General features: G+C 57.4%; 1 protein-coding gene and 1 long non-coding RNA gene across 2 annotated transcripts; both read left to right on the forward strand.

Annotated features, from left to right (window-relative positions):
- Window positions 1-6,474: 6,474 nt before the first annotated feature.
- On the forward strand, window positions 6,475-26,084 carry LOC136006889 (S-adenosyl-L-methionine-dependent tRNA 4-demethylwyosine synthase TYW1-like). The gene is made up of 8 exons (XM_065664942.1): window positions 6,475-6,556; window positions 7,629-7,789; window positions 8,479-8,619; window positions 9,350-9,451; window positions 10,239-10,433; window positions 11,595-11,876; window positions 13,115-13,237; window positions 23,304-26,084. The coding sequence occupies exons 2-8, from the start codon at window positions 7,643-7,645 to the stop codon at window positions 23,535-23,537; spliced, it is 1,224 nt and encodes a 407-aa protein (XP_065521014.1). The 5' UTR covers window positions 6,475-6,556; window positions 7,629-7,642; the 3' UTR covers window positions 23,538-26,084.
- Window positions 26,085-51,666: 25,582 nt separating this feature from the next.
- LOC136006898 (uncharacterized) lies at window positions 51,667-57,339 on the forward strand. Its single transcript, XR_010609317.1, has 4 exons — window positions 51,667-51,836; window positions 56,697-56,762; window positions 56,994-57,153; window positions 57,305-57,339. It is a non-coding gene; the product is annotated as an uncharacterized LOC136006898 (long non-coding RNA).
- Window positions 57,340-135,078: the final 77,739 nt, after the last annotated feature.

The following is a 135,078-nucleotide window of genomic DNA, read 5'->3' on the forward strand; positions in this document are numbered from 1 at the left end:
TCGTCTCGGCAGTGCCCGGCTCAGCAAAGCTCGGCTCTGCCAGGGGGAGAACTGAAGAACTGCAGCACCGAGGGGTCTGAAGCAGCAGGGCAGTGGCAGGGGATTAGTCACGGCCGGGTGGGGCTGCTGTCACGGAGGGAACCGAGCGGAGCCGAAGTAGCCCAAAGGGAGGGAGCCTCCCGAAGGGAGCCGAGCGGAGCTGACGCCACCCGAAGGGGGCAGGGCCGCCCGAAGGGACCAGAGTGGCTCCGAGAAGGTCCCAGAGGAGCCGACACCTAACATTGCCCGCCTGTCACCCTCCATTTCCTCCCATTACCATCCATAACTGCGTACAACTCGGCATGACACGGCTCGGCAAGGCAAGGCTTGGTTCCGCAAAGCTCTACTCTGCTAGTGGGAGAACCGAAGAACCGCGGCATCAAGGGGGTCTGAAGCAGCCCGACAGCGGCAGGGGTGTAGTTGCGGCCGAGCGGGGCTGCTGTCACGAAGGGAACCGAATGGAGCCGAAGCCAACCGAAGGTGGCGGTGCCGCACAAGGGACACAAGGGGAGCTGAAGCCCCCCGAAGGGGGCGGAGCCTCCCGTAGGGACCCGAGCGGAGCCGAAGATTTCCGAAGGGACCTGAGTGGAGGCAAAGCCCCTCGAAGGTGGCGGATCCGCCCGAAGGGACCCGAGCGGAGCCAAAGCCTCCCGTAGGGACCCGAGCGGAGCCGAAGCCTTCCGAAGGGTGATAGGTGGGCAATGTTAGGTGTTGGCTCCTCTGGGACCCCCTTGGAGCCATTCGGGTCCCTTTGGGCGCCCCCCCCCCCCTTCGCGTGGCTTCGGCTCCGCTCGGTTCCCTTCGGGCGGCTCCCTCCCTTTGGGCTTCTTCGGGTCTGCTTGGTTCTCTTCGTGACAGCATCCCCGCCCGGCCGCGACTACCTACTGCCGCTGCCGGGCTGCCCCAGACCCCTTCGGTGCCACGCTTCTTCTTTTCCCCCTTTGGCAGAGACGAGCCTTGCCGTGCCGAGTTGTACGCAGTTATGGAGGGTAATGGGAGGAAATGGAGGGTGATAGGCGGGCAATGTTAGGTGTCGGCTCCTCTGGGACCTTCTCGGAGCCACTCGGGCCCTTCGGAGGACCCGCCCCCTTCGGCTAGTTTCGGCTCCGCTGAGCTCCATTCCGACTGCACAGCCCCCCTCGGGAGGCTCCGGCTCCGCTCGGGTCCCAGCGGTCGGCTCCGCCCGTTTGGGCTGCTTCGGCTCTGCTCGGTTCCCTTCGTGGCAGCAGCCCCTCCTCGCCGCGACTTCCGCCCCTCCCGCTGCCGGGCTGCTCCAGACCCCCTCGGTGACCCAGTTCCTCGGTTCTCCCCCATGCGCATCCAAGGTTTGCCAAGCCGAGCTGAGTCGTGCCGTGCCGAGCCGAACCGTGCCGAGTTGTGCCCAGTTGTGCAGGGAAATGGGAGGAAATGGAGGGTGATAGGTGGACAATGTTAGGTGTTGGCTCCTCTGGCACCCCCTCGGAGCCACATGGGTCCCTTCGGGCGGCCCCGCCCCCATAGGGTGGCTTCGGCTCCGATCGGCTCCATTCCAGAGACTCTTCCTCCTTTGGGAGGCTTCGGTTCCCCTCAGGTCCCTTCAGAAGGCTTCAGCTCCGCTTGGGTCCCTTTACAAGGCTTCGGCTCTGCTCGGGTCCCTTCGGGAGGCTTCGGCTCCGCACCGGTACCTTCGGGCGCATCAGACCCCTTCGGAAGGCTTCAGCTCCCCTCGGGTTCCTTCGGGAGGCTTCGGCTCCCCTCGGGTTCCTTCGTGTGGCTCCACTCCCTTCGGGAGGCTTCGGCTCCGCTCATGTCCCTTCTGGCGGCTACGCCCTCTTCGGGACGCTTTGGCTCCACTCGGGTCACTTCGGGAGGCTTCGGCTACCCTCCGGTCCCTTCGTGCGGCTCCGCCCCCTTCCGGAGGCTTTGGCTCCCCTCGGATCCGTTCGGAAAGCTTCGGCTCCGCTCGGGTCCTTACGGGAGGCTCCGCCCCCTTCGGGCGGCTTCTGCTCCCCTCGTGTCCTTTCGGGCGGCTCCGCCCTCTTCAGGAGGCTTTGGTTCCACTCGGGTCCCTTCGGGAGGCTTCGGCTCCCCTCGGGTCCCTTCGTGCGGCTCCGCCCCCTTCGGGAGGCTTTGGCTCCACTCGGGTCCCTTCGGAAGGCTTCTGCTCCCGTTGGCTCCCTTCAGGAGGCTTTGGTTCCAATCGGGTCCCTTTGGAAGGCTTCGGCTCCGCTCGGGTCCCTACGGGAGGCTCTGCCCCCTTCGGGAGACTTCGGCTCCCCTCGGGTCCCTTCGGAAGGCTTCGGCGCCCCATGGGTCCCTTCGTGCTGCCCCACCACCTTCGGCTGGCTTCGGCTCCGCTCGGTTCCCTTCAGGCAGCTCCCTCCCTTCGGGCTGCTTTGGCTCCGCTCGGTTCCTTTCGTGGCAGCAGCCCCGCCCGGCCATGACTACCCCCCTGCCGCTGCCGGACTGCCCCAGACCCCTTCGGTGCCACGGTTCTTCTTTTCCCCCTTTGGCAGAGCCGAGCTTTGCCTAGCCGAACTGAGCCTTGCCATGCCGACTTGTGCGCAGTTATGGAGGGTAATGGGAGGAAATGGAGGGTGATAAGCGGGCACTGTTAGGTGTGGGCTCCCCTGGGACCCCCTCGGAGCCACACGGGTCCCTTCGGGGGACCCGCCCCCTTCGGGTGTGTCCTGGGTTCAGCAGTAGCACTTATTTTTCTCCTTTTTAGTAGCTAGTGCAGTGCTATCTTTTCATTTTTTAGCCTGGGAAGAGAGCTGATAACACCGATGTTTTCAGTTGCTGCTCAAATGTTTGGTCTGGCGAAGGACTTTGTGAGTCTTATGCTCTGCCTGGTAGGAGGGGAGGCTGGGAGAAAGCAGAGACAGGACACCTGACCTAGGCTGGCCGGGGAGGTATTCCATGCCACAGTGCGTCGTGCCCAGGATGTAACTGGGAGTTACCCGGAAGGGCTGGTTCACTGCAGGGTTGGACGAGGAGTCGGTCGGTGCTTGGCTGGGGTTTTGGGGTGAGTTATTGGTCGGCTGGTGTTGAGGTGTTGTATTCTCTTCGCTTGTTATTTCCTTTAACATTATTATTATTGGTGGTAGCAGTAGTGATTTGTGTTATACCTTAGTTACTAAACCATTCTTATCTCAACCTGTGGGAGTTGCATTCCTTTCGATTCTCCTCTCCGTCCCTCCAGGAGCAGGGGGAGGGCAAGAAGGGGGGGAGTGAGTGGACGAGCTGTGTGGATCGGTTTAAACCACGACAGGATGGCGTCAGCTCCGCTCAGTTCCCTTCGGGCAGCTCCCTCCATTTTGGGCTGCTTCGGCTCTGCTCGGTTCCCTTCGTGACAGGAGCTCCGCCCGGCCGCGACTCCCCCTGTGCTGCTGCCGGGCTGCCCCAGACCCCCTCGGTGACCCGGTTCTTTGGTTCTCCCCCTGGCAGAGCCAAGCTTTGCCGAGCCAAGTCGTGCCAACCTGATGAAGTTCAACCATGCCAAGTGCAAGGTCCTACACCTGGGTCGGAGCAATCCCAGGCACAGCTACAGACTGGGCAAAGAAGAGATTCAGAGCGGCCCTGCAGAGAAGGACTTGGGGGTGCTGGTCGATGAGAAAATGAACATGAGCCGGCAGTGTGCGCTCGCAGCCCAGAAAGCCAACTGTATCCTGGGCTGCATCAAAAGGAGCGTGACCAGCTGGTCGAAGGAGGTGATCCTGCCCCTCTACTCTGCTCTTGTGAGACCTCACCTGGAGCATTGTGTGCAGTTCTGGTGTCCTCAACATAAAAAGGACATGGAACTGCTGGAACAAGGCCAGAGAAGGGCCACGAGGATGATCAGGGGACTGGAGCACCTCCTGTATGAAGACAGGCTGAGGAAGTTGGGGCTGTTCAGCCTGGGGAAGAGAAGGCTGCGTGGGGACCTCATAGCAGCCTTCCAGTACCTGAAGGGGGCCTATAGGGCTGCTGGGGAGGGACTCTTTGTCAGGGACTGTAGTGACAGGACAAGGGGTAACGGGTTCAAACTTAAACAGGGGAAGTTTAGATTGGATCTAAGGAGGAAATTCTTTCCTGTTAGGGTGGTGAGGCACTGGAATCGGTTGCCCAGGGAGGTTGTGAGTGCTCCATCCCTGGCAGTGTTCAAGGCCAGGCTGGATGAAGCCTTGGGTGGGATGGTTTAGTGTGAGGTGTCCCTGTCCATGGCAGGGGGGTTGGAACTAGATGATCTTGAGGCCCTTTCCAACCCTAGCTATTCTATGATTCTATGATTGGCTGGCTGATCTTCTCAAGCAACATCTCAGGAGAAACTCTGAGCTTACTGAAATCAGGTACAAGCTTTCTAAATTCTCTGTATGAGTAGAGGAGGCTGTGGAAAAATAGGGAGCTAAATAGTGAAGGTAAAAATACTGAAAACATGTTTTGGGATCTTGCTTTTGCCCATCATTTCTTTCCTTCTGTCTCTCTTGACCCTGTATAGATACGGTTCATTAATTGCTGTGTGTTGTCAGAAATTCCCTTGCAAAGAATTGCAGGTGAACGTGTTGGCAAGTCTGTCCATACAGCTAAAAATACTCTGGTCAAGGTGAAGGGAAGGGGAAAGAGAAACTCCAGTAGAAGGTGCCTCTTCTCCTCAAAGCAACTGCACTTTGAAGGGTCCTGGAAACACTGACAGCACAAGAGCCCATTGATAGTTGCTCCCATTGGTTTATTCTGCTCAGCTGTGTATTTCCCCATCACAAATAGGGGACAGCAAGAAGCTGCTGTGTGTTAGGCTTTTCTCTTAATGTTATGCAAGATTCTGGTACCCAGAAATTATCTTGAACTGCTTCCTGGCAGAAGCATCTTTCTGTTTTCATCCAGAGCACGTTGCTTGGTGTTCACATGAGCTGTTACTAGGGCTGTGATAAGTGAAAAGTGGTAAAAGCTGGCGCTTCTTGAGAAACACAGCTCCTGCTTCAGAATAAGTGGGCAAGTGCTGATGCATTGTGTTGGGAAAGTGATGCCAATGTATCTGGAAACAAAATACAAGTCCCATGTTTTCACCCTGCCTGACAAACCATCCAGATGTATTCTGTTGTCCTGAGACAAGCACAAGTTGTACTTTGCTGGGCTTGCCTTTGTGGTGGTTGGGAAGTGCTGGTCCTGCACTTGGAGGCTTGCCTGTGTGTCTCCTGGGGTTTCAGGCTTGGTGGTTAAAGATAGGTTCTGCTGCAAAATGTTGATAATAGAGACAGACAAGTGGGAAAAAAGAAGAGGAGAGGACACACTCTTAGGTGAGAAAAGAATAAGGCTGTCCTCCTTGGACATCTTCCTGCCACCCAAAAGCAGGTTGATACTTGTTAGGAATAGAAATGGAAGGACCTAGGCAAAGAGATAAGGTTCATATCTCCTGCCTTAGTGAAGTAGTTAAACTGATAATGGATTTCAGGGTTTTAACTGAAGTTCTGCCCAAAGTTCTTGAGCCTTTAGTAAAGGAGTGAATTTAATAATGATTTGTTCCCAGTGTGATTTGATGGCATCATGTGGCACATTGGTGATGAGTTGCTGCAGCATTTTCAAAGGAAGTTCAGGAATAAAAGATAATTTTTTTGTGCTATTTCTTTCTGCAGTAAGAGACAAAGAGTCCTCTTTGTCCACTACTATTAGGAGCAAGGTTTAGACTTCCTGTTGTGGTTCTAACAGCTCTTCCCTGTGAGGCTGCTGAGGCGCTTGCACAGGTTGCCCAGAGAAGCTGTGGCTGCCCCATCCCTGGCACCTTCCACCTGAGCAGGTTGCTCCGAGCCCCTGCGTCCAACCTGGCCTTGAACACTGCCAAGGATGGGGCCCTACAGGCCCTTGTCCCAAGCCCCTCTCCACGTTTCCTGCAGCCCCTTTAGGCACTGGAGCTGCTCTCAGGTCTCCCCTTCAGGAGCCTTCTCTTCTCCAGGCTGACCCAGCCCAGCTCTCTCAGCCTGGCTCCAGAGCAGAGCTGCTCCAGCCCTCGCAGCATCTCCGTGGCCTCTTCTGGACTTGTTACAACAGCTCCATGTCCCTCTTGTGCTGTTGCCCCAGAGCTGGATGCAGGACTGTGGCGAGGGGCGGGGGTGGGGGATGTCTCCCCAGAGTGCAGCAGAGGCTGTGAACACACCGGATCCCCCCACCACAGACCGGAGCCGCACCCGGCCCTGCCAGCGCCGGCCGGCCCTCACGCTGCGCTGCGCTGCGCTGCCCCTGCCCCTGCCCAGGGCTTTGCTGCGGTAGCGGCGATCTCGAAGCGCTTCCCCCGCACCACGGCCCCATGCGGGGGGCGGACCCCATGCGGGCGGGCAGGACGGGACGCGGCCGCGGCTGCCCCACGGGCGGGCGGCTGCGCTCCGGCCCGCCCCGCGCCGTTTGCCCATTGGCCGGGGCCGCCCAGCGCTGTGCTGTCATTGGCTGGCTCCGCTTTGCCGTGGTTCCTCTGTGGCCGTCCCTGCGCTTTCCCCGCCTCCCTGTGGCTCCGCAGGCTGTATCCGCGGGGAGAGGGCGCGCGGCGGCCGCAGGCGGGAGCTGTGTGGCGGTGAGGGCCGCGGGAGCGGAGCGGAGCGGAGCGGAGGGAGGCGGGTGTCCGTGCGAGGGCCGGGCGGGGGCCGGGCGGGGGCCGGGAGGGAGCGGGAATGGCGGAGCCGGGCTTGGCCGTGCCGGAGCTCGGGGGTGTGTGGCAGGGAGCTGCAGCGGGGAGGGTGTTCTGGTGGGGAAGGGCCGGGTGTGGGGTAACAGCCGTGAGGTGGTTTCGGGGCAAGGGGACGAGAGGTCTGCGTGAGGATCTGCCGTGGTGCCCTGTGCTGGGCGAGCTCGGGGCAGGAGGCAATGGTGCGTGCGGAGGGGCAGGTGTGGGGCAGGCAGAGGGGTGAGGGCCGGGGGCACAGCTCCATCGGCGGTGAGGCACGGGGGAGGGGGGGGTGTTCCGTGGGGAGCTGCAGGGGTTGCGCGGGGGGGGAGCGGGGTTCCCGGGGTGCTGCCGGTGCCCGGAGCGCCCCTCGAGGGGTTCGCTGGGGGAGCCGCAGCGCTCCCAGCTCTGCTCCTTGGGAGGTTCAGTGCTGCTGGGGAAGGGCTTCCCGTCAGGGCTGCGGCCTGAATCGAGGTTTTGGGCTGGCCTCGAAAGCGCGTCAAAGCTCTCGTAAGCAGCGTGGCACCTCAGGTGTCCGAGCAAGGGTTGTGCTCAGCAGCGAGCACTTGGAAGTGATTTGCCCCTTGCCATGGAGCTTTGTAGCTCGAGACCTGCAGGCGTTGGATCTGTGCAAAACTAAGGCCAGGATGATACCCTGGATGTTTCCCAGGGACTGTTTCCTTTCAGACACTTGCACAGATCAAGTGTTTTCTGCCTTTGCCTGTAGCAAAACTGGTGCTCTCTGAGGAGAAGCCAGAGATTCCCCAGGACAGTGTAAGCAGAGGTGGAGCTCAGCTGGTGCACCTCTGAGGAGGTGAAGGCTCCTTGTAGTGCCTTGCTTTTAGACAAAGGCTGTTTTTTGCAGCGCCTGGCATCAGGCCGCTGGCCTGAGCCTGCAGGTGTGGGATGGCTGGGTTTGTTGTGTTCATTCTCAGTTTGTGCTGGTAGAATCCACTCTTGCTAAATGCGTGATCTGTTTTAGATTTAGATGTCTCAATGGACATGTGGAGCTTCTTCTCTACTTGCCTGGAGTCCTTACGGCTGCACAGGCTTTACGTCTATTCTGCGGTTGCTCTTGGGATCAGCATTTGGATTGTCATTCAGTTCTCCACCTCCAAACCCCAGAAGAAGGTGACAGAGCATGTAAGTGCTTTGAGAAGAGTCAAAAAAATCCGTGTGTGGAAGTGAGCAGTTGCTGGGGAAAGGCACCCCCTGGTGCAGTGAAATGTGCTACTTCACTGTGGGCCCACCTGGGTTGTTGCACGTGCCAGCTGTAGTTCAGTGTGTCTGGTGGTTGTAATCCTCAGTCTGGGTTGTTTTATGTCTGTGGGTAGCTGAACGCCCTCTTTGCTCTGCTGTTACAGCAGAGCTCAGCTGAACGCTTCCCATTTGTTACTGAGGGAGTGTGTCAGCCTGGGTTGCTCTGTCACTTCAGGCAAATCACTCTGCTTCTGCACGGTGTTCTTACTTTGCCTGTGATGTTAATGATAAGGTTGTGCTGGTTTGGGGAGCAGAGTAGGATTAGGCCACTCGGGAATTTAAATCCTTCTCCTTCAGGTGAGTGAAGTTCTGCTGCATGAGTTGGGAAGTTCTTGGCTTCAGCTGGAGCTTGTTATGTCAGCAGTGTGTGAGATGAGCGTGTTGTAGTGTGGCCTAGTTCGGAGATAGCTACTTGTGTGTTTGTGTAGGGTGAGAGACACTCAAATGCTTTGTTCCATTTGCATGGTGCTGAGAGTCTGGTCAGAGGACTGGAATTTTCAATGCTTTTGGGAAAAATGGGGTTGCCATCGCTTTGAAAAGGGATGGAACGCGACACAGTGCTTGTTCCACAGGGTGAAAAACCCACTGGGAATCCTGCTTCTTCTAAAGGGATAGAAGACAAGCTAGTCAATGGGCGTGCCACCCCACAGAGAAAGGAGGTGTATGTTGCGGGGGTAAAGGTTTTCTATGGGTCTCAGACTGGCACGGCAAAGGTATAAGGTGCTTTTTTCCATGTGCGTGATGTTGAGTTGAAATGTTGAGCTTCGAGTATGTTGCTTGCCTTAGAAACACTACAGTGTGTAAAAATCAGAGTTCCTTAGGTCATAAGAAGTTGTTGCCCAACAGGAAAGATAAGTGAAAAGTATATAAAAATAAGAGCTTTACTACTGCCTTCATGTGGGGTATGCATGTGGGGAAGCTTAAAGTTTATTCTTTATTATTTTATTATTTTATTTTATTTATTTTAATTTATTATTTATTTATTTTATTTTTATTTATTTATTTTATTTTTATTTATTATTTATTTATTTTATTTATTATTTATTATTTTATTATTTTAAGAGTATTATAGAAGCCCAGCCTGGTTTGTGTTGAAAGGGACCAGAAAGCTCATCCAGTTCCAACCCCCTGCTACAGGCAGGGACACCTTCCACTAGAGCAAGTTGCTCCAAGCCCCATCCACCCTGGCCTCAAATATACTCTTAATTTGCTAGCTGGTCTCCTTAGAGAGAAGTGCTCTTTCAGGTGCTTCTTCAAAAAGAAATTTCGTTTGTGTGTGTAAATATAAACTCATTAATCATAAAATTCATGTGATTCTCTTCTTCCAGCCAGTATATTCTTGCTGTGCTGGGAGAAGTCTTGTCTCTGGGCACAGCAGGGCTGTTTGACCTTTGAGGTACCTGGGTTGTAGCACTTGGTCACAGTCTCTGTTTCTTTTTTCAGAGATTTGCCAGAGCTCTTGCTGAAGCAGTTATTTCCTTTAATGTGCCAGTGGAAGTCATTAGCATGGGAGACTATGATCCAGACGATTGTTTGTTAGGGGAGGTAGGTATGTTGTAAATGGCAATAATAAATGCAAGCTTTCCCTGGGGTTGTGAAGGCTGTTGTCTTGTATTTCTCTCCAGTTCTCCTGGAAATCCCCAAAGCTGTGTGTTGAAATTTGCTTTCCTTTCATGGAAGCAAGTGCAGTCCATTAGTCCCTGGCAACAAATAGCTAAATGCTGAAAGTAGTGAGGAAAGGCTCGTGTAGGACGTGTTATGCTGAGCATGGCTTTGTACAAGCCAGTTCTGTAACTCAGCTGTGAGTAGTGGACAGTGTCTGCACCAGGGCCCCTGTTCTGTCTGTGACAGTGTCCGCCTGGGAAGGGTTCAAACCTGGAGTAAGTAGATGGTGATTCTTCTGCAGCTTTTAGACTTAGAAACTTCTTGTGAGCAGTATTTGAGCTGGGGAATCCTTGGTGGCTTTTTCTTCTGTCAATATTGATAATTGCTTTTTCAATGTATGGGGGGCGTTATGGTTGCAAGAGCATGTTTTGGAAGCTGTTGATTGGGGTGGTTAAGGTAGGTGTCCCGTTCTGTTTTACCACTCCATTAAGCAGGGGAAAGAGAGCTTGTTTTCTTTTGGTTAATTTAAGATGGCTTTGCAGGGAGGATGGCCATCCACCACTGTTGGGATTATCACCTGCAGCTTCCCGCACCAAAAACTATTCAACCAGTCAGGAAAAATCTCATCTTTTGACTTCTTTCGGGTGCCCGCATGTTCCAGCTCTCTTCCTAAAGTGCTCAGAAAAACGGAGTGATCTTTTCTCTTGTGTTCTGTTTCTGTTCTTAGACAACCAGCCGGAACATCTGTGTGTTCTTGGTGGCTACCTACACAGATGAGCAGCCAACCGAGAGTGCAGCCTGGTTCTGGAGGTGGTTAGAAGAGGCTGCAAGTGACTTTCGCTTAGGGAAAGCCTATCTGAAGGGCCCGAGATATGCTGTGCTTGGCTTGGGAAACTCTGTGTATGTTGATCATTACAACACAGTAAGTATCTCCTGTGCACCATTCTTTGACTTCTGCTCCTCTGAAAGGCTGAGCTATCATAAATGCTACATACCTGCCCGTTACTGGTAGTTTGTGTGAGAATTGGCCCAGAAAGCTAATGGCATTCTGGGCTGCACCAAAAAGAGTGTGGCCAGCAGGTTGAGGGAGGTGGTTCCCCTCATCTACTCTGTTTTGGTGAGACCCTCCCTCTGTTGCATCCAGCTCTGGGGCAACAACACGTGGGATGTGGAGCTGTTGGATCAAGCCACAAAGATGCTGCCTGGGCTGGAGCAGCTCTGCTCTGGAGTCAGGCTGGGAGAGCTGCTCTGGTTCAGGCTGGAGAAGAGAAGGCTCTGCAGAGACATTAGAGCAGCTCCCAGTGCCTAAAGGGTCTGATGAGAAACCTGGAGAGGGGCTTTGCATAACGGGCTGCAGGGATCGGACAAGGGGGAATGGCTTTAACCTGATGGACGGGAGGCTGAGAATGGCCAATAGGGAAAAAAATCTTCCCTGTGATTTTGGTGAGCCGCTGGCACAGGTTGCCCATAGAAGTGGGCATGCAGCAGTATCTGAGCCTTGTAGTGAGTTTCGTCTTGGTCAGAAAAATGGCACGACTTGTCACGTGGTTGTTATGTTTGTGTAACTGGAGCCACAGGAAATGTGTTAGGCATGTGGCCATTTTGACCAAGCATAGCATAATGGAGCTTGTTTCCAGAGCTCACTTCCTACCACATGGGTTTTGATAGCAGAGGTGTTTTCAATCATAGAATGCTTTGGTTTTGAAGTGACCTTAAAGCTCATCCAGTTCCAACCCACAGCCATGGGCAGGGACACCTTCCACTGGAGCAGGTTGGTCCAAGCCCCTGTGTCCAACCTGGCCTTGAACACTGCCAGGGATGGGGCAGCCACAGCTTCTATGGGCACCCTGTGCCAGCGCCTCGGCACCCTCACAGGGAAGCATTATTTTTGTAATGTCTAATCCAGGTGTGGTGGTGTTCAGACTGTGTGTGCTCTGAGCTGGCAGGTGAGGGAGAGTCCAGAAGTGCCAGTCCTGCAGTCCTGTGCAGCCCTCTTTCCAGGCTTGGTCCTTGCTTTCTTAGTTGCCTGCTTTGTTTAACTTGGCCTTCATTTAATTTCCCTCTAACTTTGATCTTATCCCAGGTTGAAAGAAATACTGACAGGTGGCTGTGGATGCTCAGCGCCAGCCAGATCATGACTCGTGCTGAGGGGGACTGTAACGTGGCCCAGAGCAAGCATGGCACCATTGAGACTGACTTTGAAGCTTGGAAAGCCAAGTTCCTCAGTCAGCTTCAGGCCCTCTGCAGAGGGGAGAAGAAGCCCTGCATTGGGAAGTGCAAGAAAGGGAAGTGCAAATCTCCAGGGAAGCAGAGCAGGGAGAGTTCAGATCATGAACAGGGGGCATCAGAATATGAGAATACCGAGGTAAAGCCCAAATCAGTGGGACCTTATTTCTGGTTTAGTACCCCTTGTAGCACTGTTTCACTTCCCTCCTTTCTCCTACAGTCCAGAGGGTTTCCTTGGGAGCTTGATACCTCTTTTTTCTGGAGCAGAGGGGGAAGAGGGATGAGATCCCATGGCAGATAGCAATTAGAATAAGCCACCCAAGAAGGACCGAAGAATTAATGATGGCTGATGGACCTAGGCTAGATGGCATGTATGGCATGTATGATGAGGGAGTCTTCCTCTTGAGTGGGGGGGGGGGTATATGTTGTGATGCGTGCTGCAGGGAACCAGCCTGGGCTCTTTTCAGAGCATTTGCTTTGTCTCATGGCCAAGTTTACGTTTAGTTCTCTGTGAGCAGTTAACCCACTTCCATTTCAGCTTGGGGAAATTTAGGTGCTTTGCCTGAATCCCAAGGTTTTTCCAAAGGCAGCTGGGGGAGTGTTATCTGAGCAAGTCCTGTATTTGCTCTGAATGTGTGTCTGTAATCATCTGTGTGTCTTCTGGAGTGTTTGTTGATTGCAGGCTTAAATAAGAAATCCTCTTTCTTGCTCTATAATGCAAGACCCAGAAGTGCTGTGGCACTTGAATCCTGCCAGCAAGGCGTTTGCTTCGAGTTGGAAATGGCTATGATGGCCATGTTGAATTTTGTAGGAAAACAAGGTCTCTTCTGTCTGAGTGGGTTTGAGGGTGCTGCTTGCTGCAGGAACAAGAGGAATAAGCATTGCTGTTCCACCAGTGCTCTTCTGTTGTACGTTGCCTGCATACAAAAAGGGAGACGATGTTTCTGCTGTGTGAAGAGTTTCACTTGGAAAGCAGATCTTTGACTCCCTGTTCATCAGATGCCAAGGGGCACTTGGGGGAGTTGAAGGGCTTTATCCTTCCGGATGATCACAGTACACAGTGGGAGTCTGACTTCTCCAATTGCCTGTCATGGGATCAGATGGGCGCATGAGGTAAAGGGAATAATCTGGAGGCAAGAAAGCTGGGCTGAGCTTCAGGCAGTCTGTTGCTACTGAACTCTTGCATTTAAACCTGGGGCTTTCTTTGGTGTCTATTCATCTTGTACACATTATACAGGTTATTGGTAGACTGTTCCTTGTTTTTCACTATCTTTTCCGAGTGTGAGAGCTGATTTCACTGTTTAGCATAGATGAAGATCTAATGTTTAACATTCAAATACATTTCTCATTTGGATTTTTGTCCGATCTCTTACACAGGCAGAAGAGTTGTTTGAAAGCAGTAGTGAGGAGGAGGCTGATGCTGAGGAAGCTGGAGGGGCAAGTTCTGTCCTTGATGTTGAAGATCCTGGCAATATCATGAGGCACATGAAGGGAGCAAAGGTACCGCTGTTACAGCGAGTGTGGAACTATCGGGTCTTTGTCAGTTGAATTGATTAAAATACGCTTGCTGGATTTGAATTGGTTGGATTTAGTTAAAGGGAGAGTAAAGTAGGAGCTGTTGGAGAACCTGTCCCCAGACAAGATTAAACTTGGAGGTGTGTTGGATATACTTCCTGGCTAACTGGGACGTGTTCACTGAGCAAATACTGCAGTGGTAACCTTTTATTGTGAGTCAGAGGGAAAATGACTTCCACTGTTCAGATCTGAATATCCATCTCTGTTGCTGTGATTCACAGTCCAGTGTCTAAACACAAATCTGCCTGTGGGAGCTTGATGTGACCTGTGCTGAGCCTGGCAGACAACCATAATGCTGCTTTATGCCAGGGTGTTGCTGTCTCCCTTCCTGTGTGGGTCTGTTCATGTTTCATTTTCTGTGTGCAGTCTGCCAACAGAATACATCAGACTCCTTTATCTGGTTAGCACAGAGGAAGGAGTGAGAATACGCATCGGTACTAGGCTAAACCTTCCTGTGTTCCCAGCACTTTTTGCTAGCTGAGCAGCTGGCAGTTGGGATGGGAAGGGTGTGACCAGGAGGGACCTGGGATGACTGTTGCCAGCTGCTGACTATTTCCCCCTTAGCAATCTTTCTGTGGTGGGTCTTTCCCTGTGCATCCTTGAGCTGCTCTCCACCCCTTCCTCAACAAACCTACCTCTGTCTGTAACTGCACCTTCCTTGTCTTGCATTGCTCTACACTGTGGACTTCTCACAGCTTTTTCTGCGAAGTCCAGGCCTTAGATCACAGGAGGCTGCGTGCTCTGGAAGAGAGCACGGGATCTCTGTTCCTGACCTTAGGGAGGGGAAAGGAAGTAAAATCCTCCCCACTGCTTGTAACAAGCTCTGTGAGGAGAGTTGCCCCAGTGATGTGGGGCAAGGCAGGCTGCTGTGTGAGAGCTCCTGCGCCTGAGCTTGTATGGACCTGGTGCACTGCAGCTTGCACAAGAAGATGAACCGATTGGAGGGAGAAGGGCTCAATCTCTCCCTGTGTGGCTGCGCTGTAGTCCTTTCTCCTCTCCTGCCTGTGTGTACTCGTCACCAGCGGTCAGTGACAAGTGCTGCCACGCAAAGACACTCGTGTGCAGCTGGATGCTGCCCTCTTGCTTCTGCAAATGGTGAAATCCTGAGAGTGCAGGTGTTGAGGGACCGGAAGTACACTCTTGTGCATGGAAGTGTCCTGGCCCTTTTGTATATGCCCTGTGATCAGCTGGTGAGACAGGAGGCCCTAAAGCCATGGATCGTCCTTTCTGTGTCACTGATGCCACTGCTCTAGTCATGTCTAGAACTTTGGGTTAGTTTTGAAGCTTTAAAGGATGTATTTCTCATTCCTGGCTCCTCTATTCCTGTTCTGCATGGCTGATGAGCCTAGCTGTAATCTACATTTCTAGTTTCATACTTTTGTAACCAGAGTAAGTAGAGGTGAAAGGGCTTCCAGCAGTGACTTCATGTAAGTCCTCAGTTCTCTTGAGTGGGGCAATGACAGGAGTTAGGTCTGTAGGTATATCCCAAGGAGCCCAAGCTGCCGGCCGTCCTTCATTAGCTGGAGGAGGAATGACCGTGTCTGGGCGTCGAATCTCCCAGGGAATGTGCGTGTTGACCTGCACCAGGTTTATGCAAACACTTGAACTGTAAAATGGCCCCATAGGTGCAGTTATTTACTATAATTAAAATAAATGAAGACTTGACATGAAAGAGCAGGATGATCTGCATTTATGAAAGTAATTTATCATGATCAGGCTCTCGTGCTCCCAGGCAAGGAGATTTAGTTGTTTAAATCTCAGTTTAAGTCACGTCCTCACTTTAGTGGCATGAGTTTGTGCAACAAGAACTTTTCCACATGAGCTGCCCTGTCCCTTCAGCCGTTTTTCCTCCTGCAGAATGCTGAACTATGTAAAATGAGTCTGACACCATCTGTTGTCTTGCAGTAATCCCTCCCAGCACAGGCAATGCTTTGGGTTTTTGTAGCTGAACTATCCACACACAAGCTAACAAGTCTCAAGAGAACCGGTGCACTTCAGGGTTGTATCAGGTGCTTCTTCATACACCAAGTTACTTGGGTTTGAAATGTTCCTAAACAGTTTTGAGCAGAGATTCTGTGGATGTCAGTGGTATTTGTTAACTCCTCTGCAAATAGGAGATGGAATAGCAGGTTCTGCCTGTGCAATATGGTTAGTTTGCAGCAGTTTAGGGTCCAGCTTTGATCTCTTCTGCAGGCAAGTAGTGCCTCTAGTGAAAATCACTCGTGGATAAGACAGATGTACAGTCACAGATGGTCAGAATTCCTTGTTGTCCTGCTTTTTATGGGCTGGCAGAGTGAAGCTGTGGAGTTTTATGTAATAAACGTTTCCTCACATCTCTGCAGGTGATCTTAATTTAATTTTGCATTCATCTCCTGTTGCCTGACCTGATGGTAGTCAAGGCTGAGTTCTGTTCTCCTGCTTTTTTCCCTGTGCTTCCCTGCACTTCATGAAGTATCATCAAAGGGCTTGAGACAGATGCTGGGTTCTTGCAGTCGTTTGGGTGAGGCAGATGACTTCAATAGTTCAAGGTGAATGCCAGAAGCTCTTTTCCTGTCAGTCGTAGCTATTCTACTTAGGAACTACTCTCGGGGAGCTACTCTCCCTTGGGAAAGAGGTGGAGTTTCAAAGAGCTCCTGAAGGTGCAGGCGCACAGTTGAAGGTGCTGGTGCCTTTTGCACACTGAGTCTGAGCACAAAAATTGGCAGGAGGTTGGGTGGCAACAGGAAATCATTCAAATACATAAAATGGTGGCTGATACAAAAGTAAATCCCACCCTCGGTTTACCAAATCACGTACTGTGTGGTGGGGACTGCTTCAGAGCTGCTAAAAGCCAGCCCTTTGTTTGCCAACTAATTCAACTTTTGGAACTTGCTGCAGGGGATATAGTGGCAGATGATGCTGGTCAGGTTTCTGAGCTGGACCCAGACTTTGATGTGAGTGCAGATAATGCCTGTGGTTTCATGAAGGGGAATAGCTGGGGGTGGAAGTTCACCAGTGGGTGATAGGACTGCGGCCTGGAGGAGGCCTGGGGAGGTCTGAAGCTGCTTCTGTTGGATGCCTGGTGAGCCAAGGCTGTGGTGCCAAGCAGAGATGGATGATGCAGAAGTAGGTGGGTGAAGGTCTGGGCTTTCTCTGCATTTACCACCCTTCCAGCTGCTTATTTCTAGGCCTAGTACCTATTCTCCAAATGGCTTTTATGCACCAGGAGAAGGCAATGGTGGTTCTTAGTGAATTTAGTAACTAAGTGGACTTCTACAGTTGTGGCATGTTTTCCCTGTCCTCCAAAGTTACTCCCCTGAAATGTATTTATCAGACCAAATATGAAATCTAATGGGTGTGTCTGTGGCCTGCAGGACTGCTGTTAATCACAGGGATACCGTTTCTTCAGGTGGATTGTCTCCCACAGCTGGGAGACTGATGGACTGGAAAGACAGATCAATCTAGACTTGTTCCCAGGGAATGAAATGGCTTTATTAACCTTTGTATTTCTAAACTGCAGGCATGAGTAATAGTGATGATAATACCCTAATTTTCTGTTGATGGGCTGGGAAGCAATCAAATGGGCATGTTCTCTTGACACAGTTTTGAGATTAATGTTCTTGGTTTCCCAAACAAGAAGTTTAGTGATGCTGAGAGTCACATTTGCAATGTAAATAAAAAAGGGGGGGTGGGGGGGGTGGGGGTTGTGTGTCTGTGTGTGAGAGAGAGTGTCGTGGTTTAAACCAATCCACACAGGTCGTCCACTCACCCCCCCCCCCCCCGACCCTCCCCATTCCCGGAGGGATGGGGAGGAGAATCAGGAGAATGTAACTCCCACAGGTTGAGATAAGAACAGCCCAGTAACTAAGGTATAACACAAATCACTGCTGCTACCGCCAATGATAATATTGATAAGAGAAAATAACAAGAGAATACGATACCACCGCCAAACGAGTTCGACCCCCCCAAAGAGAGAGAGCGTGCCCTTCCGGGTAACTCCCAGTTACCTCTCCGGGCATGACGTGCTGTTGTATGGAACACCTCCCCGGCCAGCCTGGGTCAGGTGCCCTGCCTCCGCCTTCCCCCGGCCCCCCTCGTCCCCAGCAGAGCATGAGACTCGCAGAGTCCTTGGCCAGAATAAACATTACTTAGCAACAACTAAAAACAATCGGTGTTATCAGCTCTCTGCCCAGGCTGGAAGTCAAAACACAGAGCTTGCACCAGTTACTAAGAAGGAGCAAAACGACTCCTGGTAAACCCAGGACAGAGAGCAAGAATGAGATGGGGTTTACAGGAAACAATATATGGTCAAGAGGTTTGTTTCCTTTTGTGTGCATTTGCCACGGGGGATGTTTCCTGATCCCCTTTGGCTCTCTTGCCTGAAAAGCCATTGAATGGGAAACTGTTCACCAGCACTGGGAGTGTCCATCACCCCCTTTGTGAGCATGTGAGGGCTGTGGAAGATCAAACCTTGCTGACACTGGATGACGAAACTTCTGGTGAAGTTCTATTTGAAATGAGGCAGTGAGTGTTAAGATATAAGGTGCTTAAGGTATAAGGCTTACAGAAAAAGGGTTGTCTGCAACTTTGAGTTGCAGGCAGAAACTTCTTGGAGTCTCCAAGAATTGTTAGCTGTATTTTAAGCTACCTGCATGAGGCTGGGGTACTTAACCGTCAGATTTAAAATCAACTAAAACTGATATAGAGGTTTAGAGCTCTCCAAAAACTTCCTGGAACTTTTAATGTGTGAAAGATTCCTATAGGAACACTGCTTTCATCTGCAAGAGCTCATTTGGCTGTGCTGGGCTTTGATCTCTGCTGCTGTGGCTCAGAATTCAGTGTGAGCCTACATTTTAAAACAAGCTTTGATAAATATCCTTTAACTGCTTGGCAACTAGTTCTAGCATTAAAATCTGGATTTGTCACAGGGACACTTCACCCTTTCCTTCAAATCTTTCTTCTCTAAATCTTGTCTATTGAAAAGGATTATAATTCATAAATAATATTACAAGAGCTCTTGAGACTTGTCTTATCTGGGTAGGACTTGGGAATCCCTGATAAATAAGGGTGGAAAAAGGAAAAGTTACTTTAAAAGTAAGCCCAGGCTGGACCTTGTGTTTGGCTGCACTCGTGTTCTGTGGGACAAGCCGCACAGGCTGGGCCTGCAGCTGCAGCAGCTCTCCAGGTTCTTGCTTGCAGTGGTCAGTGCAGTTTGTAGGTGGCTCTCAAGTGCCAACACATCCTCACCTTGTCCAGTGTCCCCCTGCTCTGTGTGAAGAGCAGCTTTGGACAGTGGGAGCTGCTGTTTCTTTCCTGTTACAAGGTGAGCCACAATTTTGCTTCCTTTGCTGATACTTGCGTTGCCAAAGCAGGCACAGTATTCCCCTGTCCTTGTTCATGTGTCAGAGGTGCTCTTCTGACATCCCTCTCTTGCTGTTGGGTTGCAGAGGCTTGGCATGAGATGGGAATTGGATTTTGGTAGGTGCTGTGGATGTGCAGATGAGATGCAATCTTTCCAAAAAGCTTTCTCAACAGAAGAGAGTGGCACTAAGAGAATAGAAGTAGCATTCTCTCAGCTCTGCAGAAGGAGGTGGATGCTATAACACGGCATTGAACTGTTTCTGTGTTGCATGGAGTACTAACATGTGTTCCAAACCATCTGGGTTTTTTTCAATGTAATTGTGAAAAACATTTTCTTGTAATAATGCAGTGAAGCTGTTGCACAAGGAAATGATGTTCCTCTTTGCCACTGGCAGAGCCTTTGCCAGTGTCTGGTGGCAGCCTGGGGCTGGATCTGTGCTCCCTGTGTAGGGGTCAGTCTGACCCAGCTCAGCTGGGCTGGTCCCAGTGACCCATCAGCAGTGCCCAAACAAGGATGGGTTGGTAGGTTTTAAAGGAAGAGAAGTGTTATGTATCATCTGCTGTGAACAAACATGCAGGAGAAGCCTAGGTGTGAAGCACAAGGCTTTGCTGGCAAAGCAGCTGGTGTGGTTGTGTGCATGGAACTGGGCTGTGTCCCCCTAATTACTTCAGACTTTCTGGCCTGTGATTTTGGCAAGTGGGGCTTTGGTTTGCTGCTTAAATCACATTTACCTGAATTTTAGTTCTGGTTACTGTAGCACAGAAGAAAGGAGTAAAAGTGTGACTGTATGGCCCAATTTTCAACTCTAAGGGGGTGACTTTTGGCTGGAGACAGGCACATTGTTAGTTTTCTTTTGTTTCCTTTGGGAATCAATCTTTATGGTGAATTGAAGGAAGTTTCCCAAATCAAACAAACGTTGGCAGAACTGTGCAGCAGATGGAGTTGTGGTTTAATGAGCTGCTGTAAAGCTTTCCCTCCAGCACAACAGGGATGTTATAGCTCAGGGAAGCAACCTTCAAGCCCTCTGGAGCCCTGCAGATGTATTTTTAGAGTTGTGATCTGGGAGTTGTTTTATCCATGAGGATTCTGGCTGATGTTGAACTACAGGAAAATGGGATGTTGGTAGGATCATTTAGCCACTTGTATTTCACAGATGTGCAGTACCCTCGCAGACTGAGGTGGCTGGATAGCAGCAGAAGTCTTCCCTTATTACGTGTCTGCATGCATTTGGGTTTTCAGATGCTGTTATATATGTCCAAATCCCTCCGCATTGACTTTTCAAAGGAAAGACAGTGCAAGATTCGCCCTGTGGAGGCTGAGCTGCAGGTCTGCTTGAATAGCATCCTTCCTTTGGCTGGCAGCTAGTACCTGCTGCCTCAGCATAACGTGAGGGACCTTCTGTTACTCTGCCGCGTGGGGAGATACGTGTGGATGGAGACTTCCTTTCATCTGGTTATGGCATAGTCACAAAGGTTTCTGTTCCAGGAATAAAAGTCTCACTTCTGAGAGAGCTTCTCCGGGGCCTTCCCCATTTCAGGGCCACTTCCTGAAAATACATGCCATGAGATTTGCTCTTGATCAGGACACTTCCTCTGGCAGTCCTGAGGGGTAATGGATTCCCAAGATCCCCATCTCTCAGCTGTCGTGATTCAACTGTTGTCTGCTTTTTGCTTCAGGCTTTTGTGCTTAACTGGAGTGGGTATGGAGCTTGTGTTTCTGTTGACTCTAGCAGCTACTTCTAACGAGGTTTTCTTGCTGTTGGGGTGTTTGCTTGTTCACAGATTACTCAGTTGAAGGTTCCAGTATTCATCTTTGTGCTCACTTGCAAATGCTCAAAGCCGTTCTTGCTGTGGCTGAGGGTGTACTCTTACTGTGGAGTAAGTACTCTTGCTTAGTGAAGCTATGCTGGCTTGTCATCAAGCACCCTGTTGTTTTTCATGTGCCTTAGCGTGCTTTCCAGGAGAATCTGCTCCAATATTTTGCCAGGCACAGAGGGGAGACTGACTGGTCTGTAATGCCCTGGGTCATCCATTTTCCCATTCTTGAAAATGGGAGTTATATTACCCTTTTTGCAGTTGTCAGGAACTTCACTTGACTGCCATGATTTTTCAAACAAGTCCTCCTTTATTTTGTTTTGGTCAGGAACAATGTATAAGAATGGAAAACCTGGATTGAATATTCATGTTCACTTCTTAATATTGGACTTTCTTCATCGAGGAGTACCCTCAAGGTACCCCTTACATTCAAAAGGTAAAACAGAGGTCCTCATGTCTTGAAGATGGTCTAAAGAAAAAATACCAGAGTTAGAGAAAGAGTCTTAGCCCTTAATTAAACATTCGGAACATATTGGTTTGTTTCTTCTGTTCATTGCTTGTTGTAGACCTCTTTGGTAGCTCAGATATTATATGATAGTTTTTCAAGATGAAATAATTTGTTCAGAAGGTCACAGGAAGTAGAAGGGGAAAGGGGGACTGTGAGTTTACTGGAAAGACAAACCCTGTCTTCCCTTGCGTGTCTTATATTGGGATCAAAGACTCCTGACCTAACCTGGTTATTCACCTAACCTGATATTCACCTAACCTGGTTCTTAAAGAGGTTTTAAGATATATTTTCTGCTAATATCTTTGGCAAATTATTCCAAAGTTTGGCTGTATTTACTGCTACATCTCACCTTAATTGTTAAACTAAGGGCTGTTGGTAGATTTGCCTCAGCAGACAAAATCAAATAGGTGAAGCTGTTAAAATGCTGAATTGTTTGTCTCTTCCTCTGTCTGTTAATGTAGGGATGCGTGATACCACAAGTGATCAACCTCTGTCTTACCACAGCATTCCGTCCACTATATTAAGGTAAATGGAAATAAGATGTCTGATTTTAATCTTATGCCATGAACCTGTCAGACTTCTAAATACCGTTTGCTGCAAAGCAAATAAGACTGTTGCTTTTTCTGTTGGTGTCCTCAACATAAAAAGCACATGGAACTGCTGGAACAAGAACAGAGGAGGGCCACGAGGACGATCAGGGGACTGGAGTACCTCCTGTATGAAGATAGGCTGAGGAAGTTGGGGCTGTTCAGCCTGGAGAAGAGAAGGCTGCGTGGAGACCTCATAGCAGCCTTCCAGTACCTGAAGGGGGCCTATAGGGATGCTGGGGAGGGTCTCTTCGTCAGGGACTGTAGTGACAGGACAAGGGGTAACGGGTTCAAACTTAAACAGGGGAAGTTTAGATTGGATCTAAGGAGGAAACTCTTTCCTGTTAGGGTGGTGAGACACTGGAATCGGTTGCCCAGGGAGGTTGTGAGTGCTCCATCCCTGGCGGTGTTCAAGGTCAGGTTGGATGAAGCCTTGAGTGGGATGGTTTAGTGTGAGGTGTCCCTGTCCATGGCAGGGGGGTTGCAACTAGATGATCTTGAGGTCCTTTCCAACCCTAACTATTCTGTGATTCTATGATTCTGTGATTCTTGTCCTGTGTTCAGTGAGCATGGGGAACACTCTAGTTCTGTTATGCCGCTTTTCCTACGTACTTGGAAGACTAAGAAGGATGCAGAGTTTCAAAGTGTAGATTTGTCTGACTGCCGACAAGGAACTGTATGTCAATACATCAAGAAAATCTGGGAAAAAGAAAACTTGGAATTAAGTCAAGCCATAGAGTCGATGAGCCCTCTGGGAGGGTTGGGTGTGGAGTGTTCTACCAGCAATGAAAGGGAAGGAGTTTCGTGTCTCTTGTCATTTGTAGAGTGCACTGAGAGGCAGATGCGACAGACAGCTGACACTTTTTTTGTGTGTGTGTAAAAATGTGTCTTTGGGTTAGACAATTTTAGCATAGATGGTGGATTTTTCCTCACACGATTATCATGAGCCCCTTTAACACAACACCAGATTGCATGATTTGACTTAGCGATACAACGCTTCTTGAATGAGTCATCTTAGTGCCAGATTTGAAGATATCTTTACTTGGTGCTTTTATTACGTCTAACTAGGACACAAGAGAGGCTGGAATATTTATCTAAGGCACAAAGGAGTGCAGTGAGCAAAGCTAGAAATAGAAAAGCCTGAGAATAAGGGATGCAGCAATGCTTGTTTAGGTGTCCTTCCTTAAAAAGTAAAACTACTGAGGAAGAAAGAAAATTATGACAATATATCAGAAACAGAGCTAAATTAGTAAAGGGAAATCAGAGTGGATGTCCATGCCATTTACCTGCTGCACAGCAGCAGGAGGCCATACCAAAGATCTGAGAGAATCTCTTTCACAATTAAGCATAGCATTTGTCACCTCATAAGTTTGATTTCTCTGTGTTGGCTTTTTCTCGCTGTTAATCAGAATGTACTGTTCACTTGGCTACCTCTGTTTTCTAGATTGTTAAGGAAAAGTTTGTTTCAAGAACGTGTTACTGAAAGGCATTCACCATGGATATCAGCCTGAGTGAGAGGTGTTGTTTAACTATAATTCACAGGAGGACTGTGCAAGCAGAAGCAATGAGTGGGCAGTGTTTGGGGTTTTATAAATTCAGAAAAATATACCGTCTTCTGGTAACTGCTATGATATCAATCATAAATACATGTGTTTTGCCTTTTTTAGTTATTGCTGTACATTAGGGATAGAACTAAACCAAGTGTATTTCGCAACTGCATGTTGTTTTGTTTGCTGTGCAGCCAGATAGGATGGTTTGTGAAGTTACAAAGGCTCATCATAAATTTGTGGAAGACATTGCGGTCTATGTATGCCTGCAGAGAATAGAAGAAATTCAAAACATCAACCACAAGGAAACAAATGGTCCATCTCTCCAGAGAACTGAAGGTTACAAACCCATCACAACCAACCACCAGACAAGTCAACGACTAACGAGATCACTGATATCAAAATATGTCTTACAATTACTTCTGTAAACTAAGGAGGCGATGAGATGGCTTTCCCATTATCAGCCAACTTGCAAGGATACATGCTTAACCTGAGAGTTGAATGGAAGAAAAGTTCTTCAGGATTTCAGCCAGCCACCATCACAGCTCATCCGAACTTTGAGCCTTCTTCAAGCAGTGGGAAATGGACTAGACCAGAACAGCTCACATCAGTTGCTGTGGGCATATTGTTATGGCTGCTGAGGAGGCCCTGGCTCAGGGTAAGTGGTTGAGCAGGAGGTGGAAATCTGCTGAACAAGACACCAGAAACTTCTGAACATAACAAGTAGCTGCGTGGGAAGCCAGCAAAAGTTATAGTTGTGAGGGGTGGCTGAATCTCACAGGTGGTTAAGCGGGAGGTGTTTGAGAAAACATCAGACTCCACAGATAATTGGAGGGGAGTATTGTGAACCTTTGGGGGAATAGAATATTGTAAGGCAAACAACACCCAGGTAACCATCAGTAATACCATATAATGGCAAAATTGCTTAGGTAAGAGGATCAGAAATCACATATTTGGGAATGGATGAAGCAAAACTAGGAGCAGGTGGGAAAAAAAGTTATGGTTTGAGTTGTTTACATGGGGGGAAATTGGGAGGAGAAAGGTTGATACAAAGATGGTGGGAAAAAGGAAGGCTAAGAAAGGGGAAAAGAATGCTAAGGTATGGAAATGCTGTGAGGACAGTGTATGGGGGTGCCTACCAGAAGCTCTGTTTTTGCTCAGAGCAGCTGGAGCAGGATAAGGAACAAAACCCTCTCATCTGACCCTGAAGCAAGGACTGAACTAATGACTGCAGTCCATGGGTCTTGGATGAGCACAGGGTAGGTGGTTTCTCTCTCCATTAAGGGTACACACAGATAGATGGGTAGGGCATCCCAGTATCACTGTGCCAGTGCCTGTTCCAGGCCTCATGGCATTAGCAGCCACCTCTTCATAATGCAAGTGTTTTTTTCCCTTACATTACTTAAAAGGCTATCATCACTTGATTTCAAGGTATCAGCAGTGCACAGACTTATCATTTGCAAGCACCTCTTATTTGATCTCAGTTCGCTCTTTGGTCTGTGCCTTTCACTAGCCTGTCTCATTCATTGGGATAGCAGAGAGATGCTGTGGGAACCCTTTCAGCTGACAGGTTTTGTCCCCACAGTTCTCTTGAGTGAAGCTCTTCAGTTCACCCTTATGCTCTGTATTTGCCACCCATTTGCATGGTACCAGTTTATAAGCTATGCCTCTACTTTAGCGTGAACCAGACTCTTTGGTCAAGTCTTAAAGCTGCCCTTTCAGCAGTGTCAATTAGTCTGTGAAAGAGAACAATCTATTAAAACAAATCATTTTGTTTAAAACAAAAACAAACAAAAAATACCACCAACAAAACCCCACCTAGAAGTTTAATATACATGTTATTATCTCACCTGAGTTTCAGGCTGTATTTGTAAGTGTCTTCAGAAACACTAAATCCTGATTGCATCCTTCCAGGAGAGCAGGTAGAGAAACAGCTACACACCTAGGCTATGTCTGAATTTATCTCATTGTAATCATCACTGAAAATTCCCTGCAGAAGTTCACAGATTGTCATTTTATCATCTTCAGAGGAACCCTGATGCCCCACCCCCCACAGCCCCCCCACCCCCACCCCCCAGCCCCAAACTGGTTGCTTCTCCCAGTTTTTTCAGCAAAGTCAGCAGCAGGTTTTTTTCTATACTGTCTACTAATATTCAGTAGCAGAATTACAGTAATTGCCTGATTTCTGCAAAGGCAAGTCAGGCTTCAGAACAATTTAAACTGTAATATTCTGTATAAAAAAACTACTGCTCTTCAAGCTAACAGATTGTTACACACTATTCATAAAAATAGTATGTTACTGGTAGACTCCACAGTGACAAGAAATCCATCCTATTTCCTCAGGAAAATATAACTCACTTCAGATCAGATGGGTTTTAGCTGTAAAGAAACATGAAAGTTTCACACAGCAAAGAAAATTATACTGTAATAAAGGGGAAATTAGTCAAATTAAACAATTCTCTATGCAGACTCTGAATAAGATCTTGGACAACTACTGCAGATACAGCACAGCCCTGTTTAAATCACCCCTGCATAGCTGGGCGCTCACTTGGCTGCTGTATTTGATTATTGCTACTCTAGACATGTGTTCCCATGCTTCCTTTGGTCTGGGAGGTTCCTTGGCACAGTCACAGCACATATCCTTTTGTTAACTCACCACAGAAGGATGATTATGTGGACCAGGTGGCATCAACCCACAGAACACGTGCTGATGTCTATCTCACCTCTCCATCTTTTAACTACATCACACTTTGGGTACTCCAGGTTTGCAGGGATAAAAAATTAATAAGTAGAGAAGGCTGTTGAGGACTTTTAGGTGCCTTTTTCTCTCTTCAGTTAATGAGTGAGACATACAGATCTATATAAAGCCATATGCATAACCCAAGATACCCATTTCACTGCCTCAGTGCACACAGCACGTAACTGCTGCAAACACTGTAACTTGAAACTCCTTAGAAGTCTTTTTCTCTTGCAAATAGTGTCTGGAGCTTGAGTTTCTGTCTTTCTCAATCATGTATTGCTATTTGCTCATTTCCTCTGCAGTGGTCATACAGATTTGATTCCAAATATATCTTTTCCCCCACCCCATTCATCAACACCGTTGTGTTGCTTGTGAAGGTCTGTGTTTTCAATATGAGCAGAAACAGCCCCAAAAATTACCTAGTTGTCCCTTTTTGAGAATATTTCATTCACTTGCCCAAGCCCTCTACAGAAAATTTATATTCAGCATCACCGTCACTTCAGTCATCTCACAAGTGTTTCCCAAGCCTCGCTGTTCCAGATTTAGTCAGCAGTAAACAGCCCTTCTCAAATACTTTCTACTAATGTAGTTTTTTAGGTGGCTTTCCTTTACTTCCTGGTGTAAAGAGATTGCAGCAGGTAGCAAAATACAATCAAAAAAAAAGGCTCTAAATTAACTCAGAACCATGCAGCCCCTCACTCACTCCCCCCTTCTTCCTCACCCCACTGCAGGAGGGATGGGGAGGAGAATTGAAAGAATGTAACTCCCACAGATTCAGATAAGAACAGTCCAGTAACTAAGGTATAATGCAAAGCCACTACTGCTACCACCAATAATAATAATGATAAGGGAAATAACAAGGGAAGAAAATACAACTACTCACCACTCGCTGACCGATACGCAGCCTGACTCCAGCAGTGATCTAGCCCTTCCGGGTAACTGCCCCCAGTTTATGTACTGGGCATGATATGCTGTGGTATGGAATACCTCTTTGATTAGTTTGGGTCAGGTGTCCTGTCTGTGCTTCCTCGTGGCTTCCCCTCCTGCCTGGCAGAGCATGAGCCCTTGGTCAAAGTAAACATTACTGAGCAACAAAAACATCGGTGTTATCAGCGCTGTTCCCAGGCTGAAAGTCAAAACCACAGCACTGCACCAGCTACTAAGAAGGAGAAAAGTGGCTGCTACTGATGGACTCAGGAAAGTATCCACCCCTTATTCCATATAATTCACACCATGCTCAGATCCCACATTTTTCAATATACTATCACTTTTATCTCGTATATTTATATATGTATACACACCCCCACACAAACGGAGATATATCATTCCTTAGTGCATGGACCAATCCCTAAAAACTGCTGAATTAATCTAGTCCATGATGTCAGGCTCCATTTCTTGTAACAGTCTTTCAGAGCAGGAGAGATGGTGTGCAGTGTTAGACTGTTGCCTGCTGATGACAACGTGGGACTTGTCTAGTCACTGCTGAGCTCTTCTGATTTCGTCCAAGTTCATTCTTTATGGGGATGATTGTTGCAGGGAAGTCAGGGCCAGTCCCTGGTGACCTGAGGACATCTAGTTGGTGGGCTATAAAAGTGCTACATAGCAGGCAACAACACAGAATTGAGTTCATTGGCTGTTTTCCCCTAAAATCAAATCCCCTTGAGGTACACATCAGACTTCCCCATTTTCCTGCATTATACACCAAGTAAGAACAGAATGAACTTTAGAGTTCCAAATTTATAATTAGTACCAAAATACCTTGTATAAGAGTTAGGTTTGTCTCCTTAGGAAACATACTGAGTTGTAAGGGATACATGTGTTTTCTACATGTTCAGTACTGTGTACAAAGGATTACAATAGCTGTGGATGAATTAGTACGGAAATGAGTGGAGTTAAATTAGCCTGACCTGTCTTAGGTTATTTAACTTTTACAATTATGCAACTTGGTCATCCGTAACCTCTGTTGCACTACGACATAAAGTCTTAACCTATATTCTGAACAACCTACTACTAGAAACTGCTTTGTAAATAACAAAAAATGGCAAGCATTTAGTCACAAAGCCATGTACTGGCTAAATACTGTAGGTAAGTGTTGTTTCATTGAAGTCACTATGCTATGAAAATTCTGGAGAAAACTGCACTTTGTGCAGTTTATGAAGATCAAAGTTAATTTGAGTTTATGCAGCTTAGGATACTGCACTACATAGTGTAGTATCCAAGCAAATTCTAGTCAAGCATTCTGTAGCATGACTTCTATCTATGTAATGAATAGACAATTTTTCTTCAAGATCAAATAGTTAAACATAGTAGAGATGCATAAGTTTGGAAAAGTGGATATGTTAAATGTGAACTTCAAAGGGGAAAAATTCCTTTACTTGAGCCCTTTACTGATTCTGTATATTTTGTAAAGAAAACCCAGTGGCTTATTTAGTTATGTACTCCTCATATGAGGTGGTGTTGATTCTATATCATTTATTCTTAACTGTGAGAACTGTAAGTTCCAGGCCTTTTTTTTTTCCTTAATGGGAAAATTTCAGTTTTCCTTTGTAGTTGTCAGTACTTTTAGATTCATTGTCCTTCATTGTAATGTCAAGAAAATTACTTTTTTTCCAACATATGTACACTAATAAATAATAATTAATAATTTCTTTTTTTTTTTTTTTTTTTTACTACTCACTAAATTCACACTTCTGTAAGACTGTATTCTCAGTGTTTCTCATCTAAATTCATCAGAACAAGTGGTAGGTCTAGTACCCAGAACGTCCATGCAGCTTGCCCTTTTTATCCTTTATATGCAACATTCACATTTTTCAGATTACCTAAATCAAAGAGAGAAACTCCATCTGGAACACTATAAGTCAGTCCTCACAGCAGACTTAATTATGTAAGACTCAAAACACTGACGAGTCAATGGGGATATGAGTTCTATGAAAGTAGGGTTTGCTAATTAATTATTTCAACAGGAAAAAAAAATGTAGGAGAAAAACACAGACTCATGCATTCTAGAGTTTCACTTTCAGAAAACTTTTTGACTCTGTCCATGGACAATAACTTTAGTGCTCCTTGTGGATATTAAAAAGTTAAAGAGCAGACTCACAGATAATATTTGCTCTTGAGCAAGGTTTGGGGATCAGAATCTGCTGGTACATTATTTGTGGTTTGCCTTATCTCATAAGAAATTTATGAGTAAAGAAGTGCCATTGTAAAAATTTCAGTCTTCGTTCTAGCTAAGGCTGCACTAAACGATACAGATTTTACATGATACTTCTAAACAGGTTACGATATTTTCTCCACATGCAGCTTTCCACTTCTTCAAGCAACTGATCCGCTCTTCGTTTGCAGTGGCTGAGTTGTCCTATTAGTTAACAATCTGTTACTTGATGATGTTGCAAAAAGACAAAAATACCCTTCAATATAGTCTCTTGTTCTTTTTCAGCTACTTACCAAGCACATTTTGAAACCTCTAATAGTCTCAATTTAATTAGCCTCCTATTGGCTTAATTTTTCTTTGCCCATTTAAATACAGCATTACAAACACATTTGTAAATCACATTGTTTTTAGGCCAAAACATTTTGTTCAATGAGTGATTGCTTATATACTCTATCAATTACTCCAGCAAATTAATGTCTGATGCGCTTACTGATGCTTTAGTTTTTAAATTCTTGCATTCATGCTCTAAACAGGATCTGTCACTGCATTGTACTAATAACAGATTAACTCCTACACTATGAAGAAATAACATATCATCAGTGTTCTTCTTCCCCCATAATTTAGCTCCAAAACAAATGACCTTCTTGGATAGCTTGTTAATAGAAGAATTATTTGGTTAAGATTTTAGGGAAGCAAAAAAAGGTAAAAAGGGAAATGATAACACTGATCCTAACACTAGGGCATTGCCACTTCCTGTGGCAAAGATACATAAAGTCAGAGTTACATTTTCTTCAGAGTCTTCAAAACCTGTATTTCATTCATGCTGCACAATTACTGCAGAAGTGAGTTATGTGAATATCTCTACTTGGCCACAATAGGATTACCAGGACAAGCACACAACCTTGTGTAAGTCCAATTTATGTGAGGGAACATTATATTTTCCATAAGGGTAGTCATGGAGAATACGTCATTGTAGTAAATCCTGTAAGAATTACACTCAGTGTTCCCTGGCTCCAGGGCAGATGGTGAGGCAAGCTTTTGAGAAACATGGTTGTCCTGGGTTTAAACCGCGGCAATGGCACACATCAGTGAGATGTGGCTAAAGAAGGAATGCATGCCTCTGCGTTCTTTGTCTTTTAAAAAGGAGACATGCTAGGATAAATAATTCAGCATTTTTAATTAACACCACTAGGATCCAAACCATGTGATTCTTGTACAGAGAAGTTGCATGCTAACACTCATTCTTCTTAACACTTTACAGACCTGACCCAAAACTCTGAAGATACTACACAACTTTCTGAAAATAATTAAAAGGGGGAATAGGGATCATCTTTGCGAAAATCAGTCTTCATGGGCATTCCTGTGATATTCTACAGGGTGGTCATAATAGCTGTTAATAAGTTGAGAGCTACAATTAAAAGAGGGAATGGGAAATATAATATTAAGGACCCAAACAAACAAACAAAAAGGTTATTTATGTAGTAATATGTGTCTAGATTGTGGCCGTACTTTCTGAAAATAAAAAATTTTAAGCTTAGGACTGAGCAAAACGAAGCAGAGGCACCAATGACAGTCGCGATATTATCAATCACCATTTCAAACAATATAAGGCATTACAGAATTTGGTCTTCTGTTGTACAGTACAGCACAGATACCCTCTTGCTTAAAATGCTGAGAGCACCATGACACAGTTTGCATTTTAACAGTTCAGAATTGTTTATGTTTGGGTTGAATACAGAAGTTGCCATACTTGACTGCTATGCTTATAAATTTAAAGTTATAAAATTAAGATTAAATAATCCTTTTTTTTTTTTTTGCAGTTCAGTAACAGATCAGCTTCAAGTGATGTGCATGCTACAAAGCATCTTTACACAGAAAATAGTAAAAATGTTTGTACTAAAATTTCTTCTCTATGCCACTCATGAAAAGCAGCTTTAATTGTAAGTCTTCATCTCACCAATCAACATTTTTAATTAACTTTTAGATCTCTGTACGTAATTTATGTGGTGCAAATTAAAGTGTCTGTTTAATGATTTCTGTTTATTTACTGTGTTTATCCATTTGTGTTGTTTTTATGCTTGTGTAACTTGTGTTCCATGATAGTCCATAATTTGATCTCAAAAGTGCAAATCAATCAAGAAAAGACCAAACAGAGTAAACAGAATAAGTTGCTAGAAAGTGCATGGTAAAGACATAGTAATGAAATTTAATTGTAAAAAAAAAAAAAAAAAAGGCAAATATATACATGAAAAAGTTAAAATAAAGGTGTATTTATAGATAAGATTAAATGATTTTTATCCGCTTAGTCTAATCCTTGTACAAGCATGTTTTGAATTCAATCCTCTACTGGTACAAGTGAATTAGATTGATCTATGCTTGTTAAGTTTTTGACACTGCAATTTTAAAGGAGTGGATGAGTGGCTGCGCATTATTCAGAGCGTGTATCTTCTTAAAGTATAGCTTATGGAAAGCTTCTCAGTGCCATCTTGGCAGAAGGGACGCAGCAATCTGACTTTATTGCAGATATTAAAACAAAACTTTTATGGGATTAAAATTGGTGCCAAATGATGTTCAAACTGTTAAATATCTTACCAATCAAGAAAAAAACCTGTTAAACCAAATTATGAACCTAATAGCCATGACAATCCTGAAACTCCATTTTAGGGTTTTGAGTTTTGGATTGCTGCTTATAATCCAGTTGTGCTGCCACATCAAGTTAATTTCACTGGCCTGTAGTGCATGAAAAAATACTGTACTGAGCTGTTTACTGATTGCTTACAAGAACAGTAATAACAGTACAACAGCTTTAACAATCAGTACAAAAGAGTGGTCAGTATAGACAGCAATACAGTCTTATTTTTCTTTTCTCAGATAACAAGGATTTTTAATGAAAGCATGTGCTAACAGGTGTTAAAATAATTTATTGCAAAACAGAAACAGCTTTGTTCGAAATCTTATAGTGACACTGCCAGGGAATTGGAGTGTTGAGGAGTTATTAGAACGTGCCGCGAAAGTCCCTACCGGTAATCAGGCTATGTTAGTGAATGACATCAAAGAATTAGGAGAGGGATTGAAAGAACAAGCAGAAACATCCCAAACCCAAGTGTTCGCAGCCTTCGCTCCTCTCCGCTCGCCCAGCCAAGCAGTACCAGCAAAAAGCTCTGAGAGTCCGCTGTTTCCGATGCGGCCAGCAGGGCCACCTCCGGCGAAACTGCCCCGCCGGAGCAATCTGGTGTCCTCAATGCCAATCTGCTGCACACTGCCCTGCCGCTTGCCGAAGACTACAGGGAAACGGAGGACAGAACGCGAGGGGGACCCGCGTGATGACACAAGTAGCCCCCCACATTGCTTCCCCCCACCCTTGGCCACCCCTGAGCCTCTGCCAGTTGCTGCCGCGTCTGCAAAGACTGAGGACAGAGATGAAGACAGTCTTTTGACCCGGACCCTACTGACCCCAAGAAAGAGCCTGTGTGTGCTCATCAGGCTGCTGTTGCTGCTTCTGAAGTTCTGACGCCTGTTAATTCTGATGCTGACCTGGATGATCCTTTTGACATGGAGCCGGAAAAGAAGCCTAATTTATATCCTCCAGATCCTCATGATAAATGGGCAGCTGTAAAGAGAGAAGCGAGATGGGTGTGGGATGCAGATGTATTGTGTGCTTTCCCTATGATGTATGTGCTGGATCAAGACCCGCGGTGGGAAGGTCACTTGTATGCCCTTATCAGGGGTATCGGGCGGACTGTGCCGGACTGTGACAGACCGTGGACTTGGGGCCCCATATACAACTCATTTGATACAGTCTGTCTGTGATACTCATGTACTAGAAGTTGGCAAATATGTCTATGATTCTATTGATGCTTGGAAACCTTTATAGATATTGCTGGACACTTCTTCTGACACAGGCTGGCCACCTGTGTCAGAATGAGTGTGCATTTTGATCAGTATAAAAGCCCAAGCCTCATGCGATGTGAGGGAGGCAGATCCTCTGCGGGGACGCTTGCTAGGGCTGAGCCTGCCACCTCACACTGCGATGATGCTTGTTGGAGCTGGTTTCCTGATAGTCTTCACAGGGTCCTTGTGCCACGTTCTGTACGTGGGACTGTGTAGTGCGAGTAATGATTGTCTGGATTTTGTGTTTCAAATATTGTAGTTGTGTGAAATGTGCTTGCGGGATCCCATATGCATACATGTGTGTGTGATGAGGGCAGATGGTGTTCTATGTATTTTTTTTTTGTTATCGTGTTCATGTAAAAGTTTTTAACAGGTAGTGGTTTAACATTTCAGGCAAGAAAGGGTTAATGCAAAAGTGTGGTAGCTGACAGGTATTTATGGTTGCTGCTGAAGCAGGCAGGCAGCTGTAGCTGCTGCCGAGCAGGCTGCTGTTTGTAGCCGTGCAAAGCAGGGTGAACAAATTAAAAAAAAAAAAAAAAAGGAGAGAAGAAAAAAAAGGTAAAGTTGCAGAGCACAGGTAAACAAATGCGTATCCAGGTGATAGACTGAAAATCTATTCAGAGAGAGTCTCTGTCAAGCAATGATTTTGATTGTTTGCAGGCGTTGCAGGAAAATATTCTCGCCTTTCCTGTTAAGTACCAGATTAATGCTCAAGGTCAGGCAGTAAATGCTGAAATGTCTCCCTTAAATTGGAAATTGCTATCTCAGTTAAGGCAAACTGTTATTTCTACAGTCATTCAGTTTGAACCCACTAGGCAAATGTTGTCATATATTTGGGGAACAGATTTGCTGTTATATTAAAAGTATTGTGAAATTGATCCTCACCCCTTCGCAGTTGTTGTTATGGAACACGTATTGGCAGAAAGCCTGTCAAGAGGTGGCTGCAGTTCAGCGAGTCCAGGGAGATCCCCTGATTGGGGTGCAATTACAACACCTGATGGGAACTGGACAGTTCTCCACTAAGGAGGCTCAAGTCCAGCTAGGTCCAGAATTGTTAAAAGAATCTATGAGACTAGCCTTGCTACTGGGGAGATCATCATCTGCGTTGAAAGGACCATTAATTGTTCCAGGTGTCATCGATGCTGATTATATGGGTGAAATTACGTTAAATTATTTATGCATCTTTGGTGATGAACAAACTCCAGCGGTTGTTAAGCACTTTGTACAAACAGAAGCGCAGAATATAAAGCCTTCTTTTAAGGCGTACTATCGAGATCCTAATACAGATTTGTGGCAGGGACCGGCAGAAGTAATATATCTGGGCGTGGTTACGCCTGTGATTCTGCTCCTGCAGGACCCTTGTGGGTACCATCCAAGTGACTAAGACCGGCTGCTGCAGAAGCTCCAGTGATGGCGTCTCCGAGCTAGTGTATGGACCCTGACTCGCAGGCCCGGGAGGAGCGTTGCTTGCGCCGAGCGCTACAGCCACTAATAGAAGAACTTAACTCCTTAATCAACACAGAGCTTTCGTTGAGCACGGTCGCCCTCCTAGATCCGGTCCATGGCCACAGGCATATAGTGGTACAACTGAGATTGGTGATACAACAAGTGCTTTGATAACTCTTATCGTTTTTGTCATCAGTGTGACCCTACAGTAGAATTGTATTGTGGTGGTTGTCAGTCTATAAGTCATCTTCACCAGAGTTAGTTGAAACAAAGACTTTTTGTATAGTCTGTCAAATTATCTTTTATGTAACCCGCTTATAGCGCTTCAGAAATATTTAGCTGATTTTAGAAGTACAGATTTTGAATTACTCGAGTTATTTGAAAATCGAGGTTCGCTTCATAGAGCTGCATATACGTTTGCTTTACAAGCTGCTTCGCCGTTATAGGTCTCATAATTATAAGGGGTCTGTTACTTTGTTATGCTTTGCAATGTTGTTCTACTTGTTTACAACGACTCCTGACTCAGTCCTTATCCCTTTATAAAGAAAAAGGGGGAATTGTGGAGGATTGGCTTGTCGAAAAAGGTCAAAAGGTCACGTTCCCATCAACGAGCTGAAACAAGACATCTGTGTAGAACATGGTGCAGACTTCTCACACCAGATAATGAGGAACTGAAGGACACCAGCAAACAGCAACATATTATGACCAATCACAGCCAAGGACACTAAGCGATAAGCGCGTGAGAAGGAGGATGGTGGGGGGGTGCACGGTGTAGCTGCAAAAATATAGAGCTTACACAATGCCTTATTTGTGCCAGAACCAATCAAGTGCCTAGTATTTGCATATTCACTGTTATATTAACCGAAGGTAGAAGCCCAATAAACGAAGCTTGCTGGTAACTCATATCGAGTCGTCCAAGTCTTCCTTTCACGACAGATGATCAATTATGGTCTTAGATTTCCAAGGTTAATTAAAGGTGCAGAGCCTGAGTTCACTGTGAACTGAGTTCTGCAACTGAATTATAGTGAGTATAAACCACCAGATTTGCCAAGGCATGTGTAATCTAATGGATGTAACTGACAGATGTAGTTCCTTGCAGAGGTAACTGTTGGATCAGAATCTAGAAGTAAAGGAAAGAAGTTGTTTTTCTATATGATATTGGGGAATTCTGCTCCAGTGCTTTGATTCTGCTGACAGATGTTGCAAAGAAACAACACCGTAGAAATTGGCTATGATTGATATTAAGCTGCTGTTTATTATCGTTAAGGTAATTCATTAATACATGCAAAACACATAGTCACCATAATAGGTAGCATCTTGTATGGTCAGAAGCCCTTTACGAGTCACAAAAGGAAATTTTATGCTTTTTTTTTTTATAAGCATCATACTGATCAGTTAAAGAACGAGGGGCTCAGCGAGGCAGTCTGCGCTTGCAGGAAACCGGGATAGCTGCCTGATCAAGAGGACTCGCCTGAAGCGCAGGAGGAGGAAGGACTTCTTGCTTGTGCAGATAGACGTAGACGGACCGATCGACCAGATCATAGAATCATAGAATCATAGAATAGTTAGGGTTGGAAAGGACCTCAAGATCATCTAGTTGCAACCCCCCTGCCATGGGCAGGGACACCTCACACTAAACCATCTCACCCAAGGCTTCATCCAACATGGCCTTGAACACTGCCAGGGATGGAGCACTCACAACCTCCCTGGGCAACCGATTCCAGTGCCTCACCACCCTAACAGGAAAGAATTTTCTCCTTAGATCCAATCTAAACTTCCCCTGTTTAAGTTTGAACCCATTACCCCTTGTCCTGTCACTACAGTCCCTGACAAAGAGTCCCTCCCCAGCATCCCTATAGGCCCCCTTCAGGTACTGGAAGGCTGCTATGAGGTCTCCATGCAGCCTTCTCTTCTCCAGGCTGAACAGCCCCAACTTCCTCAGCCTATCTTCATACGGGAGGTGCTCCAGTCCCCTGATCATCCTCGTGGCCCTTCTCTGGACTTGTTCCAGCAGTTCCATGTCCTTTTTATGTTGAGGACACCAGAACTGCACACAATACTCCAGGTGAGGTCTCACAAGAGCAGAGGGGCAGGATCACCTCCTTCGACCTGTTGGTCACGCTCCTTTTGATGCAGCCCAGGATATGGTTGGCTTTCTGGGCTGCGAGCGCACACTGAAGCCGGCTCATGTTCATTTTCTCATCGACCAGCACCCCAAAGTCCTTCTCTGCAGGGCCGCTCTGAATCTCTTCTTTGCCCAATCTGTAGCTGTGCCTGGGATTGCTCCGACCCAGGTGTAGGACCTTGCACTTGTTATGGTTGAACTTCATGAGGCTGGTATCAGCCCACCTCACAAGCGTATCATGGTCCCTCTGGATGGCATCCCTTCCATCCAGCATATCAACCGGACCACACAGCTTGGCAGCATCGGCAAACTTGCTGAGGGCGCACTCAATCCCACTGTCCATGTCAGCGATGAAGATGTTAAACAAGACCGGTCCCAACATCCATCCCTGAGGGACACCACTCGTTACTGGTCTCCAACCAGACATCGAGCCATTGACCACAACTCTTTGTGTGCAGCCACCCAGCCAATTCTTTATCCACCGAGTGGTCCATCCATCAAATTGATATCTCTCCAATTTAGAGACAAGGATGTTGTGTGGGACAGTGTCAAACGCTTGGCACAAGTCCAGGTAGATGACATCAACTGCTTTACCCTTGTCCATCAGTTCTGTAGCCCCATCATAGAAGGCCACCATATTGGTCAGGCAGGAATTCCCCTTAGTGAAGCCATGGTGGCTGTCACCAATGTTTTTCATGTGCCTTAGCATGCCTTCCAGGAGAATGTGCTCCAAGATTTTGCCAGGCACAGAGGTGAGACTGACTGGTCTGTAATTCCCCGGGTCTTCCATTTTCCCCTTCTTGAAAATGGGGGTTATATTTCCCTTTTTCCAGTCGTCGGGAACTTCATCTGACTGCCATGATTTTTCAAATACGATGGCCAGTGGCTTAGCAACTTCATTTGCCAGCTCCTTCAGGACCCGCGGATGGATTTCATCAGGTCCCATGGACTTGTGCACATTCAGATTTTTAAGATGGTGGTAAACCAGATCCTCTCCTACAATGGGCCCAAGGTCTTCATTCTCACATTCCCTGTGTCTACCTTCTAAGACCTGGGTGGTGCAGTCAGAGCCTTTGCCAGTGAAGACCGAGGCACGGAAGTCATTCAGAACCTCAGCCTTCTCCAAATCCTGTGTAGCCAGTTCTCCCGAGAGCTTCCTCAGGGGGCCTATGTTGTCCTTAGTCTATTTTTTGTTTGCTATGTACCTGTAGAATCCCTTCCTGTTATCCTTAACATCTCTAGCCAAGTTAAATTCTAAGCGCACGCAGGCACCTTGGTAAAGCTACTCAGCATTTGCAGGAGAAAGTGTCCCCACAATTACACCGAGCCTCCTGGGTCTGCTAACGTGGATTTGGCAGAAAATGGTTCACCACTGTCATCTCAGAAGGCAGAAAATCTCATTATTCAAATGAAACAGTCTCTCTTGTCTGTTCATCTCAGCAGGTAACATGTCACCTTCTGCCAAATCACTAAATAGAAGTACTTGCTTCCATCAGAGCACAGTATCAGTAAGACAGACATGGAAGACATCTTCATGAAGCACTTGGCAAATAATGTGATGCTGGGACCACGAGTGCTTCATTAATCACTACAAAGCTTGTTAAATGGTAGACTGTGTTCTGAGCTGACAGCAGCAGTCATGATCCCTTGGGCCTTCAGGTCAATGCTCAGCTGTGACTGAAAACTTTCATCAGAGATCATGAAAATGTTTGGAGTGTTGTAGCTCAAATGCACCCAAGAGGGAAGTTAAAAACTACTGATCCCACTTTGGCAGAAGAGTACCTGCTTTTCACCTTTTCTTATCCTGCACTCCAGGTTTTGCTGGAGATAGATCTTTGGCTTGAGCTGTTACAGCTGGTCTTAAAATTATAGAATGGTTTGGGCTGGAAGGGACCTTAAAGCTCAGCCAGTTCCAACCCCCTGCCATCGGCAGGGACACTTTCCACAAAAACACCAGGTTGCTACAAGCCCCATCCAAACTGTCTTCTGGAGTTAGAACAAAGATCAATCTGCAAGAGAAGCTCACAAATTAAAAAGGCAATTTACAAGCTCAGTCTCCTGCTCTGGCTGTCAGAAACATTTGCACTAGTTATTACCCATATCCCCAACACGCAGCTCACTCGCTCTTCTTCCGCTGCATGTGCAGGAGGTTCTGTATTATATCCTCTTCCTTTTCAGAAGTAATCCCACTCTAAGAGATACAGAAAGGAAAAATCTAACTGTAGAAAAAGATATGAGAAAGAGCATGGGGAGATGACGGTTAAAATCAAATAGATGCCAAGTGGGCTTTTTCATTGTCAGCACAGAACTGATTGATGAGCCATAAAATGCAATTAAAACACAAGTCTGCACTCAAATGTTTTAGTAGGGAGGTATTTTGTCCAACTCTTACCCTAATCTCATCTGGGAACTGTGCATTTGTAACCAGGAAAGTAGAGATGCTGTGCTGGTGCAGGAGCCTCTCAAACCGGTTGATCTCCAGGTACTTGATGGGCTCTCCTATCAGTGACAGTGTTCAGTGCTTTGCAGTCATTTCTTCATCAAAGCGAGCTGCTTGTACTCCTGAGAAGCCTGCAAATACAAGGAAAACCAGGCTTAAATCAAGAGCAAAGGGAAAACACCAGGAGCTCAACTGCAGCATCTGTGTGAAAATGCTGTCTGCAGGTTTAACTGACCTGAGCCACATGTGTTGCACCCATCAGAGGGCAGGGGAGAGGCAACTGCTCCTCCTCGAGTCCTCAGTACAGGAAAGACATGAACCTGTTGGAGAGGGTCCAGAAGAGAGCCACAAAAATTATCAGAGGGCTGGAGCAGCTCTGCTCTGGAGACAGGCTGAGAGAGTTGGGCTCCAGGGAAACCTTATTGCAGCCTTTCAGTTCCTAAAAGGGGCCTGTAAGAAAGATGGGCAGAGACATTTTAGCAGGGCCTGCTGCCATAGGATGAGGGGTGATGGGTTCAAGCTAAACGAGGGAGATTCAGGCTAGATGTGAGGAAGAAATTTTGTACAATGAGGGTGGGAAAACTCTGGCACAGATTGCCCAGAGAGGTGCCAGATGCTCCATCCCTGGAGACATTCAAGGCCAGGTGGGATGTGGTTCTGCCAACCCGATCTACTTGAAGATGTTGCTGCTCATTGCAGGGTGATTGGACAAGATGAGTTTTGAAGGTTCCTTCAAACACAAACCATTTTGTGATTCTATACCAGGCCGCATGTTCAGATATGAAATCAGCTGACTACAGGAAAATTTTTGTTCCAAATATGTCCCTGCACATTTCTTAGACGTGCCTCGATGCACTCACATAATATCAGTGGGCTTAGATTGGGGATTGGTCTGTTTTAAAGAAACCAAAGCCTTGATTTTGAAGCCAGGTCCTCAGCTCACCTTGTATTGCCTAGAAGCTGGAGCTCATGCAGTACAGAAAATTACAGGCTATTTTGCAAAGCCGAGATAAAAAGAGGTGTTGGTGGATGTTGCTTCAGCCTCACATAGAAAAGCTGCTCTATGATCAGAGCAGAGCTCGGTGCATGATAATGCAACCAGGCTCAGCCCTGAAGAAGTGACAGGACTAATGGTTAATGATGCAGAAACCTGACAGTACTAAATGAGAACATCATTTGTAAAGAAAGCAGCATCTCAACCACACACTGAGATTAAGGGATAACTTTCCTTTTCCTGAAGTTACTCTGAGCTGGCTTTGAATTTAATTACTCTCCCTTAGCATCTTGCCACTGGACTGTGACAATCACCATGTACCAGCTTTCGAAGCAGACAGAAAGTAATTCCAACACCATGTAGAGTTTGAGGGTCACTTTCTCAAAGCAGCTGACATCAAATGTAGCATATGGGACATACACTGCAGAGAAGGCAGAGGTTTTGTAGGAATCATTTGACTACACAAATCAGAAGATAGACAGATAAGCTCAGATCTCAGAGCATGCAGCCAAGCCTCCTTTGATCAGCACAGCTCCTCTGCAGAGCTGATTCCACCTGCTCTCCTACTGCTGTGTTTTCATTTGGGGAAAAGAAAGCAGCATCTGGCACATCTGCCTAGAGAGGCTGGTGGGTGACTTCAGGTACCAGCCATCACAAGTGCCTAGGTGACTGGGGAGACAAGGAATTGGTTTTACCTTCTCTTACAGCAACACACAGAGGTAGCCTTAGGATTTCCTAGGTCAGGTCACGCATTTTTGTTCGGGTTTAGCTTTTCCCAAGCGGAACCAGGGCTGTATTATCACACACTGCCCATCTCACAACTTTGAATTATGTTTCCACTCTGTGTGTGCCCTTCACGAGGGCACAGAGATTTACCAGCCACTACAAAATGCATCCATCAAATAAACTACTTCCCACCTTTCCACCCTAGCACCCTATCAGCAAGATGTCTCCCCAGCCATTAGCTTAAGAGAATGATGTGATGTTAACCACCACCTTCAAAAATAGTGCGCAATTTGGCAACAAGAAAAGAGAAGATGACAGCTCTAAAAGCGTGCACGAAAGTTTTTACAGCCCCCAGACACTGTGCTCTGTGCTTTTTGCTTCAGCAGGTACAGCCAAGCTGCAGTGATCAACAGGACATGTGCATCTGTTCAGTGCTGGAAACAGCCCCTCTGACTTGCCCCAGCACTACCTAAAATGCCTCTTGAATTTGACTGGTTTTTGTTTCCTGTTCAGTGGTCAAAGTTTAGAGTTGCCAACTTGTAACTGCCTCTCTGCTTCTTTAAAGCAGAGTGCAGGAACCCCAACTCACTCTGAGGAAAAGGGAGTGGGTTTAGAAAGAAAAAAGGTTTAGGAAGAAGGTGGGCTTTGGGTGGGCTTTTAATCCCTAGATCCCTCAGGCAGCACCAGTCTCACCTCCTTTCTAAGAGATCTGTGGTGTTAATGAGGAAGAAGAGTTTCAAAGTGGGTATTTCTCTGCAGAAACCCAGAGGGGTTTTCCAGCTAAATGAAAATGGCTGATAAATTCTGCACCTCAAGAGCTGAGACTTCGTGTGTGTGAGGAGGACCTGTGAGGATGTTTGGTTCTACTAACAAGGCAAAGTACTTTGCGCTGTTGTGATCTCCCAAATTCTTTGCTAATGGTTTGTCATCTCTGTGGGAGGGAGTGGAATAATGACCCTTTCCTGCACTTTGATATGTCAGACTCTGGTTTTGTAAATTCCAATAGTGCAAGCAAAGCTAGCATTATCTGAAGACCCTGTACTTCCTTGGACTCTGCTTCTTTTCCATACTGGGAACAACCAAGATGGCTTTGGGAAGAGAAGGCACCTTGCTTCAGATTCTCCCCCGCCTTGTAGCATGCAGTCACTGCCAGACATGGGAGAGTGCCCATTGGGCTGGCAGAAGAAACTGGGTTTGCTCCTGTTTTGCACGTCTTGGAATGACTGCCTGCGATGGAGAAGCCAGAAACTAGGTATTCCTAGCCCTTCCGTTCAGGCCGTTAGTCCAAACTGCTTTTAGCTCTTGTGAGTTCAGCATCACATGCTGCTGGCCAAAAACCTCTAAATTCAGTTCCACAGCATTGTGACAAACAAAATGTGCTGTACAACTCAATATGGTCAAAATAAAATCTATTAGTGCTGCTGTGTTTGAGACCCATTCTTTTGTTTGTGCTGAATTCCTCTCACGGTGCTCCCCAGGCTGCTGGTGTTAGAAAAGGGCGAAATTTTTATGATAACTATATAAATAGTAGAAATGATTATATTTGAGAAATTTATAAATCAATAGTGTGGTTTTGGAAATACTGTAATTTTGCAGTATTGTTTGTAGTTTCATACCATGGTTATTCAGTAACCAATGTTACAATGGTAGGCTTGGTGGCAAGAGCTAACATAACCATATATGGTGAAGGGTATATGGGTGGATTTAAGAAAGTATTGTGAAAGTCTATCAAAGCAGAAATTATGGACACACCAAGGGTAGTCAAGTGAGAATAAGAGAATGCTGGCGTCCACATAATGTTTGGGATATGTCTAAAGAACGGAAAGGTGAAAAGTACAGTGAGGAAGACTCCTTACTTCATCCGAGGAAGACTCCTTACTTCACCAATGCGACCACCAGAGGGGGCAGCGCAAGCGCAGAAGAGGCTGATGTCGTAATAGACTGATGTGCTAATCCTTGATGCATATGTATTAGTTAATGATGTAATCCGTGTTGCATATGTATTACCGACCAAATTTTTAGTGTATAAATTGCGAACGCGATGTGACGAGGTCAAAGCCAGATTTGGGCGCGTGCCCCTGGTTTCCCAGTGCTGCAATAAAGCACCTCATATAACCATTCTGGTGGTTAATGTTTATTCTTATGCTAACAACCCGAAGGGGGCGGGGCCGCCCGAAGATACCTGAGTAGCTCTGAGGGGGTGCCAGAGGAGCCGACACCTAACATTGCCCACCTATCACCCTCCATTTCCACCCATTACCCTGCATAACTGGGCAGAACTGCGCACAGCTCGGCACGGCACGGCATGGCTCGGTTCGGCTGGGCTCGGCTGGGCTCGGCAAAACTCGGCTCCATCAGGGGAGGAACCAAAAAACCGGGGCACTGAGGCACCGAGGGGGTCTGGGGCAGCCCGGCAGCGGCACAGGGGTAGTCACAGCGAGGCGGGGCTACTGTCACAAAGGTAATGGGGCGAAGCTGAAGCCACCCGAAGGGGGCGGGGCCGCCCGAGGGGAACCGGGTTTCTACGAGGGGCTCCCAGAGGAGCCGACACCTGACATTGCCCGCCTATCACCCTCCATTTCCTCCCATTACCATACATAACTGCGGACAACTCGGCACGGCTCAGCTGGGCACGGCAAGACTCGGCTGGGCTTGGCAAATCTCGGCTCCGCCGGGGGGGAACCGAAGAACCGTGGCACCGAAGGGGTCTAGGTCAGCCCAGCAGCGGCACGGGGGTAGTCGCGGCCGGGCAGGGCTGCTGTCACGAAGGTAACCGGGCAGAGCCGAAACAGCTCATAGTGGGAGAGCCGCCCGAAGAGAACCGAGCGGAGCCGAAGCCACCCGAAGAGGGCGGGGCAGCCCGAATAGACTCGAGTGGCTCCGAGGGGGTCCCAGAGGAGCCGACACCTAACATTGCCAACTTATCACCCTCCATTTCCTCCCATTACCCTCCATAACTGCGCACAACTCGGCACGGCAAGTCTCTGCTCCACAAAGCTTGGCTCTGTCAAGGGGGGGTAACCGAGGAACACCACCACCGAGGGCATCTGGGGCAGCCCGGCAGCGGCAGGGGGGTAGTTACAGCCGGACGGGGCTTCTGTCACGAAGGGAACCGAGCAGAGCTGAAGCAGCCGAAAGGGAGGGAGCCGTGCAAAGGGAACCGAGCGGAGCTGAAGCCACCCGAAGGGGGCGGGTCCCCTGAAGGGACCCGAGTGGCTCCGAGGGGGTCCCAGAAGAGCCGACACCTAACATTGCCCGCCTATCACCCTCCATTTCCTCTCATTACCCTGCATAACTGGGCACAACTCGGCATGGTTCGGCTCCGCATGAGACAGCACGACTCGGCTCGGTTGGGAAAACCTCAGATTTGCACAGGGGAGAACCGAAGAACCGGGTTACCGAGGGGGTCTGGAGCAGCCCGGCATTGGGAGAGGGGGAGTCGCGGCGAAGAGGGGCTGCTGCCACGAAGGGAACCGAGCAGAGCCGAAGCAGCCCAAAGGGGCAGAGCCGGAGACTCCCGAAGGGGGCGGAGGCACCCAAAGCTACCGGTTCGGAGCTGAGGCCTCCGGAAGGGACCCGAGCAGAGGCGAAGCCTTCCGCAGGGACCAGAGGGGAGCCGAAGCCTCCCGAAGGAGGAAGCGTCTCCAGAATGGAGCCAATTGGAGTCGAAGCCACCCGAAAGGGGCGGGACCGCCCGAAGGGACCCGAGTGGCTCCAAGGGGGTCCCAGAGGAGCTGACACCTAACATTGCCCGCCTATCACCCTCCATTTCCTCCCCTTACCCTCCATAACTTCGGACAACTCAGCACGGCTCGACTCAGCTCGGCTCTGCCAGGGAAGAACCGAAGAACCGCGTCACCAAGGGGGTCTCGGGCAGCCCGGCAGGGGCAGGGGGGTAGTCGCAGCCGGGCGGGGCTGCTGTCACGAAGGGTACCGAGAGGAGCCGAAGCAGCCTAAAGAGAGGGAGCTGCCTGAAGGGAACTGAGTGGAGCCGAAGCCACCCGAAGGGTGCGGGGCCGCCCGAATGGACTCGAGTGGCTCCGAGGGGGTCCCAGAGGAGCCCTCACCTAACATTGCCTGGTTATCACCCTCCATTTCCTCCCATTACCCTCCGTAATTGCGCCCACCTCGGCACGGCTCGGCAGGGCTCGGCTCGGCAAAGCTTGGCTCGGCAAAGCTCGGCTCAGCAAAGCTCGGCTCTGCCAGGGGGAGAACCGAAGAACCCCGTCACCGAGGGGGTCTGGGGCAGCCCGGCAGCGGCAGGGGGGTAGTCACGGCTGGGCGGGGCTGCTGTCACGAAGGGAACCCAGCGGAGCCGAAGCCACCTGAAGGGGGCGTGGCCGCCCGAAGGTTCCCGAATGGCTCCGAGGGGGTCCCAGAGGAGCTGACACCTAACGTTGCTCGCGAATCACCCTCCATTTCTTCCCATTGCCCTCCACAACTGCGCACAACTCAGCACGGCTCGGCCCAGCAATGTTCGGCTCTGCCAGGGGGAGAATCGAAAAATCGGGGCACCGAGGGAGTCTGGGGCAGCCCAGCAGCGGCACGGGGGTAGTCGCGGCCGGTGGGGCTGCTGTCACGAAGGGAACCGAGCGGAGCCGAAGCAACCCAAAGGGAGGGTGCCGCCCGAAGGGAACCGAGCGGATCCGAAGCCACCCGAAGGGTGCGGGGCCACCCGAATGGATTCGAGTGGCTCCGAGGGGGTCCCAGAAGAGCCGACACCTAACATTGCCCGCTTATCACCCTCCATTTCCTCCCATTACCCTGCATAACTGGGCTCAACTAGGCACGGTTCGGCTCTGCATGGCACGAGTCGGCTCAGCACGGCACGACTCGGCTCGGTTGGGAAAACCTCGGATCCACAGAGGGGAGAACCAAGGAACCGGGTTACCGAGGGGGTCTGGAGCAGCCCGGCATCGGGAGAGGGGGAGTCGCGGTGCGGAGGGGCTGCTGCCACGAAGGGAACCAAGTGGAGCCGAAGCAGCCCAAAGGGGTGGAGCCGGAGCCTCCCGAAGCTACCGGTGAGGAGCCGAAGACTCCGGAAGGGACCCGAGCAGAGCCGAAGACTTATAAGGGGCCCAAGTGGAGCCGAAGCCTCCCGAAGGAGGAAAAGTCTCCAGAATGGAGCTGATCGGAGTCGAAGCTACCCGAAGGGGGCGGGTCCCCCGAAGGATCCCGAGTGGCTCCGAGGGTGTCCCAGAGGAGCCGACACCTAACATAGCCCGCCTATCACCCTCCATTTCCTCCCCTTACCCTGCATAACTGGGCACAACTCGGCACGGTTTGGCTCCGCACGAGACGGCACGGCTTGGCTCGGCACGGCACGACTCGGCTCGGCACAGCATGACTCGGCTCGGCTCGGCATGACTCGGCTTGGCTCGGCAAACCTCGGATCCGCACGGCGGAGAACAGAGGAACCAGGACACCGAGGGGGTCTGGAGCAGCCCGGCAGTGGGAGGGGGGGAGTTGCAGCGAGGAGGGGCTGCTGCCACGAAGGGAACCGAGCGGAGCCGACACCACCCGAAGGGGGCTGGTCCCCCGAAGGGCCCGAGTGGCTCCGAGAGGGTCTCAGAGGAGTCGACATCTAACATTGCCCGCCTGTCACCCTCCATTTCCTCCCATTACCCTCCATAACTTCGGACAACTCGGCACGGCAAGACTTGGCTCGGCTTGGCACGGCTCAGGTCGGCAAAGCTCGGCTCTGCCAGGGGTAGAACCGAAGAACCGCGGCACTGAGGGCATCAGGGGCAGCCGGCAGCGGCAGGGGGGTAGTCGCGGCCTGGTGGGGCTGCTGTTCACAATGGGAATCGAGAGGAGCCAAAGCAGCCCAAAGGGAGGGAGCCGCCCGAAGGGAACCGAGCGGAGCCGACACCACCCGAAGAGGGCGGGGCCACCCGAATGGACTCGAGTGGCTCCGAGGGGGTCCCAGAGGAGCCGACACCTAACATTGCCCGCCTATCACCCTCCATTTCCTCTCATTACCCTGCATAACTGGGCACAACTCGGTATGTTTCGGCTCCACATAAGACGGCTTGGCTCGGCACGGCACGGCTCGGCTCGGCTCAGTTGGGAGAACTGAGAAACCGGGTTACCGAGGGTGTCTGGAGCAGCCCGGCATCGGGAGAGGGGGAGTCGCGGCGCGGAGGGGCTGCTGCCACGAAGGGAACTGAGCGGAGCTGAAGCAGCCCAAAGGGGCGGAGCCGGAGCCTCCCGAATGGGGCCGTGCCAGCGGAATGGAGCCCAGCGGAGCCGAAGCTAGCCGAAGGAGGCGGCTCCCCCGAAGGGCCCGAGTGGCTTCGAGAGGGTCACAGAGGAGCCGACACCTAACATTGCCCGCTTATCACCCTCCATTTCCTCCCATTGCCCTCCGTAATTGCGCCCACCTCGGCACGGCTCGTCACGGCTCGGCAGGGCTCGGCTCGGCAAAGTTTGGCTCGGCAAGCCGAAGCAGCCTAAAGGGAGGGAGCCGCCCGAAGGGAACCGAGCGGAGCCGAAGCCACCTGAAGGGGGGGCGTGGCCACCCGAAGGGACCTGAGTGGCTCCGAGGGGGTCCAAGAGAAGCCGACACCTAACATTGCCAGCCTATCACTCTCCATTTCCTCCCTTTACCATCCATAACTGCGCACAACTCAGCACGGCACGGCAGGGCTCGGCTCGGCAATGTTCGGCTCTGCCAGGGGGAGAACCGTAAAACCCCGTCACCGAGGGAGTCTGGGGCAACCCAGCAGCGGCAGGGGGGTAGTCGCGGCTGGGCGGGGCTGCTGTCACGAAGGGAACCAAGCAGTGCCAAAGCAGCCCAAAGGGAGGGGGCCGCCCGAAGGGAACCTAGCGGAGCCGAAGCCACCGGAAGGATGCGGGTACCCCGAAGGGACCCGAGTGGCTCCGAGGGGGTCCCAGAGGAACAGACACCTAACGTTGTCCGCGAATCACCCTCCATTTCTTCCCATTACCCTCCACAACTGCGCACAACTCGGCAAAGCTCTGCTCCGCACGGGGGAGAACCGAGGAATCGGGGCACAGAGGGGGTCTGGGGCAGCCTGGCAGCAGGAGGGGGGGAGTCGCGGCGGGGAGGGTTCTGCTGTCACGAAGGGAACCGAGCGGAGCTGAAGCAGCCCAAAGGGGCGGAGCCGACCGATGGGACCCGAGAGGAGCCGAAGCCTTCCGAAGGGTCAGAGCTGCCGGAATGGAGCCGAGTGATGCCGAATCCACAGGATGGAAGCAGAGCCGCCCAAAGGGACCCTAGTGGCTCTGAGGGGGTCCCAGAGTAGTCGACACCTAACATTGCCCGGCTATCACCATCCATGTCCTCCCCTTACCCTCCATAACTGGGCACAACTCCGCACTGCTCGGCACAGCACGGCTCTTTACGGCACGGCATGGCTCCGCTAGGGCAGTAACCGAAGAACCGGGCACCTAGGGGGTCAGGTGCAGCCTGGCAGCGGCAGAGGGGTAGTCCCGTTGGGGCGGGGCTGCTGTTACAAAGGGAACCAGAGGAGCCGGAGGATCCCAAAGGGGCGGCCCTGCCTGAAGGGAACCGAGCAGAGCCGAAGCCATCTGAAGGGGGTGGGTCCCCCATAGGGACACGAGTGGCTCTGAGGGGGTCCCAGAGGAGCCGATACCTAACATTGGTCGCCTATCACTCTCCACCATTTCCTCCCATTATCAGAGTGAGTCTGAGCCAGGGAGTCTGCGTTAGATCTCAGTCTGAGGTTTGCGTGGATGTGTGAGTCAGTCAATACCAGATTGAGCCTAAGTAAATATGAGCCTAAGTCTGAGCTTTAGTGTCTGTGCAGTTTAAATACATGAATCTGAGCCAGTCTGTGTGGAAGTAAGCCTTTGTAAGTCTGAGCCCCAGAATCTGAGACAGAAAAACCCTACATGGTCTGAAACCAAATGTAATTCTGAGTCTAGCTGCTTTAGAGTGAAGCTGTGCAGTGTGTGACTTTTGAATGTAAATCTAAGCCCGAAAAAGAAAGCCAAAAAGTTAAAGCCAGAGAGCAGCCACGAAACCAAACCCAGAAAAAAAAAAAGACACAGGTGTACCTTGTCAGGCTGTTTTTATCTCAGCTGCTGGTTTGTCCCACCCCTGAGCCAGGGCATTGAGGGAGGGGTTGTGGGTAGGTCCTGGGGTATATAAGGCACAGCTTCCTAACAAGGTGCATCTTTAGGGTTTGTCTCTTTTGAAGGTAAGGTGTTTGGTGTGTTTTGTGATTTTGATTCTTTGTGTTTTGTTTCTGCTTTTGTTCTTTGAAATGTTTTTTTTTGAGCTAAGTGTTGTAAGCTACTTTAGTATTTATATGTGCATGTACCAATAAACTTTTTTGTGTTGTGATTTTCTTTGAGGTGCTGTTTTTATTGGTGGTGTTGAACTAAGCAGATTTTTTTAGTTGTTCTCAGTCAGAGAAGTTATGGCCAAGATTGTTTTTAGTGTATGTTCTCATTGCTTGTTTTTTGTTTCTGTTTAATTTCGTATATAATGGTCATGGTTGGGGTTACTGCAAAAACATACCAGTTAGGTGGCTAGGAGTTTTTCTTAAGGATGCCTTTGTGTCTGTGCTCTTTTAAAAACTAAGTTGTATGCTTGGATTTGAAGAAGACCAAAGCATAATTTCAGTGTTGTTTTGGGATGCAAAAGCTGTTAAAAAACTGGTGGTTTTTTTGGCAGGGAGAGGTTAAAGAGTACTTTTCAGCTTGTGTATTTCTCATTTTAAAAGTTTAAAATGTAGAAGGAGTTTGTTCCTTATAGTCTGCAGGTAACTAATACTTCAGGGCATTTTCCTCTATTTCTCTGTCTATAGACTGTTGTTTAGCTGCATTTTTGGTTTTTCTTTTTTTCTTTCTCTTCTTACCACTGTTATTGCAGATAATGAAAAGTAATTGGGTGGATGCAGTAAGTACCCAAGTGTCTAGTATGGGAGTTGACCAATAGCTCAGGTTTGAGACCTATAGCACTACAGAAAACAAAGCAAAAAGGCAAGTTTTGGGCAGTAGAGGTGTGGGGAACAACATCAGGTTAGCAGGAATGGGTTCAGAATGTACCATGGGGAGGAAGAAAAAAAAGTGGGCTATTTTATAACCTTATTTTACAGTGGGCAGGTTAGTACAACTTAACTGTTTTATTGCATGCATTGCCTTGTGATATGCATTGGAGCTTCCACATCACTGCTTGAAGTAAAGGTACGAAGTCTGCTTTTCGGATCGTATCCTTTATATCCTGACTGCTTCTGTTGGTTGTTTAAAAAATGTATCAGGCATTTCTTTTCACTATTTATAAGCATAAACAGAGTAGAGCTTCTGTTTCAGTCGCCTCATCAGTAGTCTTCTGGGGTGTTGCTCCAGGTTGCTTTTCCAGCTATGAGGAGGTAAGAAGCTTGTGCGTGAGTGCGGCAGCTCAGTGTTGAGAAGAGCATGGCAAAGGGGTTCAGTATTTGTGTTTGGTATTGCAGGTCTTGCCCTCGACCTTTGGAGCTGAATGAATGCTTGAGGTGAGTCAGGGAGATAAGAAGGATTGTGGAGTCATTCACTTTTGCGAGAACCATAGTCACTTGCATCTGTTGCACTCCTAGGTCATGGAAGGCAGGAGAGGCCAGGTGTCAGACACAGGAATCTCTTTGGGACATACGAGGACAGTGTTCAGGAGCTTTGAAGGAGGCTGAGGGTTGGTAAGAAACAGGCAGAGCTCAATGGCTGGGTGGTGGAAATGACAACCAGCGCGGCATGTTCCCCTTTGTTTCTGGTAGATGAAGAGGAACTTGGCAACGGCTGCAACACTGCAGGAGTCTGCTGTGGGAGTTCTGAGCAGTGAGGCTGCCTCAAGATGCATGGCAATATGCATGCTAAGTAGAGGGGCTCCTGCAGGAGGCGAGGGTGGGGGACAGTGTCAGAATGGCAGGAAGAGGTTTGAAACGTGGTGTTGCTATGTAGTATCTGAGCCAGAATGTCTGAATGTCTGAGAACACACTTAGAGGTGCCTGGGAGGGGAGTGGTCAGCTTTAGTGAAAGTAGTGGCTCAGAGTTAAATTCCAGGATGAAAAGGTGCCATTTGTGGGGCTTAAGTCTGGGGTGTTGTGTCAGGGAAAATAGGTAATGTTCCGTGGTGAAACACACAAGGGTGGGCAAGTGCTGTTGTTGTCTTTGGCCCCTCGTAGAGAGTGGTGTTTTGGCTGTTTCAAGACAAGTCCAGCTTTGTTTCCTACCCAGGAAGTTGTGCTTTCGAACTGCCTGGGAAAGTCCTGAGCCTTGCAGACCTTCCTAGATATTGTTGGCCACTTCTTGCGACGTGGGCTGGGCCCCTGTGTCGCAATGAGCATGCATTTTGGTGAGCATGAAAGCCCAAGCCTCATGCTATGTGAGGGAGGCAGCAGTTCATCCCACCCAGGTGAACAATGCCTGCGTGGGGACGCTCGCTAAGGTTGAGCGTGCCACCTCGCATGGCCATGATGATTCTTGGAGCTGGTTTGCTGGTGGTCTTCACGGGGTCCTTGGGGTTGGTAAGATAAGCAGCCATGAGAAGTATCCTTGACGATCTCTATAGTTTCCTATATTAATAAAGTAGTTGGGAGTTCTGTTTGTCTCTGGTTTTCTCTGACCTGGAGTTCTTGAGTGTGGAGGATTGGCTTGTCGAAAAAGGTCAAAAGGTCACGTTCCCGTCAACGAGCTGAAACAAGACATCTGTGTAGAACGTGGTGCAAACCTCTCATGCCAGATAATGAGGAACTGAAGGACACCAGCAAATAGCAACATACTATGACCAATCACAGCCAAGGCCACTAAGTGATAAGTGCATGAGAAGGAGGATGGTGGGGGGGTGCATGGTGTAGCTGCAAAAATATAGAGCTTTCACAATGCCTTATTTGTGCCAGAACCAATCAAGTGCCTAGTATTTGCATATTCAGTTATATTAACCGAAGGTAGAAGCCCAAACGAAGCTTGCTGGTAACTCATATCGAGTCGTCCAAGTCTTCCTTTCACGACAAATGGTGACCCCGACGTGATTTGAACATGGAGCGGAGGGTACCGACACCACGGCCGTGAAAAAGTGGCACTTGGCTCCGATCTTGGCCCGGAGGGTCAAAGCGGCACATCACGCGAAAGGACTACCATATAGATCTGGGCACCGCCGGACTTGCAGTGGCTGCATTGGCAGCGTTGCACCAAGGAGGAGGAGCAGCCGAAGCCCCGTAGGGCAACGGAGCACGAGTACCTTAAAAGGGGGTATGGAGAGGCAAGCTGCCCTGAATTTATTAAATTGCTTTTTAGAAAAGCGTGGTATTAAGGAGAAGGAGTTAAAGAGGGAATTAGCAGGAGTGATAACTTATGGAGTAGCGAAAGGTTGTTTCCTCGACCCAAATACGATCTTTGACCATGACGAGTGGCAGAAACTAGGAGATAAGCTGTGGGTAGCCACCCTTGACGGTGATAAAACGGCAAAACATTTGGGAAAAACCTGGCGGGTAGTTGCTAACGCGTTAGATCAGCACCGTGCCGAGCAGAAGGCGGCGAAAGCTGTCACTGAGCAGCTAGGCGCTGTCTCCTCTAACACCTCGGGGTGGGGGGGGGTGGGTGACCCGTGGCCCTTGCTGCCCCTCACCAATACGGTTTATATACCGCCCACCGCCCCCCCGGTCCTTGTTTCCTGGGGTCCGGCTGAAAAACCGCCCACCGGCTCTCCCTCCTCCTCGGTCCTTGCTTCCCGGGGTCCGGCTGAAAAGCTGCCCCCCGGGAGCGCAGAATCTGGGGATGTGGGTGAGCTGGTGGAGGAGGGAAACCTGCAAGTTGGCAACAAGGGCATGGGTATTGATCATGAACGTACATGGAAAAAGATAGCAGCACAGGCTGCCCAGGAGGGGGATCTTGAGGCTGCCGCTGATATGTTACAGGCATTCCCGGTGACCTATCAGCAGGGGCCTCAGGGTGGCCTTACAGCTAGTATCACACCGTTAGATTGGAAATTGCTGTCGCAGCTGCGAGCGACAGTGAGCGAATGTGGTATTCAGGGGGAGCCTGCTAAACAAATGTTGGATTATATCTGGGGGGGGGTTGTTACTCCCCAATGATGTCAAGAGTCTCACCCGCCTCATATTAACCCCACATCAGCAGTTGTTATTTAACGCACACTGGTAAGTATTTTGCCAAGAATCAGTGGCCGAACAACGCCACCCCGGGAATCCTTTATACGGGCTGACCAGCCCCGAGCTGATGGGGTTGGGTCCTTTTCTACGTACAGAGGTGCAGGCCCTCTTAGGGCCTGATAAAATCAGGGAGAAAATGGCCATGGCCTGGCGCGCCATAGATCGAATTAAGGCCCCTGGTGGATTGCCCTCCGATATGTCCCTGAGGCAGGGCCAGGACGAGTTACTAGGTTCCTTTGTAGACAGAGTAGCCGCAGTCATAAAATCAGCTGGGGTGCCGGAATATATGCAAGGAGCTACCTTAAAGCAGTATGTCTTGCAAAACGGGAACAGCGTTGTTCAAAATCTTATAGTGACACTGCCAGGGAATTGGAGTGTTGAGGAGTTAATAGAACGTGCTGCGCAAGTCCCTACCGGTAATCAGGCTATGTTAGTGAATGCCATCAAAGAATTAGGAGAGGGATTGAAAGCACAAGCAGAAACATCCCAAACCCAAGTGTTCGCAGCCCTCGCTCCTCTCCACTCACCCAGCCAACCAGTACCAGCAAAAAGCTCTGAGAGTCTGCTGCTTCTGATGCAGCCAGCAGGGCCACCTCCGGCGAAACTGCCCCGCCGGAGCAATCTGGTGTCCTCAATGCCAATCTGCTGCACACTGCCCTGCCGCTTGCCGAAGACTACAGGGAAACGGAGGACAGAACACGAGGGGGACCCGCGTGATGACACAAGTAGCCCCCCATATTGCTTCCCCCCACCCCTGGCCACCCCTGAGCCTCTGCCAGTTGCTGCCGCGTCTGCAAAGACTGAGGACAGAGATGAAGACAGTCTTTTTGACCCAGACCCTATTGACCCCAAGAAAGAACCTGTGTGTGCTCATCAGGCTGCTGTTACTGCTCCTGAAGTTCTGACGCCTGTTAATTCTGATGCTGACCTGGATGATCCTTTTGACATGGAGCTGGAAAAGAAGCCTAACTTATATTCCCCAGATCCTCATGATAAATGAACAGCTGTAAAGGGAGAAGCGAGATGGGTGTGGGATGCAGATGTATTGTGCGCTTTCCCTATGATGTATGTGCAGGATCAAGACCCGCGGTGGGAAGGTCTCTCGTATGCCCTTATCAGGGGTATCGGGCGGACTGTGGCGAACTGTGACAGACCGTGGATTTGGGGTCCCATATACAACTCATTTGATACAGTCTGCCTGTGATACTCATGTACTAGAAGTTAGCAAATATGTCTATGATTCTATTGATGCTTGGAAACCTTTATAGATATTGCTGGACACTTCTTCTGACATGGACTGGCCACCTGTGTCAGAATGAGTGTGCATTTTGGTCAGTATAAAAGCCCAAGCCTCATGCGATGTGAGGGAGGCAGATCCTCTGCGGGGACGCTCACTAGTGCTGAGCCTGCCACCTCACACTGCGATGATGCTTGTTGGAGCTGGTTTCCTGTTAGTCTTCACAGGGTCCTTGTGCCACGTTCTGTACGTGGGACTGTGTAGTGCGAGTAATGATTGAATTTTGTGTTTCAAATATTGTAGTTGTGTGAAATGTGCTTGTGGGATCCCATATGCATATGTATGTGTGTGTGTGTGATGAGGGCAGATGGTATTCTATGTATTTTTTTTTGTGTTATTGTGTTCATGCTAAAGTTTTTAACAGGTAGTGGTTTAACATTTCAGGCAAGAAAGGGTTAATGCAAAAGTGTGGTTGCTGACAGGTATTTATGGCTGCTGCTGAAGCAGGCAGGCAGCTGTAGCTGCTGCCGAGCAGGCTACTGTGTGTAGCAGTGCAAAGCAGAGTGAACAACTTCAAAAAAAAAAAAAAAAAGGGGGGGGGAGAGAAGAAAGGAAGGTCAAGTTGCAGAGCACAGGTAAACAAATGCGAATCCAGGTGATAGACTGGAAATCTATTCAGAGAGAGGCTCTCTCAACAATGATTTTGATGCAGGAAAAGATTCTCGCCTTTCCTGTTAAGTACCAGATTAATGCTCAAGGTCAGGCAGTAAATGCTGAAATGTCTCCCTTAAATTGGAAATTGCTATCTCAGTTAAGGCAAACTGTTATTTCTACAGTCATTCAGTTTGAACCCACTAGGCAAATGTTGTCATATATTTGGGGAACAGATTTGCTGTTATATTAAAAGTATTGTGAAATTGATCCTCACCCCTTCGCAGTTGTTGTTGTGGAACATGTATTGGCAGAAAACCTGTCGAGAGGCAGTTGCAGTTCAGCGAGGCCAGGGAGATCCCCTGATTGGGGTGCAATTACAACACCTGATGGGAACTGGACAGTTCTCCACTAAGGAGGCTCAAGTCCAGCTAGGTCCAGAATTGTTAAAAGAATCTATGAGACTAGCCTTGCTACTGGGGAGATCATCATCTGCGTTGAAAGGACCATTAATTGTTCCAGGTGTCATCGATGCTGATTATATGGGTGAAATTACGTTAAATTATTTATGCATCTTTGGTGATGAACAAACTCCAGCGGTTATTAAGCACTTTGTACAAACAGAAGATAAAGCCTTCTTTTAAGGCGTACTATCGAGATCCTAATACAGATTTGTGGCAGGGACCGGCAGAAGTAATATATCTGGGCGTGGTTACGCCTGTGATTCTGCTCCTGCAGGACCCTTGTGGGTACCATCCAAGTGACTAAGACCGGCTGTTGCAGAAGCTCCAGTGACGGCGTCTCCGAGCTAGTGTATGGACCCTGACTCGCAGGCCCGGGAGGAGCGTTGCTTGCGCCGAGCGCTACAGCCACTAATAGAAGAACTTAACTCCTTAATCAACACAGAGCTTTCGTTGAGCACAGTCGCCCTCCTAGATCCGGTCCATGGCCACAGGCATATAGTGGTACAACTGAGATTGGTGATACAACAAGTGCTTCAATAACTCTGTAGTTTTTGTCATCAGTGTGACCCTACAGTAGAATTGTATTGTGGTGGTTGTCAGTCTATAAGTCATCTTCGCCAGAGTTAGCTGAAACAAAGACTTTTTGTATAGTCTGTCAAATTATCTTTTATGTAACCTGCTTATAGCGCTTCAGAAATATTTAGCTGATTTTAGAAGTTTCAGTTCATAGAGCTGGATATACATTTACTTTACAAGCTGCTTCACTGTTATAGGTCTCATAATTATGGGGGGTTTGTTACTTTGTTATGCTTTGCAATGTTGTTCTGCTTGTTTACAACGACTCCTGACTCAGTCCTTATCCCTTTATAAAGAAAAAGGGGGAATTGTGGAGGATTGGCTTGTCGAAAAAGGTCAAAAGGTCACGTTCCCATCAATGAGCTGAAACAAGACATCTGTGTAGAACATGGTGCAGACTTCTCACACCAGATAATGAGGAACTGAAGGACACGAGCAAACAACAACATACTATGACCAATCACAGCCAAGGCCACTAAGTGATAAGTGCATGAGAAGGAGGATGGTGGGGGGGTGCACTGTGTAGCTGCAAAAATACAGAGCTTACACAATGCCTTATTTGTGCCAGAACCAATCAAGTGCCTAGTATTTGCATATTCACTGTTACATTAACCGAAGGTAGAAGCCCAATGAACGAAGCTTGCTGGTAACTCATATTGAGTCGTCCAAGTCTTCCTTTCACGACACTTGAGCTCTGGAACGTAGGTGGTTGGTTTTTATAATAGCAGTGTAGCTGAATACTCTTGATGATCTTTGTGACTGGACAGAAGAGCTCTGGGAGTAAGCTTGTAATGAATGAGTCAGGGTGAGAGAGTCTGCTTGGGAGTGGGTGTGGTAGTATTACGTGGAGTTAGTGTCTGAGCCAGAGGGTGTGAGGGTCTGTGTTGAGAGTGTCTGAATGTCAGTCTGTGCATGCATGTCAACCTAAGTGTCGGTGTGAGTCTGGCCTGAGACTTAGAGGCAGACTGAGGTTTTGCTTAGCGTTGCGGTGAATGATGCCAGGTTGTTCTTGCAGATGGCGAGATGGACAGCCACGTGTGAGAGGCTGATGTAGGAGGGTTGAGCGGAGTGATGGTACCAGGTGGGTAACATCATGGTGTCAGAAGGAAGTTCCAGCTTACTCTCCTGGCTGGCTTATGACTTGCTGTGCGTTTTCTAATTTGGAGGTGTGGAGCGAGGAGCGCAGCGAGGTCTGTGCCCCAGAGCTGACTTGGACTAGTTGAGCTATGCTTAGCAGAGTGAAGCAGCACCTGATGGAGTGCCTTGTAGTTTTTGTGAAATTAAAACCAGCTGTTAATGTTGTGTTCTGCAGGGGGTGCATGGGCTCGAAGAAGAGAACGGAAGACGTGCAAAGGCCAGCGGACGAGCAGCAGAGTGACAGGAGAGGGAGATGGGACTTGCTGAGGGAAGGGTGCATCTTTGAACCCTCTCTCGGCGTTTGTCTCTTTCCGTTTGTGTTTCAGGTGCCGCAGGTAACTCGGGAGAGGTGAAGGTGCCAACAGAGGAGGGCTGTGAGGAGTTAAGGGGTTTGTGTGTGTGTGTGTGTGTGTTAGCTTCGAGTCGAGAAGAACGTGGGAAAGGGGTTCAGTATTTGTGTTTGGTAATGCAGGTCTTGCCCTCTAGGTTGGGAGTCGCATGAGTGCTTGAGGCGAGTCGGGGAGGTAAGCGGAAGGATTGTGGAGTCAGTCACTTTTGCAAGAACCATGGTCATTGGCTCCTGTTGCCCTCCTAGGGCACGTAGGTGAGGAGAGGCCTGGTGTCAGAGTCTGGAATCGCTTTGGGACAGGTGAGCACAGTGTTGAGGAGCTTGGGCGGAAGCAGACGGTTGGTAAGGAAGAGGCTGGGCTGGATGGCTGGGATGCTGGAGATGATGGCCAGCACAACGTGTTCCCCTTTCTTTGTTTGTTTCTGGCAGATGATGAAGAGGAACTTGGCAATGGCAGCAACATTGCAGGAGTCTGCTGTGGGAGTTCTGAGCAGTGAGGCCGCCTTGAGACGCATGGCACTACGCACGCTAAGTAGAGGGCCTCTCGCAGGAGGCGAGGGCGTGGGATACAAGGTCAGAATGGCAGGAAGGGGTTTGAGATGTAGCATTCCAATGTAGTATTTGAGCCAGAATGTCTGAGGACACAGTTGGAGGTGGCTGGGAGGTAAATGGTCAGCTCTAGTGCAGGTAGTGCCTCGGAGTTAAATGCCAGGATGAAAAGGTGCCATTTGTGGGGCTTAAGTCTGGGGTGTTGCGTCCGGGACAATAGGTAATGGTCCGTGGTGAAACACACAAGGGTGGGCAAGTGCTGTTGTTGTCTTTGGCCCCTCGTAGAGAGTGGTGTTTTGGCTGTTTCAAGACAAGTCCAGCTTTGTTTCCTACCCAGGAAGTTGTGCTTTCGAACTGCCTGGGAAAGTCCTGAGCCTTGCAGACCTTCCTAGATATTGTTGGCCACTTCTTGCGACGTGGGCTGGCCCCCTGCGTCGCAATGAGTGTGCCTGTTTGTGAGTATGGAAGCCCAAGCCTCATGCTATGTGAGGGAGGCAGCAGCTCATCCCACCCAGGTGAACATTGCCTGCGCGGGGACGCCCGCTGAGGTTGAGCCTGCCACCTTGCATGGCCATGATGATTCTTGGAGCTGGTTTGCTGGTGGTCTTCACGGGGTCCTTGGGGTTGGTAAGATAAGCAGCCATGAGAAGTATCCTTGACGATCTCAATAGTTTCCTATGTAAATAAAGTAGTTGGCAGTTCTGTTTGTCTCTGGTTTTCTCTCATCTGTGATTATTGAACTTTTGAACCTATGTGGTGGGTTTTTATAATCACAGTGTAGCTGTTTACCTGTCATGATCTCTGTGAATGGACAGTTAACCTTTGTCATAGCCTATGTTTGAGTAGCGGTCGGTGAAGGGATCTGGTTTTTCGCAGCAGGGTGTTTAGGATGTTCCTTGAAACCTTGTTCCCACAGATGTATTCCCGCGAGGCTGGGGTAGGTGTGTCAGGAACAAGCGGAGCTGGAGTTTATGCTTGTGAGGCAGGCGGCAGGGTGATGCATTTGGCATGCCTGCGAGTATGTGTAGATGCATGGAAGCGTGTGTGGGCATTTCTAGTCTTAGGAGTTATCTCTATGCATGGGACGTGGGTTGTAGATTTCAAGTATTTTTTCCTTTCAGGTCTTGAGATGCTTAGAAGCAACAGTCACAGACAGGGGACTCTTTTATTCTTTTACTCCCCCAGGGTGGCTTTTTTTAGTGCTTTCAGCCAGTCCAAGAGGCAATGTGCATCACTGCCTATGTTTGAGTGGTGGTTGATCAAAGGTATGGGGTTTTCTGACACAGTAATTTTGAGGCTTCAGCTAATTTAGTTGCTGAGAATTCATGATGGCAGGCTGTGAGGGTGTTGTTTTGTATTGGGAAAGAACATGTGAGAGTTAGTGTGGCAGCCCTTAAGTTGCTGTCTCATATATGGGTGCAGGTGGTTGTTAAGCATGTTTAGGTGCAGTGAGTGTCGTCTCGGTGGAGAGCCCCGCGTCTCGGTGGAGAGCCCCGCGTCTCGGTGGAGAGCCCCGCGTCTCGGTGGAGAGGCCCGCGTCTCGGTGGAGAGGCCCGCGTCTCGGTGGAGAGCCCCGCGTCTCGGTCGAGAGCCCGTCTTTTACTGCTGAACTTTGTTTTTCGGTGGAGAGCCCCGCGTCTCGGTGGAGAGCCCCGCGTCTCGGCGGAGAGCCCCGCGTCTCGGCGGAGAGCCCCGCGTCTCGGCGGAGAGCCCCGCGTCTCGGCGGAGAGCCCCGCGTCTCGGCGGAGAGCCCCGCGTCTCGGCGGAGAGCCCCGCGTCTCGGTGGAGAGCCCCGCGTCTCGGTGGAGAGCCCCGCGTCTCGGTGGAGAGCCCCGCGTCTCGGTGGAGAGCCCGTCTTTTACTGCTGAACTTTGTTTTTCGGTGGAGAGCCCCGCGTCTCGGTGGAGAGCCCCGCGTCTCGGTGGAGAGCCCCGCGTCTCGGTGGAGAGCCCCGCGTCTCGGTGGAGAGCCCCGCGTCTCGGTGGAGAGCCCCGCGTCTCGGTGGAGAGCCCCGCGTCTCGGTCGAGAGCCCCGCGTCTCGGTGGAGAGCCCCGCGTCTCGGTGGAGAGCCCCGCGTCTCGGTCGAGAGCCCGTCTTTTACTGCTGAACTTTGTTTTTCGGTGGAGAGACCCGCGTCTTGGTGGAGAGCCCAGCGTCTTGGTCGAGAGCCCGTCTTCTACTGCTGAACTTTGTTTTTCGGTGGAGAGCCCCGCGTCTCGGTGGAGAGCCCCGCGTCTCGGTGGAGAGCCCAGCGTCTCGGTGGAGAGCCCCGCGTCTCGGTGGAGAGCCCCGCGTCTCGGTGGAGAGCCCCGCGTCTCGGTGGAGAGCCCCGCGTCTCGGTGGAGAGCCCCGCGTCTCGGTGGAGAGCCCCGCGTCTCGGTGGAGAGCCCCGCGTCTCGGTGGAGAGCCCCGCGTCTCGGTGGAGAGCCCCGCGTCTCGGTGGAGAGCCCCGCGTCTCGGTGGAGAGCCCCGCGTCTCGGTCGAGAGCCCCGCGTCTCGGTGGAGAGCCCCGCGTCTCGGTGGAGAGCCCCGCGTCTCGGTCGAGAGCCCGTCTTTTACTGCTGAACTTTGTTTTTCGGTGGAGAGACCCGCGTCTTGGTGGAGAGCCCAGCGTCTTGGTCGAGAGCCCGTCTTCTACTGCTGAACTTGGTTTTTCGGTGGAGAGCCCCGCGTCTCGGTGGAGAGCCCCGCGTCTCGGTGGAGAGCCCCGCGTCTCGGTGGAGAGCCCCGCGTCTCGGTGGAGAGCCCCGCGTCTCGGTGGAGAGCCCCGCGTCTCGGTGGAGAGCCCCGCGTCTCGGTGGAGAGCCCCGCGTCTCGGTGGAGAGCCCCGCGTCTCGGTGGAGAGCCCCGCGTCTCGGTGGAGAGCCCCGCGTCTCGGTGGAGAGCCCCGCGTCTCGGTGGAGAGCCCCGCGTCTCGGTGGAGAGCCCCGCGTCTCGGTGGAGAGCCCCGCGTCTCGGTGGAGAGCCCCGCGTCTCGGTGGAGAGCCCCGCGTCTCGGTGGAGAGCCCCGCGTCTCGGTGGAGAGCCCCGCGTCTCGGTGGAGAGCCCGTCTTTTACTGCTGAACTTTGTTTTTCGGTGGAGAGCCCCGCGTCTCGGTGGAGAGCCCCGCGTCTCGGTGGAGAGCCCCGCGTCTCGGTGGAGAGCCCCGCGTCTCGGTGGAGAGCCCGCGTCTCGGTGGTGAGCCCCGCGTCTCGGTCGAGAGCCCGTCTTTTACTGCTGAACTTTGTTTTTCGGTGGAGAGACCCGCGTCTTGGTGGAGAGCCCAGCGTCTTGGTCGAGAGCCCGTCTTTTACTGCTGAACTTTGTTTTTCGGTGGAGAGCCCCGCGTCTCGGTGGAGAGCCCCGCGTCTCGGTGGAGAGCCCCGCGTCTCGGTGGAGAGCCCCGCGTCTCGGTGGAGAGCCCCGCGTCTCGGTGGAGAGCCCCGCGTCTCGGTGGAGAGCCCCGCGTCTCGGTGGAGAGCCCCGCGTCTCGGTGGAGAGCCCCGCGTCTCGGTGGAGAGCCCCGCGTCTCGGTGGAGAGCCCCGCGTCTCGGTGGAGAGCCCCGCGTCTCGGTGGAGAGCCCCGCGTCTCGGTGGAGAGCCCGTCTTTTACTGCTGAACTTTGTTTTTCGGTGGAGAGCCCCGCGTCTCGGTGGAGAGCCCCGCGTCTCGGTGGAGAGCCCCGCGTCTCGGTGGAGAGCCCCGCGTCTCGGTGGAGAGCCCCGCGTCTCGGTGGAGAGCCCCGCGTCTCGGTGGAGAGCCCCGCGTCTCGGTCGAGAGCCCCGCGTCTCGGTGGAGAGCCCCGCGTCTCGGTGGAGAGCCCCGCGTCTCGGTGGAGAGCCCCGCGTCTCGGACGAGAGCCCGTCTTTTACTGCTGAACTTTGTTTTTCGGTGGAGAGCCCCGCGTCTCGGTGGAGAGCCCCGCGTCTCGGTGGAGAGCCCCGCGTCTCGGTGGAGAGCCCCGCGTCTCGGTGGAGAGCCCCGCGTCTCGGTGGAGAGCCCCGCGTCTCGGTGGAGAGCCCCGCGTCTCGGTGGAGAGCCCCGCGTCTCGGTGGAGAGCCCCGCGTCTCGGTCGAGAGCCCCGCGTCTCGGTCGAGAGCCCCGCGTCTCGGTCGAGAGCCCCGCGTCTCGGTCGAGAGCCCCGCGTCTCGGTCGAGAGCCCCGCGTCTCGGTCGAGAGCCCTGCGTCTCGGTCGAGAGCCCCGCGTCTCGGTCGAGAGCCCCGCGTCTCGGTCGAGAGCCCCGCGTCTCGGTCGAGAGCCCCGCGTCTCGGTCGAGAGCCCCGCGTCTCGGTCGAGAGCCCGTCTTTTACTGCTGAACTTTGTTTTTCGGTGGAGAGCCCCGCGTCTCGGTGGAGAGCCCCGCGTCTCGGTGGAGAGCCCCGCGTCTCGGTGGAGAGCCCCGCGTCTCGGTGGAGAGCCCCGCGTCTCGGTGGAGAGCCCCGCGTCTCGGTGGAGAGCCCCGCGTCTCGGTGGAGAGCCCCGCGTCTCGGTGGAGAGCCCCGCGTCTCGGTCGAGAGCCCCGCGTCTCGGTGGAGAGCCCCGCGTCTCGGTCGAGAGCCCGTCTTTTACTGCTGAACTTTGTTTTTCGGTGGAGAGCCCCGCGTCTCGGTGGAGAGCCCCGCGTCTCGGTGGAGAGCCCCGCGTCTCGGTGGAGAGCCCCGCGTCTCGGTGGAGAGCCCCGCGTCTCGGTCGAGGGCCCCGCGTCTCGGTCGAGGCCCCGCGTCTCGGTGGAGAGCCCCGCGTCTCGGTCGAGGGCCCCGCGTCTCGGTCGAGAGCCCGTCTTTTACTGCTGAACTTTGTTTTTCGGTGGAGAGCCCCGCGTCTCGGTGGAGAGCCCCGCGTCTCGGTGGAGAGCCCCGCGTCTCGGTGGAGAGCCCCGCGTCTCGGTGGAGAGCCCCGCGTCTCGGTGGAGAGCCCCGCGTCTCGGTGGAGAGCCCCGCGTCTCGGTGGAGAGCCCCGCGTCTCGGTGGAGAGCCCGTCTTTTACTGCTGAACTTTGTTTTTCGGTGGAGAGCCCCGCGTCTCGGTGGAGAGCCCCGCGTCTCGGTGGAGAGCCCCGCGTCTCGGTGGAGAGCCCCGCGTCTCGGTGGAGAGCCCCGCGTCTCGGTGGAGAGCCCCGCGTCTCGGTGGAGAGCCCCGCGTCTCGGTGGAGAGCCCCGCGTCTCGGTGGAGAGCCCCGCGTCTCGGTGGAGAGCCCCGCGTCTCGGTGGAGAGCCCCGCGTCTCGGTGGAGAGCCCCGCGTCTCGGTGGAGAGCCCCGCGTCTCGGTGGAGAGCCCCGCGTCTCGGTCGAGAGCCCCGCGTCTCGGTGGAGAGCCCCGCGTCTCGGTCGAGAGCCCGTCTTTTACTGCTGAACTTTGTTTTTCGGTGGAGAGCCCCGCGTCTCGGTGGAGAGCCCCGCGTCTCGGTGGAGAGCCCCGCGTCTCGGTGGAGAGCCCCGCGTCTCGGTGGAGAGCCCCGCGTCTCGGTGGAGAGCCCCGCGTCTCGGTGGAGAGCCCCGCGTCTCGGTGGAGAGCCCCGCGTCTCGGTGGAGAGCCCCGCGTCTCGGTGGAGAGCCCCGCGTCTCGGTGGAGAGCCCGTCTTTTACTGCTGAACTTTGTTTTTCGGTGGAGAGCCCCGCGTCTCGGTGGAGAGCCCCGCGTCTCGGTGGAGAGCCCCGCGTCTCGGTGGAGAGCCCCGCGTCTCGGTGGAGAGCCCCGCGTCTCGGTGGAGAGCCCCGCGTCTCGGTGGAGAGCCCGTCTTTTACTGCTGAACTTTGTTTTTCGGTGGAGAGCCCCGCGTCTCGGTGGAGAGCCCCGCGTCTCGGTGGAGAGCCCCGCGTCTCGGTGGAGAGCCCCGCGTCTCGGTGGAGAGCCCGCGTCTCGGTGGCGAGCCCCGCGTCTCGGTCGAGAGCCCGTCTTTTACTGCTGAACTTTGTTTTTTGGTGGAGAGCCCCGCGTCTCGGTGGAGAGCCCAGCGTCTCGGTCGAGAGCCCGTCTTTTACTGCTGAAATTTTTTTTTCGGTGGAGAGCCCCGCGTCTCGGTGGAGAGCCCCGCGTCTCGGTGGAGAGCCCCGCGTCTCGGTGGAGAGCCCCGCGTCTCGGTGGAGAGCCCCGCGTCTCGGTGGAGAGCCCCGCGTCTCGGTGGAGAGCCCAGCGTCTCGGTCGAGAGCCCGCCTTTTACTGCTGAACTTTGTTTTTCGGTGGAGAGCCCCGCGTCTCGGTGGAGAGCCCCGCGTCTCGGGCGAGAGCCCCGCGTCTCGGTCGAGAGCCCCGCGTCTCGGTGGAGAGCCCCGCGTCTCGGTGGAGAGCCTTGCGTCTCGGTGGAGAGCCCCGCGTCTCGGTCGAGAGCCCCGCGTCTCGGTCGAGAGCCCGTCTTTTACTGCTGAACTTTGTTTTTCGGTGGAGAGCCCCGCGTCTCGGTGGAGAGCCCCGCGTCTCGGTGGAGAGCCCCGCGTCTCGGTGGAGAGCCCCGCGTCTCGGGCGAGAGCCCCGCGTCTCGGGCGAGAGCCCCGCGTCTCGGGCGAGAGCCCCGCGTCTCGGTCGAGAGCCCCGCGTCTCGGTCGAGAGCCCCGCGTCTCGGTCGAGAGCCCCGCGTCTCGGTCGAGAGCCCGTCTTTTACTGCTGAACTTTGTTTTTCGGTGGAGAGCCCCGCGTCTCGGTGGAGAGCCCCGCGTCTCGGTGGAGAGCCCCGCGTCTCGGTGGAGAGCCCCGCGTCTCGGTGGAGAGCCCCGCGTCTCGGTGGAGAGCCCCGCGTCTCGGTGGAGAGCCCCGCGTCTCGGTCGAGAGCCCGTCTTTTACTGCTGAACTTTGTTTTTCGGTGGAGAGCTCCGCGTCTCGGTGGAGAGCCCCGCGTCTCGGTGGGGAGCCCCGCGTCTCGGTGGGGAGCCCCGCGTCTCGGTGGAGAGCCCCGCGTCTCGGTGGAGAGCCCCGCGTCTCGGTGGAGAGCCCCGCGTCTCGGTGGTGAGCCCCGCGTCTCGGTGGAGAGCCCCGCGTCTCGGTCGAGAGCCCCGCGTATCGGTCGAGACCCCATTTTTTACTGCTGAACTTTGTTTTTTGTTGGAGAGCCCCGCGTCTCGGTGGAGCCCGTCTTTTACTGCTGAACTTTGTTTTTCGGTGGAGAGCCCCGCGTCTCGGTGGAGAGCCCCGCGTCTCGGTGGAGAGCCCCGCGTCTCGGTCGAGAGACCGTCTTTTACTGCTGAACTTTGTTTTTCGGTGGAGAGCCCCGCGTCTCGGTGGAGATCCCCGCGTCTCGGTGGAGAGCCCCGCGTCTCGGTGGAGAGCCCCGCGTCTCGGTCGAGAGCCCAGCGTCTCGGTCGAGAGCCCGTCTTTTACTGCTGAACTCTGTTTTTCGGTGGAGAGCCCCGCGTCTCGGTGGAGAGCCCCGCGTCTCGGTGGAGAGCCCCGCGTCTCGGTGGAGAGCCCCGCGTCTCGGTCGAGAGCCCCGCGTCTCGGTGGAGAGCCCCGCGTCTCGGTGGAGAGCCCCGTGTCTCGGTGGTGAGCCCGCGTCTCGGTGGAGAGCCCCGCGTCTCGGTGGAGAGCCCGTCTTTTACTGCTGAACTTTGTTTTTCGGTGGAGAGCCCCCGTCTCGGTCGAGAGCCCCGCGTCTCGGTCGAGAGCCCCGCGTCTCGGTCGAGAGCCCCGCGTCTCGGTCGAGAGCCCCGCGTCTCGGTCGAGAGCCCCGCGTCTCGGTCGAGAGCCCCGCGTCTCGGTCGAGAGCCCGTCTTTTACTGCTGAACTTTGTTTTTCGGTGGAGAGCCCCGCGTCTCGGTGGAGAGCCCCGCGTCTCGGTGGAGAGCCCCGCGTCTCGGTGGAGAGCCCCGCGTCTCGGTGGAGAGCCCCGCGTCTCGGTCGAGAGCCCCGCGTCTCGGTGGAGAGCCCCGCGTCTCGGTCGAGAGCCCCGCGTCTCGGTCGAGAGCCCCGCGTCTCGGTCGAGAGCCCCGCGTCTCGGTCGAGAGCCCCGCGTCTCGGTCGAGAGCCCCGCGTCTCGGTCGAGAGCCCCGCGTCTCGGTCGAGAGCCCCGCGTCTCGGTCGAGAGCCCCGCGTCTCGGTCGAGTGCCCACCTTTTACTGCTAAACTTTGTTTTTCGGTGGAGAGCCCCGCGTCTCGGTGGAGAGCCCCGCGTCTCGGTGGAGAGCCCCGCGTCTCGGTGGAGAGCCCCGCGTCTCGGTGGAGAGCCCCGCGTCTCGGTGGAGAGCCCCGCGTCTCGGTGGAGAGCCCCGCGTCTCGGTGGAGAGCCCCGCGTCTCGGTCGAGAGCCCCGCGTCTCGGTCGAGACCCCCGCGTCTCGGTCGAGAGCCCCGCGTCTCGGTCGAGAGCCCCGCGTCTCGGTCGAGAGCCCGTCTTTTACTGCTGAACTTTGTTTTTCGGTGGAGAGCCCCGCCTCTCGGTCGAGAGCCCCGCCTCTCGGTCGAGAGCCCCGCGTCTCGGTGGAGAGCCCCGCGTCTCGGTGGAGAGCCCCGCGTCTCGGTGGAGAGCCCCGCGTCTCGGTGGAGAGCCCCGCGTCTCGGTGGAGAGCCCCGCGTCTCGGTCGAGAGCCCCGCGTCTCGGTCGAGAGCCCGTCTTTTACTGCTGAACTTTGTTTTTCGGTGGATAGCCCCGCGTCTCGGTGGAGAGCCCCGCGTCTCGGTGGAGAGCCCCGCGTCTCGGTGGAAAGCCCCGCGTCTCGGTGGAGAGCCCCGCGTCTCGGTGGTGAGCCCGCGTCTCGGTGGAGAGCCCCGCGTCTCGGTCGAGAGCCCGTCTTTTACTGCTGAAATTTGTTTTTCGGTGTAGAGCCCCGCGTCTCGGTGGAGAGCCCCGCGTCTCGGTGGAGAGCCCCGCGTCTCGGTGGAGAGCCCCGCGTCTCGGTGGAGAGCCCCGCGTCTCGGTGGAGAGCCCCGCGTCTCGGTGGAGAGCCCCGCGTCTCGGTCGAGGGCCCCGCGTCTCGGTCGAGGGCCCCGCGTCTCGGTCGAGGGCCCCGCGTCTCGGTCGAGAGCCCGTCTTTTACTGCTGAACTTTGTTTTTCGGTGGAGAGCCCCGCGTCTCGGTGGAGAGCCCCGCGTCTCGGTGGAGAGCCCCGCGTCTCGGTGGAGAGCCCCGCGTCTCGGTGGAGAGCCCCGCGTCTCGGTGGAGAGCCCCGCGTCTCGGTGGAGAGCCCCGCGTCTCGGTGGAGAGCCCCGCGTCTCGGTGGAGAACCCCGCGTCTCGGTGGAGAGCCCCGCGTCTCGGTGGAGAGCCCCGCGTCTCGGTGGAGAGCCCCGCGTCTCGGTGGAGAGCCCGTCTTTTACTGCTGAACTTGGTTTTTCGGTGGAGAGCCCCGCGTCTCGGTGGAGAGCCCCGCGTCTCGGTGGAGAGCCCCGCGTCTCGGTGGAGAGCCCCGCGTCTCGGTGGAGAGCCCCGCGTCTCGGTGGTGAGCCCGTCTTTTACTGCTGAACTTTGTTTTTCGGTGGAGAGCCCCGCGTCTCGGTGGAGAGCCCCGCGTCTCGGTGGAGAGCCCCGCGTCTCGGTGGAGAGCCCCGCGTCTCGGTGGAGAGCCCCGCGTCTCGGTGGAGAGCCCCGCGTCTCGGTGGAGAGCCCCGCGTCTCGGTGGTGAGCCCGTCTTTTACTGCTGAACTTTGTTTTTCGGTGGAGAGCCCCGCGTCTCGGTGGAGAGCCCCGCGTCTCGGTGGAGAGCCCCGCGTCTCGGTGGAGAGCCCCGCGTCTCGGTGGAGAGCCCCGCGTCTCGGTGGTGAGCCCGCGTCTCGGTGGAGAGCCCCGCGTCTCGGTCGAGAGCCCGTCTTTTACTGCTGAAATTTGTTTTTCGGTGTAGAGCCCCGCGTCTCGGTGGAGAGCCCCGCGTCTCGGTGGAGAGCCCCGCGTCTCGGTGGAAAGCCCCGCGTCTCGGTGGAGAGCCCCGCGTCTCGGTGGTGAGCCCGCGTCTCGGTGGAGAGCCCCGCGTCTCGGTCGAGAGCCCGTCTTTTACTGCTGAAATTTGTTTTTCGGTGTAGAGCCCCGCGTCTCGGTGGAGAGCCCCGCGTCTCGGTGGAGAGCCCCGCGTCTCGGTGGAGAGCCCCGCGTCTCGGTGGAGAGCCCCGCGTCTCGGTGGAGAGCCCCGCGTCTCGGTGGAGAGCCCCGCGTCTCGGTCGAGGGCCCCGCGTCTCGGTCGAGGGCCCCGCGTCTCGGTCGTGGGCCCCGCGTCTCGGTCGAGAGCCCGTCTTTTACTGCTGAACTTTGTTTTTCGGTGGAGAGCCCCGCGTCTCGGTGGAGAGCCCCGCGTCTCGGTGGAGAGCCCCGCGTCTCGGTGGAGAGCCCCGCGTCTCGGTGGAGAGCCCCGCGTCTCGGTGGAGAGCCCCGCGTCTCGGTGGAGAGCCCCGCGTCTCGGTGGAGAGCCCCGCGTCTCGGTGGAGAGCCCCGCGTCTCGGTGGAGAACCCCGCGTCTCGGTGGAGAGCCCCGCGTCTCGGTGGAGAGCCCCGCGTCTCGGTGGAGAGCCCCGCGTCTCGGTGGAGAGCCCGTCTTTTACTGCTGAACTTGGTTTTTCGGTGGAGAGCCCCGCGTCTCGGTGGAGAGCCCCGCGTCTCGGTGGAGAGCCCCGCGTCTCGGTGGAGAGCCCCGCGTCTCGGTGGAGAGCCCCGCGTCTCGGTGGAGAGCCCCGCGTCTCGGTGGAGAGCCCCGCGTCTCGGTGGAGAGCCCCGCGTCTCGGTGGAGAGCCCCGCGTCTCGGTGGAGAGCCCGTCTTTTACTGCTGAACTTTGTTTTTCGGTGGAGAGCCCCGCGTCTCGGTGGAAAGCCCCGCGTCTCGGTGGAGAGCCCCGCGTCTCGGTGGAGAGCCCCGCGTCTCGGTGGAGAGCCCGCGTCTCGGTGGAGAGCCCCGCGTCTCGGTCGAGAGCCCGTCTTTTATTGCTGAACTTTGTTTTTCGGTGGAGAGCCCCGCGTCTCGGTGGACAGCCCAGCGTCTCGGTCGAGAGCCCGTCTTTTACTGCTGAACTTTGTTTTTCGGTGGAGAGCCCCGCGTCTCGGTGGAGAGCCCCGCGTCTCGGTGGAGAGCCCCGCGTCTCGGTGGAGAGCCCCGCGTCTCGGTGGAGAGCCCCGCGTCTCGGTGGAGAGCCCCGCGTCTCGGTGGAGAGCCCGTCTTTTACTGCTGAACTTTGTTTTTCGGTGGAGAGCCCCGCGTCTCGGTGGAGAGCCCCGCGTCTCGGTGGAGAGCCCCGCGTCTCGGTGGAGAGCCCCGCGTCTCGGTGGAGAGCCCCGCGTCTCGGTGGAGAGCCCCGCGTCTCGGTGGAGAGCCCCGCGTCTCGGTGGAGAGCCCCGCGTCTCGGTGGAGAGCCCCGCGTCTCGGTGGAGAGCCCCGCGTCTCGGTGGAGAGCCCCGCGTCTCGGTGGAGAGCCCCGCGTCTCGGTGGAGAGCCCGTCTTTTACTGCTGAACTTTGTTTTTCGGTGGAGAGCCCCGCGTCTCGGTGGAGAGCCCCGCGTCTCGGTGGAGAGCCCCGCGTCTCGGTGGAGAGCCCGTCTTTTACTGCTGAACTTTGTTTTTCGGTGGAGAGCCCCGCGTCTCGGTGGAGAGCCCCGCGTCTCGGTGGAGAGCCCCGCGTCTCGGTGGAGAGCCCGCGTCTCGGTGGAGAGCCCCGCGTCTCGGTCGAGAGCCCGTCTTTTATTGCTGAACTTTGTTTTTCGGTGGAGAGCCCCGCGTCTCGGTGGAGAGCCCAGCGTCTCGGTCGAGAGCCCGTCTTTTACTGCTGAACTTTTTTTTCGGTGGAGAGCCCCGCGTCTCGGTGGAGAGCCCCGCGTCTCGGTGGAGAGCCCCGCGTCTCGGTGGAGAGGCCCGCTTTTCGGTGGAGAGCCCCGCGTCTCGGTGGTGAGCCCCGCGTCTCGGTCGAGAGCCCCGCGTCTCGGTGGAGAGCCCCGCGTCTCGGTCGAGAGCCCCGCGTCTCGGTCGAGAGCCCCGCGTCTCGGTCGAGAGCCCCGCGTCTCGGTCGAGAGCCCCGCGTCTCGGTCGAGAGCCCCGCGTCTCGGTCGAGAGCCCCGCGTCTCGGTCGAGAGCCCCGCGTCTCGGTCGAGAGCCCGTCTTTTACTGCTGAACTTTGTTTTTCGGTGGAGAGCCCCGCGTCTCGGTGGAGAGCCCCGCGTCTCGGTGGAGAGCCCCGCGTCTCGGTGGAGAGCCCCGCGTCTCGGTGGAGAGCCCCGCGTCTCGGTCGAGAGCCCCGCGTCTCGGTCGAGAGCCCCGCGTCTCGGTCGAGAGCCCCGCGTCTCGGTCGAGAGCCCCGCGTCTCGGTCGAGAGCCCCGCGTCTCGGTCGAGAGCCCCGCGTCTCGGTCGAGAGCCCCGCGTCTCGGTCGAGAGCCCCGCGTCTCGGTCGAGAGCCCGTCTTTTACTGCTGAACTTTGTTTTTCGTTGGAGAGCCCCGCGTCTCGGTGGAGAGCCCCGCGTCTCGGTGGAGAGCCCCGCGTCTCGGTGGAGAGCCCCGCGTCTCGGTGGAGAGCCCCGCGTCTCGGTGGAGAGCCCCGCGTCTCGGTGGATAGCCCCGCGTCTCGGTGGATAGCCCCGCGTCTCGGTGGATAGCCCCGCGTCTCGGTGGTGAGCCCCGCGTCTCGGTGGAGAGCCCCGCGTCTCGGTCGAGAGCCCCGCGTCTCGGTCGTGAGCCCGTCTTTTACTGCTGAACTTTGTTTTTTGTTGGAGAGCCCCGCGTCTCGGTGGAGCCCGTCTTTTACTGCTGAACTTTTTTTTTCGGTGGAGAGCCCCGCGTCTCAGTGGAGAGCCCCGCGTCTCGGTGGAGAGCCCCGCGTCTCGGTCGAGAGACCGTCTTTTACTGCTGAACTTTGTTTCTCGGTGGAGAGCCCCGCGTCTCGGTGGAGAGCCCCGCGTCTCGGTCGAGAGCCCCGCGTCTCGGTCGAGAGCCCGTCTTTTACTGCTGAACTTTGTTTTTCGGTGGAGAGCCCCGCGTCTCGGTGGAGAGCCCCGCGTCTCGGTGGAGAGCCCCGCGTCTCGGTGGAGAGCCCCGCGTCTCGGTGGAGAGCCCCGCGTCTCGGTGGAGAGCCCCGCGTCTCGGTGGAGAGCCCCGCGTCTCGGTGGAGAGCCCCGCGTCTCGGTGGAGAGCCCCGCGTCTTGGTCGAGAGCCCCGCGTCTCGGTCGAGAGCCCGTCTTTTACTGCTGAACTTTGTTTTTTGTTGGAGAGCCCCGAGTCTCGGTGGAGCCCGTCTTTTACTGCTGAACTTTGTTTTTCGGTGGAGAGCCCCGCGTCTCGGTGGAGAGCCCCGCGTCTCCGTGGAGAGCCCCGCGTCTCGGTCGAGAGACCGTCTTTTACTGCTGAACTTTGTTTTTCGGTGGAGAGCCCCGCGTCTCGGTGGAGAGCCCCGCGTCTCGGTGGAGAGCCCCGCGTCTCGGTGGAGAGCCCCGCGTCTCGGTCGAGAGCCCAGCGTCTCGGTCGAGAGCCCGTCTTTTACTGCTGAACTCTGTTTTTCGGTGGAGAGCCCCGCGTCTCGGTGGAGAGCCCCGCGTCTCGGTGGAGAGCCCCGCGTCTCGGTGGAGAGCCCCGCGTCTCGGTCGAGAGCCCCGCGTCTCGGTGGAGAGCCCCGTGTCTCGGTGGTGAGCCCGCGTCTCGGTGTAGAGGCCCGCGTCTCGGTGGAGAGCCCGTCTTTTACTGCTGAACTTTGTTTTTCGGTGGAGAGCCCCGCGTCTCGGTCGAGAGCCCCGCGTCTCGGTCGAGAGCCCCGCGTCTCGGTCGAGAGCCCCGCGTCTCGGTCGAGAGCCCCGCGTCTCGGTCGAGAGCCCGTCTTTTACTGCTGAACTTTGTTTTTCGGTGGAGAGCCCCGCGTCTCGGTGGAGAGCCCCGCGTCTCGGTGGAGAGCCCCGCGTCTCGGTGGAGAGCCCCGCGTCTCGGTGGAGAGCCCCGCGTCTCGGTCGAGAGCCCCGCGTCTCGGTCGAGAGCCCCGCGTCTCGGTCGAGAGCCCCGCGTCTCGGTCGAGAGCCCCGCGTCTCGGTCGAGAGCCCGTCTTTTACTGCTGAACTTTGTTTTTCGTTGGAGAGCCCCGCGTCTCGGTGGAGAGCCCCGCGTCTCGGTGGAGAGCCCCGCGTCTCGGTGGAGAGCCCCGCGTCTCGGTGGAGAGCCCCGCGTCTCGGTGGAGAGCCCCGCGTCTCGGTGGATAGCCCCGCGTCTCGGTGGATAGCCCCGCGTCTCGGTGGTGAGCCCCGCGTCTCGGTGGAGAGCCCCGCGTCTCGGTCGAGAGCCCCGCGTCTCGGTCGTGAGCCCGTCTTTTACTGCTGAACTTTGTTTTTTGTTGGAGAGCCCCGCGTCTCGGTGGAGCCCGTCTTTTACTACTGAACTTTTTTTTTCGGTGGAGAGCCCCGCGTCTCAGTGGAGAGCCCCGCGTCTCGGTGGAGAGCCCCGCGTCTCGGTCGAGAGACCGTCTTTTACTGCTGAACTTTGTTTCTCGGTGGAGAGCCCCGCGTCTCGGTCGAGAGCCCCGCGTCTCGGTCGAGAGCCCCGCGTCTCGGTCGAGAGCCCGTCTTTTACTGCTGAACTTTGTTTTTCGGTGGAGAGCCCCGCGTCTCGGTGGAGAGCCCCGCGTCTCGGTGGAGAGCCCCGCGTCTCGGTGGAGAGCCCCGCGTCTCGGTGGAGAGCCCCGCGTCTCGGTGGTGAGCCCCGCGTCTCGGTGGAGAGCCCCGCGTCTCGGTGGAGAGCCCCGCGTCTCGGTGGTGAGCCCTGCGTCTCGGTCGAGAGCCCCGCGTCTCGGTCGAGAGCCCGTCTTTTACTGCTGAACTTTGTTTTTTGTTGGAGAGCCCCGCGTCTCGGTGGAGCCCGTCTTTTACTGCTGAACTTTGTTTTTCGGTGGAGAGCCCCGCGTCTCGGTGGAGAGCCCCGCGTCTCGGTGGAGAGCCCCGCGTCTCGGTGGAGAGCCCCGCGTCTCGGTGGAGAGCCCCGCGTCTCGGTGGAGAGCCCCGCGTCTCGGTGGAGAGCCCCGCGTCTCGGTGGAGAGCCCCGCGTCTCGGTGGAGAGCCCCGCGTCTCGGTCGAGAGCCCCGCGTCTCGGTCGAGAGCCCCGCGTCTCGGTCGAGAGCCCCGCGTCTCGGTCGAGAGCCCGTCTTTTACTGCTGAACTTTGTTTTTCGTTGGAGAGCCCCGCGTCTCGGTGGAGAGCCCCGCGTCTCGGTGGAGAGCCCCGCGTCTCGGTGGAGAGCCCCGCGTCTCGGTGGAGAGCCCCGCGTCTCGGTGGAGAGCCCCGCGTCTCGGTGGATAGCCCCGCGTCTCGGTGGTGAGCCCCGCGTCTCGGTGGAGAGCCCCGCGTCTCGGTCGAGAGCCCCGCGTCTCGGTCGTGAGCCCGTCTTTTACTGCTGAACTTTGTTTTTTGTTGGAGAGCCCCGCGTCTCGGTGGAGCCCGTCTTTTACTGCTGAACTTTTTTTTTCGGTGGAGAGCCCCGCGTCTCAGTGGAGAGCCCCGCGTCTCGGTGGAGAGCCCCGCGTCTCGGTCGAGAGACCGTCTTTTACTGCTGAACTTTGTTTCTCGGTGGAGAGCCCCGCGTCTCGGTCGAGAGCCCCGCGTCTCGGTCGAGAGCCCAGCGTCTCGGTCGAGAGCCCGTCTTTTACTGCTGAACTTTGTTTTTCGGTGGAGAGCCCCGCGTCTCGGTGGAGAGCCCCGCGTCTCGGTGGAGAGCCCCGCGTCTCGGTGGAGAGCCCCGCGTCTCGGTGGAGAGCCCCGCGTCTCGGTGGAGAGCCCCGCGTCTCGGTGGAGAGCCCCGCGTCTCGGTGGAGAGCCCCGCGTCTCGGTGGTGAGCCCCGCGTCTCGGTCGAGAGCCCCGCGCCTCGGTCGAGAGCCCGTCTTTTACTGCTGAACTTTGTTTTTTGTTGGAGAGCCCCGCGTCTCGGTGGAGCCCGTCTTTTACTGCTGAACTTTGTTTTTCGGTGGAGAGCCCCGCGTCTCGGTGGAGAGCCCCGCGTCTCCGTGGAGAGCCCCGCGTCTCGGTCGAGAGACCGTCTTTTACTGCTGAACTTTGTTTTTCGGTGGAGAGCCCCGCGTCTCGGTGGAGAGCCCCGCGTCTCGGTGGAGAGCCCCGCGTCTCGGTGGAGAGCCCCGCGTCTCGGTCGAGAGCCCAGCGTCTCGGTCGAGAGCCCGTCTTTTACTGCTGAACTCTGTTTTTCGGTGGAGAGCCCCGCGTCTCGGTGGAGAGCCCCGCGTCTCGGTGGAGAGCCCCGCGTCTCGGTCGAGAGCCCCGCGTCTCGGTGGAGAGCCCCGTGTCTCGGTGGTGAGCCCGCGTCTCGGTGGAGAGCCCCGCGTCTCGGTGGAGAGCCCGTCTTTTACTGCTGAACTTTGTTTTTCGGTGGAGAGCCCCGCGTCTCGGTCGAGAGCCCCGCGTCTCGGTCGAGAGCCCCGCGTCTCGGTGGAGAGCCCCGCGTCTCGGTGGAGAGCCCCGCGTCTCGGTCGAGAGCCCCGCGTCTCGGTGGAGAGCCCCGCGTCTCGGTGGAGAGCCCGTCTTTTACTGCTGAACTTTGTTTTTCGGTGGAGAGCCCCGCGTCTCGGTGGAGAGCCCCGCGTCTCGGTGGAGAGCCCCGCGTCTCGGTGGAGAGCCCCGCGTCTCGGTGGAGAGCCCCGCGTCTCGGTCGAGAGCCCCGCGTCTCGGTGGAGAGCCCCGCGTCTCGGTCGAGAGCCCCGCGTCTCGGTCGAGAGCCCCGCGTCTCGGTCGAGAGCCCCGCGTCTCGGTCGAGTGCCCGTCTTTTACTGCTAAACTTTGTTTTTCGGTGGAGAGCCCCGCGTCTCGGTGGAGAGCCCCGCGTCTCGGTGGAGAGCCCCGCGTCTCGGTGGAGTGCCCCGCGTCTCGGTGGAGTGCCCCGCGTCTCGGTGGAGAGCCCCGCGTCTCGGTGGAGAGCCCCGCGTCTCGGTGGATAGCCCCGCGTCTCGGTGGATAGCCCCGCGTCTCGGTGGTGAGCCCCGCGTCTCGGTGGAGAGCCCCGCGTCTCGGTCGAGAGCCCCGCGTCTCGGTCGTGAGCCCGTCTTTTACTGCTGAACTTTGTTTTTTGTTGGAGAGCCCCGCGTCTCGGTGGAGCCCGTCTTTTACTGCTGAACTTTTTTTTTCGGTGGAGAGCCCCGCGTCTCAGTGGAGAGCCCCGCGTCTCGGTGGAGAGCCCCGCGTCTCGGTCGAGAGACCGTCTTTTACTGCTGAACTTTGTTTCTCGGTGGAGAGCCCCGCGTCTCGGTGGTGAGCCCCGCGTCTCGGTCGAGAGCCCCGCGTCTCGGTCGAGAGCCCGTCTTTTACTGCTGAACTTTGTTTTTCGGTGGAGAGCCCCGCGTCTCGGTGGAGAGCCCCGCGTCTCGGTGGAGAGCCCCGCGTCTCGGTGGAGAGCCCCGCGTCTCGGTCGAGAGACCGTCTTTTACTGCTGAACTTTGTTTCTCGGTGGAGAGCCCCGCGTCTCGGTGGTGAGCCCCGCGTCTCGGTCGAGAGCCCCGCGTCTCGGTCGAGAGCCCGTCTTTTACTGCTGAACTTTGTTTTTCGGTGGAGAGCCCCGCGTCTCGGTGGAGAGCCCCGCGTCTCCGTGGAGAGCCCCGCGTCTCGGTCGAGAGACCGTCTTTTACTGCTGAACTTTGTTTTTCGGTGGAGAGCCCCGCGTCTCGGTGGAGAGCCCCGCGTCTCGGTGGAGAGCCCCGCGTCTCGGTGGAGAGCCCCGCGTCTCGGTCGAGAGCCCAGCGTCTCGGTCGAGAGCCCGTCTTTTACTGCTGAACTCTGTTTTTCGGTGGAGAGCCCCGCGTCTCGGTGGAGAGCCCCGCGTCTCGGTGGAGAGCCCCGCGTCTCGGTGGAGAGCCCCGCGTCTCGGTCGAGAGCCCCGCGTCTCGGTGGAGAGCCCCGTGTCTCGGTGGTGAGCCCGCGTCTCGGTGGAGAGCCCCGCGTCTCGGTGGAGAGCCCGTCTTTTACTGCTGAACTTTGTTTTTCGGTGGAGAGCCCCGCGTCTCGGTCGAGAGCCCCGCGTCTCGGTCGAGAGCCCCGCGTCTCGGTCGAGAGCCCCGCGTCTCGGTCGAGAGCCCCGCGTCTCGGTCGAGAGCCCGTCTTTTACTGCTGAACTTTGTTTTTCGTTGGAGAGCCCCGCGTCTCGGTGGAGAGCCCCGCGTCTCGGTGGAGAGCCCCGCGTCTCGGTGGAGAGCCCCGCGTCTCGGTGGAGAGCCCCGCGTCTCGGTGGATAGCCCCGCGTCTCGGTGGATAGCCCCGCGTCTCGGTGGTGAGCCCCGCGTCTCGGTGGAGAGCCCCGCGTCTCGGTCGAGAGCCCCGCGTCTCGGTCGTGAGCCCGTCTTTTACTGCTGAACTTTGTTTTTTGTTGGAGAGCCCCGCGTCTCGGTGGAGCCCGTCTTTTACTGCTGAACTTTTTTTTTCGGTGGAGAGCCCCGCGTCTCAGTGGAGAGCCCCGCGTCTCGGTGGAGAGCCCCGCGTCTCGGTCGAGAGACCGTCTTTTACTGCTGAACTTTGTTTCTCGGTGGAGAGCCCCGCGTCTCGGTCGAGAGCCCCGCGTCTCGGTCGAGAGCCCCGCGTCTCGGTCGAGAGCCCGTCTTTTACTGCTGAACTTTGTTTTTCGGTGGAGAGCCCCGCGTCTCGGTGGAGAGCCCCGCGTCTCGGTGGAGAGCCCCGCGTCTCGGTGGAGAGCCCCGCGTCTCGGTGGAGAGCCCCGCGTCTCGGTGGAGAGCCCCGCGTCTCGGTGGAGAGCCCCGCGTCTCGGTGGAGAGCCCCGCGTCTCGGTGGTGAGCCCCGCGTCTCGGTCGAGAGCCCCGCGTCTCGGTCGAGAGCCCGTCTTTTACTGCTGAACTTTGTTTTTTGTTGGAGAGCCCCGCGTCTCGGTGGAGCCCGTCTTTTACTGCTGAACTTTGTTTTTCGGTGGAGAGCCCCGCGTCTCGGTGGAGAGCCCCGCGTCTCGGTGGAGAGCCCCGCGTCTCGGTGGAGAGCCCCGCGTCTCGGTGGAGAGCCCCGCGTTTCGGTGGAGAGCCCCGCGTCTCGGTGGAGAGCCCCGCGTCTCGGTGGAGAGCCCCGCGTCTCGGTCGAGAGCCCCGCGTCTCGGTCGAGAGCCCCGCGTCTCGGTCGAGAGCCCCGCGTCTCGGTCGAGAGCCCGTCTTTTACTGCTGAACTTTGTTTTTCGTTGGAGAGCCCCGCGTCTCGGTGGAGAGCCCCGCGTCTCGGTGGAGAGCCCCGCGTCTCGGTGGAGAGCCCCGCGTCTCGGTGGAGAGCCCCGCGTCTCGGTGGAGAGCCCCGCGTCTCGGTGGATAGCCCCGCGTCTCGGTGGATAGCCCCGCGTCTCGGTGGTGAGCCCCGCGTCTCGGTGGAGAGCCCCGCGTCTCGGTCGAGAGCCCCGCGTCTCGGTCGTGAGCCCGTCTTTTACTGCTGAACTTTGTTTTTTGTTGGAGAGCCCCGCGTCTCGGTGGAGCCCGTCTTTTACTGCTGAACTTTTTTTTTCGGTGGAGAGCCCCGCGTCTCAGTGGAGAGCCCCGCGTCTCGGTGGAGAGCCCCGCGTCTCGGTCGAGAGACCGTCTTTTACTGCTGAACTTTGTTTCTCGGTGGAGAGCCCCGCGTCTCGGTCGAGAGCCCCGCGTCTCGGTCGAGAGCCCAGCGTCTCGGTCGAGAGCCCGTCTTTTACTGCTGAACTTTGTTTTTCGGTGGAGAGCCCCGCGTCTCGGTGGAGAGCCCCGCGTCTCGGTGGAGAGCCCCGCGTCTCGGTGGAGAGCCCCGCGTCTCGGTGGAGAGCCCCGCGTCTCGGTGGAGAGCCCCGCGTCTCGGTGGAGAGCCCCGCGTCTCGGTGGAGAGCCCCGCGTCTCGGTGGTGAGCCCCGCGTCTCGGTCGAGAGCCCCGCGTCTCGGTCGAGAGCCCGTCTTTTACTGCTGAACTTTGTTTTTTGTTGGAGAGCCCCGCGTCTCGGTGGAGCCCGTCTTTTACTGCTGAACTTTGTTTTTCGGTGGAGAGCCCCGCGTCTCGGTGGAGAGCCCCGCGTCTCCGTGGAGAGCCCCGCGTCTCGGTCGAGAGACCGTCTTTTACTGCTGAACTTTGTTTTTCGGTGGAGAGCCCCGCGTCTCGGTGGAGAGCCCCGCGTCTCGGTGGAGAGCCCCGCGTCTCGGTGGAGAGCCCCGCGTCTCGGGCGAGAGCCCAGCGTCTCGGTCGAGAGCCCGTCTTTTACTGCTGAACTCTGTTTTTCGGTGGAGAGCCCCGCGTCTCGGTGGAGAGCCCCGCGTCTCGGTGGAGAGCCCCGCGTCTCGGTCGAGAGCCCCGCGTCTCGGTGGAGAGCCCCGTGTCTCGGTGGTGAGCCCGCGTCTCGGTGGAGAGCCCCGCGTCTCGGTGGAGAGCCCGTCTTTTACTGCTGAACTTTGTTTTTCGGTGGAGAGCCCCGCGTCTCGGTGGAGAGCCCCGCGTCTCGGTCGAGAGCCCCGCGTCTCGGTCGAGAGCCCCGCGTCTCGGTGGAGAGCCCCGCGTCTCGGTCGAGAGCCCCGCGTCTCGGTGGAGAGCCCCGCGTCTCGGTGGAGAGCCCGTCTTTTACTGCTGAACTTTGTTTTTCGGTGGAGAGCCCCGCGTCTCGGTGGAGAGCCCCGCGTCTCGGTGGAGAGCCCCGCGTCTCGGTGGAGAGCCCCGCGTCTCGGTGGAGAGCCCCGCGTCTCGGTGGAGAGCCCCGCGTCTCGGTGGAGAGCCCCGCGTCTCGGTGGAGAGCCCCGCGTCTCGGTCGAGAGCCCCGCGTCTCGGTCGAGAGCCCCGCGTCTCGGTCGAGTGCCCGTCTTTTACTGCTAAACTTTGTTTTTCGGTGGAGAGCCCCGCGTCTCGGTGGAGAGCCCCGCGTCTCGGTGGAGAGCCCCGCGTCTCGGTGGAGTGCCCCGCGTCTCGGTGGAGTGCCCCGCGTCTCGGTCGAGAGCCCCGCGTCTCGGTCGAGAGCCCCGCGTCTCGGTCGAGAGCCCCGCGTCTCGGTCGAGAGCCCCGCGTCTCGGTCGAGAGCCCCGCGTCTCGGTCGAGAGCCCCGCGTCTCGGTCGAGAGCCCCGCGTCTCGGTCGAGAGCCCGTCTTTTACTGCTGAACTTTGTTTTTCGGTGGAGAGCCCCGCGTCTCCGTGGAGAGCCCCGCCTCTCGGTCGAGAGCCCCGCGTCTCGGTGGAGAGCCCCGCGTCTCGGTGGAGAGCCCCGCGTCTCGGTGGAGAGCCCCGCGTCTCGGTGGAGAGCCCTGCGTCTCGGTGGAGAGCCCCGCGTCTCGGTGGAGAGCCCCGCGTCTCGGTCGAGAGCCCGTCTTTTACTGCTGAACTTTGTTTTTCGGTGGAGAGCCCCGCGTCTCGGTGGAGAGCCCCGCGTCTCGGTGGAGAGCCCCGCGTCTCGGTGGAAAGCCCCGCGTCTTGGTGGAGAGCCCCGCGTCTCGGTGGTGAGCCCGCGTCTCGGTGGAGAGCCCCGCGTCTCGGTCGAGAGCCCGTCTTTTACTGCTGAAATTTGTTTTTCGGTGGAGAGCCCCGCGTCTCGGTGGAGAGCCCCGCGTCTCGGTGGAGAGCCCCGCGTCTCGGTGGAGAGCCCCGCGTCTCGGTGGAGAGCCCCGCGTCTCGGTGGAGAGCCCCGCGTCTCGGTGGAGAGCCCCGCGTCTCGGTGGAGAGCCCCGCGTCTCGGTGGAGAGCCCCGCGTCTCGGTGGAGAGCCCCGCGTCTCGGTGGAGAGCCCCGCGTCTCGGTGGAGAGCCCGTCTTTTACAGCTGAACTTTGTTTTTCGGTGGAGAGCCCCGCGTCTCGGTGGAGAGCCCCGCGTCTCGGTGGAGAGCCCCGCGTCTCGGTGGAGAGCCCCGCGTCTCGGTGGAGAGCCCCGCGTCTCGGTGGAGAGCCCCGCGTCTCGGTGGAGAGCCCCGCGTCTCGGTGGAGAGCCCGTCTTTTACTGCTGAACTTTGTTTTTCGGTGGAGAGCCCCGCGTCTCGGTGGAGAGCCCCGCGTCTCGGTGGAGAGCCCCGCGTCTCGGTGGAGAGCCCCGCGTCTCGGTGGAGAGCCCGTCTTTTACTGCTGAACTTTGTTTTTCGGTGGAGAGCCCCGCGTCTCGGTGGAGAGCCCCGCGTCTCGGTGGAGAGCCCCGCGTCTCGGTGGAGAGCCCGCGTCTCGGTGGAGAGCCCCGCGTCTCGGTCGAGAGCCCGTCTTTTACTGCTCAACTTTGTTTTTCGGTGGAGAGCCCCGCGTCTCGGTGGAGAGCCCAGCGTCTCGGTCGAGAGCCCGTCTTTTACTGCTGAACTTTTTTTTTCGGTGGAGAGCCCCGCGTCTCGGTGGAGAGCCCCGCGTCTCGGTGGAGAGCCCCGCGTCTCGGTGGAGAGCCCCGCGTCTCGGTGGAGAGCCCAGCGTCTCGGTCGAGAGCCCGCCTTTTACTGCTGAACTTTGTTTTTTGGTGGAGAGCCCCGCGTCTCGGTGGAGAGCCCCGCGTCTCGGTGGAGAGCCCCGCGTCTCGGTGGAGAGCCCCGCGTCTCGGTGGAGAGCCCCGCGTCACGGTGGAGAGCCCCGCGTCTCGGTGGAGAGCCCCGCGTCTCGGTCGAGAGCCCCGCGTCTCGGTCGAGAGCCCCGCGTCTCAGTCGAGAGCCCCGCGTCTCGGTCGAGAGCCCCGCGTCTCGGTCGAGAGCCCGTCTTTTACTGCTGAACTTTGTTTTTCGGTGGAGAGCCCCGCGTCTCGGTGGAGAGCCCCGCGTCTCGGTGGAGAGCCCCGCGTCTCGGTGGAGAGCCCCGCGTCTCGGTGGAGAGCCCCGCGTCTCGGTGGAGAGCCCCGCGTCTCGGTGGAGAGCCCCGCGTCTCGGTCGAGAGCCCCGCGTCTCGGTCGAGAGCCCCGCGTCTCGGTCGAGAGCCCCGCGTCTCGGTCGAGAGCCCCGCGTCTCGGTCGAGAGCCCCGCGTCTCGGTCGAGAGCCCGTCTTTTACTGCTGAACTTTGTTTTTCGGTGGAGAGCCCCGCGTCTCGGTGGAGAGCCCCGCGTCTCGGTGGAGAGCCCCGCGTCTCGGTGGAGAGCCCCGCGTCTCGGTGGAGAGCCCCGCGTCTCGGTGGAGAGCCCCGCGTCTCGGTGGAGAGCCCCGCGTCTCGGTCGAGAGCCCCGCGTCTCGGTCGAGAGCCCCGCGTCTCGGTCGAGAGCCCCGCGTCTCGGTCGAGAGCCCGTCTTTTACTGCTGAACTTTGTTTTTCGGTGGAGAGCCCCGCGTCTCGGTGGAGAGCCCCGCGTCTCGGTGGAGAGCCCCGCGTCTCGGTGGAGAGCCCCGCGTCTCGGTGGAGAGCCCCGCGTCTCGGTGGAGAGCCCCGCGTCTCGGTGGAGAGCCCGTTTTTTACTGCTGAACTTTGTTTTTCGGTGGAGAGCCCCGCGTCTCGGTGGAGAGCCCCGCGTCTCGGTGGAGAGCCCCGCGTCTCGGTGGAGAGCCCCGCTTCTCGGTGGAGAGCCCCGCGTCTCGGTGGGGAGCCCCGCGTCTCGGTGGGGAGCCCCGCGTCTCGGTGGGGAGCCCCGCGTCTCGGTGGAGAGCCCCGCGTCTCGGTGGAGAGCCCCGCGTCTCGGTGGAGAGCCCCGCGTCTCGGTGGATAGCCCCGCGTCTCGGTGGAGAGCCCCGCGTCTCGGTGGAGAGCCCCGCGTCTTGGTCGAGAGCCCCGCATCTCGGTCGAGAGCCCGTCTTTTACTGCTGAACTTTGTTTTTCGGTGGAGAGCCCCGCGTCTCGGTGGAGAGCCCCGCGTCTCGGTGGAGCCCGTCTTTTACTGCTGAACTTTGTTTTTCGGTGGAGAGCCCCGCGTCTCGGTGGAGAGCCCCGCGTCTCGGTGGAGAGCCCCGCGTCTCGGTCGAGAGACCGTCTTTTACTGCTGAACTTTGTTTTTCGGTGGAGAGCCCCGCGTCTCGGTGGAGAGCCCCGCGTCTCGGTGGAGAGCCCCGCGTCTCGGTGGAGAGCCCCGCGTCTCGGTGGAGAGCCCCGCGTCTCGGTCGAGAGCCCAGCGTCTCGGTCGAGAGCCCGTCTTTTACTGCTGAACTCTGTTTTTCGGTGGAGAGCCCCGCGTCTCGGTGGAGAGCCCCGCGTCTCGGTGGAGAGCCCCGCGTCTCGGTGGAGAGCCCCGCGTCTCGGTGGAGAGCCCCGCGTCTCGGTGGTGAGCCCGCGTCTCGGTGGAGAGCCCCGCGTCTCGGTCGAGAGCCCGTCTTTTACTGCTGAACTTTGTTTTTCGGTGGAGAGCCCCGCGTCTCGGTGGAGAGCCCCGCGTCTCGGTGGAGAGCCCCGCGTCTCGGTGGAGAGCCCCGCGTCTCGGTGGAGAGCCCCGCGTCTCGGTGGAGAGCCCCGCGTCTCGGTGGTGAGCCCGCGTCTCGGTGGAGAGCCCCGCGTCTCGGTCGAGAGCCCGTCTTTTACTGCTGAACTTTGTTTTTCGGTCGAGAGCCCCGCGTCTCGGTCGAGAGCCCCGCGTCTCGGTCGAGAGCCCCGCGTCTCGGTCGAGAGCCCCGCGTCTCGGTCGAGAGCCCCGCGTCTCGGTCGAGAGCCCCGCGTCTCGGTCGAGAGCCCCGCGTCTCGGTGGAGAGCCTGTCTTTTACTGCTGAACTTTGTTTTTCGGTGGAGAGCCCCGCGTCTCGGTGGAGAGCCCCGCGTCTCGGTGGAGAGCCCCGCGTCTCGGTGGAGAGCCCCGCGTCTCGGTGGAGAGCCCCGCGTCTCGGTCGAGAGCCCCGCGTCTCGGTGGAGAGCCCCGCGTCTCGGTGGAGAGCCCCGCGTCTCGGTGGAGAGCCCCGCGTCTCGGTCGAGAGCCCCGCGTCTCGGTCGAGAGCCCGTCTTTTACTGCTGAACTTTGTTTTTCGGTGGAGAGCCCCGCGTCTCGGTGGAGAGCCCCGCGTCTCGGTGGAGAGCCCCGCGTCTCGGTGGAGAGCCCCGCGTCTCGGTGGAGAGGCCCGCGTCTCGGTGGAGAGCCCCGCGTCTCGGTCGAGAGCCCCGCGTCTCGGTCGAGAGCCCCGCGTCTCGGTCGAGAGCCCCGCGTCTCGGTCGAGAGCCCCGCGTCTCGGTCGAGAGCCCCGCGTCTCGGTCGAGAGCCCCGCGTCTCGGTCGAGAGCCCCGCGTCTCGGTCGAGAGCCCGTCTTTTACTGCTGAACTTTGTTTTTCGGTGGAGAGCCCCGCGTCTCGGTGGAGAGCCCCGCGTCTCGGTCGAGAGCCCCGCGTCTCGGTCGAGAGCCCCGCGTCTCGGTCGAGAGCCCCGCGTCTCGGTCGAGAGCCCCGCGTCTCGGTCGAGAGCCCCGCGTCTCGGTCGAGAGCCCCGCGTCTCGGTCGAGAGCCCCGCGTCTCTGTCGAGAGCCCCGCGTCTCGGTCGAGAGCCCGTCTTTTACTGCTGAACTTTGTTTTTCGGTGGAGAGCCCCGCGTCTCGGTGGAGAGCCCCGCGTCTCGGTGGAGAGCCCCGCGTCTCGGTGGAGAGCCCCGCGTCTCGGTGGAGAGCCCCGCGTCTCGGTGGAGAGCCCCGCGTCTCGGTGGAGAGCCCCGCGTCTCGGTGGAGAGCCCGTTTTTTACTGCTGAACTTTGTTTTTCGGTGGAGAGCCCCGCGTCTCGGTGGAGAGCCCCGCGTCTCGGTGGAGAGCCCCGCGTCTCGGTGGAGAGCCCCGCTTCTCGGTGGAGAGCCCCGCGTCTCGGTGGGGAGCCCCGCGTCTCGGTGGGGAGCCCCGCGTCTCGGTGGGGAGCCCCGCGTCTCGGTGGAGAGCCCCGCGTCTCGGTGGAGAGCCCCGCGTCTCGGTGGAGAGCCCCGCGTCTCGGTGGATAGCCCCGCGTCTCGGTGGTGAGCCCCGCGTCTCGGTGGAGAGCCCCGCGTCTTGGTCGAGAGCCCCGCATCTCGGTCGAGAGCCCGTCTTTTACTGCTGAACTTTGTTTTTTGTTGGAGAGCCCCGCGTCTCGGTGGAGCCCGTCTTTTACTGCTGAACTTTGTTTTTCGGTGGAGAGCCCCGCGTCTCGGTGGAGAGCCCCGCGTCTCGGTGGAGAGCCCCGCGTCTCGGTCGAGAGACCGTCTTTTACTGCTGAACTTTGTTTTTCGGTGGAGAGCCCCGCGTCTCGGTGGAGAGCCCCGCGTCTCGGTGGAGAGCCCCGCGTCTCGGTGGAGAGCCCCGCGTCTCGGTGGAGAGCCCCGCGTCTCGGTCGAGAGCCCAGCGTCTCGGTCGAGAGCCCGTCTTTTACTGCTGAACTCTGTTTTTCGGTGGAGAGCCCCGCGTCTCGGTGGAGAGCCCCGCGTCTCGGTGGAGAGCCCCGCGTCTCGGTGGAGAGCCCCGCGTCTCGGTGGAGAGCCCCGCGTCTCGGTGGTGAGCCCGCGTCTCGGTGGAGAGCCCCGCGTCTCGGTCGAGAGCCCGTCTTTTACTGCTGAACTTTGTTTTTCGGTGGAGAGCCCCGCGTCTCGGTGGAGAGCCCCGCGTCTCGGTGGAGAGCCCCGCGTCTCGGTGGAGAGCCCCGCGTCTCGGTGGAGAGCCCCGCGTCTCGGTGGAGAGCCCCGCGTCTCGGTGGTGAGCCCGCGTCTCGGTGGAGAGCCCCGCGTCTCGGTCGAGAGCCCGTCTTTTACTGCTGAACTTTGTTTTTCGGTCGAGAGCCCCGCGTCTCGGTCGAGAGCCCCGCGTCTCGGTCGAGAGCCCCGCGTCTCGGTCGAGAGCCCCGCGTCTCGGTCGAGAGCCCCGCGTCTCGGTCGAGAGCCCCGCGTCTCGGTCGAGAGCCCCGCGTCTCGGTGGAGAGCCTGTCTTTTACTGCTGAACTTTGTTTTTCGGTGGAGAGCCCCGCGTCTCGGTGGAGAGCCCCGCGTCTCGGTGGAGAGCCCCGCGTCTCGGTGGAGAGCCCCGCGTCTCGGTGGAGAGCCCCGCGTCTCGGTCGAGAGCCCCGCGTCTCGGTGGAGAGCCCCGCGTCTCGGTGGAGAGCCCCGCGTCTCGGTGGAGAGCCCCGCGTCTCGGTCGAGAGCCCCGCGTCTCGGTCGAGAGCCCGTCTTTTACTGCTGAACTTTGTTTTTCGGTGGAGAGCCCCGCGTCTCGGTGGAGAGCCCCGCGTCTCGGTGGAGAGCCCCGCGTCTCGGTGGAGAGCCCCGCGTCTCGGTGGAGAGGCCCGCGTCTCGGTGGAGAGCCCCGCGTCTCGGTCGAGAGCCCCGCGTCTCGGTCGAGAGCCCCGCGTCTCGGTCGAGAGCCCCGCGTCTCGGTCGAGAGCCCCGCGTCTCGGTCGAGAGCCCCGCGTCTCGGTCGAGAGCCCCGCGTCTCGGTCGAGAGCCCCGCGTCTCGGTCGAGAGCCCGTCTTTTACTGCTGAACTTTGTTTTTCGGTGGAGAGCCCCGCGTCTCGGTGGAGAGCCCCGCGTCTCGGTCGAGAGCCCCGCGTCTCGGTCGAGAGCCCCGCGTCTCGGTCGAGAGCCCCGCGTCTCGGTCGAGAGCCCCGCGTCTCGGTCGAGAGCCCCGCGTCTCGGTCGAGAGCCCCGCGTCTCGGTCGAGAGCCCCGCGTCTCTGTCGAGAGCCCCGCGTCTCGGTCGAGAGCCCGTCTTTTACTGCTGAACTTTGTTTTTCGGTGGAGAGCCCCGCGTCTCGGTGGAGAGCCCCGCGTCTCGGTGGAGAGCCCCGCGTCTCGGTGGAGAGCCCCGCGTCTCGGTGGAGAGCCCCGCGTCTCGGTGGAGAGCCCCGCGTCTCGGTGGAGAGCCCCGCGTCTCGGTGGAGAGCCCGTTTTTTACTGCTGAACTTTGTTTTTCGGTGGAGAGCCCCGCGTCTCGGTGGAGAGCCCCGCGTCTCGGTGGAGAGCCCCGCGTCTCGGTGGAGAGCCCCGCTTCTCGGTGGAGAGCCCCGCGTCTCGGTGGGGAGCCCCGCGTCTCGGTGGGGAGCCCCGCGTCTCGGTGGGGAGCCCCGCGTCTCGGTGGAGAGCCCCGCGTCTCGGTGGAGAGCCCCGCGTCTCGGTGGAGAGCCCCGCGTCTCGGTGGATAGCCCCGCGTCTCGGTGGTGAGCCCCGCGTCTCGGTGGAGAGCCCCGCGTCTTGGTCGAGAGCCCCGCATCTCGGTCGAGAGCCCGTCTTTTACTGCTGAACTTTGTTTTTTGTTGGAGAGCCCCGCGTCTCGGTGGAGCCCGTCTTTTACTGCTGAACTTTGTTTTTCGGTGGAGAGCCCCGCGTCTCGGTGGAGAGCCCCGCGTCTCGGTGGAGAGCCCCGCGTCTCGGTCGAGAGACCGTCTTTTACTGCTGAACTTTGTTTTTCGGTGGAGAGCCCCGCGTCTCGGTGGAGAGCCCCGCGTCTCGGTGGAGAGCCCCGCGTCTCGGTGGAGAGCCCCGCGTCTCGGTGGAGAGCCCCGCGTCTCGGTCGAGAGCCCAGCGTCTCGGTCGAGAGCCCGTCTTTTACTGCTGAACTCTGTTTTTCGGTGGAGAGCCCCGCGTCTCGGTGGAGAGCCCCGCGTCTCGGTGGAGAGCCCCGCGTCTCGGTGGAGAGCCCCGCGTCTCGGTGGAGAGCCCCGCGTCTCGGTGGTGAGCCCGCGTCTCGGTGGAGAGCCCCGCGTCTCGGTCGAGAGCCCGTCTTTTACTGCTGAACTTTGTTTTTCGGTGGAGAGCCCCGCGTCTCGGTGGAGAGCCCCGCGTCTCGGTGGAGAGCCCCGCGTCTCGGTGGAGAGCCCCGCGTCTCGGTGGAGAGCCCCGCGTCTCGGTGGAGAGCCCCGCGTCTCGGTGGTGAGCCCGCGTCTCGGTGGAGAGCCCCGCGTCTCGGTCGAGAGCCCGTCTTTTACTGCTGAACTTTGTTTTTCGGTCGAGAGCCCCGCGTCTCGGTCGAGAGCCCCGCGTCTCGGTCGAGAGCCCCGCGTCTCGGTCGAGAGCCCCGCGTCTCGGTCGAGAGCCCCGCGTCTCGGTCGAGAGCCCCGCGTCTCGGTGGAGAGCCTGTCTTTTACTGCTGAACTTTGTTTTTCGGTGGAGAGCCCCGCGTCTCGGTGGAGAGCCCCGCGTCTCGGTGGAGAGCCCCGCGTCTCGGTGGAGAGCCCCGCGTCTCGGTGGAGAGCCCCGCGTCTCGGTGGAGAGCCCCGCGTCTCGGTGGAGAGCCCCGCGTCTCGGTCGAGAGCCCCGCGTCTCGGTCGAGAGCCCCGCGTCTCGGTCGAGAGCCCCGCGTCTCGGTCGAGAGCCCGTCTTTTACTGCTGAACTTTGTTTTTCGGTGGAGAGCCCCGCGTCTCGGTGGAGAGCCCCGCGTCTCGGTGGAGAGCCCCGCGTCTCGGTGGAGAGCCCCGCGTCTCGGTGGAGAGGCCCGCGTCTCGGTCGAGAGCCCCGCGTCTCGGTCGAGAGCCCCGCGTCTCGGTCGAGAGCCCCGCGTCTCGGTCGAGAGCCCCGCGTCTCGGTCGAGAGCCCCGCGTCTCGGTCGAGAGCCCCGCGTCTCGGTCGAGAGCCCCGCGTCTCGGTCGAGAGCCCCGCGTCTCGGTCGAGAGCCCGTCTTTTACTGCTGAACTTTGTTTTTCGGTGGAGAGCCCCGCGTCTCGGTGGAGAGCCCCGCGTCTCGGTGGAGAGCCCCGCGTCTCGGTGGAGAGCCCCGCGTCTCGGTGGAGAGCCCCGCGTCTCGGTGGAGAGCCCCGCGTCTCGGTCGAGAGCCCCGCGTCTCGGTCGAGAGCCCCGCGTCTCGGTCGAGAGCCCCGCGTCTCGGTCGAGAGCCCCGCGTCTCGGTCGAGAGCCCCGCGTCTCTGTCGAGAGCCCCGCGTCTCGGTCGAGAGCCCGTCTTTTACTGCTGAACTTTGTTTTTCGGTGGAGAGCCCCGCGTCTCGGTGGAGAGCCCCGCGTCTCGGTGGAGAGGCCCGCGTCTCGGTGGAGAGCCCCGCGTCTCGGTGGAGAGCCCCGCGTCTCGGTGGAGAGCCCCGCGTCATGGTGGAGAGCCCCGCGTCTCGGTCGAGAGACCGTCTTTTACTGCTGAACTTTGTTTTTCGGTGGAGAGCCCCGCGTCTCGGTGGATAGCCCCGCGTCTCGGTGGATAGCCCCGCGTCTCGGTGGAGAGCCCCGCGTCTCGGTGGAGAGCCCCGCGTCTCGGTGGAGAGCCCCGCGTCTCGGTCGAGAGCCCAGCGTCTCGGTCGAGAGCCCGTCTTTTACTGCTGAACTTTGTTTTTCGGTGGAGAGCCCCGCGTCTCGGTGGAGAGCCCAGCGTCTCGGTCGAGAGCCCGTCTTTTACTGCTGAACTTTGTTTTTCGGTGGAGAGCCCCTTGTCTCGGTGGAGAGCCCCGCGTCTCGGTCGAGAGCCCGTCTTTTACTGCTGAAGTTTGTTTTTCGGTGGAGAGCCCCGCGTCTCGGTGGAGCCCGTCTTTTACTGCTGAACTTTGTTTTTCGGTGGAGAGCCCCGCGTCTCGGTGGAGAGCCCCGCGTCTCGGTGGAGAGCCCCGCGTTTCGGTGGAGAGCCCCGCGTCTCGGTGGAGAGCCCCGCGTCTCGGTGGAGAGCCCCGCGTCTCGGTGGAGAGCCCCGCGTCTCGGTCGAGAGCCCGTCTTTTACTGCTGAACTTTTTTTTTCGGTGGAGAGCCCCGCGTCTCGGTGGAGAGCCCCGCGTCTCGGTGGAGAGCCCCGCGTCTCGGTGGAGAGCCCCGCGTCTCGGTGGAGAGCCCCGCGTCTCGGTGGAGAGCCCCGCGTCTCGGTGGAGGACCCCGCGTCTCGGTGGAGGACCCCGCGTCTCGGTGGAGAGCCCCGCGTCTCGGTGGAGAGCCCAGCGTCTCGGTCGAGAGCCCGTCTTTTACTGCTGAACTTTGTTTTTCGGTGGAGAGCCCCGCGTCTCGGTGGAGAGCCCCGCGTCTCGGTGGAGAGCCCCGCGTCTCGGTGGAGAGCCCCGCGTCTCGGTGGAGAGCCCCGCGTCTTGGTGGAGAGCCCCGCGTCTCGGTGGAGAGCCCCGTGTCTCGGTCGAGAGCCCGTCTTTTACTGCTGAACTTTGTTTTTCGGTGGAGAGCCCCGCGTCTCGGTGGAGAGCCCCGCGTCTCGGTGGAGAGCCCAGCGTCTCGGTGGAGGACCCCGCGTCTCGGTGGAGAGCCCCGCGTCTCGGTGGAGAGCCCAGCGTCTCGGTCGAGAGCCCGTCTTTTACTGCTGAACTTTGTTTTTCGGTGGAGAGCCCCGCGTCTCGGTGGAGAGCCCTGCGTCTCGGTGGAGAGCCCCGCGTCTCGGTGGAGAGCCCCGCGTCTCGGTGGAGAGCCCCGCGTCTCGGTGGAGAGCCCGCGTCTCGGTGGAGAGCCCCGCGTCTCGGTGGAGAGCCCCGCGTCTCGGTGGAGAGCCCCGCGTCTCGGTGGAGAGCCCCGCGTCTCGGTGGAGAGCCCCGCGTCTCGGTCGAGAGCCCCGCGTCTCGGTCGAGAGTCCCGCGTCTCGGTCGAGAGCCCCGCGTCTCGGTCGAGAGCCCGTCTTTTACTGCTGAACATTGTTTTTCGGTGGAGAGCCCCGCGTCTCGGTGGAGAGCCCCGCGTCTCGGTGGAGAGCCCCGCGTCTCGGTGGAGGGCCCCGCGTCTCGGTGGAGAGCCCCGCGTCTCGGTGGAGAGGCCAGCGTCTCGGTCGAGAGCCCGTCTTTTACTGCTGAACTTTGTTTTTCGGTGGAGAGCCCCGCGTCTCGGTGGAGAGCCCTGCGTCTCGGTGGAGAGCCCCGCGTCTCGGTGGAGAGCCCCGCGTCTCGGTGGAGAGCCCGCGTCTCGGTGGAGAGCCCCGCGTCTCGGTCGAGAGCCCGTATTTTACTGCTGAACTTTGTTTTTCGGTGGAGAGCCCCGCGTCTCGGTGGAGAGCCCCGCGTCTCGGTGGAGAGCCCCGCGTCTCGGTGGAGAGTTCGTCTCGGTGGAGAGCCCCGCGTCTCGGTGGAGAGCCCCGCGTCTCGGTGGAGAGCCCCGCGTCTCGGTCGAGAGCCCCGCGTCTCGGTCGAGAGCCCGTCTTTTACTGCTCAACTTTGTTTTTCGGTGGAGAGCCCCGCGTCTCGGTGGAGAGCCCCGCGTCTCGGTGGAGAGCCCCGCGTCTCGGTGGAGAGCCCAGCGTCTCGGTCGAGAGCCCGTCTTTTACTGCTGAACTTTGTTTTTCGGTGGAGAGCCCCTTGTCTCGGTGGAGAGCCCCGCGTCTCGGTCGAGAGCCCGTCTTTTACTGCTGAACTTTGTTTTTCGGTGGAGAGCCCCGCGTCTCGGTGGAGCCCGTCTTTTACTGCTGAACTTTGTTTTTCGTTGGAGAGCCCCGTGTCTCGGTGGAGAGCCCCGCGTCTCGGTGGAGAGCCCCGCGTCTCGGTGGAGAGCCCCGCGTCTCGGTGGAGAGCCCCGTGTCTCGGTGGAGAGCCCCGCGTCTCGGTGGAGAGCCCCGCGTCTCGGTGGAGAGCCCGCGTCTCGGTGGAGAGCCCCGCGTCTCGGTCGAGAGCCCGTATTTTACTGCTGAACTTTGTTTTTCGGTGGAGAGCCCCGCGTCTCGGTGGAGAGCCCCGCGTCTCAATGGAGAGCCCCGCGTCTCGGTGGAGAGCCCCGCGTCTCGGTGGAGAGCCCCGCGTCTCGGTGGAGAGCCCCGCGTCTCGGTGGAGAGCCCCGCGTCTCGGTGGAGAGCCCCGCGTCTCGGTGGAGAGCCCCGCGTCTCGGTGGAGAGCCCGTCTTTTACTGCTGAACTTTGTTTTTCGGTGGAGAGCCCCGCGTCTCGGAGGAGAGCCCCGCGTCTCGGTGGAGAGCCCCGCGTCTCGGTGGAGAGCCCCGCGTCTCGGTCGAGAGCCCGTCTTTTACTGCTGAACATTGTTTTTCGGTGGAGAGCCCCGCGTCTCGGTGGAGAGCCCCGCGTCTCGGTGGAGAGCCCCGCGTCTCGGTGGAGAGCCCCGCGTCTCGGTGGAGAGCCCCGCGTCTCGGTGGAGAGCCCCGTGTCTCGGTCGAGAGCCCCGCGTCTCGGTCGAGAGCTCCGCGTCTCGGTGGAGAGCCCGCGTCTCGGTGGAGAGCCCCGCATTTCGGTCGAGAGCCCGTCTTTTACTGCTGAACTTTGTTTTTCGGTGGAGAGCCCCGCGTCTCGGTGGAGAGCCCCGCGTCTCGGTGGAGAGCCCCGCGTCTCGGTGTAGAGCCCGCCTTTTACTGCTGAACTTTGTTTTTCGGTGGAGAGCCCCGCGTCTCGGTGGAGAGCCCCGCGTCTCGGTGGAGAGCCCCGCGTCTCGGTGGAGAGCCCCGCGTCTCGGTGGAGATCCCAGCGTCTCGGTCGAGAGCCCGTCTTTTACTGCTGAACTTTGTTTTTCGGTGGAGAGCCCCGCGTCTCGGTGGAGCCCGTCTTTTACTGCTGGACTTTGTTTTTCGGTGGAGAGCCCCGCGTCTCGGTGGAGAGCCCCGCGTCTCGGTGGAGAGCCCCGCGTCTCGGTGGAGAGCCCCGCGTCTCGGTGGAGAGCCCGCGTCTCGGTGGAGAGCCCCGCGTCTCGGTCGAGAGCCCGTGTTTTACTGCTGAACTTTGTTTTTTGGTGGAGAGCCCCGCGTCTCGGTGGAGAGTCCCGCGTCTCGATGGAGAGCCCCGCGTCTCGGTGGAGAGCCCCGCGTCTCGGTGGAGGGCCCCGCGTCTCGGTGGAGAGCCCCGCGTCTCGGTGGAGAGCCCTGCGTCTCGGTCGAGAGCCCCGCGTCTCGGTCGAGAGCCCCGCGTCTCGGTCGAGAGCCCCGCGTCTCGGTCGAGAGCCCCGCGTCTCGGTCGAGAGCCCCGCGTCTCGGTCGAGAGCCCGTCTTTTACTGCTGAACTTTGTTTTTCGGTGGAGAGCCCCGCGTCTCGGTGGAGAGCCCCGCGTCTCGGTGGAGAGCCCCGCGTCTCGGTGGAGAGCCCCGCGTCTCGGTGGAGAGCCCCGCGTCTCGGTGGAGAGCCCGTCTTTTACTGCTGAACTTTGTTTTTCGGTGGAGAGCCCCTTGTCTCGGTGGAGAGCCCCGCGTCTCGGTCGAGAGCCCGTCTTTTACTGCTGAACTTTGTTTTTCGGTGGAGAGCCCCGCGTCTCGGTGGAGCCCGTCTTTTATTGCTGAAATTTGTTTTTCGGTGGAGAGCCCCGCGTCTCGGTGGAGAGCCCCGCGTCTCGGTGGAGAGCCCGCGTCTCGGTGGAGAGCCCCGCGTCTCGGTCGAGAGCCCGTCTTTTACTGCTGAAATTTGTTTTTCGGTGGAGAACCCCGCGTCTCGGTCGAGAGCCCCGCGTCTCGGTCGAGAGCCCCGCGTCTCGGTCGAGAGCCCGTCTTTTACTGCTGATCTTTTTTTTTCGGTGGAGAGCCCCGCGTCTCGGTGGAGAGCCACGCGTCTCGGTCGAGAGCCCGTCTTTTACTGCTGAACTTTGTTTTTCGGTGGAGAGCCCTGCGTCTCGGTGGAGCCCGTCTTTTACTGCTGAACTTTGTTTTTCGGTGGAGAGCCCCGCGTCTCGGTGGAGAGCCCCGCGTCTCGGACGAGAGCCCGTCTTTTACTGCTGAACTTTGTTTTTCGGTGGAGAGCCCCGCGTCTCGGTGGAGAGCCCCGCGTCCCGGTGGAGAGCCCCGCGTCCCGGTGGAGAGCCCCTCGTCCCGTTGGAGAGCCCCGTGTCCCGGTGGATAGCTCCGCGTCTCGGTGGAGAGCCCCGCGTCTCGGTGGAGAGCCCCGCGTCTCGGTGGAGAGGCCCGCGTCTCGGTGGAGAGCCCCGCGTCTCGGTGGAGAGCCCCGCGTCTCGGTGGAGAGCCCAGCATCTCGGTCCACAGCCCATCTTTTACTGCTGAACTTTGTTTTTCGGTGGAGAGCCCCGCGTGTCGGTGGAGAGCCCCGCGTCTCGGTGGAGAGCCCCGCGTCTCGGCGGATAGCCCTGCGTCTCGGCGGAGAGCCCAGCGTTTCGGCGGTGAGCCCAGCGTCTCGGTGGAGAGCCCCGCGTCTCGGTGGAGATCCCCGCGTCTCGGTGGAGAGCCCCTCGTCTCTGTGGAGAGCCCAGCGTCTCGGTCGAGAGCCCAGCGTCTCGGTCGAGAGCCCAGCGTCTCGGTCGAGAGCCCAGCGTCTCAGTCGAGAGCCCAGCGTCTCGGTCGAGAGCCCAGCGTCTCGGTGGAGAGCCCGTCTTTTACTGCTGAACTTTGTGTTTAGGTGGAGAGCCCAGCGTCTCGGTGGAGAGCCCCGCGTCTCGGTGCAGAGCCCAGCGTCTCGGTTGAGAGCCCAGCGTCTCTGTGGAGAGCCCGTCTTTTACTGCTGAACTTTGTTTTTCCGTGGAGAGCCCTGCGTCTCGGTGGAGAGCCCAGCGTCTCGGTGGGGAGCCCAGCGTCTCGGTGGAGAGCCCAGCGTCTCGGTGGAGAGCCCGTCTTTTACTGCTGAACTTTGTTTTTCGGTGGAGAGCCCAGCGTCTCGGTGGAGAGCCCAGCGTCTCGGTGGAGAGCCCAGCGTCTCGGTGGAGAGCCCAGCGTCTCAGTGGAGAGCCCCACGTCTCGGTGGAGAAAAATGCGTCTCGGTCGAGAGCCCGTCTTTTACTGCTGAAGTTTGTTTTTCGGTGGAGAGCCGAGCGTCTCGGTGGAGAGCCCAGCGCCCCGGTGGAGAGCCCCGCGTCCCGGTGGAGAGCCCCGCGTCTCGGTCGAGAGCCCCGCGTCTCGGTCGAGAGCCCGTCTTTTACTGCTCAACTTTGTTTTTCGGTGGAGAGCCCCGCGTCTCGGTGGAGAGCCCCGCGTCTCGGTGGAGAGCCCCGCGTCTCGGTGGAGAGCCCCGCGTCTCGGTGGAGAGCCCGTCTTTTACTGCTGAACTTTGTTTTTCGGTGGAGAGCCCCTTGTCTCGGTGGAGAGCCCCGCGTCTCGGTCGAGAGCCCGTCTTTTACTGCTGAACTTTGTTTTTCGGTGGAGAGCCCCGCGTCTCGGTGGAGCCCGTCTTTTATTGCTGAAATTTGTTTTTCGGTGGAGAGCCCCGCGTCTCGGTGGAGAGCCCCGCGTCTCGGTGGAGAGCCCGCGTCTCGGTGGAGAGCCCCGCGTCTCGGTCGAGAGCCCGTCTTTTACTGCTGAAATTTGTTTTTCGGTGGAGAACCCCGCGTCTCGGTCGAGAGCCCCGCGTCTCGGTCGAGAGCCCCGCGTCTCGGTCGAGAGCCCGTCTTTTACTGCTGATCTTTTTTTTTCGGTGGAGAGCCCCGCGTCTCGGTGGAGAGCCACGCGTCTCGGTCGAGAGCCCGTCTTTTACTGCTGAACTTTGTTTTTCGGTGGAGAGCCCTGCGTCTCGGTGGAGCCCGTCTTTTACTGCTGAACTTTGTTTTTCGGTGGAGAGCCCCGCGTCTCGGTGGAGAGCCCCGCGTCTCGGACGAGAGCCCGTCTTTTACTGCTGAACTTTGTTTTTCGGTGGAGAGCCCCGCGTCCCGGTGGAGAGCCCCGCGTCCCGGTGGAGAGCCCCTCGTCCCGTTGGAGAGCCCCGTGTCCCGGTGGATAGCTCCGCGTCTCGGTGGAGAGCCCCGCGTCTCGGTGGAGAGCCCCGCGTCTCGGTGGAGAGGCCCGCGTCTCGGTGGAGAGCCCCGCGTCTCGGTGGAGAGCCCCGCGTCTCGGTGGAGAGCCCAGCATCTCGGTCCACAGCCCATCTTTTACTGCTGAACTTTGTTTTTCGGTGGAGAGCCCCGCGTGTCGGTGGAGAGCCCCGCGTCTCGGTGGAGAGCCCCGCGTCTCGGCGGATAGCCCTGCGTCTCGGCGGAGAGCCCAGCGTTTCGGCGGTGAGCCCAGCGTCTCGGTGGAGAGCCCCGCGTCTCGGTGGAGATCCCCGCGTCTCGGTGGAGAGCCCCTCGTCTCTGTGGAGAGCCCAGCGTCTCGGTCGAGAGCCCAGCGTCTCGGTCGAGAGCCCAGCGTCTCGGTCGAGAGCCCAGCGTCTCAGTCGAGAGCCCAGCGTCTCGGTCGAGAGCCCAGCGTCTCGGTGGAGAGCCCGTCTTTTACTGCTGAACTTTGTGTTTAGGTGGAGAGCCCAGCGTCTCGGTGGAGAGCCCCGCGTCTCGGTGCAGAGCCCAGCGTCTCGGTTGAGAGCCCAGCGTCTCTGTGGAGAGCCCGTCTTTTACTGCTGAACTTTGTTTTTCCGTGGAGAGCCCTGCGTCTCGGTGGAGAGCCCAGCGTCTCGGTGGGGAGCCCAGCGTCTCGGTGGAGAGCCCAGCGTCTCGGTGGAGAGCCCGTCTTTTACTGCTGAACTTTGTTTTTCGGTGGAGAGCCCAGCGTCTCGGTGGAGAGCCCAGCGTCTCGGTGGAGAGCCCAGCGTCTCGGTGGAGAGCCCAGCGTCTCAGTGGAGAGCCCCACGTCTCGGTGGAGAAAAATGCGTCTCGGTCGAGAGCCCGTCTTTTACTGCTGAAGTTTGTTTTTCGGTGGAGAGCCGAGCGTCTCGGTGGAGAGCCCCGCGTCCCGGTGGAGAGCCCCGCGTCCCGGTGGAGAGCCCCGCGTCCCGGTGGAGAGCCCCGCGTCCCGGTGGAGAGCCCCGCGTCTCGGTGGAGAGCCCCGCGTCTCCGTGGAGAGCCCAGCGTCTCGGTTCACAGCCCGTCTTTTACTGCTGAACTTTGTTTTTCGGTGGAGAGCCCCGCGTCTCGGCGGAGAGCCCCGCGTTTCGGCGGAGAGCCCCGCGTCTCGGCGGAGAGCCCCGCGTCTCGGCGGAGAGCCCCGCGTCTCAACGGAGAGCCAAGCGTCCCGGCGGTGAGCCCAGCGTCCCGGTGGAGAACCCCGCGTCTCGGTGGAGAGCCCAGCGTCTCGGTCGAGATCCCGTCTTTTACTGCTGAACTTTGTTTTTCGGTGGTGAGCCCCGCGTCTCGGTGGAGAGCCCCGCGTCTCGTTGAAGAGCCCCGCGTCTCGGTGGAGAACCCCGCGTCTCTGTGGAGAGCCCCGCGTCTCGGTGGAGATCCCCGCGTCTCGGTGGAGAGCCCCGCGTCTCGGTGGAGAGCCCCTCGTCTCTGTGGAGAGCCCAGCGTCTCGGTCGAGAGCCCAGCGTCTCGGTCGAGAGCCCAGCGTCTCGGTCGAGAGCCCAGCGTCTCGGTCGAGAGCCCAGCGTCTCGGTCGAGAGCCCAGCGTCTCGGTCGAGAGCCCAGCGTCTCGGTCGAGAGCCCAGCGTCTCGGTCGAGAGCCCGTCTTTTACTGCTGAACTTTGTTTTTAGGTGGAGAGCCCAGCGTCTCGGTGGAGAGCCCCGCGTCTCGGTGCAGAGCCCAGCGTCTCGGTTGAGAGCCCAGCGTCTCGGTGGAGAGCCCGTCTTTTACTGCTGAACTTTGTTTTTCCGTGGAGAGCCCTGCGTCTCGGTGGAGAGCCCAGCGTCTCGGTGGGGAGCCCAGCGTCTCGGTGGAGAGCCCAGCGTCTCGGTGGAGAGCCCGTCTTTTACTGCTGAACTTTGTTTTTCGGTGGAGAGCCCAGCGTCACGGTGGAGAGCCCAGCGTCTCAGTGGAGAGCCCCACGCCTCGGTGGAGAAAAATGCGTCTCGGTCGAGAGCCCGTCTTTTACTGCTGAAGTTTGTTTTTCGGTGGAGAGCCGAGCGTCTCGGTGGAGAGCCCAGTGCCCCGGTGGAGAGCCCCGCGTCCCGGTGGAGAGCCCCGCGTCCCGGTGGAGAGCCCCGCGTCCCGGTGGAGAGCCCCGCGTCTCGGTGGAGAGCCCCGCGTCTCCGTGGAGAGCCCAGCGTCTCGGTTCACAGCCCGTCTTTTACTGCTGAACTTTGTTTTTCGGTGGAGAGCCCCGCGTCTCGGCGGAGAGCCCCGCGTCTCGGCGGAGAGCCCCGCGTCTCGGTGGAGAGCCCCGCGTCTCGGTGGAGAGCCCAGCATCTCGGTCCACAGCCCATCTTTTACTGCTGAACTTTGTTTTTCGGTGGAGAGCCCCGCGTGTCGGTGGAGAGCCCCGCGTCTCGGTGGAGAGCCCCGCGTCTCGGCGGATAGCCCTGCGTCTCGGCGGAGAGCCCAGCGTTTCGGCGGTGAGCCCAGCGTCTCGGTGGAGAGCCCCGCGTCTCGGTGGAGATCCCCGCGTCTCGGTGGAGAGCCCCTCGTCTCTGTGGAGAGCCCAGCGTCTCGGTCGAGAGCCCAGCGTCTCGGTCGAGAGCCCAGCGTCTCGGTCGAGAGCCCAGCGTCTCAGTCGAGAGCCCAGCGTCTCGGTCGAGAGCCCAGCGTCTCGGTGGAGAGCCCGTCTTTTACTGCTGAACTTTGTGTTTAGGTGGAGAGCCCAGCGTCTCGGTGGAGAGCCCCGCGTCTCGGTGCAGAGCCCAGCGTCTCGGTTGAGAGCCCAGCGTCTCTGTGGAGAGCCCGTCTTTTACTGCTGAACTTTGTTTTTCCGTGGAGAGCCCTGCGTCTCGGTGGAGAGCCCAGCGTCTCGGTGGGGAGCCCAGCGTCTCGGTGGAGAGCCCAGCGTCTCGGTGGAGAGCCCGTCTTTTACTGCTGAACTTTGTTTTTCGGTGGAGAGCCCAGCGTCTCGGTGGAGAGCCCAGCGTCTCGGTGGAGAGCCCAGCGTCTCGGTGGAGAGCCCAGCGTCTCAGTGGAGAGCCCCACGTCTCGGTGGAGAAAAATGCGTCTCGGTCGAGAGCCCGTCTTTTACTGCTGAAGTTTGTTTTTCGGTGGAGAGCCGAGCGTCTCGGTGGAGAGCCCCGCGTCCCGGTGGAGAGCCCCGCGTCCCGGTGGAGAGCCCCGCGTCCCGGTGGAGAGCCCCGCGTCCCGGTGGAGAGCCCCGCGTCTCGGTGGAGAGCCCCGCGTCTCCGTGGAGAGCCCAGCGTCTCGGTTCACAGCCCGTCTTTTACTGCTGAACTTTGTTTTTCGGTGGAGAGCCCCGCGTCTCGGCGGAGAGCCCCGCGTTTCGGCGGAGAGCCCCGCGTCTCGGCGGAGAGCCCCGCGTCTCGGCGGAGAGCCCCGCGTCTCAACGGAGAGCCAAGCGTCCCGGCGGTGAGCCCAGCGTCCCGGTGGAGAACCCCGCGTCTCGGTGGAGAGCCCAGCGTCTCGGTCGAGATCCCGTCTTTTACTGCTGAACTTTGTTTTTCGGTGGTGAGCCCCGCGTCTCGGTGGAGAGCCCCGCGTCTCGTTGAAGAGCCCCGCGTCTCGGTGGAGAACCCCGCGTCTCTGTGGAGAGCCCCGCGTCTCGGTGGAGATCCCCGCGTCTCGGTGGAGAGCCCCGCGTCTCGGTGGAGAGCCCCTCGTCTCTGTGGAGAGCCCAGCGTCTCGGTCGAGAGCCCAGCGTCTCGGTCGAGAGCCCAGCGTCTCGGTCGAGAGCCCAGCGTCTCGGTCGAGAGCCCAGCGTCTCGGTCGAGAGCCCAGCGTCTCGGTCGAGAGCCCAGCGTCTCGGTCGAGAGCCCAGCGTCTCGGTCGAGAGCCCGTCTTTTACTGCTGAACTTTGTTTTTAGGTGGAGAGCCCAGCGTCTCGGTGGAGAGCCCCGCGTCTCGGTGCAGAGCCCAGCGTCTCGGTTGAGAGCCCAGCGTCTCGGTGGAGAGCCCGTCTTTTACTGCTGAACTTTGTTTTTCCGTGGAGAGCCCTGCGTCTCGGTGGAGAGCCCAGCGTCTCGGTGGGGAGCCCAGCGTCTCGGTGGAGAGCCCAGCGTCTCGGTGGAGAGCCCGTCTTTTACTGCTGAACTTTGTTTTTCGGTGGAGAGCCCAGCGTCACGGTGGAGAGCCCAGCGTCTCAGTGGAGAGCCCCACGCCTCGGTGGAGAAAAATGCGTCTCGGTCGAGAGCCCGTCTTTTACTGCTGAAGTTTGTTTTTCGGTGGAGAGCCGAGCGTCTCGGTGGAGAGCCCAGTGCCCCGGTGGAGAGCCCCGCGTCCCGGTGGAGAGCCCCGCGTCCCGGTGGAGAGCCCCGCGTCCCGGTGGAGAGCCCCGCGTCTCGGTGGAGAGCCCCGCGTCTCCGTGGAGAGCCCAGCGTCTCGGTTCACAGCCCGTCTTTTACTGCTGAACTTTGTTTTTCGGTGGAGAGCCCCGCGTCTCGGCGGAGAGCCCCGCGTCTCGGCGGAGAGCCCCGCGTCTCGGCGGAGAGCCCCGCGTCTCGGCGGAGAGCCCCGCGTCTCAACGGAGAGCCAAGCGTCCCGGCGGTGAGCCCAGCGTCCCGGTGGAGAACCCCGCGTCTCGGTGGAGAGCCCAGCGTCTCGGTCGAGATCCCGTCTTTTACTGCTGAACTTTGTTTTTCGGTGGTGAGCCCCGCGTCTCGGTGGAGAGCCCCGCGTCTCGTTGAAGAGCCCCGCGTCTCGGTGGAGAACCCCGCGTCTCTGTGGAGAGCCCCGCGTCTCGGTGGAGAGCCCCGCGTCTCGGTGGAGAGCCCAGCGTCTCGGTGGAGAGCCCAGCGTCTCGGTGGAGAGCCCAGCGTCTCGGTGGAGAGCCCAGCGTCTCGGTGGAGAGCCCCGCGTCTCGGTCGAGAGCCCCGCGTCTCGGTCGAGAGCCCAGCGTCTCAGTGGAGAGCCCGTCTTTTACTGCTGAACTTTGTTTTTAGGTGGAGAGCCCAGCGTCTCGGTGGAGAGCCACGCGTCTCGGTGCAGAGCCCAGCGTCTAGGTTGAGAGCCCAGCGTCTCGGTGGAGAGCCCGTCTTTTACTGCTGAACTTTGTTTTTCGGCGGAGAGCCCAGCGTCTCGGTGGAGAGCCCAGCGTCTCGGTGGAGAGCCCCGCGTCTCGGTTGAGAGCCCAGCGTCTCGGTGGAGAGCCCAAAGTCTCGGTGGGGAGCCCGTCTTTTACTGCTGAACTTTGTTTTTCGGTGGAGAGCCCAGCGTCTCGGTGGAGAGCCAGCGTCTCGGTGGAGAGCCCAGCGTCTCGGTGGAGAGCCCAGCGTCTCGGTGGAGAGCCCAGCGTCTCGGTGGAGAGCCCAGCGCCTCGGTGGAGAGCCCCGCATCCTGGTGGTGAGCCCAGCGTCTCGGTCGAGAGCCCGTCTTTTACTGCTGAACTTTGTTTTTCGGTGGGGAGCCAAGCGTCTCGGTGGAGAGCCCAGCGTCTCGGTGGAGAGCCCAGCGTCTCGGTGGAGAGCCCAGCGTCTCGTTGGAGAGCCCAGCGTCTCGGTGGAGAGCCACGCATCTCGGTGGAGAGCCCTTCTTTTTCTGCTGAACTTTGTTTTTCGGTGGAGAGCCGAGTGTCTCGGTGGAGAGCCCAGCGTCTCGGTGGAGTGCCCTGCGTCTCGTTGGAGAGCCCCGCATCTCGGTGGAGAGACCCGCGTCCCGGTGGAGAGCCCCGCGTCCCGGCGGAGAGCCCCGCGTCTTGGCGGAGTGCCCCGCGTCTCGGTGGAGAGCCCCGCGTCTCGGTGGAGAGCCCAGCGTCTCGGTGGAGAGCCCCGCGTCTCGGTGGAGAGCCCGCGTCTCGGTGGAGAGCCCCGCGTCTCGGTCGAGAGCCCGTCTTTTACTGCTGAACTTTGTTTTTCGGTGGAGAGCCCCGCGTCTCGGTGGAGAGCCCGTCTTTTACTGCTGAACTTTGTTTTTCGGTGGAGAGCCCCGCGTCCCGGTGGAGAGCCCCTCGTCCCGGTGGAGAGCCCCGCGTCCCGGTGGAGAGCCCCGCGTCCCGGTGGAGAGCCCCGCGTCTCGGTGGAGAGCCCCGCGTCTCGGTGGAGAGGCCCGCGTCTCGGTGGAGAGCCCCGCGTCTCGGTGGAGAGCCCCGCGTCTCGGTGGAGAGCCCAGCGTCTCGGTCCACAGCCCATCTTTTACTGCTGAACTTTGTTTTTCGGTGGAGAGCCCCGAGTGTCGGTGGAGAGCCCCGCGTGTCGGTGGTGAGCCCCGCGTCTCGGCGGATAGCCGTGCGTCTCGGCGGAGAGCCTAGCGTTTCGGCGGTGAGCCCAGCGTCTCGGTGGAGAGCCCCGCGTCTCGGTGGAGATCCCCGCGTCTCGGTGGAGAGCCCCGCGTCTCGGTGGAGAGCCCCTCGTCTCTGTGGAGAGCCCAGCGTCTCGGTCGAGAGCCCAGCGTCTCGGTCGAGAGCCCAGCGTCTCGGTCGAGAGCCCAGCGTCTCGGTCGAGAGTCCAGCGTCTCGGTGGAGATCCCGTCTTTTACTGCTGAACTTTGTTATTAGGTGGAGAACCCAGCGTCTCGGTGGAGAGCCCCGCGTCTCGGTGCAGAGCCCAGCGTCTCGGTGGAGAGCCCAGCGTCTCGGTGGAGAGCCCGTCTTTTACTGCTGAACTTTGTTTTTCCGTGGAGAGCCCAGCGTCTCGGTGGAGAGCCCAGCGTCTCGGTGGGGAGCCCAGCGTCTCGGTGGAGAGCCCAGCGTCTCGGTGGAGAGCCCGTCTTTTACTGCTGAACTTTGTTTTTCGGTGGAGAGCCCAGCGTCACGGTGGAGAGCCCAGCGTCTCGGTGGAGAGCCCAGCGTCTCGGTGGAGAGCCCAGCGTCTCAGTGGAGAGCCCCACGTCTCGGTGGAGAAAAATGCGTCTCGGTCGAGAGCCCGTCTTTTACTGCTGAAGTTTGTTTTTCGGTGGAGAGCCCAGCGCCCCGGTGGAGAGCCCAGCGTCTCAGTGGAGAACCCCGCGTCCCGGTGGAGAGCCCCGCGTCCCGGTGGAGAGCCCCGCGTCCCGGTGGAGAGCCCCGCGTCCCGGTGGAGAGCCCCGCGTCTCGGTGGAGAGCCCCGCGTCTCCGTGGAGAGCCCAGCGTCTCGGTTCACAGCCCGTCTTTTACTGCTGAACTTTGTTTTTGGTGGAGAGCCCCGCGTCTCGGCGGAAAGCCCCGCGTCTCGGCGGAGAGCCCCGCGTCTCGGCGGAGAGCCCCGCGTCTCGGCGGAGAGCCCCGCGTCTCGGCGGAGAGCCAAGCGTCCCGGCGGTGAGCCCAGCGTCCCAGTGGAGAACCCTGCGTCTCGGTGGAGAGCCCAGCGTCTCGGTCGAGAGCCCGTCTTTTACTGCTGAACTTTGTTTTTCGGTGGTGAGACCCGCGTCTCGGTGGAGAGCCCCGCGTCTCGGTGGAGAGCCCCGCGTCTCGTTGAAGAGCACCGCGTGTCGGTGGAGAGCCCCGCGTCTCGGTGGAGAGCCCCGCGTCTCGGTGGAGAGCCCCGCGTCTCGGTCGAGAGCCCAGCGTCTCGGTCTAGAGCCCAGCGTCTCGGTCGAGAGCCCAGCGTCTCGGTCGAGAGCCCAGCGTCTCGGTCGAGAGCCCAGCGTCTCAGTGGAGAGCCCGTCTTTTACTGCTGAACTTTGTTTTTCGGTGGAGAGCCCCGCGTCTCGGTGGAGAGCCCCGCGTGTCGGCGGAGAGCCCCGCGTCTCGGCGGAGAGCCCCGCGTCTCGGCGGAGAGCCCCGCGTCTCGGCTGAGATTCTAGCGTCCCGGCGGTGAGCCCAGCGTCCCGGTGGAGAACCCTGCGTCTCGGTGGAGAGCCCAGCGTCTCGGTCGAGAGCCCGTCTTTTACTGCTGAACTTTGTTTTTCGGTGTAGAGCCGAGCGTCAACGTCGAGAGCCCGTCTTTTACTGCAGAACTTTGTTTCTCGGTGGTGAGCCCCGCGTCTCGGTGGAGAGCCCCGCGTCTCGGTGGAGAGCCCCGCGTCTCGTTGAAGAGCCCCGCGTCTCGGTGGAGAACCCCGCGTCTCTGTGGAGAGCCCCGCGTCTCGGTGGAGAGCCCCGCGTCTCGGTGGAGAGCCCAGCGTCTCGGTGGAGAGCCCAGCGTCTCGGTGGAGAGCCCAGCGTCTCGGTGGAGAGCCCAGCGTCTCGGTGGAGAGCCCAGCGTCTCGGTCGAGAGCCCAGCGTCTCAGTGGAGAGCCCGTCTTTTACTGCTGAACTTTGTTTTTAGGTGGAGAGCCAAGCGTCTCGGTGGAGAGCCCAGCGTCTCGGTCGAGAGCCCAGCGTCTCGGTCGAGAGCCCAGCGTCTCGGTCGAGAGTCCAGCGTCTCGGTGGAGATCCCGTCTTTTACTGCTGAACTTTGTTATTAGGTGGAGAACCCAGCGTCTCGGTGGAGAGCCCCGCGTCTCGGTGCAGAGCCCAGCGTCTCGGTGGAGAGCCCAGCGTCTCGGTGGAGAGCCCGTCTTTTACTGCTGAACTTTGTTTTTCCGTGGAGAGCCCAGCGTCTCGGTGGAGAGCCCAGCGTCTCGGTGGGGAGCCCAGCGTCTCGGTGGAGAGCCCAGCGTCTCGGTGGAGAGCCCGTCTTTTACTGCTGAACTTTGTTTTTCGGTGGAGAGCCCAGCGTCACGGTGGAGAGCCCAGCGTCACGGTGGAGAGCCCAGCGTCTCGGTGGAGAGCCCAGCGTCTCGGTGGAGAGCCCAGCGTCTCAGTGGAGAGCCCCACGTCTCGGTGGAGAAAAATGCGTCTCGGTCGAGAGCCCGTCTTTTACTGCTGAAGTTTGTTTTTCGGTGGAGAGCCCAGCGCCCCGGTGGAGAGCCCAGCGTCTCAGTGGAGAACCCCGCGTCCCGGTGGAGAGCCCCGCGTCCCGGTGGAGAGCCCCGCGTCCCGGTGGAGAGCCCCGCGTCCCGGTGGAGAGCCCCGCGTCTCGGTGGAGAGCCCCGCGTCTCCGTGGAGAGCCCAGCGTCTCGGTTCACAGCCCGTCTTTTACTGCTGAACTTTGTTTTTGGTGGAGAGCCCCGCGTCTCGGCGGAAAGCCCCGCGTCTCGGCGGAGAGCCCCGCGTCTCGGCGGAGAGCCCCGCGTCTCGGCGGAGAGCCCCGCGTCTCGGCGGAGAGCCAAGCGTCCCGGCGGTGAGCCCAGCGTCCCAGTGGAGAACCCTGCGTCTCGGTGGAGAGCCCAGCGTCTCGGTCGAGAGCCCGTCTTTTACTGCTGAACTTTGTTTTTCGGTGGTGAGCCCCGCGTCTCGGTGGAGAGCCCCGCGTCTCGGTGGAGAGCCCCGCGTCTCGTTGAAGAGCACCGCGTGTCGGTGGAGAGCCCCGCGTCTCGGTGGAGAGCCCCGCGTCTCGGTGGAGAGCCCCGCGTCTCGGTCGAGAGCCCAGCGTCTCGGTCTAGAGCCCAGCGTCTCGGTCGAGAGCCCAGCGTCTCGGTCGAGAGCCCAGCGTCTCGGTCGAGAGCCCAGCGTCTCAGTGGAGAGCCCGTCTTTTACTGCTGAACTTTGTTTTTCGGTGGAGAGCCCCGCGTCTCGGTGGAGAGCCCCGCGTGTCGGCGGAGAGCCCCGCGTCTCGGCGGAGAGCCCCGCGTCTCGGCGGAGAGCCCCGCGTCTCGGCTGAGATTCTAGCGTCCCGGCGGTGAGCCCAGCGTCCCGGTGGAGAACCCTGCGTCTCGGTGGAGAGCCCAGCGTCTCGGTCGAGAGCCCGTCTTTTACTGCTGAACTTTGTTTTTCGGTGTAGAGCCGAGCGTCAACGTCGAGAGCCCGTCTTTTACTGCAGAACTTTGTTTCTCGGTGGTGAGCCCCGCGTCTCGGTGGAGAGCCCCGCGTCTCGGTGGAGAGCCCCGCGTCTCGTTGAAGAGCCCCGCGTCTCGGTGGAGAACCCCGCGTCTCTGTGGAGAGCCCCGCGTCTCGGTGGAGAGCCCCGCGTCTCGGTGGAGAGCCCAGCGTCTCGGTGGAGAGCCCAGCGTCTCGGTGGAGAGCCCAGCGTCTCGGTGGAGAGCCCAGCGTCTCGGTGGAGAGCCCAGCGTCTCGGTCGAGAGCCCAGCGTCTCAGTGGAGAGCCCGTCTTTTACTGCTGAACTTTGTTTTTAGGTGGAGAGCCCAGCGTCTCGGTGGAGAGCCCCGCGTCTCGGTGCAGAGCCCAGCGTCTCGGTTGAGAGCCCAGCGTCTCGGTGGAGAGCCCGTCTTTTACTGCTGAACTTTGTTTTTCGGCGGAGAGCCCAGCGTCTCGGTATAGAGCCCAGCGTCTCGGTGGAGAGCCCCGCGTCTCGGTGCAGAGCCCAGCGTCTCGGTGGAGAGCCCAAAGTCTCGGTGGGGAGCCCGTCTTTTACTGCTGAACTTTGTTTTTCGGTGGAGAGCCCAGCGTCTCGGTGGAGAGCCAGCGTCTCGGTGGAGAGCCCAGCGTCTCGGTGGAGAGCCCAGCGTCTCGGTGGAGAGCCCAGCGTCTCGGTGGAGAGCCCCGCATCCTGGTGGTGAGCCCAGCGTCTCGGTCGAGAGCCCGTCTTTTACTGCTGAACTTTGTTTTTCGGTGGGGAGCCAAGCGTCTCGGTGGAGAGCCCAGCGTCTCGGTGGAGAGCCCAGCGTCTCGGTGGAGAGCCCAGCGTCTCGTTGGAGAGCCCAGCGTCTCGGTGGAGAGCCACGCATCTCGGTGGAGAGCCCTTCTTTTTCTGCTGAACTTTGTTTTTCGGTGGAGAGCCGAGCGTCTCAGTGGAGAGCCGAGCGTCTCGGTGGAGAGCCCAGCGTCTCGGTGGAGAGCCCTGCGTCTCGTTGGAGAGCCCCGCATCTCGGTGGAGAGCCCCGCGTCCCGGTGGAGAGCCCCGCGTCCCGGCGGAGAGCCCCGCGTCTTGGCGGAGTGCCCCGCGTCTCGGTGGAGAGCCCCGCGTCTCGGTGGAGAGCCCAGCGTCTCGGTGGAGAGCCCCGCGTCTCGGTGGAGAGCCCGCGTCTCGGTGGAGAGCCCCGCGTCTCGGTCGAGAGCCCGTCTTTTACTGCTGAACTTTGTTTTTCGGTGGAGAGCCCCGCGTCTCGGTGGAGAGCCCCGCGTCTCAGTGGAGAGCCCCGCGTCTCGGTGGAGAGCCCCGCGTCTCGGTGGAGAGCCCCGCGTCTTGGTGGAGAGCCCGTCTTTTACTGCTGAATTTTGTTTTTCGGTGGTGAGCCCAGCGTCTCGGTGGAGAGCCCAGCGTTTCAGTGGAGAGCCCGTCTTTTACTGCTGAACTTTGTTTTTCCGTGGAGAGCCCAGCGTCTCGGTGGAGAGCCCAGCGTCTCGGTGGAGAGCCCGTCTTTTACTGCTGAACTTTGTTTTTCGGTGGAGAGCCCAGCGTCTCGGTGGAGAGCCCAGCGTCTCGGTGGAGAGCCCGTCTTATTCTGCTGAACTTTGTTTTTCGGTGGAGAGCCCCGCGTCTCGGTGGAGAGCCCCGCGTCTCGGTGGAGAGCCCCGCGTCTCCGTCGAGTGCCCCGCGTCTCGGTCGAGAGCCCCGCGTCTCGGTCGAGAGCCCCGCGTCTCGGTCGAGAGCCCCGCGTCTCGGTCGAGAGCCCGTCTTTTACTGCTGAACTTTGTTTTTCGGTGGAGAGCCCCGCGTCTCGGTGGAGAGCCACGCGTCTCGGTGGAGAGCCCCGCGTATCGGTGGAGAGCCCCGCGTCTCGGTGGAGAGCCCCGCGTCTCGGTGGAGAGCCCCGCGTTTCGGTGTTGAACCCAGCGTCTCGGTGGAGAGCCCCGCGTCTCGGTGGAGAGCCCCGCATCCCGGTGGAGAGCCCAGCGTCTCGGTCGAGAGCCCGTCTTTTACTGCTGAACTTTGTTTTTCGGTGGAGAGCCCAGCGTCTCGGTGGGGAGCCCAGCGTCTCAGTGGAGAGCCCAACGTCCCGGTGGATAGCCCAGCGTCTCGGTGGAGTGCCCAGCGTCTCGGTGGAGAGCCCTTCTTTTTCTGCTGAACGTTGTTTTTCGGTGGAGAGCCCAGCATCTCGGTGGAGAGCCCAGCGTCTCGGTGGAGAGCCTGTCTTTTACTGCTGAACTTTGTTTTTCGGTGGAGAGCCCAGCGTCTCGGTGGAGAGCCCTTCTTTTTCTGCTGAACTTTGTTTTTCGGTGTAGAGCCGAGCGTCTCGGTGGAGAGCCGAGCGTCTCGATGGAGAGCCCAGCGTCACGGTGGAGAGCCCAGCGTCTCGGTGGAGAGCCCAGCGTCTCGGTGGAGAGCCCAGCGTCTCGCTGGAGAGCCCAATGTCTCGGTGGAGAGCCCAGCGTCTCGGTGGAGAGCCCAGCGTCTCGGTGGAGAGCCCAGCGTCTCGGTCGAGAGCCCAGCGTCTCGGTGGAGAGCCCGTCTTTTAGTGCTGAACTTTGTTTTTAGGTGGAGAGCCCAGCGTCTCGGTGGAGAGCCCCCCGTCTCGGTGCAGAGCCCAGCGTCTCGGTTGAGAGCCCATCGTCTCGGTGGAGAGCCCGTCTTTTACTGCTGAACTTTGTTTTTCCGTGGAGAGCCCAGCGTCTCGGTGGAGAGCCCAGCGTCTCGGTGGAGAGCCCAGCGTCTCGGTGGAGAGCCCAGCGTCTCGGTGGAGAGCCCGTCTTTTACTGCTGAACTTTGTTTTTCGGTGGAGAGCCCAGCGTCTCGGTGGAGAGCCCAGCGTCTCGGTGGAGAGCCCAGCGTCTCAGTGGAGAGCCCCACGTCTCGGTGGAGAAAAATGCGTCTCGGTCGAGAGCCCGTCTTTTACTGCTGAAGTTTGTTTTTCGGTGGAGAGCCGAGCGTCTCGGTGGAGAGCCCAGCGCCCCGGTGGAGAGCCCAGCGTCTCAGTGGAGAGCCCCGCGTCCCGGTGGAGAGCCCCGCGTCCCGGTGGAGAGCCCCGCGTCCCGGTGGAGAGCCCCGCGTCTCGGTGGAGAGCCCCGCGTCTCGGTGGAGAGCCCAGCGTCTCGGTTCACAGCCCGTCTTTTACTGCTGAACTTTGTTTTTCGGTGGAGAGCCCCGCGTCTCGGTGGAGAGCCCCGCGTCTCGGTGGAGAGCCCCGCGTCTCGGCGGAGAGCCCCGCGTCTCGGCGGAGAGCCCCGCGTCTCGGCGGAGAGCCAAGCGTCCCGGCGGTGAGCCCAGCGTCCCGGTGGAGAACCCTGCGTCTCGGTGGAGAGCCCAGCGTCTCGGTCGAGAGCCCGTCTTTTACTGCTGAACTTTGTTTTTCGGTGTAGAGCCGAGCGTCCACGTCGAGAGCCCGTCTTTTACTGCTGAACTTTGTTTTTCGGTGGTGAGCCCCGCGTCTCGGTGGAGAGCCCCGCGTCTCGGTGGAGAGCCCCGCGTCTCGTTGAAGAGCCCCGCGTCTCGGTGGAGAGCTCCGCGTCTCGGTGGAGAGCCCCGCGTCTCGGTGGAGAGCCCCGCGTCTCGGTGGAGAGCCCAGCGTCTCGGTCGAGAGCCCAGCGTCTCGGTCGAGAGCCCAGAGTCTCGGTCGAGAGCCCAGCGTCTCGGTCGAGAGCCCAGCGTCTCGGTCGAGAGCCCAGCGTCTCAGTGGAGAGCCCGTCTTTTACTGCTGAACTTTGTTTTTCGGTGGAGAGCCCCGCGTCTCGGTGGAGAGCCCCGCGTCTCGGCGGAGAGCCCCGCGTCTCGGCGGAGAGCCCCGCGTCTCGGCGGAGAGCCCCGCGTCTCGGCGGAGAGCCCCGCGTCTCGGCGGAGATTCTAGCGTCACGGCGGTGAGCCCAGCGTCCCGGTGGAGAACCCTGCGTCTCGGTGGAGAGCCCAGCGTCTCGGTCGAGAGCCCGTCTTTTACTGCTGAACTTTGTTTTTCGGTGTAGAGCCGAGCGTCCACGTCGAGAGCCCGTCTTTTACTGCTGAACTTTGTTTTTCGGTGGTGAGCCCCGCGTCTCGGTGGAGAGCCCCGCGTCTCGGTGGAGAGCCCCACGTCTCGTTGAAGAGCCCCGCGTCTCGGTGGAGAGCCCCGCGTCTCTGTGGAGAGCCCCGCGTCTCGGTGGAGAGCCCCGCGTCTCGGTGGAGAGCCCAGCGTCTCGGTGGAGAGCCCAGCGTCTCGGTGGAGAGCCCAGCGTCTCGGTCGAGAGCCCAGAGTCTCGGTCGAGAGCCCAGCGTCTCGGTCGCGAGCCCAGCGTCTCGGTCGAGAGCCCAGCGTCTCAGTGGAGAGCCCGTCTTTTACTGCTGAACTTTGTTTTTAGGTGGAGAGCCCAGCGTCTCGGTGGAGAGCCCCGCGTCTCGGTGCAGAGCCCAGCGTCTCGGTTGAGAGCCCAGCGTCTCGGTGGAGAGCCCGTCTTTTACTGCTGAACTTTGTTTTTCGGTGGAGAGCCCCACGTCTCGGTGGAGAGCCCCGCGTCTCGGTGCAGAGCCCAGCGTCTCGGTTGAGAGCCCAGCGTCTCAGTCGAGAGCCCGTCTTTTACTGCTGAACTTTGTTTTTCGGTGGAGAGCCCAGCGTCTCGGTGGAGAGCCAGCGTCTCGGTGGAGAGCCCGTCTTATTCTGCTGAACTTTGTTTTTCGGTGGAGAGCCCCGCGTCTCGGTGGAGAGCCCCGCGTCTCGGTGGAGAGCCCCGCGTCTCGGTGGAGAGCCCCGCGTCTCCGTCGAGTGCCCCGCGTCTCGGTCGAGAGCCCCGCGTCTCGGTCGAGAGCCCCGCGTCTCGGTCGAGAGCCCCGCGTCTCGGTCGAGAGCCCGTCTTTTACTGCTGAACTTTGTTTTTCGGTGGAGAGCCCCGCGTCTCGGTGGAGAGCCACGCGTCTCGGTGGAGAGCCCCGCGTCTCGGTGGAGAGCCCCGCGTCTCGGTGGAGAGCCCCGCGTCTCGGTGGAGAGCCCCGCGTTTCGGTGGAGAGCCCCGCGTCTCGGTGGAGAGCCCAACGTCTCGATGGAGAGCCCAGCGTCTCGGTGGAGAGCCCGTCATTTACTGCTGAATTTTGTTTTTCGGTGGTGAGCCCAGTGTCTCGGAGGAGAGCCCAGCATTTCAGTGGAGAGCCCGTCTTTTACTGCTGAACTTTGTTTTTCGGTGGAGAGCCCAGCGTCTCGGTGGAGAGCCGAGCGTCTCGGTGGAGAGCCCCGCATCCCGGTGTAGAGCCCAGCGTCTCGGTCGAGAGCCCGTCTTTTACTGCTGAACTTTGTTTTTCGGTGGAGAGCCCAGCGTCTCGGTGGAGAGCCCAGCGTCTCGGTGGAGAGCCCAACGTCCCGGTGGATAGCCCAGCGTCTCGGTGGAGTGCCCAGCGTCTCGGTGGAGAGCCCTTCTTTTTCTGCTGAACGTTGTTTTTCGGTGGAGAGCCCAGCATCTCGGTGGAGAGCCCAGCGTCTCGGTGGAGAGCCTGTCTTTTACTGCTGAACTTTGTTTTTCGGTGGAGAGCCCAGCGTCTCGGTGGAGAGCCCTTCTTTTTCTGCTGAACTTTGTTTTTCGGTGGAGAGCCGAGCGTCTCGGTGGAGAGCCGAGCGTCTCGATGGAGAGTCCAGCGTCTCGGTGGAGAGCCCAGCGTCTCGGTGGAGAGCCCAGCGTCTCGGTGGAGAGCCCAGCGTCTCGGTGGAGAGCCCAGCGTCTCGGTGGAGAGCCCAGCGTCTCGGTGGAGAGCCCAGCGTCTCGGTGGAGAGCCCAGCGTCTCGGTCGAGAGCCCAGCGTCTCGGTCGAGAGCCCAGCGTCTCGGTGGAGAGCCCGTCTTTTAGTGCTGAACTTTGTTTTTAGGTGGAGAGCCCAGCGTCTCGGTGGAGAGCCCCGCGTCTCGGTGCAGAGCCCAGCGTCTCGGTTGAGAGCCCATCGTCTCGGTGGAGAGCCCGTCTTTTACTGCTGAACTTTGTTTTTCCGTGGAGAGCCCAGCGTCTCGGTGGAGAGCCCAGCGTCTCGGTGGGGAGCCCAGCGTCTCGGTGGAGAGCCCAGCGTCTCGGTGGAGAGCCCGTCTTTTACTGCTGAACTTTGTTTTTCGGTGGAGAGCCCAGCGTCTCGGTGGAGAGCCCAGCGTCTCGGTGGAGAGCCCAGCGTCTCGGTGGAGAGCCCAGTGTTTCAGTGGAGAGCCCCATGTCTCGGTGGAGAAAAATGCGTCTCGGTCGAGAGCCCGTCTTTTACTGCTGAAGTTTGTTTTTCGGTGGAGAGCCGAGCGTCTCGGTGGAGAGCCCAGCGCCCCGGTGGAGAGCCCAGCATCTCAGTGGAGAGCCCCGCGTCCCGGTGGAGAGCCCCGCATCCCGGTGGAGAGCCCCGCGTCCCGGTGGAGAGCCCCGCGTCTCGGTGGAGAGCCCCGCGTCTCGGTGGAGAGCCCAGCGTCTCGGTTCACAGCCCGTCTTTTACTGCTGAACTTTGTTTTTCGGTGGAGAGCACAGCGTCTCGGCGGAGAGCCCCGCGTCTCGGCGGAGAGCCCCGCGTCTCGGCGGAGAGCCCCGCGTCTCGGCGGAGAGCCCCGCGTCTCGGCGGAGAGCCAAGCGTCCCGGCGGTGAGCCCAGCGTCCCGGTGGAGAACCCTGCGTCTCGGTGGAGAGCCCAGCGTCTCGGTCGAGAGCCCGTCTTTTACTGCTGAACTTTGTTTTTCGGTGTAGAGCCGAGCGTCCACGTCGAGAGCCCGTCTTTTACTGCTGAACTTTGTTTTTCGGTGGTGAGCCCTGCGTCTCGGTGGAGAGCCCCGCGTCTCGGTGGAGTGCCCCGCGTCTCGTTGAAGAGCCCCGCGTCTCGGTGGAGAGCCCCGCGTCTCGGTAGAGAGCCCCGCGTCTCGGTGGAGAGCCCCGCGTCTCGGTGGAGAGCCCAGCGTCTCGGTGGAGAGCCCAGCGTCTCGGTCGAGAGCCCAGCGTCTCGGTCGAGAGCCCAGCGTCTCGGTCGAGAGCCCAGCGTCTCAGTGGAGAGCCCGTCTTTTACTGCTGAACTTTGTTTTTCGGTGGAGAGCCCCGCGTCTCGGTGGAGAGCCCCGCGTTTTGGTGGAGAGCCCCGCGTTTCGGTGGAGAGCCCCGCGTCTCGGTGGAGAGCCCAACGTCTCGATGGAGAGCCCAGCGTCTCGGTGGAGAGCCCGTCATTTACTGCTGAATTTTGTTTTTCGGTGGTGAGCCCAGTGTCTCGGAGGAGAGCCCAGCATTTCAGTGGAGAGCCCGTCTTTTACTGCTGAACTTTGTTTTTCGGTGGAGAGCCCAGCGTCTCGGTGGAGAGCCGAGCGTCTCGGTTGAGAGCCCCGCATCCCGGTGGAGAGCCCAGCGTCTCGGTCGAGAGCCCGTCTTTTACTGCTGAACTTTGTTTTTCGGTGGAGAGCCCCGCGTCTCGGCGGAGAGCCCCGCGTCTCGGCGGAGAGCCCCGCGTCTCGGCGGAGAGCCCCGCGTCTCGGCGGAGAGCCCCGCGTCTCGGCGGAGAGCCCCGCGTCTCGGCGGAGATTCTAGCGTCCCGGCGGTGAGCCCAGCGTCCCGGTGGAGAACCCTGCGTCTCGGTGGAGAGCCCAGCGTCTCGGTCGAGAGCCCGTCTTTTACTGCTGAACTTTGTTTTTCGGTGTAGAGCCGAGCGTCCACGTCGAGAGCCCGTCTTTTACTGCTGAACTTTGTTTTTCGGTGGTGAGCCCTGCGTCTCGGTGGAGAGCCCCGCGTCTCGGTGGAGTGCCCCGCGTCTCGTTGAAGAGCCCCGCGTCTCGGTGGAGAGCCCCGCGTCTCGGTAGAGAGCCCCGCGTCTCGGTGGAGAGCCCCGCGTCTCGGTGGAGAGCCCAGCGTCTCGGTGGAGAGCCCAGCGTCTCGGTCGAGAGCCCAGCGTCTCGGTCGAGAGCCCAGCGTCTCGGTCGAGAGCCCAGCGTCTCAGTGGAGAGCCCGTCTTTTACTGCTGAACTTTGTTTTTCGGTGGAGAGCCCCGCGTCTCGGTGGAGAGCCCCGCGTTTTGGTGGAGAGCCCCGCGTTTCGGTGGAGAGCCCCGCGTCTCGGTGGAGAGCCCAACGTCTCGATGGAGAGCCCAGCGTCTCGGTGGAGAGCCCGTCATTTACTGCTGAATTTTGTTTTTCGGTGGTGAGCCCAGTGTCTCGGAGGAGAGCCCAGCATTTCAGTGGAGAGCCCGTCTTTTACTGCTGAACTTTGTTTTTCGGTGGAGAGCCCAGCGTCTCGGTGGAGAGCCGAGCGTCTCGGTTGAGAGCCCCGCATCCCGGTGGAGAGCCCAGCGTCTCGGTCGAGAGCCCGTCTTTTACTGCTGAACTTTGTTTTTCGGTGGAGAGCCCCGCGTCTCGGCGGAGAGCCCCGCGTCTCGGCGGAGAGCCCCGCGTCTCGGCGGAGAGCCCCGCGTCTCGGCGGAGAGCCCCGCGTCTCGGCGGAGAGCCCCGCGTCTCGGCGGAGATTCTAGCGTCCCGGCGGTGAGCCCAGCGTCCCGGTGGAGAACCCTGCGTCTCGGTGGAGAGCCCAGCGTCTCGGTCGAGAGCCCGTCTTTTACTGCTGAACTTTGTTTTTCGGTGTAGAGCCGAGCGTCCACGTCGAGAGCCCGTCTTTTACTGCTGAACTTTGTTTTTCGGTGGTGAGCCCCGCGTCTCGGTGGAGAGCCCCGCGTCTCGGTGGAGAGCCCCACGTCTCGTTGAAGAGCCCCGCGTCTCGGTGGAGAGCCCCGCGTCTCTGTGGAGAGCCCCGCGTCTCGGTGGAGAGCCCCGCGTCTCGGTGGAGAGCCCAGCGTCTCGGTGGAGAGCCCAGCGTCTCGGTGGAGAGCCCAGCGTCTCGGTCGAGAGCCCAGAGTCTCGGTCGAGAGCCCAGCGTCTCGGTCGCGAGCCCAGCGTCTCGGTCGAGAGCCCAGCGTCTCAGTGGAGAGCCCGTCTTTTACTGCTGAACTTTGTTTTTAGGTGGAGAGCCCAGCGTCTCGGTGGAGAGCCCCGCGTCTCGGTGCAGAGCCCAGCGTCTCGGTTGAGAGCCCAGCGTCTCGGTGGAGAGCCCGTCTTTTACTGCTGAACTTTGTTTTTCGTTGGAGAGCCCCGCGTCTCGGTGGAGAGCCCCGCGTCTCGGTGCAGAGCCCAGCGTCTCGGTTGAGAGCCCAGCGTCTCAGTCGAGAGCCCGTCTTTTACTGCTGAACTTTGTTTTTCGGTGGAGAGCCCAGCGTCTCGGTGGAGAGCCAGCGTCTCGGTGGAGAGCCCGTCTTATTCTGCTGAACTTTGTTTTTCGGTGGAGAGCCCCGCGTCTCGGTGGAGAGCCCCGCGTCTCGGTGGAGAGCCCCGCGTCTCCGTCGAGTGCCCCGCGTCTCGGTCGAGAGCCCCGCGTCTCGGTCGAGAGCCCCGCGTCTCGGTCGAGAGCCCCGCGTCTCGGTCGAGAGCCCGTCTTTTACTGCTGAACTTTGTTTTTCGGTGGAGAGCCCCGCGTCTCGGTGGAGAGCCACGCGTCTCGGTGGAGAGCCCCGCGTCTCGGTGGAGAGCCCCGCGTCTCGGTGGAGAGCCCCGCGTCTCGGTGGAGAGCCCCGCGTCTCGGTGGAGAGCCCCGCGTTTCGGTGGAGAGCCCCGCGTCTCGGTGGAGAGCCCAACGTCTCGATGGAGAGCCCAGCGTCTCGGTGGAGAGCCCGTCTTTTACTGCTGAACTTTGTTTTTCGGTGGTGAGCCCAGTGTCTCGGAGGAGAGCCCAGCATTTCAGTGGAGAGCCCGTCTTTTACTGCTGAACTTTGTTTTTCGGTGGAGAGCCCAGCGTCTCGGTGGAGAGCCGAGCGTCTCGGTGGAGAGCCCCGCATCCCGGTGGAGAGCCCAGCGTCTCGGTCGAGAGCCCGTCTTTTACTGCTGAACTTTGTTTTTCGGTGGAGAGCCCAGCGTCTCGGTGGAGAGCCCAGCGTCTCGGTGGAGAGCCCAACGTCCCGGTGGATAGCCCAGCGTCTCGGTGGAGTGCCCAGCGTCTCGGTGGAGAGCCCTTCTTTTTCTGCTGAACGTTGTTTTTCGGTGGAGAGCCCAGCATCTCGGTGGAGAGCCCAGCGTCTCGGTGGAGAGCCCTTCTTTTTCTGCTGAACTTTGTTTTTCGGTGGAGAGCCGAGCGTCTCGGTGGAGAGCCGAGCGTCTCGATGGAGAGTCCAGCGTCACGGTGGAGAGCCCAGCGTCTCGGTGGAGAGCCCAGCGTCTCGGTGGAGAGCCCAGCGTCTCGGTGGAGAGCCCAGCGTCTCGGTGGAGAGCCCAGCGTCTCGGTGGAGAGCCCAGCGTCTCGGTGGAGAGCCCAGCGTCTCGGTCGAGAGCCCAGCGTCTCGGTGGAGAGCCCGTCTTTTAGTGCTGAACTTTGTTTTTAGGTGGAGAGCCCAGCGTCTCGGTGGAGAGCCCCGCGTCTCGGTGCAGAGCCCAGCGTCTCGGTTGAGAGCCCATCGTCTCGGTGGAGAGCCCGTCTTTTACTGCTGAACTTTGTTTTTCCGTGGAGAGCCCAGCGTCTCGGTGGAGAGCCCAGCGTCTCGGTGGGGAGCCCAGCGTCTCGGTGGAGAGCCCAGCGTCTCGGTGGAGAGCCCGTCTTTTACTGCTGAACTTTGTTTTTCGGTGGAGAGCCCAGCGTCTCGGTGGAGAGCCCAGCGTCTCGGTGGAGAGCCCAGCGTCTCGGTGGAGAGCCCAGCGTCTCAGTGGAGAGCCCCACGTCTCGGTGGAGAAAAATGCGTCTCGGTCGAGAGCCCGTCTTTTACTGCTGAAGTTTGTTTTTCGGTGGAGAGCCGAGCGTCTCGGTGGAGAGCCCAGCGCCCCGGTGGAGAGCCCAGCGTCTCAGTGGAGAGCCCCGCGTCCCGGTGGAGAGACCCGCGTCCCGGTGGAGAGCCCCGCGTCCCGGTGGAGAGCCCCGCGTCTCGGTGGAGTGCCCCGCGTCTCGGTGGAGAGCCCAGCGTCTCGGTGGAGAGCCCAGCGTCTCGGTCGAGAGCCCAGAGTCTCGGTCGAGAGCCCAGCGTCTCGGTCGCGAGCCCAGCGTCTCGGTCGAGAGCCCAGCGTCTCAGTGGAGAGCCCGTCTTTTACTGCTGAACTTTGTTTTTAGGTTGAGAGCCCAGCGTCTCGGTGGAGAGCCCCGCGTCTCGGTGCAGAGCCCAGCGTCTCGGTTGAGAGCCCAGCGTCTCGGTGGAGAGCCCGTCTTTTACTGCTGAACTTTGTTTTTCGGTGGAGAGCCCCGCGTCTCGGTGGAGAGCCCCGCGTCTCGGTGCAGAGCCCAGCGTCTCGGTTGAGAGCCCAGCGTCTCAGTCGAGAGCCCGTGTTTTACTGCTGAACTTTGTTTTTCGGTGGAGAGCCCAGCGTCTCGGTGGAGAGCCAGCGTCTCGGTGGAGAGCCCAGCGTCTCGGTGGAGAGCCCAGCGTCTCGGTGGAGAGCCCAGCGTCTCGGTGGAGAGCCCAGCGTCTCGGTGGAGAGCCCCGCATCCTGGTGGTGAGCCCAGCGTCTCGGTCGAGAGCCCATCTTTTAGTGCTGAACTTTGTTTTTCGGTGGGGAGCCAAGCGTCTCGGTGGAGAGCCCAGCGTCTCGGTGGACAGCCCAGCGTCTCGGTGGTGAGCCCAGCGTCTCGTTGGAGAGCCCAGCGTCTCGGTGGAGAGCCCAGCGTCTCGGTGGAGAGCCCGTCTTTTACTGCTGAACTTTGTTTTTCGGTGGGGAGCCCAGCGTCTCGGTGGAGAGCCCAGCGTCTCGGTGGAGAGCCCAGCGTCTCGGTGGAGAGCCCAGCGTCTCGGTGGAGAGCCACGCGTCTCGGTGGAGAGCCCTTCTTTTTCTGCTGAACTTTGTTTTTCGGTGGAGAGCCGAGCGTCTCGGTGGAGAGCCGAGCGTCTCGGTGGAGAGCCCAGCGTATCGGTGGAGAGCCCAGCGTCTCGTTGGAGAGCCCCGCGTCTCGGTGGAGAGCCCCGCGTCCCGGTGTAGAGCCCCGCGTCCCGGCGGAGAGCCCCGCGTCTTGGCGGAGTGCCCCGCGTCTCGGTGGAGAGCCCCGCGTCTCGGTGGAGAGCCCAGCGTCTCGGTGGAGAGCCCAGCGTCTCGGTGGAGAGCCCCGCGTCCCGGTGGAGAGCCCCGCGTCCCGGTGGAGAGCCCAGCGTCTCGGTGGAGAGCCCAGCGTCTCGGTGGAGAGCCCAGCGTCTCGGTGGAGAGCCCAGCGTCTCGGTGGAGAGCCCCGCATCCTGGTGGTGAGCCCAGCGTCTCGGTCGAGACCCCGTGTTTTACTGCTGAACTCTGTTTTTCGGTGGGGAACCCAGCGTCTCGGTGGAGAGCCCAGCGTCTCGGTGGAGAGCCCAGCGTCTCGGTGGAGAGCCCAGCGTCTCGGTGGAGAGCCCCGCGTCTCGGTGGAGAGCCCGTCTTTTACTTCTGAACTTTGTTTTTCGGTGGAGAGCCCAGCGTCTTGGTGGAGAGCCCAGCATCTCGGTGGAGAGCCCGTCTTTTACTGCGGAATTTTGTTTCTCGGTGGAGAGCCCAGCGTCTAGGTGGAGAGCCCAGCGTCTCAGTGGAGAGCCCGTCTTTCACTGCTGAACTTTGTTTTTCGGTGGAGAGCCCAGCGTCTCGGTGGAGAGCCCGTCTTTTACTTCTGAACTTTGTTTTTCGGTGGAGAGCCCAGCGTCTTGGTGGAGAGGCCAGTGTCTCGGTGGAGAGCCCGTCTTTTACTGCTGAACTTTGTTTTTCGGTGGAGAGCCCAGCGTCTCGGTGGAGAGCCCAGCGTCTCGGTGGAGAGCCCGTCTTTTACTGCTGAAATTTGTTTTTCGGTGGAGAGCCCAAGGTCTCGGTGGAGAGCCCAGCGTCTCGGTGGAGAGCCCGTCTTTTACTGTTGAACTTTGTTTTTCGGTGGAGAGCCCAGCGTCTAGGTGGAGAGCCCAGCGTCTCAGTGCAGAGCCCGTCTTTTACTGCTGAACTTTGTTTTTCGGTGGAGAGCCCAGCGTCTCGGTGGAGAGCCCGTCTTTTACTTCTGAACTTTGTTTTTCGGTGGAGAGCCCAGCGTCTTGGTGGAGAGCCCAGCATCTCGGTGGAGAGCCCGTCTTTTACTGCGGAATTTTGTTTCTCGGTGGAGAGCCCAGCGTCTAGGTGGAGAGACAAGCGTCTCAGTGGAGAGCCCGTCTTTCACTGCTGAACTTTGTTTTTCGGTGGAGAGCCCAGCGTCTCGGTGGAGAGCCCGTCTTTTACTTCTGAACTTTGTTTTTCGGTGGAGAGCCCAGCGTCTCGGTGGAGAGGCCAGCGTCTCGGTGGAGAGCCCATCTTTTACTGCTGAATTTTGTTTTTCGGTGGAGAGCCCAGCGTCTCGGTGGAGAGGCCAGCGTCTCGGTGGAGAGCCCATCTTTTACTGCTGAACTTTGTTTTTCGGTGGAGAGCCCAACGTCTCGGTGGAGAGCCCAGCGTCTCGGTGGAGAGCCCAGCGTCTCGGTGGAGAGCCCGTCTTTTACTGCTGAACTTTGTTTGTCGGTGGAGAGCCCAGCGTCTCGGTGGAGAGCCCGGCGTCTCGGTGGAGAGCCCGTCTTTTACTGCTGAAATTTGTTTGTCGGTGGAGAGCCCAGCGTCTCGGTGGAGAGCCCAGCGTGTCGGTGGAGAGCCCGTCTTTTACTGCTGAACTTTGTTTCTCGGTGGAGAGCCCAGCGTCTAGGTGGAGTGCCCAGCGTCTCGGTGGAGAGCCCGTCTTTTACTGCTGAACTTTGTTTTTCGGTGGAGAGCCCAGCGTCTCGGTGGAGAGCCCGTCTTTTACTTCTGAAATTTGTTTTTCGGTGGAGAGCCCAGTGTCTCGGTGGAGAGCCCAGCATCTCGGTGGAGAGACCAGCGTCTCGGTGGAGAGCCCGTCTTTTACTGCTGAACTTTGTTTGTCGGTGGAGAGCCCGGCGTCTCGGTGGAGAGCCCATCTTTTACTCCTGAACTTTGTTTTTCGGTGGAGAGCCCAGCGTCTCGGTGGAGAGCCCAGCATCTCAGTGGAGAGCCCAGCGTCTCGGTGGAGAGCCCGTCTTTTACTGCTGAACTTTGTTTTTCGGTGGAGAGCCCAGCGTCTCGGTGGAGAGCCCGTCTTTTACTTCTGAAGTTTGTTTTTCGGTGGAGAGCCCAGCGTCTCGGTGGAGAGGCCAGCGTCTCGGTGGAGAGCCCGTCTTTTACTGCTGAACTTTGTTTTTCGGTGGATAGCTCAGCGTCTCGGTGGAGAGCCCAGCGTCTCGGTGGAGAGCCCAGCGTCTCGGTGGAGAGCCCGTCTTTTACTGCTGAACTTTGTTTGTCGGTGGAGAGCCCAGCGTCTCGGTGGAGAACCCAGCGTGTCGGTGGAGAGCCCGTCTTTTACTGCTGAACTTTGTTTCTCGGTGGAGAGCCCAGCGTCTAGGTGGAGTGCCCAGCGTCTCGGTGGAGAGCCCGTCTTTTACTGCTGAACTTTGTTTTTCGGTGGAGAGCCCAGCGTCTCGGTGGAGAGCCCGTCTTTTACTTCTGAAATTTGTTTTTCGGTGGAGAGCCCAGCGTCTCGGTGGAGAGCCCGTCTTTTACTGCTGAACTTTGTTTGTCGGTGGAGAGCCCGGCGTCTCCGTGGAGATCCCGTCTTTTACTGCTGAACTTTGTTTTTCGGTGGAGAGCCCAACGTCTCGGTGGAGAGCCCAGCGTCTCGGTGGAGAGCCCGTCTTTTACTGCTGAACTTTGTTTTTCGGTGGAGAGCCCAGCGTCTAGGTGGAGAGCCCAGCGTCTCAGTGCAGAGCCCGTCTTTTACTGCTGAACTTTGTTTTTCGGTGGAGAGCCCAGCGTCTCGGTGGAGAGCCCGTCTTTTACTTCTGAACTTTGTTTTTCGGTGGAGAGCCCAGCGTCTCAGTGGAGAGCCCAGCGTCTCGGTGGAGAGCCCAGCATCTCGGTGGAGAGCCCGTCTTTTACTGCTGAATTCTGTTTCTCGGTGGAGAGCCCAGCGTCTAGGTGGAGAGCCCAGCGTCTCGGTGGAGAGCCCATCTTTCACTGCTGAACTTTGTTTTTCGGTGGAGAGCCCAGCGTCTCGGTGGAGAGCCCGTCTTTTACTGCTGAACTTTGTTTTTCGGTAATGAGCCCAGCGTCTTGGTGGAGGGCCCAGCGTTTCGGTGGAGAGCCCGTCTTTTACTGCTGAACTTTGTTTTTCGGTGGAGAGCCCAACGTCTCGGTGGAGAGGCCAGTGTCTCGGTGGAGAGCCCGTCTTTTACTGCTGAACTTTGTTTTTCGGTGGAGAGCCCAGCGTCTCGGTGGAGAGCCCAGCGTCTCAGTGGAGAGCCCGTCTTTTACTGCTGAACTTTGTTTTTCGGTGGAGAGCCCAAGGTCTCGGTGGAGAGCCCAGCCTCTCGGTGGAGAGCCCGTCTTTTACTGCTGAACTTTGTTTTTCGGTGGAGAGCCCAGCGTCTAGGTGGAGAGCCCAGCGTCTCAGTGCAGAGCCCGTCTTTTACTGCTGAACTTTGTTTTTCGGTGGAGAGCCCAGCGTCTCGGTGGAGAGCCCGTCTTTTACTTCTGAACTTTGTTTTTCGGTGGAGAGCCCAGCGTCTCGGTGGAGAGCCCAGCATCTCGGTGGAGAGCCCGTCTTTTACTGCGGAATTTTGTTTCTCGGTGGAGAGCCCAGCGTCTAGGTGGAGAGCCCAGCGTCTCAGTGGAGAGCCCGTCTTTCACTGCTGAACTTTGTTTTTCGGTGGAGAGCCCAGCGTCTCGGTGGAGAGCCCGTCTTTTACTTCTGAACTTTGTTTTTCGGTGGAGAGCCCAGCGTCTCGGTGGAGAGGCCAGCGTCTCGGTGGAGAGCCCGTCTTTTACTGCTGAACTTTGTTTTTCGGTGGAGAGCTCAGCGTCTCGGTGGAGAGCCCAGCGTCTCGGTGGAGAGCCCAGCGTCTCGGTGGAGAGCCCAGCGTCTCGGTGGAGAGCCCGTCTTTTACTGCTGAACTTTGTTTGTCGGTGGAGAGCCCAGCGTCTCGGTGGAGAGCCCGGCGTCTCGGTGGAGAGCCCGTCTTTTACTGCTGAAATTTGTTTGTCGGTGGAGAGCCCAGCGTCTCGGTGAAGAGCCCAGCGTGTCGGTGGAGAGCCCGTCTTTTACTGCTGAACTTTGTTTCTCGGTGGAGAGCCCAGCGTCTAGGTGGAGTGCCCAGCGTCTCGGTGGAGAGCCCGTCTTTTACTGCTGAACTTTGTTTTTCGGTGGAGAGCCCAGCGTCTCGGTGGAGAGCCCGTCTTTTACTTCTGAAATTTGTTTTTCGGTGGAGAGCCCAGCGTCTCGGTGGAGAGCCCAGCATCTCGGTGGAGAGCCCAGCGTCTCGGTGGAGAGCCCGTCTTTTACTGCTGAACTTTGTTTGTCGGTGGAGAGCCCGGCGTCTCCGTGGAGAGCCCGTCTTTTACTCCTGAACTTTGTTTTTCGGTGGAGAGCCCAGCGTCTCGGTGGAGAGCCCAGCATCTCGGTGGAGAGCCCAGCGTCTCGGTGGAGAGCCCGTCTTTTACTGCTGAACTTTGTTTTTCGGTGGAGAGCCCAGCGTCTCGGTGGAGAGCCCGTCTTTTACTTCTGAACTTTGTTTTTCGGTGGAGAGCCCAGCGTCTCGGTGGAGAGGCCAGCGTCTCGGTGGAGAGCCCGTCTTTTACTGCTGAACTTTGTTTTTCGGTGGAGAGCTCAGCGTCTCGGTGGAGAGCCCAGCGTCTCGGTGGAGAGCCCAGCGTCTCGGTGGAGAGCCCGTCTTTTACTGCTGAACTTTGTTTGTCGGTGGAGAGCCCAGCGTCTCGGTGGAGAGCCCGGCGTCTCGGTGGAGAGCCCGTCTTTTACTGCTGAAATTTGTTTGTCGGTGGAGAGCCCAGCGTCTCGGTGGAGAGCCCAGCGTGTCGGTGGAGAGCCCGTCTTTTACTGCTGAACTTTGTTTTTCGGTGGATAGCCCAGCGTCTCGGTGGAGAGCCCGTCTTTTACTTCTGAAATTTGTTTTTCGGTGGAGAGCCCTGCGTCTCGGTGGAGAGCCCAGCATCTCGGTGGAGAGCCCAGCGTCTCGGTGGAGAGCCCGTCTTTTACTGCTGAACTTTGTTTGTCGGTGGAGAGCCCGGCGTCTCGGTGGAGAGCCCGTCTTTTACTCCTCGAACTTTGTTTTTCGGTGGAGAGCCCAGCGTCTCGGTGGAGAGCCCGTCTTTTACTGCTGAACTTTGTTTTTCGGTGGAGAGCCCAGCGTCTCGGTGGAGAGCCTGTCTTTTACTGCTGAACTTGATTTTTCGGGGAAGAGCCCAGCGTCTCGGTGGTGAGACCAGGGTCTCGGTGGAGAGCCCGTCTTTTACTGCTGAAATTTGTTTTTCGGTGGAGAGCCTACCGTCTCAGTGGTGAGCCCAGCGTCTCGGTGGAGAGCCCGTCTTTTACTGCTGAACTTTGTTTTTCGGTTGAGAGCCCTGCGTCTTGGTGGAGAGCCCAGCGTCTCGGTGGAGAGGCCACCGTCTCGGTGGAGAGCCCGTCTTTTACTGCTGAACTTTGTTTTTCGGTGGAGAGCTCAGCGTCTCGGTGGACAGCCCAGCGTCTCGGTGGAGAGCCCGTCTTTTACTGCTGAACTTTGTTTTTCGGTTGAGAGCCCTGCGTCTCGGTGGAGAGCCCAGCGTCCCGGTGGAGAGACCAGCGTCTCGGTGGAGAGCCCGTCTTTTACTGCTGAACTTTGTTTGTCGGTGGAGAGCCCAGCGTCTCGGTGGAGAGCCCGGCGTCTCGGTGGAGAGCCCGTCTTTTACTGCTGAACTTTGTTTTTCGGTGGAGAGCCCAGCGTCTTGGTGGAGAGCCCAGCGTCTCGGTGGAGAGCCCGTCTTTTACTGCTGAACTTTGTTTGTCGGTGGAGAGCCCAGGGTCTCGGTGGAGAGCCCAGCGTCTCGGTGGAGAGCCCGTCTTTTACTGCTGAAATTTGTTTGTCGGTGGAGACCCCAGCGTCTCGATGGAGAGCCCAGCATCTCGGTGGAGAGCCCAGCGTCTCGGTGGAGAGCCCGTCTTTTACTGGGGAACTTTGTTTGTAGGTGGAGAGCCCGGCGTCTCGGTGGAGAGCCCGTCTTTTACTCCTGAACTTTGTTTTTCGGTGGAGAGCCCAGCGTCTCGGTGGAGAGCCCGTCTTTTACTGCTGAACTTTGTTTTTCGGTGGAGAGCCCAGCGTCTCGGTGGTGAGACCAGGGTCTCGGTAGAGAGCCCGTCTTTTACTGCTGAAATTTGTTTTTCGGTGGAGAGCCCCGCGTCTCGGTGGTGAGCCCAGCGTCTCGGTGGAGAGCCCGTCTTTTACTGCTGAGCTTTGTTTTTCGGTGGAGAGCCCTGAGTCTTGGTGGAGAGCCCAGCGTCTCGGTGGAAAGCCCGTCTTTTACTGCTGAACTTTGTTTTTCGGTGGAGTGCCCAGCGTCTAGGTGGAGTGCCCAGCGTCTCGGTGGAGAGCCCGTCTTTTACTGCTGAACTTTGTTTGTCGGTGGAGAGCCCGGCGTCTCCGTGGAGAGCCCGTCTTTTACTCCTGAACTTTGTTTTTCGGTGGAGAGCCCAGCGTCTCGGTGGAGAGCCCAGCATCTCGGTGGAGAGCCCAGCGTCTCGGTGGAGAGCCCGTCTTTTACTGCTGAACTTTGTTTTTCGGTGGAGAGCCCAGCGTCTCGGTGGAGAGCCCGTCTTTTACTTCTGAACTTTGTTTTTCGGTGGAGAGCCCAGCGTCTCGGTGGAGAGGCCAGCGTCTCGGTGGAGAGCCCGTCTTTTACTGCTGAACTTTGTTTTTCGGTGGAGAGCTCAGCGTCTCGGTGGAGAGCCCAGCGTCTCGGTGGAGAGCCCAGCGTCTCGGTGGAGAGCCCGTCTTTTACTGCTGAACTTTGTTTGTCGGTGGAGAGCCCAGCGTCTCGGTGGAGAGCCCGGCGTCTCGGTGGAGAGCCCGTCTTTTACTGCTGAAATTTGTTTGTCGGTGGAGAGCCCAGCGTCTCGGTGGAGAGCCCAGCGTGTCGGTGGAGAGCCCGTCTTTTACTGCTGAACTTTGTTTTTCGGTTGAGAGCCCTGCGTCTTGGTGGAGAGCCCAGCGTCTCGGTGGAGAGGCCACCGTCTCGGTGGAGAGCCCGTCTTTTACTGCTGAACTTTGTTTTTCGGTGGAGAGCTCAGCGTCTCGGTGGACAGCCCAGCGTCTCGGTGGAGAGCCCGTCTTTTACTGCTGAACTTTGTTTTTCGGTTGAGAGCCCTGCGTCTCGGTGGAGAGCCCAGCGTCCCGGTGGAGAGACCAGCGTCTCGGTGGAGAGCCCGTCTTTTACTGCTGAACTTTGTTTGTCGGTGGAGAGCCCAGCGTCTCGGTGGAGAGCCCGGCGTCTCGGTGGAGAGCCCGTCTTTTACTGCTGAACTTTGTTTTTCGGTGGAGAGCCCAGCGTCTTGGTGGAGAGCCCAGCGTCTCGGTGGAGAGCCCGTCTTTTACTGCTGAACTTTGTTTGTCGGTGGAGAGCCCAGGGTCTCGGTGGAGAGCCCAGCGTCTCGGTGGAGAGCCCGTCTTTTACTGCTGAAATTTGTTTGTCGGTGGAGACCCCAGCGTCTCGATGGAGAGCCCAGCATCTCGGTGGAGAGCCCAGCGTCTCGGTGGAGAGCCCGTCTTTTACTGGGGAACTTTGTTTGTAGGTGGAGAGCCCGGCGTCTCGGTGGAGAGCCCGTCTTTTACTCCTGAACTTTGTTTTTCGGTGGAGAGCCCAGCGTCTCGGTGGAGAGCCCGTCTTTTACTGCTGAACTTTGTTTTTCGGTGGAGAGCCCAGCGTCTCGGTGGTGAGACCAGGGTCTCGGTAGAGAGCCCGTCTTTTACTGCTGAAATTTGTTTTTCGGTGGAGAGCCCCGCGTCTCGGTGGTGAGCCCAGCGTCTCGGTGGAGAGCCCGTCTTTTACTGCTGAGCTTTGTTTTTCGGTGGAGAGCCCTGAGTCTTGGTGGAGAGCCCAGCGTCTCGGTGGAAAGCCCGTCTTTTACTGCTGAACTTTGTTTTTCGGTGGAGTGCCCAGCGTCTAGGTGGAGTGCCCAGCGTCTCGGTGGAGAGCCCGTCTTTTACTGCTGAACTTTGTTTGTCGGTGGAGAGCCCGGCGTCTCCGTGGAGAGCCCGTCTTTTACTCCTGAACTTTGTTTTTCGGTGGAGAGCCCAGCGTCTCGGTGGAGAGCCCAGCATCTCGGTGGAGAGCCCAGCGTCTCGGTGGAGAGCCCGTCTTTTACTGCTGAACTTTGTTTTTCGGTGGAGAGCCCAGCGTCTCGGTGGAGAGCCCGTCTTTTACTTCTGAACTTTGTTTTTCGGTGGAGAGCCCAGCGTCTCGGTGGAGAGGCCAGCGTCTCGGTGGAGAGCCCGTCTTTTACTGCTGAACTTTGTTTTTCGGTGGAGAGCTCAGCGTCTCGGTGGAGAGCCCAGCGTCTCGGTGGAGAGCCCAGCGTCTCGGTGGAGAGCCCGTCTTTTACTGCTGAACTTTGTTTGTCGGTGGAGAGCCCAGCGTCTCGGTGGAGAGCCCGGCGTCTCGGTGGAGAGCCCGTCTTTTACTGCTGAAATTTGTTTGTCGGTGGAGAGCCCAGCGTCTCGGTGGAGAGCCCAGCGTGTCGGTGGAGAGCCCGTCTTTTACTGCTGAACTTTGTTTTTCGGTGGATAGCCCAGCGTCTCGGTGGAGAGCCCGTCTTTTACTTCTGAAATTTGTTTTTCGGTGGAGAGCCCTGCGTCTCGGTGGAGAGCCCAGCATCTCGGTGGAGAGCCCAGCGTCTCGGTGGAGAGCCCGTCTTTTACTGCTGAACTTTGTTTGACGGTGGAGAGCCCGGCGTCTCGGTGGAGAGCCCGTCTTTTACTCCTCGAACTTTGTTTTTCGGTGGAGAGCCCAGCGTCTCGGTGGAGAGCCCGTCTTTTACTGCTGAACTTTGTTTTTCGGTGGAGAGCCCAGCGTCTCGGTGGAGAGCCCAGCGTCTCGGTGGAGAGGCCACCGTCTCGGTGGAGAGCCCGTCTTTTACTGCTGAACTTGATTTTTCGGGGAAGAGCCCAGCGTCTCGGTGGTGAGACCAGGGTCTCGGTGGAGAGCCCGTCTTTTACTGCTGAAATTTGTTTTTCGGTGGAGAGCCTACCGTCTCGGTGGTGAGCCCAGCGTCTCGGTGGAGAGCCCGTCTTTTACTGCTGAACTTTGTTTTTCGGTTGAGAGCCCTGCGTCTTGGTGGAGAGCCCAGCGTCTCGGTGGAGAGGCCACCGTCTCGGTGGAGAGCCCGTCTTTTACTGCTGAACTTTGTTTTTCGGTGGAGAGCTCAGCGTCTCGGTGGACAGCCCAGCGTCTCGGTGGAGAGCCCGTCTTTTACTGCTGAACTTTGTTTTTCGGTTGAGAGCCCTGCGTCTCGGTGGAGAGCCCAGCGTCCCGGTGGAGAGACCAGCGTCTCGGTGGAGAGCCCGTCTTTTACTGCTGAACTTTGTTTGTCGGTGGAGAGCCCAGCGTCTCGGTGGAGAGCCCGGCGTCTCGGTGGAGAGCCCGTCTTTTACTGCTGAACTTTGTTTTTCGGTGGAGAGCCCAGCGTCTTGGTGGAGAGCCCACCGTCTCGGTGGAGAGCCCGTCTTTTACTGCTGAACTTTGTTTGTCGGTGGAGAGCCCAGGGTCTCGGTGGAGAGCCCAGCGTCTCGGTGGAGAGCCCGTCTTTTACTGCTGAAATTTGTTTGTCGGTGGAGAGCCCAGCGTCTCGATGGAGAGCCCAGCATCTCGGTGGAGAGCCCAGCGTCTCGGTGGAGAGCCCGTCTTTTACTGGGGAACTTTGTTTGTCGGTGGAGAGCCCGGCGTCTCGGTGGAGAGCCCGTCTTTTACTCCTGAACTTTGTTTTTCGGTGGAGAGCCCAGCGTCTCGGTGGAGAGCCCGTCTTTTACTGCTGAACTTTGTTTTTCGGTGGAGAGCCCAGCGTCTCGGTGGTGAGACCAGGGTCTCGGTAGAGAGCCCGTCTTTTACTGCTGAAATTTGTTTTTCGGTGGAGAGCCCCGCGTCTCGGTGGTGAGCCCAGCGTCTCGGTGGAGAGCCCGTCTTTTACTGCTGAGCTTTGTTTTTCGGTGGAGAGCCCTGAGTCTTGGTGGAGAGCCCAGCGTCTCGGTGGAAAGCCCGTCTTTTACTGCTGAACTTTGTTTTTCGGTGGAGTGCCCAGCGTCTAGGTGGAGTGCCCAGCGTCTCGGTGGAGAGCCCGTCTTTTACTGCTGAACTTTGTTTTTCGGTGGAGAGCCCCGCGTCTCGGTGGAGAGCCCAGCGTCTCGGTGGAGAGCCCAGCGTCTCGGTGGAGAGCCCGTCTTTTACTGCTGAGCTTTGTTTTTCGGTGGAGAGCCCAGCGTCTAGGTGGAGTGCCCAGCGTCTCAGTGGAGAGCCCGTCTTTTACTGCTGAACTTTGTTTTTCGGTGGAGAGCCCAGCGTCTTGGTGGAGAGCCCATCTTTTACTTCTGAACTTTGTTTTTCGGTGGAGAGCCCAGCGTCTCGGTGGAGAGCCCAGCGTCTCGGTGGAGAGCCCCTCTTTTACTGCTGAATTTTGTTTTTCGGTGGTGAGCCCAGCGTCTCGGTGGAGAGCCCAGCATTTCAGTGGAGAGCCCGTCTTTTACTGCTGAACTTTGTTTTTCGGTGGAGAGCCCAGCGTCTCGGTGGAGAGCCCGTCTTTTACTGCTGAACTTTGTTTTTCGGTGGAGAGCCCAGCGTCTCGGTGGAGAGCCCAGCGTCTCGGTGGAGAGCCCGTCTTTTACTGCTGAACTTTGTTTGTCGGTGGAGAGCCCGGCGTCTCGTTGGAGAGCCCATCTTTTACTGCTGAGCTTTGTTTTTCGGTGGAGAGCCCAGCGTCTCGGTGGAGAGTCCAGCGTCTCGGTGGAGAGCCCGTCTTTTACTGCTGAACTTTGTTTTTCGGTAATGAGCCCAGCGTCTTGGTGGAGAGCCCGTCTTTTACTGCTGAACTTGGTTTTTCGGTGGAGAGCCCAGCGTCTCGGTGGTGAGCCCACGGTCTCGTTGGAGAGCCCGTCTTTTACTGCTGAAATTTGTTTTTCGGTGGAGAGCCCAGCGTCTCGGTGGTGAGCCCAGCGTCTCGGTGGAGAGCCCAGCATTTCAGTGGAGAGCCCGTCTTTTACTGCTGAACTTTGTTTTTCGGTGGAGAGTCCGGCGTCTCTGTGGAGAGCCCGTCTTTTACTGCTGAACTTTGTTTTTCGGTGGAGAGCCCAGCGTCTCGGTGGAGAGCCCAGCGTCTCGGTGGAGAGCCCGTATTTTACTGCTGAACTTTGTTTGTTGGTGGAGAGCCCGGCGTCTCGTTGGAGAGCCCGTCTTTTACTGCTGAACTTTGTTTTTCGGTGGAGTGCCCAGCGTCTAGGTGGAGTGCCCATCGTCTCGGTGGAGAGCCCGTCTTTTACTGCTGAACTTTGTTTTTCGGTGGAGAGCCCAGCGTCTAGGTGGAGTGCCCAGCGTCTCGGTGGAGAGCCCGTCTTTTACTGCTGAACTTTGTTTTTCGGTGGAGAGCCCAGCGTCTCGGTGGAGAGCCCAGCGTCTCGGTGGAGAGCCCGTCTTTTACTGCTGAACTTTGTTTGTCGGTGGAGAGCCCAGCGTCTCGGTGGAGAGCCCGTCTTTTACTGGTGAGCTTTGTTTTTCGGTGGAGAGCCCAGCGTCTAGGTGGAGTGCCCAGCGTCTCAGTGGAGAGCCCGTCTTTTACTGCTGAACTTTGTTTTTCGGTGGAGAGCCCAGCGTCTCGGTGGAGAGCCCGTCTTTTACTTCTGAACTTTGTTTTTCGGTGGAGAGCCCAGCGTCTCGGTGGAGAGCCCAGCGTCTCGGTGGAGAGCCCAGCGTCTCGGTGGAGAGCCCCTCTTTTACTGCTGAATTTTGTTTTTCGGTGGTGAGCCCAGCGTCTCGGTGGAGAGCCCAGCATTTCAGTGGAGAGCCCGTCTTTTACTGCTGAACTTTGTTTTTCGGTGGAGAGCCCAGCGTCTCGGTGGAGAGCCCGTCTTTTACTGCTGAACTTTGTTTTTCGGTGGAGAGCCCAGCGTCTCGGTGGAGAGCCCAGCGTCTCGGTGGAGAGCCCGTCTTTTACTGCTGAACTTTGTTTGTCGGTGGAGAGCCCGGCGTCTCGTTGGAGAGCCCATCTTTTACTGCTGAAATTTGTTTTTCGGTGGAGAGCCCAGCGTCTCGGTGGAGAGTCCAGTGTCTCGGTGGAGAGCCCGTCTTTTACTGCTGAACTTTGTTTTTCGGTGGAGAGCCCCGCGTCTCGGTGGAGAGCCCAGCGTCTCGGTGGAGAGCCCAGCGTCTCGGTGGAGAGCCCGTCTTTTACTGCTGAGCTTTGTTTTTCGGTGGAGAGCCCAGCGTCTAGGTGGAGTGCCCAGCGTCTCAGTGGAGAGCCCGTCTTTTACTGCTGAACTTTGTTTTTCGGTGGAGAGCCCAGCGTCTTGGTGGAGAGCCCATCTTTTACTTCTGAACTTTGTTTTTCGGTGGAGAGCCCAGCGTCTCGGTGGAGAGCCCAGCGTCTCGGTGGAGAGCCCCTCTTTTACTGCTGAATTTTGTTTTTCGGTGGTGAGCCCAGCGTCTCGGTGGAGAGCCCAGCATTTCAGTGGAGAGCCCGTCTTTTACTGCTGAACTTTGTTTTTCGGTGGAGAGCCCAGCGTCTCGGTGGAGAGCCCGTCTTTTACTGCTGAACTTTGTTTTTCGGTGGAGAGCCCAGCGTCTCGGTGGAGAGCCCAGCGTCTCGGTGGAGAGCCCGTCTTTTACTGCTGAACTTTGTTTGTCGGTGGAGAGCCCGGCGTCTCGTTGGAGAGCCCATCTTTTACTGCTGAGCTTTGTTTTTCGGTGGAGAGCCCAGCGTCTCGGTGGAGAGTCCAGCGTCTCGGTGGAGAGCCCGTCTTTTACTGCTGAACTTTGTTTTTCGGTAATGAGCCCAGCGTCTTGGTGGAGAGCCCGTCTTTTACTGCTGAACTTGGTTTTTCGGTGGAGAGCCCAGCGTCTCGGTGGTGAGCCCACGGTCTCGTTGGAGAGCCCGTCTTTTACTGCTGAAATTTGTTTTTCGGTGGAGAGCCCAGCGTCTCGGTGGTGAGCCCAGCGTCTCGGTGGAGAGCCCAGCATTTCAGTGGAGAGCCCGTCTTTTACTGCTGAACTTTGTTTTTCGGTGGAGAGTCCGGCGTCTCTGTGGAGAGCCCGTCTTTTACTGCTGAACTTTGTTTTTCGGTGGAGAGCCCAGCGTCTCGGTGGAGAGCCCAGCGTCTCGGTGGAGAGCCCGTATTTTACTGCTGAACTTTGTTTGTTGGTGGAGAGCCCGGCGTCTCGTTGGAGAGCCCGTCTTTTACTGCTGAACTTTGTTTTTCGGTGGAGTGCCCAGCGTCTAGGTGGAGTGCCCATCGTCTCGGTGGAGAGCCCGTCTTTTACTGCTGAACTTTGTTTTTCGGTGGAGAGCCCAGCGTCTAGGTGGAGTGCCCAGCGTCTCGGTGGAGAGCCCGTCTTTTACTGCTGAACTTTGTTTGTCGGTGGAGAGCCCAGCGTCTCGGTGGAGAGCCCGTCTTTTACTGGTGAGCTTTGTTTTTCGGTGGAGAGCCCAGCGTCTAGGTGGAGTGCCCAGCGTCTCAGTGGAGAGCCCGTCTTTTACTGCTGAAATTTGTTTTTCGGTGGAGAGCCCAGCGTCTCGGTGGAGAGCCCGTCTTTTACTTCTGAACTTTGTTTTTCGGTGGAGAGCCCAGCGTCTCGGTGGAGAGCCCAGCGTCTCGGTGGAGAGCCCAGCGTCTCGGTGGAGAGCCCCTCTTTTACTGCTGAATTTTGTTTTTCGGTGGTGAGCCCAGCGTCTCGGTGGAGAGCCCAGCATTTCAGTGGAGAGCCCGTCTTTTACTGCTGAACTTTGTTTTTCGGTGGAGAGCCCAGCGTCTCGGTGGAGAGCCCGTCTTTTACTGCTGAACTTTGTTTTTCGGTGGAGAGCCCAGCGTCTCGGTGGAGAGCCCAGCGTCTCGGTGGAGAGCCCGTCTTTTACTGCTGAACTTTGTTTGTCGGTGGAGAGCCCGGCGTCTCGTTGGAGAGCCCATCTTTTACTGCTGAAATTTGTTTTTCGGTGGAGAGCCCAGCGTCTCGGTGGAGAGTCCAGTGTCTCGGTGGAGAGCCCGTCTTTTACTGCTGAACTTTGTTTTTCGGTGGAGAGCCCCGCGTCTCGGTGGAGAGCCCAGCGTCTCGGTGGAGAGCCCAGCGTCTCGGTGGAGAGCCCGTCTTTTACTGCTGAGCTTTGTTTTTCGGTGGAGAGCCCAGCGTCTAGGTGGAGTGCCCAGCGTCTCAGTGGAGAGCCCGTCTTTTACTGCTGAACTTTGTTTTTCGGTGGAGAGCCCAGCGTCTTGGTGGAGAGCCCATCTTTTACTTCTGAACTTTGTTTTTCGGTGGAGAGCCCAGCGTCTCGGTGGAGAGCCCAGCGTCTCGGTGGAGAGCCCCTCTTTTACTGCTGAATTTTGTTTTTCGGTGGTGAGCCCAGCGTCTCGGTGGAGATCCCAGCATTTCAGTGGAGAGCCCGTCTTTTACTGCTGAACTTTGTTTTTCGGTGGAGAGCCCAGCGTCTCGGTGGAGAGCCCGTCTTTTACTGCTGAACTTTGTTTTTCGGTGGAGAGCCCAGCGTCTCGGTGGAGAGCCCAGCGTCTCGGTGGAGAGCCCGTCTTTTACTGCTGAACTTTGTTTGTCGGTGGAGAGCCCGGCGTCTCGTTGGAGAGCCCATCTTTTACTGCTGAGCTTTGTTTTTCGGTGGAGAGCCCAGCGTCTCGGTGGAGAGTCCAGCGTCTCGGTGGAGAGCCCGTCTTTTACTGCTGAACTTTGTTTTTCGGTAATGAGCCCAGCGTCTTGGTGGAGAGCCCGTCTTTTACTGCTGAACTTGGTTTTTCGGTGGAGAGCCCAGCGTCTCGGTGGTGAGCCCACGGTCTCGGTGGAGAGCCCGTCTTTTACTGCTGAAATTTGTTTTTCGGTGGAGAGCCCAGCGTCTCGGTGGTGAGGCCAGCGTCTCGGTGGAGAGCCCAGCATTTCAGTGGAGAGCCCGTCTTTTACTGCTGAACTTTGTTTTTCGGTGGAGAGTCCGGCGTCTCTGTGGAGAGCCCGTCTTTTACTGCTGAACTTTGTTTTTCGGTGGAGAGCCCAGCGTCTCGGTGGAGAGCCCAGCGTCTCGGTGGAGAGCCCGTATTTTACTGCTGAACTTTGTTTGTTGGTGGAGAGCCCGGCGTCTCGTTGGAGAGCCCGTCTTTTACTGCTGAACTTTGTTTTTCGGTGGAGTGCCCAGCGTCTAGGTGGAGTGCCGATCGTCTCGGTGGAGAGCCCGTCTTTTACTGCTGAACTTTGTTTTTCGGTGGAGAGCCCAGCGTCTAGGTGGAGTGCCCAGCGTCTCGGTGGAGAGCCCGTCTTTTACTGCTGAACTTTGTTTTTCGGTGGAGAGCCCAGCGTCTCGGTGGAGAGCCCAGCGTCTCGGTGGAGAGCCCGTCTTTTACTGCTGAACTTTGTTTGTCGGTGGAGAGCCCAGCGTCTCGGTGGAGAGCCCGTCTTTTACTGGTGAGCTTTGTTTTTCGGTGGAGAGCCCAGCGTCTAGGTGGAGTGCCCAGCGTCTCAGTGGAGAGCCCGTCTTTTACTGCTGAACTTTGTTTTTCGGTGGAGAGCCCAGCGTCTCGGTGGAGAGCCCGTCTTTTACTTCTGAACTTTGTTTTTCGGTGGAGAGCCCAGCATCTCGGTGGAGAGCCCAGCGTCTCGGTGGAGAGCCCAGCGTCTCGGTGGAGAGCCCCTCTTTTACTGCTGAATTTTGTTTTTCGGTGGTGAGCCCAGCGTCTCGGTGGAGAGCCCAGCATTTCAGTGGAGAGCCCGTCTTTTACTGCTGAACTTTGTTTTTCGGTGGAGAGCCCAGCGTCTCGGTGGAGAGCCCGTCTTTTACTGCTGAACTTTGTTTTTCGGTGGAGAGCCCAGCGTCTCGGTGGAGAGCCCAGCGTCTCGGTGGAGAGCCCGTCTTTTACTGCTGAACTTTGTTTGTCGGTGGAGAGCCCGGCGTCTCGTTGGAGAGCCCATCTTTTACTGCTGAAATTTGTTTTTCGGTGGAGAGCCCAGCGTCTCGGTGGAGAGTCCAGTGTCTCGGTGGAGAGCCCGTCTTTTACTGCTGAACTTTGTTTTTCGGTAATGAGCCCAGCGTCTTGGTGGAGAGCCCGTCTTTTACTGCTGAACTTGGTTTTTCAGTGGAGAGCCCAGCGTCTCGGTGGTGAGCCCAGGGTCTCGGTGGAGAGCCCGTCTTTTACTGCTGAAATTTGTTTTTCGGTGGAGAGCCCAGCGTCTCGGTGGAGAGCCCAGCGTCTCGGTGGAGAGCCCGTCTTTTACTGCTGAATTTTGTTTTTCGGTGGTGAGCCCAGCGTCTCGGTGGAGAGCCCAGCATTTCAGTGGAGAGCCCGTCTTTTACTGCTGAACTTTGTTTTTCGGTGGAGAGCCCAGCGTCTCGGTGGAGAGCCCGTCTTTTACTGCTGAGCTTTGTTTTTCGGTGGAGAGCCCAGCGTCTAGGTGGAGTGCCCAGCGTCTCAGTGGAGAGCCCGTCTTTTACTGCTGAACTTTGTTTTTCGGTGGAGAGCCCAGCGTCTCGGTGGAGAGCCCGTCTTTTACTTCTGAACTTTGTTTTTCGGTGGAGAGCCCAGCGTCTCGGTGGAGAGCCCAGCGTCTCGGTGGAGAGCCCAGCGTCTCGGTGGAGAGCCCCTCTTTTACTGCTGAATTTTGTTTTTCGGTGGTGAGCCCAGCGTCTCGGTGGAGAGCCCAGCATTTCAGTGGAGAGCCCGTCTTTTACTGCTGAGCTTTGTTTTTCGGTGGAGAGCCCAGCGTCTCGGTGGAGAGCCCGTCTTTTACTGCTGAACTTTGTTTTTCGGTGGAGAGCCCAGCGTCTCGGTGGAGAGCCCAGCGTCTCGGTGGAGAGCCCGTCTTTTACTGCTGAACTTTGTTTGTCGGTGGAGAGCCCGGCGTCTCGGTGGAGAGCCCATCTTTTACTGCTGAACTTTGTTTTTTGGTGGAGAGCCCAGCGTCTCGGTGGAGAGTCCAGCGTCTCGGTGGAGAGCCCGTCTTTTACTGCTGAACTTTGTTTTTCGGTAATGAGCCCAGCGTCTTGGTGGAGAGCCCGTCTTTTACTGCTGAACTTGGTTTTTCGGTGGAGAGCCCAGCGTCTCGGTGGTGAGCCCAGGGTCTCGGTGGAGAGCCCGTCTTCTACTGCTGAAATTTGTTTTGCGGTGGAGAGCCCAGCGTCTCGGTGGAGCGCCCAGCGTCTCGGTGGAGAGCCCGTCTTTTACTGCTGAATTTTGTTTTTCGGTGGTGAGCCCAGCATCTCGGTGGAGAGCCCAGCATTTCAGTGGAGAGCCCGTCTTTTACTGCTGAACTTTGTTTTTCGGTGGAGAGCCCAGCGTCTCGGTGGAGAGCCCGTCTTTTACTGCTGAACTTTGTTTTTCGGTGGAGAGCCCAGCGTGTCGGTGGAGAGCCCAGCGTCTCGGTGGAGAGCCCGTCTTTTACTGCTGAACTTTGTTTGTCGGTGGAGAGCCCGGCGTCTCGTTGGAGAGCCCGTCTTTTACTGCTGAACTTTGTTTTTCGGGGGAGAGCCCAGCGTCTAGGTGGAGTGCCCAGCGTCTCGGTGGAGAGCCCGTCTTTTACTGCTGAACTTTGTTTTTCGGTGGAGAGCCCAGCGTCTCGGTGGAGAGCCCAGCGTCTCGGTGGAGAGCCCGTCTTTTACTGCTGAACTTTGTTTTTCGGTGGAGAGCCCAGCGTCTCGGTGGAGAGCCCGTCTTTTACTTCTGAACTTTGTTTTTCGGTGGAGAGCCCAGCGTCTCGGTGGAGAGCCCAGCGTCTCGGTGGAGAGCCCAGCGTCTCGGTGGAGAGCCCCTCTTTTACTGCTGAATTTTGTTTTTCGGTGGTGAGCCCAGCGTCTCGGTGGAGAGCCCAGCATTTCAGTGGAGAGCCCGTCTTTTACTGCTGAACTTTGTTTTTCGGTGGAGAGCCCAGCGTCTCGGTGGAGAGCCCGTCTTTTACTGCTGAACTTTGTTTTTCGGTGGAGAGCCCAGCGTCTCGGTGGAGAGCCCAGCGTCTCGGTGGAGAGCCCGTCTTTTACTGCTGAACTTTGTTTGTCGGTGGAGAGCCCGGCGTCTCGTTGGAGAGCCCATCTTTTACTGCTGAACTTTGTTTTTCGGTGGAGAGCCCAGCGTCTCGGTGGAGAGTCCAGCGTCTCGGTGGAGAGCCCGTCTTTTACTGCTGAACTTTGTTTTTCGGTAATGAGCCCAGCGTCTTGGTGGAGAGCCCGTCTTTTACTGCTGAACTTGGTTTTTCAGTGGAGAGCCCAGCGTCTCGGTGGTGAGCCCAGGTTCTCGGTGGAGAGCCCGTCTTTTACTGCTGAAATTTGTTTTTCGGTGGAGAGCCCAGCGTCTCGGTGGAGAGCCCAGCGTCTCGGTGGAGAGCCCGTCTTTTACTGCTGAATTTTGTTTTTCGGTGGAGAGCCCAGCGTCTCGGTGGAGAGCCCAGCATTTCAGTGGAGAGCCCGTCTTTTACTGCTGAACTTTGTTTTTCGGTGGAGAGCCCAGCGTCTCTGTGGAGAGCCCGTCTTTTACTGCTGAACTTTGTTTTTCGATGGAGAGCCCAGCGTCTCGGTGGAGAGCCCAGCGTCTCGGTGGAGAGCCCGTATTTTACTGCTGAACTTTGTTTGTTGGTGGAGAGCCCGGCGTCTCGTTGGAGAGCCCGTCTTTTACTGCTGAACTTTGTTTTTCGGTGGAGTGCCCAGCGTCTAGGTGGAGTGCCCATCGTCTCGGTGGAGAGCCCGTCTTTTACTGCTGAACTTTGTTTTTCGGTGGAGAGCCCAGCGTCTAGGTGGAGTGCCCAGCGTCTCGGTGGAGAGCCCGTCTTTTACTGCTGAACTTTGTTTTTCGGTGGAGAGCCCAGCGTCTCGGTGGAGAGCCCAGCGTCTCGGTGGAGAGCCCGTCTTTTACTGCTGAACTTTGTTTGTCGGTGGAGAGCCCAGCGTCTCGGTGGAGAGCCCGTCTTTTACTGGTGAGCTTTGTTTTTCGGTGGAGAGCCCAGCGTCTAGGTGGAGTGCCCAGCGTCTCAGTGGAGAGCCCGTCTTTTACTGCTGAACTTTGTTTTTCGGTGGAGAGCCCAGCGTCTCGGTGGAGAGCCCGTCTTTTACTTCTGAACTTTGTTTTTCGGTGGAGAGCCCAGCGTCTCGGTGGAGAGCCCAGCGTCTCGGTGGAGAGCCCCTCTTTTACTGCTGAATTTTGTTTTTCGGTGGTGAGCCCAGCGTCTCGGTGGAGAGCCCAGCATTTCAGTGGAGAGCCCGTCTTTTACTGCTGAACTTTGTTTTTCGGTGGAGAGCCCAGCGTCTCGGTGGAGAGCCCGTCTTTTACTGCTGAACTTTGTTTGTCGGTGGAGAGCCCGGCGTCTCGTTGGAGAGCCCATCTTTTACTGCTGAAATTTGTTTTTCGGTGGAGAGCCCAGCGTCTCGGTGGAGAGTCCAGTGTCTCGGTGGAGAGCCCGTCTTTTACTGCTGAACTTTGTTTTTCGGTAATGAGCCCAGCGTCTTGGTGGAGAGCCCGTCTTTTACTGCTGAACTTGGTTTTTCAGTGGAGAGCCCAGCGTCTCGGTGGTGAGCCCAGGGTCTCGGTGGAGAGCCCGTCTTTTACTGCTGA

This window comes from Lathamus discolor, unplaced genomic scaffold, assembly GCF_037157495.1.
Source record: "Lathamus discolor isolate bLatDis1 unplaced genomic scaffold, bLatDis1.hap1 Scaffold_78, whole genome shotgun sequence".
Lineage (NCBI taxonomy): Eukaryota > Metazoa > Chordata > Aves > Psittaciformes > Psittacidae > Lathamus > Lathamus discolor.

Bases quoted from the DNA above. Each gene is read 5' to 3' on its own strand.
- LOC136006889 (XM_065664942.1), top strand. From the start codon at position 7,643: ATGGACATGTGGAGCTTCTTCTCTACTTGCCTGGAGTCCTTACGGCTG. The intron at 8,620-9,349 runs GTATAAGGTGCT...TTCTTTTTTCAG, and splicing joins CTCAGACTGGCACGGCAAAG to AGATTTGCCAGAGCTCTTGC. The intron at 9,452-10,238 runs GTAGGTATGTTG...TTCTGTTCTTAG, and splicing joins ACGATTGTTTGTTAGGGGAG to ACAACCAGCCGGAACATCTG.